Here is a 144,179-nt window from a genome sequence, read left to right as displayed (position 1 = left end):
TTCTGTAGGGAGCACAGGGAAACAGACCACAGCACTTTGGCAGTATCTGGATTCCCCCTTTTCCCATGCAGTCATGGTAAACAATTATCAGAGAGCCATACATACCCAGTTTGCAGGTGCAGTGCTGCTACGTGCGATAAGCAACATGCATCCTTTCTACTGTGTGTTCAAAGATGCTGGCATCTGCCACTGGAAGGATCTCACTCTGATTTCAGAGACTATGCTGCTCCATTCAATTGCCTGTTTTCTCCCTCGAGTCTGCATGTGGGACACGAATCAGTCCTACGATGATGTTCCCAAACTCGTGGACTAGCAGAGAACTCAGAACTATTTATCATTAAAAAAAAATGTGACTGAAATGGTAATGAAGTATTTTCTACAGTCTAGCTTCCCACTGCAGACCAACTCAGCAGCAACATTTGTTTCTCATTAAGTTTCTGTGGTTTATTTTTTTTAGCTCAATGGATAACCAGATGGAGGAGGGTACAGAACAGAGCTATGATCTCTGAATGAATCACTGTCTCAGATACCAAATTGTTATCCCATACTAAGTTTCCTTGCTACCCAGACCTCTGAGGTAATAAACCGAAGCCATCATTTTCAATCTGTGATCCTCCACAGTCATTCTGTGAAGGTGCAATCCCATTTAGAAATTTCCCAGATGGACTGCTGCAGAGCTGATACGTTCATTTATTTTTCTTTGTAACCATAACCCTCAGCAGTAAATCCACAAACAACTAGGACTGAGGTTTCCAAGCCATGAATCAGAGCCAGGTGCTTCTGTGGCAGCCAGATTAAGAGAGCAGTTGGCTCTCCTACCAATGAAGAAGGTGACAAGGCAGGAACTGTTTTTAGCGTTCATAAAAAACACCTCCTGAAGTTGATAAGCACACAGGGCAAACAGTCTGAACGACAAAAAAAAAAAAATCTTCTCTTAGATGGTGTTTATTTTCAACACTGTTATTCCTTCACTATACCAGCCATAGCAAGCGTCTTAGACCAATGGGTATTTCTACTTACACTATTGCCAGAGTTTTCCTACATGCAATCTCCACACACTTGCACAGACAGTAAAAGTTACCTTCTTTTATCACCTGATACAGCCAGCTTCATGGACCTGCAGATCTTGCCATTGACAGTTCATTGCCAATTGCATTTGAGTCTGTTTGGCCCCAGCTAGTTTGATCTAGAGTTTACTTCCAACATACTTCAGTGCTAGCTTGGTTATTGATATCGGAAACCACTCCAAGTCATGGAGACATGTTTTAAAAGAAGGCACAAACATCATATTATATCACCCAGCTGAAACTCGATTGAACTACTGGCGCGGTTAAGCTCAGAAAGCCTAAGACCAGAGCTGAAAATTATATTCTTTCTTTCAGGCCCTGTTCTGGCTAAAATGACATTATACTGAAGCATTTAACATTCCCTTCCACGCTGAAGGGAACCACCCTGTTCCCTGCCTCCCTGTGTGGCTTCACTTCAAGCTACACAAATTTGCTCTTCCTTGTTTGCTTTGGAAATTCATTGGCAGGAAGCCATCTCCAACTGCACATGGCATCTGGAGCTCAGGCTTTGATTCAGTGTGCTTCTCCCACACCGCTCTGCATGAAAAGGGCAGCTCAGTCAAGCAGGTATTTTCTTCTTCAGTTCCCAGTACCATGACGGGGTTTGATCAAAACATGTCCTTAAAAGATGCATGGTCAGATTTCTGTGAGGATCTCAAAGGGAGAGGCAGTTGAACTCAGCTTCTTTGTCAAACTCCAGAACAAACAACTTAATGCAAAACACTCAATTTTGATGACACGCAGCAGCTGCACTTTTTCAGGCAGTATCCTTAATTTTTCATTTAACCTTTAGTAACAGAATTTAAATGAAAGAGAAAAATGCTAAAAATCTAGAAATAATGTTGAGAGCTTGTTCCTTTAATCTATTTAATTTTTCAGTCTGGCTTCTAAAGGACACAAGACTTCTGAAATCTTTTTGTATCTGAGTGTTTGGTCCTGTATATCTCCTTGTTCCTACCCACCCCCAGCCCACTAATACTTGAACCACTTAGTTAATTTCAATCAAATTTGATACAAAGATCAAAACCACAGTGATACTAAGACCCAACCAGTTTTGTGGGAATAGACTGCCAAGCAAAGGTCATTAAAAACACACCCATTGTGGGGAGGCCCCCTAGCATTAGCTCAACCCATCAATCACCAGAAATTGCACATGATACAGAGACATTATGAACAGCCTACCTGAGAGAAAAAACCTCAGATCACTACTTCCACTTTATTAGACACCTGAGAATCCAGCCACAAGACACAAGTCCCCAGGCGAAACACACTTCAGCGCTTGTTCTGCTGCTACAGCTGATAGTTTGAAAAGAAGTGTTAAGAAAATTTCTCATTCCTTTCTTCTATGTGACTCCTTTGACCTCGCTGGATTCCAACAACTGCATCTATCCTTCACTCTTTCAGGCTCATTTCTTTACCTGATGCCAGCTGATAATGGTTAGGCGGGTAGCAAACCAGATAAGGCTCATTTCTTTCCACAGTGTTTACTGCTTAATGAGGGGCAAAGCAGACAAAAAATGTACAGCATAATTTGTGTTCACAAATTCTGCACTCAGATATCCTATGTAGAGGAAAAGTGCTATATGTTCATTAAGACAGAGCCTTTCCTATTTCATTTATTTTTGAAGGATTTTTTTCCAAAACAGCATGCTTTTTGGAGGAAAAATAACGAAATGTTCAGGAAAATATTTTCTTTGCATGTAGTTTTTCCACACACATTTTTAATCATTTCTGAGTAAATAACCCTCTTTTCAGCTAAGACTTTTTCTTTTGTTACCATCTTCTGTTCTCGTGCACATTCTTTGGCTGCTTTTCATGCCTGTTATTTACATCTTGACTTCAAACCAATGCATCTGTCCTGGTCTTAATTCCTGGGAAACTCCAGTGCCACAGCTGAGCTTCCCATGTAAAGATTTAATTTTTGGGCAGTGTGTTGCTCATCAGTCCTCAGAGGTACCTACACTTCAGATCCAAAGTGTGGTTTTGGAGTAAATTTCCTGGTCATCCCACCAACCATGCTTTTCTTGTTGTACCTCTGTGGCCTCTAAGAGTCAGTCAGACCATGGGACAAAGCTAAAACTAGTTAAAAGTAAAAATTCGCTGCAAATGACACCCACACAGGATGAACTCAGGACCAACTGTTTCACTCTACAAATGCATTTTAACACAACATTTTCCAGTGATAGTAGACACCACTGAATGCAAGAGGAGAAACTGCCTCAGATTCTCTAAGAAGCATTTCTATAATTTCAGTGCATCAGTGTTTATAACTAACCCAAGTGCACCTGCAGCATTTTTTCTCTGCTCATTTGACTTGTTTGCCACACAGGAGTTTGCTGCTACCTGAGCCCATTTTGTGACTAAGCAGGTTTCCAAGTTCAAGTTCATTAATAAGAGTCAGATTTGAGATTAATCCAGCTGAATGGGATCCAGTCAGGCTGGAAGGGTTAAAGCTACGTTGTCTCCAGGGGAATAAAATACAGAAAGCAGAATACCAGAGAAAGCTTAAAAAATTGAGGTTCGCTCTGCAGCTTGGGAATGTAAAAAATGGCACCCTTGTTCTATATATCAAATTGACTGACTGCACAAAAGGTTGGGCTGGGTTCTGTTGTCTGCTTGTTCTTGTGGCAACTTGGATGATCACACATGAGGCGAGTTACACAAAACAATTAAAAATGGACTGTGAGAATGCCAAGCTATGATATCAGTACACTTGTGATACATTGAGGCCTAAATCCTCCTGATCTCATGATTACTGATTCTGACACTTGTTGGACTACAGTGATATTTAAGTGAACAAAACCAGTCTCAGTAATCTCTCTGGGTATTCTTGTGTTAGTTTTGTTTGTCATTTGTCAGTGCTGTGATATTTCTGTGTAATGATATTAATGAAGGTACAAGGCTGAAGACAAGATATGAAGAGATATCAGTATTCTTCAGTGCTACTGCACGGAAAAACAACAGACTCCTAAAAGCACTTACCATGGTTCCTTCTTTGAGGTTTATTTTGTTTTAGATGAAACTAGTCTGTAAATAACAATTCACCAAATCAAATTAATGACATTGAAAGGAATTACAGAGGCATCTGGGTTATGCATTCATCTAATCATATATGAGTTCCCCTTACATGGCACTTTACATTTTTGCAAATTCAATTAGACACAATCTTGTAGTGTACATTAGCAGGAATTAAATACTGAACCAGTTGCAGAGAAGCTACACCCCCAACATGCCCCCAAAACCATTTTATTGATGAGTATGAAACAGTTTATGTAGGCTCAACAATAGTCCATGCATCTTTATTGAGATGAGTGAATTTTACATGGGAAATAAATCACAATTATCACAAACATGAATGCTCATCATTTTCTGACCTCATCAGTCCAACCTCCCTAAGGGCCCATGAGGTTAGTTCTGGGCTGCCACTGAGATTCACAGAACGTAAAAAACAGACAGGAAAGAGATTTTTTTTTCCTGGCTTCAGTCACAACAGCACACAGTTATGGACTGTGAGCCAGGGAAATAGCTGTGAGACAGAAACGCTCACCACAGGTCCTTCACGACAAAGCCATGCCTGCTCACTGCAGGGCTTATGACACTTTGGCACAGAGTTGCTATAATTTGCTTGCACTAACTTGGAGAAGTTATTTTCTGTTGTGGCTTTTTTGTTTGGTTGGTTGCTTGCTTGCTTTAGGGGGATGTTCTTTGGTTTTTGGTTTTTTGTTTTTTGTTTTTTTTTTTTCTCAGAAACCATCCATGTAGTCTATGTTTACAACCCTTAATAACCAACAGCCAGGGAGAACGGAAGGGCAAGAAGAACACCGCAGCTGCCTCCCCTCCTGTTTCCCGCCCCTGTACACAGGTGTCGTGCTCGCTACCACCATGCTCCAAATTTTTAAAAAATACAACTTGGTTTGATAAGACTGTGAATGAACTGAACTCCTGTCTCTCAGCAGATGATGGCCATGAAGAGAAGGGGAGGGACCTTTTCTGTGTGGAAAGCCCCCTGGATATAACTAACACCCCCTTATACCAAAGCCCACTGTGTCTCCACTCTGGTTTATTTGTTTTTGCTTTGGTCTGGGTTACAAACAGACAACTGCTGCAAAGAAACATTTAAGCTGGGAAAAGAAAGGGTACAAGGAAAAAGGTGTCTCAGTCAAGATGTGCTAGTCAAGGCATTAACTGAAGTGAACTGGAACTGGAAGGTAACACAAAGCATCTGGCATTTAATGTAACCATAGCGATTTTGTAATTAAAGGAAAATATCTACTGTGCTGAGGCTGTAAATATCAAGGCACTCCAGCCTACTTATCGTTCTAAATCGCAGACTATTGCCAAGCTGGCAAAGCTATATGGACTTTAATGATAACAAAATAGCTTGTGTCAGCATCCGCTGACTTTGGTAGAGGTGTCTGACAGAAGCGCAGGTGTGTTGCAGCACAACCTCCGTATCTTGGGCAAATGGAATTACAGACACGGTAGAAGAAAATGCGAACGCTGATTTCTTTGCCCTAGCCCTGCCCTGAGAGAATATGAGAGCTTGAGGTCTTCCTAAGTGCAACTGTTCATTCCTCAAATGGTACTTCTTCCTTTTAGTTTTTCAGGTGTGGGCATAAAGTATTTTAAGGAAGAGGGAATTTTAATAATGTCTTGTCAGACCTGTTTTAAAAGAGATGTGGTCAATATTCTGCTGTTTATACCAATCTAAATGAATTCAAATCAACACAAGGTTATAAGTAGTCATTAGCTGTCTGACAGCTTTTCCTCTCAAACCTAATTTTGGGAATCTGGTCCAAATGAGGCCATTCACGCTACACTGCCTCTTACACAGACAGCCTTGAATTTTAAATGTTTCATTCTCCTTTGTATACCTCCACATCACAGGCAACATCTTGCACAAAAACGGCTATACTCCTGCATTACCAAAGCAGATCTGGATTATGCGTTGGAGGAATCGTTAGCTCTGTCCAGTCTCGTCAGTGGATTAGATTCATACTTATATGTCTCCTGGTGGCATTTCTCTACAAAAGTAGCTTTCTGAGTGTTCTTTCTCTATCCCTATTTGGACCACCACTGCTGTACATTTGTCTCTTCTTACTGTTGTCCGTTAAATCACCATGTCCATTACTTTATTACTAGTACTACTTTGAAGCCAGTGGTCTATACGCACACCAGAGATGCAAAAGGAGAAAAAAAAAAAAAAAAAAGGCAGAATCTTTTTGCCTGAAGTATTTGTGGTGGTTTCTCTGGACCACTGTGTGAGTTGTGATTCTCTCTGGACTTCTGCCAGGTACTCATCTGGCTTCTGTGCACTCCTTTCTGTTTTCTCTTTATGTTTACAGGTGACAAACTATCAGTTTGCATGCACCAGAAACTGATTTGCTGTTGTAGCTGCCCAAAGCTCTGAAGCTCTGCTGCTCCACATGCTGGCTCCAGACAAGATGTAGTACAAACACAGCTGAAAGCTATTTAATAGGGCTCAGGTACCAGCTCATGTAACTAACCGAGGTGTTCCCACCCCACCTTGTCCCCAGTGCTTGTCACCACTCCTCTGCTGAGGCTGGCTAGCAGAATAAAGCACCAAGGGCTCCTCTGATGTATCAAGACAAAGGCAGCTGCTGGGTGGGGGCTCAGTTACATGACCGAGCTTCACACTGGAGCTCACACATGCTGCTGAGCCATCTCTGCTCTGGGACAGGTGATCTACAGCAAAGAAACAGGGACAAGAGACAGTGGGGAGGAAGGAACAGCACAGATGTCACAGGCAAGTGTCATGTATGTTCGTAAGCACCTATGTGTTCTAGCTGGAATTATGGTTTTGTATTATTTTCACAGGGTGATGTAATGTGGTACTGAAATACAAACTAGATGTAGCAAAGAAGGTTAAATATCCTTTGTGCAACATGCTGCTAAGCTCACCCACAGTGAGATGTGGTCCCCATACCAGGCAACACCTAAGGAGCTAATCAGGAAACCAGGTAAAGGGGAGAACTGGGTAGAGCAGGGAGACAACCCAGCCCTGGGTAGACCCTGTCACTAGTGACAAAGCAAGGACATATATTCTCAGAGTCATTCATGGTGAAAACAAAAAACAAAACTCTAATAAATTGTTCTACAAAACCTCATCCACTGTGGTGTGCGGGTGGGGTTAAGTTCAGAGACTTGAAAGGCAGAGTCTGCATTTGAACTACAGAGCAGGCGTAGATTAAAAGCAGACTTATTGGAAACATCCCTGACCAAAATTATTCAACCATGACCCAGAAGACTCCCTTTCTTGGTGAAGGCCATGCTATATCCTGCTGTCCTTCAGACAAACAGGTAGCTTGCAAAACTTGGTTTTGAAAGTGAGACAGCATATAAATTGAGCAAGGATTTTATTTTTTTAATTCCTCATGCCTACAACTCAGTCGGTCACTAAACTGATTTTAAAAAATCACCTGCATTTTTTTCCAGTGAAGGAAGTGTTGGAAAAGAGATCTCAGAAAATGAGACATTTTTAGTGTGAGATCTGCAACTGGATGCTAGAAATATAAGGAAGCTGCAGTTTCACTTCTTAGTCTAATGTCATTTGCTAATTCTGTTCTTAACACAAGTTACGTTTCCCTTCAGCCTTTGACAGAAAGCTGGAGTGAAACTTTAAATATTCACTATAAATTATTATTCTCTACATTATTCGTTTTCAAAATAATATGTGTTTGTAGGGACTTATTTCTAGCAGTAATTATCATTTATAATTTAACAAATACGCGTAAGCACTTTTTTGTACTAAAATAAGCATGCAGTATGCAAGAGCTGATCCTCAAAAACCTATCAAAAGTGTGCTGAATTGCCCAAACTTGCAAACAATGGTGTATTAGTAGAAGTTGAAACATTTTTTATTATTGAAATCTTTAAAAAGAACAGCCTGCCACAACAGACACAGGCAATGAGGACGAATGAACTGTGTGGCTGGACAGAGTGCACATCTTCTAGTCTGGATAGTTATTCTAAATGGAAAACAGACAATTTAGACTAATTTTGTCTCTGGCATAAATCTATTAGCATTAATGGTGTTGTGACTACTTGTACCCAACTCAAATTTGCCCGTATCTCTTAAAGACAGAAACATTTAACTGTGGGTTTTTAAGGCTTTTAGCTGAACTAGATTCTTTAGGAAAAAGAGGTGTATATATACGTGCAAGATTTTTGAGGCTTTTTCTTCAGAAAAGGGGAATAAAATGAACCCGCTGAGTTCAAGAGGAACAGCACCTGCGAGAGAGAAAAGGAGGTCAGATCCTTGCAGCCTTCAGGGAGAAGCAAACTGCCTCATGGCTTGGGTTGGATTTATGAGGATGAGTGAAGTGAATGTGGTAGATGGTAAAATAAGGGAGCTGGGAGGAAGAAATAGAAGAGAAAAAAAAAAGGCTGCTATGGGAAGACTGAATGCATTCAGAGGCAGTGGCCATGCCTGCAGCCCTGGGGTCCAGGATACCAGTGGAGCAGAGCTGGATATCCAGGGAATGGGGAAAGGCCCTCACATCTTGGATCAAGGCCAAGCAGCTCTTTGCCCAGGCTGTGCTGGCTGAAATAAAAAAATGGGCCTGCACCTGGACATATCCAAGGAAAGTTCTCCATTGAACAAAATAGGGAGAAAAAAGTAAATTTAAGACAAGGTCTTCCTTCTCCAATAAGAGAAAAAAAAAAATCAACCCAAAGCCAGGTAACCAGTTCCTGAATCTGAAACTTGCTAGGGCTGCAGAATTGGTGCTGCTCGAGGGGTTCATGCCCGTTTTCCTAAGAACACAGAAGAGTGAGGAGGGAGGACTCTCAGAAAGAGGAATGACAATTTTGAACAAGTATATTTCAGCTTGACTACAGGTCATTCAAATTGTTATACTCTGGCTGGCTGGTTTGGACATTAATGATTCAGATATTTCTAAGACTTTCTCCTAAGGTTTGAAGAGCTTTGTCCAACCTGTCACAAAATTAAGAATTTGGGTATGTAGCAAAAATGTATGCTAGCATGGATGAATGTTTCATTTTTAATAATAAATGATAATGGAAGACCTTTAGTTATCGAACCCTTCTGGAATAGCTCTGTAACAGACCCTCAGCCACCTGGTTGTTAGCGGGCAGTATTTGCTCCTTAGAAAAAGACAGTTCACTGGCAGCAACTAAAAAACATGAAGTTTCTCTCCAATGCTATGTGCCAATAATTCCAACAGATTTTCATACTTAATCAAAACTGTTTCAGGGAACACAATGTTAAACTCCCATTTAGATAGCAGCAATACCAGATTTCTTGCATCTGTACATTTCTCCAGGCTTCTGAGGAAATAGTGTCTGGAATAAGATAAGTGTGGTACTCATTATGCTGCTTAAACATTTTTTCTATGCCTTTTCCTATGTATGGTTTCTGTCATCAGTAGCATGTCCCGCGATAAAAGACATTTATAGCACAGCACTTTTCCAAGGCAGCTTTTGGCTGTAGTTTTGCTTCCAGCCATTCCATCCACCTTTGGACACCTTGCACTGTGTAGCAGCAAACAAAGTTGTTTGAGACTATGGGACTGGTAAGTGGCAGCAGACAGGTCTAAAGTGTATTGTTTTTAAGCAGCTCACTGCTCAGAATGAAAAATGATACTGGGTATTCAAGTGTGAGCCAAAATAAATCCATTTTTAAATGGTGATATCTCTCCCTGAAAAAAAAATTGAAGGACCATACTCTGACAATGGAGTACAGCCACCTACTTATTGCATGTCAGGATAGCAATAAGTGACTCACCCGCCCACCCACACTCCAAGGACACCAGGGCCTGATGTCTCTATCTCAAAGTTGTCACAACACTGAAATCAGACAAACAGTTTTTCCTACTGCCCACGGTCTGTACAGTACTCACCGCTTGTTCACTTTTCCAGGTCATCAACCCCTAAAATATCTCAAGGTGAAAATGAGTGGGAGTGACACTACACAAACACTTCCCTTTATTAGTAGGCTTGTACTAATATTTGCTTTAAAATCTGTTTGTTGATAAATGCTAATTAAATACCAAATCAAAGCTTCATTTTGACCCTCTCTTGGGGTCTTTTGGACTTCACAATTTTCAGGGCGACCAACAAATCCCACCTAATGTTTTCTGTAGGGTGATTAAAACTGACACTGGGGCTAAAAGAGAAAAAAAAAAAAAAAAGAAAAGAAAAAAAGAAAGTATAGTGGGAAGAAAGTGGGGAGAAACATCTGGAGCAAAGAGATGATGAGAGTTCCCAGCTGTGCCATCAATTTGTTGATGATGTGAAAATAAAGCACAGCAGTGTTGTTTTCATTTGTTGGTCAATAAGCTGCAGAGAATACCCCATCAGCAGAGATTCAAGAAGTGGTTTGTCCAACAAGACATCAGTCAGTGCTTCTTGAGCTTTCTTTATCCTTTGAGGAGCAGATACCAGCCAGCGGCTAGCGCACTACTGAATTTTGCTATTTGTTGCACGGACATGGGAATTAAAGCGAATGTTGTCTGCAAATAAGAAAATTGCTTTCCTGGTTCACTGTGAGGACAAAGAAAGCTTGTCAGGTGAACAACAGAATATAAAGGGAACAGATAAAAATTATGAGTTAAATGAAATTGAAAGGACAAAATTTCAGCCTCAGAGGCTACTTGTATAAATCAAATTGGCCAAGGCCCAATCTCTGCAGGGTATTAAGATGGTACTGTTCACATTTGAAAAGCTAAGCTGTCTCCTTTATTTTTCCCTCTCAAGTACCTGGTACATATTGTGCTCCAAACCATTGGCCAGATATTGCCTGAAAGACTGGTAGATGCACAAACCAAACAATATTGGGGACCAAAAATTGAGTTAAAAATTAAGCATTCTAGGGGATTATATGCTGGTGCTTGTGCCTAAGGTTTGGTTCTGCTTTGCTTTTAAACATGGAGGAGTCAAAGAAGACAGAATTCTGTCTCAAGGATTGCATATGGGGCCCTTACCCACAAAGAAGCTTGAGGTGGGGGACGACCATTTGACTGAACCCTATACTATCTGTGTAGTTGCTCCATCTGTTTTGTCAGTCAAATTGAGTCACTTGATATTTAAATAACATTCTCATGTAAGTTCCCAGGCTCCCAGAAGAAATTCAAGGCCACATGCACACTTGCTAAAAGCTAGGATCTTGGCCCCTGCAATCAGTGACCACTGTGTCATGGCAACAGCTGAACCCCCTTCATGAAGCATCCTTTACTTTCTGTGTTCTTAGATATTTATTCTGGAGTGATGTCAACTCCTCAGCGCACCAACTCAATTGAAACCCCCCTCTCAGGTCACCCTGCATGCACAGCAGAACCAGAAGCTCCTCTGTCCCTTTGATAGGGAGAGGCATCCTTTCCCTTCCCAAATGAGCTGCCCTGTGGTGAATGGAGCCCCAGCACTGAAGCTGAAGAATGACTATCCAGGTCTGATGGTGTTGCCTAAGGTGTTGATCATTTCGGAATAAACAGCCACCAGTGGTGGAACCACCACTTAGCTCAAGTTTAAGTGCTTCCTCTTGCCAGCCTCTCACCTCATTGACGTAGCCTGAACTTTGGGAGCTGGGGAGGGGTTAGGTTATTTTCACTGGTTTCAGGCAGAGGCACAAAGAAGTGTTGTAGGATTTGAAATAGTCTGTTCAGCAAAAGGCAGGTGATAAAAAATAATAATCCTTAAACCCCCAGATACTCAGATTGCATTATTATTTGAGAATCTCTGTTTTCATATAAAAATTAAAGCACGAATTTAGTCCTGATTGCCTGAAAATGAGTCCCAACACTCCAAATACCAGGTTGCAAATAAAACAGACCCAAATGTAGTGTTTTTCTTCTGTACATTAGAGGGGCTTAGGGAACAACAAAGATTTGTTTTTATATGCCTTGCATTAGCAGTCTGATACAAAAAAGGTCATATCTAGGTAACAGGAAGATGATTTTCTGAGGGCAGGCATGAGATAGTAGAAATTTTGTGGAGAATATGACAGTAAAGATCAGACTACACAGAACAAATCGTGGTGAGGTGAAATACAGGATCCTAGATACGTTTGAGAGTAATGATATATGGTAAAGCAGGACAATGAGTGAGGAAGCAGGCGGAGAGAGCGCCAAAGCCATGGTGCGAGCTTAGGAGACATCTTTATTAACATTGACCTCTGGAGTGCAGAAAGCCAAATTTATGCTCTAAGGGCTGTATGAGGTCACCTGGTATTGATGGGCTACACTCTGGCAAAGGGTTCATCCTCCAGTTGCAGGTTAGACTGAGAAAACTCCACTTCTGCTGATAGAGCTTGTTGCAGCCCTCTTGAGGAAAAAAAAATAAACGTCAACCTGTAAAAGAGCACTATTGCTGATATGCCTTAACCCATAGTAAGGGTTTCTGCTGGCACAGCTATGCTGGTTGCAGATTACACTTCATCACTCCCCTGATTGATGCACAACAGTTTGTCATGCTGATCCGGCCAAGGTCTGTGCTAGGAAACAGGGAGTCAGAGGACCAGGCAAGGAGGGTCAGAGAGCAGAAGAGCAGAAGGGTTTTCATGTTGCAACCAAGCAGAGAGTGAGTAATAGCGGAAAGAAAATCAACATATTAAGAATAAACAGTACTCAACAGAGTTTACTGGCCGGACTTCTAATTCCACCCATATAAACTTGGAGATTTTTTTGTTTAAAAAAGAAGTCTCTGTTTTTCATTGCTGTGTTAGCTGTCTGGTATTTTGTTGAAAGAGAATTATAAGATATATCCTTTCTTAATATGAAAATATATTAGCTTGTAAACTTGAAAGGCAACCTGTGGTTGTTGAATGCATGGGTCTTCAAAAATCATGGGCTGGTGCTTCATTACATGTAAAAATTGCTTTATTTTGATCAAAACATTGTGTCACCATTGCAGTTCTCCTCCATCCTTTAGATTTATTATGCTGGTTGCTCTTCAGATTTCTTTTAACTACGCTTGATACACCACCCTTTCACTGGCATTCCTTCTGGTTTCCCATGTGTTATTTATTTAAAACAATAGTTATCTCAGGTCCAGTGCTTTTCTTGCAAGGGCTACAGGAGCTTGAGCTGCAGTGTGAAATTACTACTGTAGCTTAATGAATGCAATTGATTTAACAGAGGCAAGCAATACCCTATCGAAATCTCTCAGATTATAATATCATCACCAAACATTCCACTACATCTCTATATACTATGCAGAGACAGATCCAGTGTGTGTATGCACAGAGTGTGTATACATACAATAGGTGCATGCATGTGTGTTGTTATTGTGTACATATGGTGCGTGCTGTATAGTACACACAGACTATTTATGGTCACTCTCAGTCATGTAAGGATTAGTAGTGTTACCTGACAGTATAAAAACACAGACAATAAAAACCTGTATAAATTAAGGCCAGCAAGGAAGACTGGAGTAAGGAAAGAAACATGGATCACTGACACTGCTGTCAACGCACAAGCAGAAATTTCCCGAGTCAAGAAGCCAGCACAGCACCATAGAACTGCTATTCATGGGGAACCAGCTGGAAGTTTCAGCTTCTGGACAACAAAGCAGGAAGAAATACCCATTTTTTCCACCACTGAGAGTTACTTCCAGATGACAAGAATGCCAGCACTCGTTTTCCATTTTTCAAAACACAGGAAAAGCTAGTTGATTATAAAAAGCCTCCCCTCCCATTTTAATATACAGTTTTTGATGTACAAGCTTCTATTTATTGCATTAATGAATGCTGAATTAGAAATAAACTTTTGGCTGTTCCTGTGACACACACTCCCCACTGGTACCTAGCTGTAGCTGATGCTTATATACACTCCAGTGCCATATATCCTTGCCCGGCTATTGCTTGCTACACAATAGAGAGGTCTACAGAACAGTAAGATGAATTGCTATACCCAAAGAATGCCAAGTTTACTATTATACCAGGAAAAACAAACAAACAAACAACAAAAACCAACAAATAATGAGTGTCTCTGAATCTTTATAGGTTTTGAAACTGTTGGGAAATTCTAGGGAACTCATGAAATCTCTTGAACTGACATCAGAAGAAGCCAGACCAGATCTATTTAGTATTGCAGAAACATTTGGTTAGATACTGTTATTAAAAGCAGGTCTCCACTGAAGCTCATTAACTTTAGTAGGCCAAAAGTGTGACTTATTTCTTATGGTCAGTGGCATACAATATAAACACAGACAATACATTTGACATATATCATGGTCTTCTTAAAGCACATGGTCTTTTAGCAGTCTGTGCTTGTAATTTTTAAGGGAGTAGCAAACAACTGTCTGGTTGGATCTTGGCATTCAGCACTGAATTGCACAGAAGTATTAAAAGCAGAAGTACTTGGGAGTTTGTGTTGCTCTATAACAAGGAATTTTCTACTTTTTGTCATATTATTTTGTAGATAGTCTGAATTGGTCCCAAACCACTCCTTTACCTGAAGTATTTTCCAGGATGCAAGTTACTAAAATACTGAATTCGACTGCTTTTCTGCTGTAAGAGCAGACACTTTAAGAAGCCTGCAAGCTGCCCAAGCAGCCAGAAGGGCCCCAGCTCCCACGGTTGAGGGCTGCATAGTTGGGGTTCCCAGGCCTGAGGGCACCCCCTGCTGCTGGGGCAAGTGGAAGAACAGACTGAGCAAACCTCTCCATGACCAGTATCACAAGTCTCCCGACAAACCCAGCAGGTTCCACAGAAAATGCTGCCTTATCTTCAGCAAAAGCTCTTCAGGCTATTAAGTTTCAGACAAAGCAGTCAGGCTCAAGGAACCAGAATTTTTTCCAATCAGTTCTACTTACAGATGAGTTCCCCAAAAGCGGGAAAGCCAGGCTTTCATTCTTCTGCTTTTGAGGTTTTTTTCTTCCTTTTCTTTTCAAATCTTGTTATTTACAGCCCCTTTATATCATTTTGTACTAAGCCTGGCCATTCTGAGTCAGCAGTAGGCAGGAGATGGTCACAGTTGCCTTAGACCTGCAGCAGATTGAAAGGGGTGGCTGCCTTCGCAGAAAGAACCTACAAACTTCTCTTTTCTCTGTGTTCCCAGAATCTGAATGGGAGTCTTGGTTTTGCCCTGCAGGGTCACAAAATTCAAAGTCACGTCTGACTGTAGTGACTAGCCAGCAAACAAACCGTGTGGTAATATTGGTTTGCACAACTTTCTCTTCAAGTAATCCTGAGTAACAACCAAACAGCAGAAGAGCCCCGACTTCCCTTTGTTAATTCTCCAGCAAAGGCATAGCTCCCTTAAACAAATCCTTATAAAAACTCATTCAGGCAGCCCTAATTAGCCTTTCTGGAAGAAGTTTTTAAGAAACCTAGATACAGCAAAACGTAAGCATGATGGCTCATTAAACACCTCTTAATTTGAAGAGACAACCAATTTGGCATTCAGGAACAATATTCTGAGACAGTATTTTCTTTTTAGAGAGATGTGAAACTGAAGCTTTGGCTCCGTGTGTACAGGAAATCCTGCAGCAGCTTCTATATGAGGAGAATAATTGCCAAGAGCTTGGTGTTAAAATTACCAGGATTAAAAAAACCTCACAGAATTGCTTTAAGACTCACAGTGCTTAAAAAAGAAAACAACACACACACATACATAAACAACAAACAAACAAACAACACAAAATAAAAAATGAAGAAACAGAAAAACCAACCAACCGAACAAAAAAAAACAAAACGCCACAGATAAACTTGTGTCTTTTTATATTCTCCTATTTATTTTCTGCTTCTGGGGTTTATACTGTCAAGCTTTTTCCAGCCACAGTTTCTTGCCTTAGTGAGCTAAGATCGTTGCAAGATCTCGTTATACAAGGATGTGCAATTTTAAGAACAGCAACAAATATTATGAGACTCACCATAAAATAGCAAGAGTTGGCAGCACTGCAGTAAGGATATTAACTTTCATGTCCTCCCAAACTGCAGTTTCTATAAATAGCATCTGTCTGCTTTTACTCCTTCTGCAGTTAATTACAGAGATTTTCCTGCATTTCCTTTTCTGCAGTGTCCCTGTGAATCAGGATGTTAGCTGATGGACTGAAGCAATGCCTATGGGTGTTCCCCAGTAAATACCTTTGACATTAAGCTGATATAAAAAAAAAAAAAAAAAAAGTATTTCTGCAAGTGGGGAGGTTAAGTGGGTAAGGAGCTGTCTCTGCTTTCCCATTGCAGAAAGGGGCAACTTGCCACTGTGTATCATATTTTTCCTCAGGTGTGCCAGGCACAGCTGTGTGGCCACAGGATCATGACATGACTGGGGTTTTTCCTTTATGGATCTCCTATTGTCTGTGCCCCATCTGGTTTCACCTTGTGTTTTGCAGTGGAGAGTTGGCTGTTCTGTGCTCTGGACCAGCTTGGGCAAGATCTTAAGGGGGAAATTTACCTCACTCAGCTTTGGATACCACCAAGGAAACACCTTCCTCTGCACCAGTCACTTATGACTTCTTCTACAGTCAGTGGAAGGTGGTAAGTGCTTTTGAGCATAGGTTTCACCTGACCTGTTTACCTATTGACCTGCTTCAGGATGTTCTTGGTGCCCTAGAAGTGCTGGTCTCTCTCTACCAACTGTGATGGCACCTTTTCAATTATCCAAGATCATCAGAGGAAGTTTCCAGATTTGAGAACTCTAAAAGCTGATCATGGATTTATATGGTCAGTCCTTGCAACTCAAATATTACTGGTCATTAAGTATCTGCAGAGTGGTATTTTCCACAAGTATCATGCCTATAAGGGAACTACAGCTACCTGAATGCTGTATTTCTTTACTTTCCATCCTCTGCTACACCCTGAGTAGTTTCTTATCTAAGTTTATTATGTGGTAGTAAAGATTTCCAAATCCTTAGTCACCAGGCCCTGCAGTTCCAACAGGAGCCAGCTGGCTCATTTGACTGAGGTGTGCATGCAAACAGGGTTACAGAACAGATGCAGCCATTCAGGTGGTGGAGGAAAGGACATGGCACCCCCCTGCTTTGCTGGCAGGCTTCTTTCCACACAAGACACTGACCAAAGGTATGTATTCTATAGTGCTGCAGCCCCCTTCCCACTCCAGCACCCCACCTGCCAGACACAGTCTGTTTGTGAATCACAGATCAGGACAAACAGCTGGGTTGGGCTCAAGGTGCGGTGAAACAGGAGATCCTGCAACACGCACCTGCAGGATGTGCAATGCAGGTGCCCTCAGGGCACAGGAGGTGGGAAAAACATTTAAGTGAAACACATGCAGAATGTGAGAGACTTACTAGGTCCCTGTAACATTGTTCTCACTTGTGAAGGGTAGAAGCTGTTCTCTACAGTATCTTACCATTGCACTGAAAAGACCTAGCGGGGCTGCTCGGGCCCTGCACAACATGCCCTTCCCTTCTTGCTGCAACACTGAACATGACTCTTTGTCTTTCACACATGGCCCCTGCTCACTTTGTGACCCAAATCTCCTCTCTGGCAGTTGAGAAACTCAGGAATGGGGATTGGAGGCTGCTTGTCGCACACACACATATATGCCTCTCTGTGTGCACGCACATATCTGTGCGTATCTATGTATTAATATCTCCCATGCAGAATGGAAGAAAATGCGGAATTATGCCATTTTGGCTGTTGTCTCTACTCACCCAATTCTGGCATCTTTAGCAGGCTGTTCACACTGAAAGCCTCTTGCCTTCTTTCTAGCTAGTTTGAAACGTGTACACCTGCCCCCTTTACGGAGAGCCAGATGGGAAATGTCTCATCTGCAAAGGGCAGAACAGATTTTGTGATGTGTGGTACCACGTCTATACAGTTATTTTTATAGCTTTCAAAGTCCTAGATTCTGGCTCAGGCCTCTGGGTGGTTCCATAATATTAAGTATATTAGTACAAAAAAGAGGTCCTTTGTAACAAAGGTGATTCTTTACAAGAATCAGGGGTGATTTCACAGATGTTTCTGGCAATATCCAACATGATAAATCTTTATTTTAAGATTATATAAATATTACAAAAGTGGCCTAGTAAAACAGGCAATGTGTTAAAATTAGATATACTTCACCTTCTGATGATAGGAAGGAGTTAATTGTTAACATGGAATAATGATAACTCCAAGCATTCAAAAACCATGACAAGTCAAATCATAAGTTTTTATATCTGTAATATTTTTGGGATCCTTTCTCCTCACCTCTGGGGCCTTTGTCCTTAGGATACAGGTGGATGCTGCTATCAAACTGTTCCACACAACCCTCAGGACAAAGGCATTTTTTGGTTCATGTTGATTCTCACATACCCACACAATCTCAAACCATAGAAACATATATATTCAAATATAATCAGAGTTGATGACTCTGAGAAGAGGAAAGAATGGATGTCTCATCTCTAAGCAATGGGTCTGCTCTCATAATAAGAACTTCATAATGATTTCAAGCTGTAGGGTGTGTGGCATCTAGAAGGCCAAGTTAATACAGTATCTTGGGCAGGACAATCCCACAGTTCCTTCTAGCCTTAAAAGAAGCACTATACCTGAAGACTCAGCTTTTAGTGGCCTAGGCTATCAAAGATGAGCTTATTAGTCATATTATCAACATAACTGATTCTTAGAACCTCTCTCTTTTCAACTTGAGTCATTGATCTGAAGAAAATCTGTACAGTCGAAAAAGCCAGGCATTGGGAAAGGCTCTGGGGAGAGTGTGAAATTCAAGAGATATTGGGTATCTGAGTCTGGATTCAGGTTAATGGCAGGAGAAATCAACGAGCAGACACCAGCAAAATGCAGAGAAGTTTGGCCAGCGAGATGAAGGATGGTTAGAAGCAGTTATGTGACAATGAAGGAAGAGTTCCGCACAGGACAGAGACATCTATGGATGGCGGGGACTGCTCAGTCAGAGCACAGAGTAATCCTCAGATATTCCTCAGTTTTAGTGCTTGGCTCCAATAGCCTTGAAAACTAGCCAAGGGCCCACATTTTAGCTTAGTAAATCTAATACTCGCCTCTTGGCTTGTTGGGCTTTTCCAGTTAGCTCACATTTCTCAAGGACAATACCTTGTAAGGACCGTGTGCCACATGGACTGATTTAAAGCCAAACTGCTTCTGCCCCCTTTCCTCCAGAAGACCCCAGACAAAGGAGATGCTGGTGTACCCCAATTAACAAAAACAACATACTTTTCATTTTGCAAAGCAAAAGCTAGGGCCTGACTTGTGCATGCATATTCTGTGCAGGTTGAAGATTCAGTTTGCAGCCTGCCTCTTCTTTGCAACCTCACGTATTTGCACTGTGTGGGCAGTAACAGCTCAAGCATGAGTTCAGATACAAATATTTATGCTTTTTCAAACCTTATGCACCCAGTTTTACTTAGAAAAGGAAATGAGAGACTAAATTCTTGGGAGTGTCTACATTGCCAAAGTCTTTGGCTAGTAAGGTCTGGCAAACACTGTATTTTATAAGCATTTTAAAGTAAGACTAATTATTGTTTTTATTTGTCATGGATTACATGACCTCAGGTTTTAATATAAATATACAGGACTTTGGAGTCCTCATGTGACTGAGAGGTTGTTATACTTGCCTATAATAATAATAATAATAAAAAAAGGCAGTTCAGTAGCAACCAAGAGAGTCCCAGTCAATGATATGAGAACAAAAGTTCAACTCTTGACCAGTGGAATGTTGCACACTTTCTACTCTTTTTTTTCTTTTTTTACAGTGAAGCTTTGCAAGGGTGGCCCTTGACTAGTGTGCTCAGATACGAAGGCTTTAAACTGTTTTGAAATTAAAGATCTAGTAAACAAACACAGGAGTCTTCAGAGGCTCCCACTCAATTGTTTGTTATCATTCTGCTCCTGTATCTATTTGTAAAACTCAGCTATGTGAGCCAGGGATTACATAAGAATTTTCGATTTCTATTTATTTTTTTTTTTCTGTTGCTCCTTTATTTGTAGAAGAAAGCTTGTTAATACGAACCCTGTTCCAAAGCAGAATGCAAATAAAACAGGTTTTAAAACATAGTGCACTGACTTACAGACCATTTCTCACAGTTGTGGTGTTCTGACACTACAGTTTCGGGATCTCTGCTGTCGAGGATTCAGTGAATATTACTGAGGACAATTCTACCCAGGTAAGGTTCTCCAAACGTGCTGGTACACAGCTGTTTTCCCTAAACAAGTAGCTTAAGTGATATGTCAGCATTTGTCTTATCTTGACTATGATTGAAAGCTTAATGATACGACATACCCAAGCTAGAGGGATGTCCAGACAAAAGATGAAGCCTGAATGGTGTTGTTTGAGCTCCCAAGGGTCGGGAGTGAGCCAGAGCGCCACAAAACAGTGGGTCACAGAGGCCGGCAGGCAAGGGTCTGAAATGTGCAGCAACCCACTTTTAGGAGTATCCACAGCTACCTGCAAGGAGCCCTTGGGTGGGTGAAGCTTGGTTTCTGGGAACATCACAGAATGATACTGTGACTTCCTTATCCCATTTTGGCATTTATGAAGAACAGAAAAAAAAGTGTTTTTGTTCATTTCAGCTTACCTGTGAAGTTAATTCCAAAGACAAGCAAAAAATTAAAATTGGGAGGATTTTTAATATATCTCCTTTTTCACTATGGGATGAGTACTTTTTTGCATTATCAACAAAGGAATGGACTTAGGAAAGAAGCCCAGGCCAGTTCTCCCTTTTCCCCTTGCACAAACTAAACCTTTCTTGTTTCCATATTCCAAGCTTAGGGGAACTGAGGATATCCCTGCTAGTATCATCAGAGGAGTTGACAGCAGGACTGGTAAAGGGTTTGTGGCTTCACATAGTACCACTATTAGACCATGTGCTGAATTAGCACTCACCTTGTGCCTCAGGGCCTCAAAGGGGTTCATAATTATTTACATACCTTTAAAAGCAACTTCAAATGGGGGGAGGATGAAGATAGAGCAGCACGTTATAACGACCAGCTGTCAGATTCAAAGGTAACAGCTTTTGCTTCTTGGTATTCAGGGATTTTGTCATGGCAGCATCTGAACTGTAGGAGCCAAATACTCTCCCCATTAGATGCCCCAGTCCTGTCCTGACCTCAAGACTAGATGTGTATACTTTACACCTGTTTCCCATGATAACAAGAAACCTGCTGACAAGTATCAGGTGCTTTCTCTTGTACTCAGTTTCATCCCTCTTTGGAATATGACAGGATCAGGACCAAGGGTCACACCACAAAATGCATCTGCGCTACAATTTAGACACAGCCTGACCTGTGGCAGCCTTTTATGCTGCTTGAGGAATCCCATGTTCAAAGGGTCTGCTCTTAAATCCCAGCCTAAAGTGATGCTGCAAAGTCTTGTGGCAGGTCCAGTAGCAATAATCTTCATTATTTTCATATGACCCTTAAAGTTCCCTTCCAACTCAAACTATTCTAGGATTCTGTGATTATTTTTTCTTTAAATATCTGCATACATTTATTTGCTTATGACTTTAGACTAAGTCTATCTGGATTATTCTCTCATTTGTATTTCAGGTCTATGTTTGTATGTATGATTGTATCTATCTATCTATCTATCTATCTATCTATCTATCTATCTATCTATCTATCTATCATGCTTCCATCTTCACTCACAACTGCATTTGCCTTCCCTCCCTGGAAAGATCTACCGTGAGGAAACAGAAAAACCCACGTAAAACGGAACACACATTGTAGCGCGCCACACAAAACCACACACCCATTGCGCGCACGTGCGCATGGCTGGCAGCACATCGCGCTTTCCCATCACAAAACCTCATTTTTGGTTGCCAGCTTTGGGACTGTCCCAAGTGCCGCATTGGCCACTGACCGGACCACCCTGGTGTGGCAACTGCAAACCGGGAGTTGGGAGATCACAGAATCACAGAATGTTAGGGATTGGAAGGGACCTCGAAAGATCATCTAGTCCAATCCCCCTGCTGGAGCAGGTGAGGTTACACAGGAAGGTGTCCAGGTGGGTTTTGAATGTCTCCAGAGAAGGAGACTCCACAACCCCCCTGGGCAGCCTGTTCCAGTGCTCTGTCACCCTCACTGAGAAGAAGTTTCTTCTCATATTTAAGTGGAATCTCCTGTGTTCCAGTTTGAACCCATTAACCCTTGTCCTATCATTGATTGTCACCGAGAAGAGCCTGGCTCCATCCTTCTGACACACACCCTTTACATATTTATAAACATTAATGAGGTCGCGCGGTACCGCCCGTGCTGAGCGCGGAGCCGGACACAGTCCTGACACCCGGTCCCGGTCACAAAGCGGCGCATTTTGAAATGAGTCAGCTGATAAAAACTCCCGCCGGCCGCGGGACCTTGGAGAAAGGCCGGCGCGGAGCTGCCCACGCTTCGGTGGAAATTCGTTGCTTTCTAGACCCAAACCTCCTCCTCCCCACGTGTAGCGCCAAGTCAAAGCAGCCGATAAAATGTCACCCGCGGGTCGGTGTGGCGGGGCGGGGGGTCCGAGCACTAGGCTGCCGGCTGCCCGGAGCGGGGCGGCGGCCGGGGCCCGGCTGCGCACGGAAGCGCCGCGCTCCGTTTCCCGCCCGCGGGGCCCCCACCGCCCCCTCCCGCCCCTCTTGCCCCCCCCCCCGCCCGGCCCTGCCCGCGCTCCGCCACCGGCGGTGCCATGGCGAATGGGACGGTGGTCACCGCATCCCCCGCGCCCTCGGCCGGCTCGGGGCCCGGCCCGCCAGTGGGACGGGGCGAGGCCCGCGGGAGGAGGGCTCGGCTCGCCGCCTGCCCACGTCCCCTCCCCGGCCGAGGAGGAGGAGGAGAAATCGAGCGAGGTCCCGGTAGAGCGGTTAGGAGAGGGTTCGAGAGAGCCCTCCTCCCCCGCCCGGAGGGGAAGAGGAAAGGAGAGCCGTGGCGGGCGGCGGAGGATGATAACTTAGGGCCGTGGCTGGCGGTGGGAGCTGCCCGCTGTGCCCGGGCCAGGGCGGCTGGAGGGCGGCAGCGATGTCCGAGGGCACGGCAGGAGGAGAGGGAGCGCCCCAAGTGCTGCCGGAGGGGAAGGAGAGGCAGAGGAAGAGGAGGCGGAGGAAGAAGAAGGAGAGCAAGACGCGGCTGGTGCACTCCAACTTGCTGCTACCTGAGGCCGAGGCGGACAAGTCCAAGAGGACAGTCCTGGCCAGCAACCGCCTCAAGACCACCAAGTACACGGCGCTCTCCTTCCTGCCCAAGAACCTCTTCGAGCAGTTCCACCGCCTGGCCAACGTCTACTTCGTGTTCATCGCGCTGCTCAACTTTGTGCCGGCCGTCAACGCCTTCCAGCCCGAGCTGGCCTTGGCCCCCGTGCTCTTCATCTTGGCGGTCACTGCCATCAAGGACCTGTGGGAGGATTACAGCCGCTACCGCTCCGACAAGGAGATCAACCACATGGAGTGTCTGGTGTACAGCAGGTGAGGCAGGGTGTGTGCTGGGGATGGGGAGCGCCGCGGTGGCAGCTGGTGGTGGAGCCCAGCTGGGCACGGGGGCTTGGGCGAGCAGGGGTGTGGAAGCAGAGTGGCGAGCAGGTCCATTGTGCAGGGCTTTCATTTCCACTTCAAGCATGAAGAAACTCCCGAGTTGTCCCTGGAGGTGGCATCTCCCATCTCTTTATGCAGAACTGTGGGAGTTCCTACAGCCCTGTACCTTCAGGTGAAAGTGGATCTGCTCTGATCGGTGAGGTCCCGCAGTAAATCACCGATTTATGAGTAAGCAACATTTTTTATAGGTCTACACGTGCACTCCAGGCTTGTTAGTGTTTTATGCTGTAAAGGAAGGACAGTGCATGGCAAAGTGAACGTAAGCATCACAAGCAGCGTTTGATTTGCAAGCCTTTATGAGGACACTTATCAGCATGAGTGGTCAGTTACACCAGCTGCGGGCATTAATTTGGTTTTAGAGAGACCTCACTCAAGTAATCTTCTATTAAATCTTCAGTGAGCAAAGGAAGGGTAGAGGCCAGAGGTTTCTACGTTTGAGCTAGGACTGTGAGGTTACATGGCGTGAACTAGCGAGCCTGAGCTATGTTTGCTTTTCTAAAGAGTGAGGCAGACTTTCCATTGAACATTTACTTTCAAGTGAATGTTTCTTATTTATTGTCTCAAGTGTCATAATTCCCAGTGACTTCACTATTTCCCAAAACCCGTGGATGGAGCATTAGATCATTTATCTCCTTCAGGATTTTTTTTTTTTTTTAACTAATCTGGGCTATACATTTAGACCACAGCCTTCACATCCATAAATCATACTGAAATGACTTTTGCCCCAACATTTATGTCCTCAGAATCCAGCTTTACAGAATTTTTTTTGCTTTTCTTTCCGTGCCACATAGTCATTTTGTAGTAGCTAAGGCTAAGGTTTTCTAGGGACTGAGAGAAGAACATATTTTCCGATACAGCAGGTTTTAGCTCTCTTTCTGATGCTTCTAAGTCTAACAGAAACGAAACACGTGCCAAGAAGCTTACACTCTGGTTCCACAGGCTGTCTGGGAGGGGTACTCTCGGCTGACGTAAGCACCAAGGCGGAGAGGAACTCTCCTATTGCAAGAAAGGCATGTGAAAAAAAAAAAAGCGAAAAATAACTCAGAATAGGCTGCATTTTTAACATCAGCGGACTCAGCTTGTTATTTCACAAACTCGTATCGCAGAAGAAATCTCACCCTGGGATATTCCACCACCAGTAGATATGCATGCATGGGAACACAAGTAAAATGGCCTTATTTGTGTGAACTAAACCAAAAATAACCTAGCCAGATCACAGAGGCCATCGCTAACCTAAGGCTGTGCCTGATGCCTTGCTTGCCTGTAGCTGTCCCCAACTCTGAACAGTTCTGGCATTGGGGTAAATGGGTGGCAGGAGGGCTAGTAAGTGACTATTTTTGCAGTTAAGTAAAATAGTGCTAAAGAAGATGGTTAATCTCACCTTAACCAAACAAAATCAGTTTAGAAATAAGCTCTCATGCCTTCTGTGTTGAAAAGAAAGAACTACCTGTTGTAGAAGCTGTTCAAAATATTAACAAATACCACCACTGGGATATTAATTCTGGAATGTTTCTACCCCCCTGTGATTTTCCATACCTCTCTCTGCTGCCAAAAAAGTAGACGTGACTATGAGAAAATGTGCACCTTTGGCGGTAATTTCACTTGTGCTCTTTTGGGAGTCCCAGCAAAGTGCCCTGCCCTTTGTTCTGCTTATGCTGTGCCAGAGTAAAAGTCAGAATTGTTCCTTTTACTGCAGAGTTTGGGTTACTGTTGAGTGACACATATTACTTTGGTAGTAGTTTGCCTTTTAATTTGCATCAAGGGCACACATTGGCCCAATCCCTGTGGAGCAGCAAACATGGAAGCTTTGCAAGTCCATCACCTGTCAAGGCACAGCCTTCTGGCTGGGAGCAGAGCTGAACCAACTGTCCTCTGCAGAAGCTTAGTCCCTGGGAGCAGCTCACCTGTTTCCACCTTCCAGGATTCCCAAGGAAAAGCTCGCCTCGCACAGTTAAAAAATAAAAACAAAACCAGGAGGTTAAAATAATTTGCTTATATGGTTTTAATCTGCTCACTTTTTCCTCTTTTTTAGCCTTTTTTTTTTTTTAAACTTCACCAGGTCACCTTTTTGAATATCTCCCAGCCTCAGTGAGTGAGATGGGACTAGAAACTTGCTGGGTTTGGAGATAAAAACTAAGATTCTTACTAACTCAAATGACAGGGAACCAAGATTGAGAGATTTATATCAAGGTCATGAAAGTTGCTGGGTGTGGGTTCAAAAAAAGATGTTTTCTCAGAAAGATGTCATGCCAGGGGAAATAAAAGTGGTTGGATGTTACTTTTACTTTGTTTCCTTGGACTCTTTGTTTCTGGAAAAAATGTTGAAGTATAAATGTCACCTAAGTAGGTAATAAATGACAGTTTTTCTCCCCACATCCGTTTGATGCTGATCACTCTATCAGTTTTACCACCTTTTGGCCAAGCCAGACTCTCTCTCTCTCTCTCCCCGGCTCTGCCACTTCCTTGTGGTGTGGCAGAGGCAGAGTGTGATGCAAATGCTGTCCTCGATGGAGATGCTTCTGTAGGTGGGGCAGGTTAATGAACATTGCTGCAGTCCTGTGCTCCCCTAGAGCTGCCACAGAGCAAGCGACTCTTCTCTTTCTGGTCAGTACTCTAGCTCTCAGAGGTCTTCTGCAAGATGGGATGTATCTGAGTGCCAGGGTGGTTGTCTGCACCTTTATGGGCTTCCTTTCCTGACAGCCTCCCACACAGCTGCGAGAGAGCCGCCTTGAGCACGGACTACAGCGCTCAAACACAGACCACAGCAAATGACAGCGAATTACAACACTCAGCAACTTGAGACAGAGACTTTTCCATCAATAGCAGCAGAAAAAAAACATCTATCGCATGTTATATACTGTTTCATTACCCAGTAAAGATTCAAGTGGGATCCTGTCTGGTCTGTCATGCATCCTCCATGTGCTGCTTTCCTGGCTGCTGAAGGACGCATCCCCTCTTAGGCACAGCAACAGTTAGTGATGCAAGATCTACAGGACAGAGAGAGAGCAAGGGTAGGCAGAACCTACTAACACTCAGCCCAGCTCATCAGGAGGAGGTTCAACAACAGGCAGGCAGTGTCCACTGGGAGGTTCCCCAGAGCAGCCAACGTGGGCAGATCATGTCAGTATTCCGATGTGGGGGACAATGCTGTTCTCCTGCTGTGCTGACAGCTTGACAGCTGGTGCGCAGACTGGGCCGTCTTCCTCCTGTCCGCCCAGTGCTGTGGACTCAGATGACCCATTCTCATACAGCCACTGCCTGGTCAATGACTCAGTGGCTCATAGTTGGCAACATTTATCAGACGACAGAACAGCAAAGGATGATGCAACCTGAAGTAAAAAAGCTGAAGGCAGATGCAGCTTGTTTTCACAGAAAGAAGACAGGTTTTGTTTAGCAATTCTGGTTATTTTGGAGAGTCCCTCAAAAGATACTGCTTTCTAGAGTCAGAAGTTAGAACAGAAAAAGACCTGATTCTTCGAATAAATGGAAAGAAGCTGTTAAGTTTGAATTGGCAGCATATGTCCAGGAATGAAACACGTTGGAGAATTGCAGACTTGTGTTGCTCTGCGATGGATTTTGCAGGTCTGCCTGTAAGAGCAGTCAGGGTCTTGACAGGCAAAGAGGGAAGATTTCTTAGCCAAGAGAAATTAATAGGGCCTCTGTCTGGAGGCCTTTAAGGGCACCTCTCCTGTTTGGCAATACAGAGGAAATTAGGCACTTACTTAAGCGGACAGTTTCACAGGTCATTTGGAATTTAGATTCCCTGCAGGTGCTTAATTTAGGAATGCTGGATCACAGCCAAAACTCTTTCTTATTTGGTTTAAATGGAGGGAAGTTTACAAAGGCTTTAGAGCCCAGCCTGCAGAAAATGGTTTTGTGTGCATAACCATTGCAAACCTGAGATCATCTTAGTCTACTCTCTTTGTTCTTCTTCCTCATTTCCATCACCCAGGGATGGAGGTTGAAGACTGGAGATTGCAAATTCACACCCTTAACGGTGAAGTCTTGTTTGGCTGGTTACTTTCCTGCATTATTATCTAGGACTTGGAGGATGGGAGGGTGATTTTTTTCTTTGCAGTTGCTGTCCTCCAGTGCTCACCAACTCTGGCAGGTGTTGTGGATTGTACATGTAAATGTTTGCTCTAAATAATTCCAGAATGCATGCATTGCTACTGCTGTTGCTGCTAAATATTTGATAGGATTAAATTCGTCACTGGAGCAGAAGTGTTAAAACTCTTCTAAGCAGGGGCTTTGTTTTCGGTGTGCTGTTACAAAGTGTGGTATACATTTACATGGTATGTAAATAGAAGATGAATAGTGATAACTACAATCACAACAAATAGTGGCACTCATCCAGCAGGGAATTACATTTTGTTACTCACTCAGTGCTGTGTTGGTGAAATAATCTCTGCTGATGTTTTTCTAGGAGCCTTATGTTCAAAACCAAAGGGTTTTGCTTTTTAAATCTCCTCTTGAACTCTTGTTGCGTCCATTGAAGAGTATTGCTGAAGAGTGTAATGGTCTCTGCATACTGATCAGAGAGTGATAACAGCTTCTTCTGTCAACCTGTGACTTAGAAAATCCATGACAAATTGCAGTTTATGACCGGATATTTGTCTCCCCTGAGGGGTGGAAAATGTTTAATGGGGCACTCAAGCAGCTATCAAAGCAGGCTGTTTTACATTAAATGTTAATTTCTTTTTGAAAAACTCAAGAGGAGGAGAGAAGAGAGTTCGATATGGGCAACGTGTTTCGCACAGTTTCCAAAATGCTCTCCATTCGCCCTTCCTTCTGTCAACCTGTCAGTGAAAGCCATTCCAGCCTTCGAGAAAAAAAGATGCAGCAGCATTACCAATGGCACAGCAGATCCCACTCATGGCCTCTAAAATAGCCACATGATGGCTTGCCCTGCAAACACTTCACTTCTTAGGTGCCTTGTTTTGCTGGGAGTACCAGTCGCTGAGGAGCTGGCTTGTGATTCTCTCCCACTGCTACCCAAATAGACAAGAGCAGCTGCTTGTCCCATAATGTGCTGGCGGGGTAAGACATTTCTCACCAGAAGAAATAAGCTTGTTTCATCCCTTCCAGAACACAAATGTCACTAGATGTGATTCAAAAGGAAACTACCTGGGATTACTCAGTTTCCTCTGTGAGTGAGCTTGGTGTACAGAAAGCTGAAAGGAGGAGTTTGGGCTGGGCTGGCAGTGAGTAAACTCACTGGAAGATGTAGTAGAAGCTCTTCTGTTAGACTGATAGGGAGGAATTTCATTCTGCAGGAGAGTTTATCCTAGTAGCAAGGGATGTCTCTGCTAATCTTTTGAGATGTAGCCAGCTGCAATGCGCAGGAGAGCCCATCTGTCTGTCCAACTATACATATGCAGTTTATTTGCTATTCAGTGTAGGGCAAATTTTCTAAGTGCCTGAGCTTCACTTCTGGAAAAGAAATATGTTTGCCTCTTTTTACTAAGCTCTTTCATTTGTATAGAATGTCATGAGAGCAGTTGTAGGCTGTTTCACATGCCCCTGGCTAGCCGCCAAAGAAGATGCTGTTAATCTCCACTGAAAGACCTAGTGATGTCCCCAGATTTATTTTTGCAGATATGTGCTGCACTCTGGAGAGACAGCATAGCTTGTGCTAAGCAGACCACAGCCCAGAAGTATAAGTGGCCACCTCGTGTGCAGATCTGCTTGCTCTTACGTGTCAGTATTATCTTGAAACCATGATTATTGCTAGAGGTGGCTGAAAGAATAACAGATCTATTTGATTCTGCCAGAGTACATTTCCAAAGAAACTGCACAAGAGGAAAGAACTGCATGTATCGTTCAGCTCTTCCTGATACTGTGATTCCAGATTCTACCTTCCACGTGTAACCTAGTCAGCAGAACTGAAAACCAGAACTGAAAACCCTGACAACCATGCTACAGATCAATGTTTTATGGAACTGCTTATTAGCTAGCATGACATAACTCACTCAGGGCATTCCTCCTGCTAGCAGACTAATCCTCCAGAAGTACTCATTAGAGTAGTGCTCTCAGGCTCTGCCTGGGAGGCCTTAATTTTACTATGGCATGTTGGAGGACTCCAGGGAATAAAGAAGACTTTAACAGCTTCTTGTGGCTTTCTCTCCTCCTCCTGACTAATGTTGGCTGACAAGGAAGATGAAAATCCAGAAAGGAGGGTCCCTGCTACTGGGCAGGAGTTAGTCAGACACCTCATTCAGGCTTTCGCAACCCTTATGGGTGGACAGGCTGCCTATCTTGTCATAGTAGCAGGAGAAGTCTGAGTGCCAAATCTCCCCTTGCTGTGTAATCCAGCATGCTTCCCATTTGCCCAAGAGCAGTCTGAAGACATGCCTGTCCCCCTGCAACACTAGGCCTTTGGGGTATGTGGAGTTTTTGTGTATATACACAATGAAAGCAATGCAGCTTACAAGCCAAATGCACAGCTTCAGGGATACGCCCAATTTGCAGGATTTACGCCTTGCAGGCTTGGTTTTAGCAACCACAGATATTGAGAGCAATTAAGTTCATGAAAAGCAGAACGATTTGTTTCACTTCACATAGTTGACGAGGCGATCTAGTTTCCATGGCTTACCTTCAGCCTCAGTGTTTTCACTTGGGAGTTGGCACTAATGCAACTATGTTGGTGGCCAGTCATGTTTGTACCCAGAAGAGATCTGCAGTAGAAACGCAATCTAAACCCTGCTGCTACCCTGCAGCAATACCTACTCACCTTGTCGCACCAGAATGGGGAAGCAAGACAGCGGGAGTCTCCATGCGCTGGGCCAGTGGATTTCAGTGAATGGCAGAATCATAAAGTGAGAAGCCAGCTCGATACTAAAAGCCAGGACACTGACCTCTTATTGATAAATTTGTGCAGGTATGGGCAGCAGCTTGCTCTGATGTATGTCAAGCACAAAAGTTGACCCACACCCAAAATGCAGCAAATATATGAAAGACACCAGCTTGTAGCTTCTCCTAGGTAGGTGCTTGTGGTGGTGTGGAGGGGAGAGCAGGTGCAAAGGTCCTGTCCCTGGAGCTTGAGTGGCCCTAATATTGAGCTTAAATGAGGAAATAAACGTACATACATAAACACATCTTTGATTCTGAAATATTCCATAAAGCAAGCCTCAGATTTAGTTTGAGGAAGGTAACCTGCGAGTTTCTGGATGAAATGGTTTAATTTTTGCTGCGTGTCCAGGAAAAGCAAATAAGAGGGGGGGAAGTAAAGAGCTTACAGTGCCCGCAGGACGTGAGCTGAGAGGAACAACTCTCTCTCTTGGACTGTTTCTAGGATATAGCTGCACGGCCTGTCTGTGGAAAGCCACTAGCCACCCAGCTAACAGGTTGTTCTGTCCTGTGGGCTGCTGAGGATATCTAACCCATATGAGCTGGTAAACTATCACCTAGTTCTTTGCTGCAACAGGATAAGTGTTTTTATTCTGAGACTGTTGCAGGTGACGATCTCTGCCATGATCAGCCTATATCCTTAGGGCCACATTGGTCAAACGACAGTCTTGAGCTGGCAAGGCGTGTGTTTTCAGGAGTGAGGCATGCATTTTAGGGGTGGGGAACATCTACTGTCTCCTCTGCTATTTTATTACAATGCTTGTCTGAGCACAGTTTCTCTAGAGTGAAAAATAGCCCAGTCTCTTCAGTGCAGCGGCAAACATTTGCATCATGCCCAGTCATTTCATAAACCCAGACTCTGCTGGAGATTTGTTATAATAGGCTTGGTGGTCACTTGTTTTGTTTTTATGTTCTGGTTGCTTGGAAATACTGACCTACTTCAAGTAAGAGTTTAAATGTTGGACTGACAACTGCACTCCAGTTCTTATCTATTTATGCTGCTATTGTATTAACACTGAGGGTGTGAACGCCATTGCACAATATTTGATATTTCTGTAGTTTTGATGGAGTTTTCAGTCCTGACCTTTGGAGATAAAGTCCATTATGAAGAGACACCATTTGTAACCATAGCTCTTTTACCTTTGTATATTATCTTATGCTTACTAGGCTTTTTCTAGATTGCACAGATGTATACCTATATGCTTGCCCCTTGTCTGTTCACCTTCTTGCCTTCCACTGACAACCTGAATATGCCTGTTTTGGCTATGATGTTAGCTGATGTCTTTTTCTTCACTAACATGTTGTTAGGCAAGTTGTCGTGAAATCTCCCATGATAACAAGGCCAACACAAAGTGCTGAACAGCAGTCACCTAAATACAATTGTGAGCATGTTCAGGATCTATCAAAATACAGATATGGAGTAAGATTTCTCAGAGGAGATGCTGGTGGGCAATTTTAGCAGGCAGATTTAGCAGCCAAACCCTTAAAGATGCAGGAAGTTCATTAAGTGCATTAGAAAGACGTCATCTGTTTGGGGCAAAAGTAGATTATAAGAAATCAAATTCAACCCAACCCAACTAAGTTTGATCTCACAGTTGTAGTGCATTATTTTTGTGTGGGCCAACACTTATATTTGGGGTTCAGATGCCCTCTGTATTTTCTTTTTCTTACTTTTTATAATTCCCATGTTCTCTTTGTCAGCCTCCCCTTGCTATACTTCCCTCTGCCATGCACCTGCAAAGCTATGAAGGAAACCTTGATCTTATCCAGTTTGCCAGCAGAAAGACATATATTGTTCTTATCTGCACACTTGAGAGCATTTTGACCTTCCTTCCCAATTGTATCTTTGTATCTTATCAGAGATGCTTGGATAGCGGTGCCTGTCTTCTGATAGACAGGTTGATTTGCATCTTAACTCTTCTGCATGTGCCACTACAGCTAATGTAACTGTAAACAGTAGTGAGCCACTGATTGTAGCTGGCTGGCAGGAAACCCTCTTAAGTGCTAATTAGTTTCTCTCTGACCTGACAAGGGTGTTTCCTGAAGGAGTTTGTCAGGTTCTTTCTGGGACATGAGGTGAGATTTATTTCATATTGCTTTTAGCTAAAAGGTATGTGCATAATCTGACCAAGTCATCTACACTTGTGCCACAGTCAGTGGAGAGCACTGAATGGTTATGGAGGGAGGGGGAAATCCTTCCAGTTTATTTGGGATGCTTACCTTAGGTTAGTTTGAATCAGGAAGTCCTTACCTCTCTCTAGTGACCATGCAGGTCTATCAGATGTTTAAACCTGCAGGTGATATTGCTAGGTGATCAGGGATTAGATCAGAGGTATCAGTGCTGATATTATTCTCCTAATGTTGAGTGTCACTGATTTACCCTTGGTTGTTGATTTCTGTGTGGGAATATTAGTGCCTGTCCATATGGGAGAAGAGGCACGTGCAAACATATCATATAGCCATATAAGAGGTGCAGCGCCATGCCCAGATGACAAGCCCTGTTTGCTGTCTTAGAAGTCCTAAATTCTGTCCATCTGATTGCAGCATTTGACATTCTGCTCTTCCTGATTGTTCAGGCTTAAATGAACTGTCCCCTATTGGGTTTTTCTTACATATGACTCTCATTTATTGTCAGTGCACTCCCCTGTGTGTGTCTGCTTTTTGTGATGGGATCATGGTTGTGTGCGGGAGCTCCTATTTCTGTCAGATCCTGTGGGATCTTTCCAGAATGCAAGTTCAACAGAAAAGCTGTGCCACAGCTGAGCCAACCATCAGTGCAGTGGTGCTGATGTTTAATCTACCACACCCTTTTGCCGGGAGTCCAGTTTAAAGTCCATAACAGTCCTTGTCATGGACTGAACAATCCATGGCATCTTCTCAATTTGAGGAATACCAAAGGGACTCTATTTTTTAAGCCCTACCATATTATATAATAAACTTGACTTATTAGCAGTGAAATAGCTTTTCTTCTTGGAGTGGGACGTCTGCCAGCTCATGCCAGAAATGTGTGTGTAAGACCCATCTGCCAAAGAATACTGCAGCATTGGATCCCCAGCCTGACAGTGAATTGCTGTGCACAGAGCTAACAAAGCTAGCACTGAAATATAGGCTATGACAAAAAGTCAACAACCAGTGGATTCTGTGTATTTGCCAAGTATTTGGTTGTTGATGTGTTTGTTGCTTTGTTGTTGGTTTGGTTTGGTTTGGTGTGTGTGTGTGTTTGATTTTTTGTCCAGTTAATAAACCAGGTAGAAATTATCAGTTATTACCCCAGTTTGAAAACTACTGAAGAATCATGACCAATCTCCCTATAGATAAAACTCATGAGAAAACTTAAGTCCAAAACATTTATCATTTCTCAGACAAAAAGAGTACTGAATAAGTGTCTTTTAAGCACATACAGTGTCTCTACCTTTTAAAGCCTTTGTTCAGTGTTTTAGTGTAAGATTTCTCTAAAATTCCCTGTGGTTATTCTAAGTTCAATCCTCCTTGGAATGCAGGGAGGAGAAGAGAATGAGGAGAGTTCCTGAGTTTATTTTCAGTGGCATTTGGTTTGACTTGGAAGATTTTTATTTTACTAATTTGGTCCTTGCATATTAATTCATGTTCTTTCTCTGCTGCTCCTAAATTGGAAACTTTCTATTTTACATCTGGCAATCTTGTCCTCAGTTGTTTAACCTTTATGTTTTATCACTAGCAATATTAATAACTGTTTTGTGCAGTGAATCCAGCCTCTTAGTCATAATAAAATTCCCTTCAGCAACTTCTAGAAAGACTTTCAGGTTCGTTTTGTTGTTTTGTTTTCTAACCACCATCCACATTTACAAGAAGCATGCCTGAGTCGATGGCGCTGCACCCTACCAAAAAGTTTTAAGCAAGAAGAACACAATATTTGTTCTTTACTCTTTACCACTGGAAGAAAGTTTAGAAACACAAACACATGTACAGAAGTGGTTAAGACCAATGGTGCATTGTCCCAACGAGTTGAGCAGTATTCAAACTACATGCAAACTGATCATTCAGGAGCAGAGTTCTTACTGAATATACATCCAGATGTCCGTCATTTCTGTGGAACGTCTCCTCATCCATGTCTAACTTTTTTCTGACCTTCTTTTGTCACTCATTAGTTCCAGTTAGATTCCTCAGCAGTGCATTCTGCAGAGGTCAAACACAATATGAAGATATTGTCTGCAAGCAAAGGGTCCCCAGTCAGTGTCCCCTGTAACTTTTATTACTGTGCTACACACCTCTACGTATTTAGTGGGAGTGCTAAGGTGGTGTGCAGTACACAGTGGGGAACTATCAGCCGTGTATTTACAAAGTTTAGTCTGTTCATCCTTTTTGTCAAGTATAATTCAAATACGAAGCAAAGGCCAGAAAAAGAGAGTTTTTGGTTTTTTTTTAAGTGCGACTTTTATGCAGCTGGATACATGAATGCCAGTCCTTAAAACTCTCAGCTGTAAAAAGTGTGTTTATGTGGCACACATTCAGAGTGAAGCACGGTTGTCCCAGCTGGTATATCTAAACACCTTCAGAGCACCATGCAGGGGTGTTTGCTCCCCTGGAAGCAACATGGGCCATTACTGCTGTGCTGTCTCTTGGCAGGGCTTGTCAGCTCCAACGTGGCCAAGTTCACATGACTGACAGGTTTCTGTTTGTGGATAAGGCACAGCTGGGAGTTTGGGACCCTGCACTCTGCTCTAATTTATTGTTCTTAGGCTGAAAAAAGACAGTAAGAATGTTCAGTAAATGCAGGTGCAAATTTCATGACTGCTCAGTTTTGGGGCCTTATTTCAGGTTGACTGTGACCACGATGAGGAAGTAAATTGTAAAAAATAGAACCCTGTCAAAACACTATTTTTTAAGAGACATGTATATAATAGGTGTGATTTAGCACATCAACATAGATCAAATTACCAGAGGACTCATGATTCAGGATGGAAAAGCAAATTAAACAAGCCAGATTTAGGCTTAAGGTATTAAAGTGAAGCAGATGTAAACAAGTGCTACTGCAAGTTGTTATCCTTCTACCATATTTCTGCCATATGAATCCATTTTTACTGACAACTTGAATGAAGTGAAAAAGCTGCTTTTTAATTTCTTAGGAAGGGCAGGCAATGCACAATAGCCGAGAATGTGGAAATCCAGTCTTGTCACCATGACCTGGGATTATGTTTTGGCCAGTTTAGACTATTTTGTTCCTGGTTCTCCATTTCCAGGAGAGGTGCTTTACTTCTGAAGTTGTGATTTGAACTCTCCTGGGCTGATGGTTGACAAAGAGATGGGGCTGCAGGGGTAGTGCAGTCGGTCCTTAATGCAGCCTGCTAGGAGAGGGAAGAACAGACTTCGTGGATCAGTAGTGCTGGCTCTGTCTCTTGTTTCAAGTTATTAAAATAACACTTCAGTGTTTTTTTAAAAGACGTTTTTCTAGATGGTCTCTAATTCCCGTAATAATTTTAGATGCTGGGAAGTAAATATTTTTCTTCTACCGGTGTGTTTTGGGTTTTTTTCCCACTTGGCAAGCAGTGGTATTTGGGGGTTCTGTGTTTTGTTTTGGTTATTCTTCTATAATATTTAGGATGAAGTAGAAATCAGCTTTGCTACTAACACCTTGCAGATACACACACACAAAATACTTGAACTTGCCAAAACAAGTTATTTTTGCATCAGCGTTCTTGAGTTTATTTTCTGCTTGCATATTTTCAGAAAAAAAAGAGTGCTTCTTACCAGGTGCTGTGAACAAAACATTGTGTCTGCAAGATGGACAAACCGATGGCTTTTTAATCAATACTATAGAGGGCAGCTATGGGAGAGACAGCTGAAGAAAAATAGGCAAAATTTGATTATTAGAAGCAGCTTAAGATAAGACCAATGCTAAGATAAATTAAAAAATAGGGCAAAAGACAAATGGGGTTCTGACCTCTAATGCCAGAAAAATGAACTGTTAGGGGATACAACTGGGTGTTGAAATGAGGCCTGGGAGGACACGGGGGCTCTGTGATGGTTTTGATTTACATTTAGCCCTTGATTTCTTTTTTTTGATGGTCAGTCTTGTATATCATGACAGACTAATTTTGCTTCACAAGCACATGAATTCTCTCCCTGCAGCCAGATGGGAGCATCACCTGTAAGAGAAAGTCAGCAGTCCTGAGGCAAAGCTATATCCTCCCCAGGTCAGGGTGTTAAAGATGTTGATGAATGAAGATGCTATCACCGTATCCTTTCTGCTCATCTGGAGCACTGTTAAATATCCCATCTATGCTAGAGTCTTGTTCCCTCCTCCCTCTTTTTTTGTCTTCTCATTTGTTCTGCTGTCTTGTTGAAGACATGGCCTGTTGGAGAGGGTTCAGAGGAGGGCTACGAAAATGATTAGAGGCTGGAACAGCTCTCCTGTGAGGACAGGCTGAGAGAGCTGGGGTTGTTCAGCCTGGAGAAGAGAAGTCTCTGGGGAGACCTTATTGCGGCCTTTCAGTACTTAAAAGGGGCCTATAAGAAAGATGGGGACAGACTTTTTACCAGGGTCTGTTATGACAGGACAAGGGACAATGGTTTTAAACTAGAACATGGGAGATTCAGACTAGCCACGAGGAAGAAATGTTTTACACTGAGGGTGGTGAAACACTGTCCCAGGTTTCCCAGAGAGATGGCAGATGCCCCATCCCTGGAGACATTCCAGGCCAGGCTGAATGGGGCTCTGAGCAACCTGATCTAGTTGAAGATGTCCCTGCTCATTGCAGGGGATTGGACTAGATGACCATTAAATGTCCCTTCCAAACCAAACTATTCTATGAATTGCTGGAAGTTCTTCAAGCATTTGGGGAAAGAGGACAGCGTTGAATCTTATACTTGTGGGGAGTCAGCAGATCTCCACTAGAGCAGGATCTCTTCAGCAGGATCTTGAGCAAGCTGCACAACCCTTTCTGCATGTCAAAGGCACAGTCTGCAAAATGGAAACAGCATCATTTATGTCACAGGGTTTTTGAGGTTTGAACTGGGACTTTTAAAAGACATCTTTGTTGTGACTTGCTTTCCCTTAAAACTGAATGGGAGTTCAGTGTCTTGGTTTTCAAAGCAGCTATCTTATGTGGAAAAGCTTTTTTTTTTTTTTCATCAGATTTTTGGGTTATTAGTGATCTGATTTAAGAATCTCTTTACATGGAGTTAAAAAATAGGTTATAGAAAAACTACAGTCTCGGTTATAAAGAAATCTGTATCTACCATCTGTAAGGATGTGATTAGTCCCAACATACTGTCGTAAATGGATTATTATTAGTCTTCTTGTCCCATGATTCTCAGGGGAACTCTGAAGAAAGGTGGGCATTTAGTTAAGACAAAGCAAAACATTTGGAAATGCCATGTGCAGAAATAACCACTTTCAAAAATGCCTCTTTATGGAAAAAAAGTGTTGCTCTATGGTAACAGTTGCCAACTAGTAGAGGTACAAGAATTTAGAAGGAAAGGAACAACATGGAATAAAAATGTATGCACAGTAACAAATTATGGGCAGAAAGAGAGAATATCCAAGTTCTCCATGGTGTTCCTTAGCGACAAATAATCCTGTGAAATATTTGTTCCAAAAGTCGAATAAAAAAAGACTTCAAAGCAAAGAAGGGTAATAGAAAGGTAATACTGAAACCATCTCTAGCAGGTTTATTCTGAAAATATTTCAGAAGGTGAGAAACTTTTCTCATGTGACAGTCTCACTGGTTTTTACTGTAGGTTATGTTCTGCAAACACCTAGACATTAGGATTGCTTATGTCATCAGACTGAAAATGGAGTGTGTGTTTTTGGAAAACTTCTTTAGAGGAGTGCTGATAAGAGGGAAAACATTAAGCCCAGTCTGTGTTCACTTACCTTCCCTAGGGCTGGACTGTGCATCAGTTTTAAAATGAAAGAAGGCAGATTCAGGTTAAGAAGACATTTTTTACAATGAGGGTGGTGAGACACTGGAACAGGTTGCCCAGAGAAGCTATGGATGCCCCATCATAGAAAGTGTTCAAGGCCAGGCTGGACGGGGCCCTGAGCAACCTGATATAGTTGAAGATGCCCCTGCTCATTGCAGGGGGCTGGAGTAGGTAATCTTTGAAGGTCCCTTCCAGTTGTAACCATTCTGTGGTTCTATGAAGCAGAATTAAGGACTTCCACGAGTATCTGATCAGAGGGAAAGCTGGGATTCCCAAAAGGGGTGAGAGTAAGGCATTAATTATCTTCTGTATCCACCAAACTTCCTTTAAACTGCTGAAGTTGCTTGGTGCTCTCTGAAACCATCTAGAGCATCATGAGTTTTGTCTTGCTTGGCTTCAGCTATTTGGATATTAGGCATTCAGTCCCACCAAACTCTGAGACCTTCTTGCTAGCCTGGGCAGAAAGATGGGCATCTCCAGAGAGCTGTTTGTTCCATCCATCTTCCACTGGGAGGAATTACCCACCAGAAGTGCTCTTGCCTCCCTTGCCAACTGCTGTGGAGATGTCTAGGCAAGCAGAGCAGATGAGATCCTTCACATCTGAAATAACATGAAATGAAAATGTCGTTTCACCAGGAAGGTGGATGTAGATGTGTGTAAACCTTGTCTTAACAGGAAAGTATTTTACCTTTGTACTCATGGTAACAAAATTGAATCACACTAACAGACCCATCACCTGCTTGTTTGACTTTGTTGTACATACGAAACTTTGTTATGGATTTCAGCCTAAATGTTACTGAGTTTTAGGTCTAATTACTGCTATTCTGTTGCTTTGTACTAGCTAGGGATGTGGTCCCTCAGAAGCAGCTCTTCTCATCATGCTCTATCACTAAGCTGCTCATCAGCACTAAACCTCATGCTCTGTTATAGCCCAGTTTCATCAAAACTCCTGTAATTTTATTAGTGCATCTGCTGTTTTTCTAACAATTGTCATGCTCATACTTCATTTCTCACCGGAGAGACTTCGCTTTTCCTGTCAGCTGTGACTGAAGCTAGCAAACCCAGCAGCAAGCCAGCAAGTCCAGACCTGGGCTATCCCCAGCCCTGAGCCAGCACATCACCAAGGGAGCCCTCTAATGTCAACCTCATGTTGCCGGCAGCTGGAGCCTCCCTGCCTGTTTACCTCTGCCAGCACTCTCACAGTCCTTCAAAAGCTGCAGGCCTATCTGAGTCCACTCAAATTTACTGCCAAAACAGTGATACTGGGTTAACCCTTGTTGGTACCCTTTTAAAAAATTACTTGGGAGACCTTCTTACATTTCCTGAATAGTACTCAGGTTTTCTTATGTAAAGTGAGATACGGAAATGCTATTTCTGGTCACCTATAATTAAGAAGTTGTAATTTTTGAATAGTCTGTGCTAAAGTCATTCCGGCAAGGACTTTGATGACGCTACAGGAAGCATTCCCCTATCGGATACATAGGCATTTTAAATGCTTTTCCATTTTCATTATAATTGACACCTCTGCAGAGTAGCATCCTCCATAAAATCAGGGAATGCCTGAAAATGTCATGTACTCAGCGTCTGCCCACTGCCCATGCTGTCTTCTGTACCTCTGTAATAATTTTGTAAACATTAGGCCATTTGAACCAATGCAAATGTTCTGCTTTATGTACAAGGGAAAGAGAGTTTGCTGAAGAGTTGATGGAGATAAATTGTTTTGTGCAGAAATACAGAAATGGAAAATTTGCATCTAGTATGACTCTCTAGACTCTTTTGGTGGTAGTGGGACGTCTTTTTGCCTCTTTCCAAGCCTTCTGTTTTGTTTTTTACAGGGTGAGATGGGGGGGCAGGGCTACAAAAGACAATTCTATAAATAAGATGGAAAGGGGGCAGTTTTATTTTTCAGAAAGGAATATCATGTTATTCACGGACCCAGAAAAAGGAGCCACATGTACATTATTTATAATTTAAAAATAAAGGAAGTCTGTCTTATCATCAGGTCTATAGAAGAGCTTTGGACTATAGCAGTTCAGGTATAGGAGTGAATGTTGGGACTCAGCAGTGCTGGAGTCCGTTTTCTTCCCCAGTTCTGACTGTCTGCCTGTGTGCTCTTGGACATTTTCTCCTGAAATGCACCCAGCAGTAGTTTTCCACCTGCATCGAGAAATGCCAGGAGATGCGGGAGGCATTGTGTATGGGTTCTGTGAAAGGTAAAAACAAGTTTATTGTCAGTAGGCTTAAAGTGCTAGATCTGTACTTTGCTAGAAAAAAGCTTGCATGTAAAAAGTAAGACAAACCTCCAAAACCTCTGCTATCCCTTTTGTGAAGAGAAATGGTGAATTTTCTGATGTCTAGTGTTTGGGACTGAAGCCTACTTCAAACCGCAAAAACTACGAGATGATCTGCTTACTTAAACCTATCCAGTTCAGCTGTTTTGATCTACCCCAGCTGAGTTGTTGACCCAGCACCTTTTTGTGCGATTTGGGAACATAACAAATGTAACAATTGGACAAATTCTAATTTAGTGCACACTACTGAAAAAAAAAAATTGTACTCAATTGTTCTGTTATCACACCTACTGCTGTCACCCCATTGTTTATTTCCAGATCGTGTGATGATGAACAAAAGAGGGTTTTGGTGTTTCTTCGGGCCAAGAAGCTGTAGGTTTATTCTAGAAATACAGCCTGAGTAGACTTGTAGGAAGGACTGAGGTGTATATTTTCTTTCAGGAGGGCTGTGCAGCATGCCTCAAATAGAGAGCCTTACTGATCAGGTGAGGGTGATGAGTAAAGCCTCTTTCCTCCACAGAGTACTTAGTTGCTTTCTCCAGGAGTGGGGGGTAGGGGTGGAAATGATGCCAAACAAACAAACAGAAAATGGAAGTGTTCCAACTATCTGTAAAAGTTTTGTTTTCACACTGTGGCTCCAGTCTCATTACAGCTTTTGAGGAGTAACAGTGATAGTCAGACATTCCTCAGATGGGAAGTGATGAGGGTGTGAATTGCTGTAGAAAAGCACTACTTCCAGTAATAACACAGCAGGTGTTTTGAAAGAAAGCTGCTCTAACCTTTCAGATAGTAGAGGCATCCCAGTAATTCTAAAAATCACAATCTACAAATGACTAATTTTACTGTTGCATTCCTAATTAAGAGGGGAATAAAGATGTGAGGAAGCTGAATTTTGAAAGAAATTTTTTGCGAAAGTAGTAGCTTCCTACTTCTGATCTGTCACTAAGAAATAGGAATGTCATTCATATGCAGTTTCAGGACCTCTGTGCCTGGATATTGCATTGCTAGCATTGATGGGCACTCCAGGTAGAAAAACTTACGCTTTGATCAAAGCCTGAGAAATTTAAAAGCATTGCACCATGAAAAATATATTACAGTTAGTGGTACCAAGGTTGTCTGGTACTTACGTTGTCTTCGTGGCACAGGATGCAACTTCTTTAAAGGATTTCTGCATCAAGTTGCTGTTCAGTGCACAAAATCTCATTTTAAAGATTTTGTCTGAATACAAATCCACCACATTGCTTTTGGAATCATCTTAATGCTATAGTGAAAAACTTGCACATCATTTTCCATCTGGACTTTTTTTAGATTTAGTTCTTAGCCTGTGAATCTTGTTCTTTTCTTGCCTTATCATCTCTCTCAGCCTTGCCCTGAGTAGCTGTTAACAAGTTTTGATCAGGTAATTTCTCATCCTCCTCTTTCCCAATTAATTAAACCAACACATAGTATAGCAATGTGGTATTATCCTTGGCAGTCACAGTGTACCACAAGATCAAGACACATAGCTGTATGTTATCAATTCAGTTTACTAAGCAAAGTTCTTAATCTAAATGTTAATCCATTCTTGACAACCCAAATTATGAATTGCATCAAAATAATCTAGGGTCTTCTACTTGGACTAAATAGCACAAGTCCCATTATTTCTAGTGGATGCAAAATTAGTTCCCTCATTCTGCATGGCAAAAGTGTAAGAATCAGAAGTAATGTGGACAGTTAAATAAAATTAATCTATTTGTCAGATTATCAGACCACAGATTACATGTTGCTTTATTACTTTAGAACATTATTCTGTTTTTCACTGCTCGCTTAGGACTGTATTTTGCCTTTGGTTTTCATGCAAATCAGCTATTAATATTGGGGGAAATTTGCAATGTTAAACATTGTGCAAGATATTCTGAGTACAGTGAGAATTAAACCCATTCCCACCCATTCTAGCATAGGAGTATAGGGATTAGTTCAGAGCCTTTTGCTTGGCAGAAATCTAAATGTACCAGAGACCTGTTCCAAAGTGCATGAAAATCACTGCAGAAAACCTCAGCAGCCTCAGTGAGTTTGGGATAAAGCACTGGGACTTCCCTGAAAGGAAAAAGATGGGAAATATTTCTGATTGTAAGTAACTTTAAAACAGACGGCTTTGTTCTCCGAAATCACTTTTAAGGATCTGCCAGAGACCAAAAACTTGTACAGTTTGATTAGTTTGATGTCTAGGATATTTTTTTCCTGCTTACTCTTTTTAGCTGATGAAAAAAAAAAAAAAAAGCTATTTTCTTACAGGCTTACCCTAGATTGATCACAGATAAATTAAATAGCTTTGATGTGGCCAGCAAAGCTGACTTACTGATCTAACAACAAATACAAGTGTTCTTGGAAAAAAACTCGGGCGTATACTGAAATTCCGTGTTTGTTTTTCTCCTCTTTTTTTTGAATAATAAAAAAATGAAACCCATGTATTTTTTTTAGGAATGTTTCCTCAAACTGATTGTTCTTTTTTAGCTAAGCACACATTTATGGTAGAAAGGATAAACAAGTACAGCTTTGTACTTGGTCCAGAACAAGAAACCCTGCATTCAAAACTCTCACCATAAAAGCTGCTGAGAACTTAACCTGACTTGCATTGCTGCTGCTTGGCTTTTGTTGTGTAAGGCTTAATGATGCTAGGCCTATGTGCTCTTGCAGTTGCCAATATTAAGAAAGAATATCTAGAGATTAGAAAATTCTCTTGTTTATCCTAAAATTCAAGGGCAAAAGATGACATTTCCATTCCTCTCATTATTGTCAGCCTTTCTTGGTTAGAGGGGGAACTGTGAATATCAGCAATACCTGATGGTAAGTGCCTATGTGCTCTTTTAGCTGACAGCATCATGGTGCATTATTCAAATTGCTGGTGCTCAGCATATTGAAAATAAGGACACTTGCTAAGGCACTGGAAAGACAGGGGTGTCAATGCTTTACTGAGCTCCGTTGGGACAGAAACTTGCCCGCCAGTAGAAGCATGGGGCAGCACCTCTGTAGGGTTCACTGTAGGGTTCACAATTTTTTACATTGAGGGTGGTGAAACACTGACCCAGGTTGCCCAGGGAGGTGGTAGATGCCCCATCCCTGGAGACATGCCAGGCCAGGCTGGATGAGGCTCTGAGCAACCTGATCTAGTTGTAGATGTCCCTGCTCATTGCAGGGGGTTGGACTTTGAAGGTCCCTTCCAACACAAACTGTTCTATGATTCTGTGGGAGTGTCAGGATCTTAATTTTCAGAAACAATGTCACTGTGTGGCTGAGGTGGAACTGGCTCATGATGCCCTGTCCCTGCTACCTGTCAAACAATCTCCTTCATGTCCACATCACACTCTGCCATGACGTGCTTGTGTTGCTTGTCTAGAATGCTGCTACAAGAAGGGTGCCCTCCTGTACCTTTCTCCGGTCCTTAGAAGCCCCATTCTTTCTAGACTTTGTTTTTCATGGACAGTTTTATACCTACTTGGGCTTATCCAAGAGTTTCCCTAATGGTTAAATAACCATTGCCTTCCTCTCAAGTTTGCTCTCAGAGAAGCAATCAAGCCACTCTCTGGGCTTTGTTTTGTATGCAAAGAAAACAAAACAGAGGTAGGTGAAAAGGAGTTTTTCTTTGATTTACCCTTAGATCATTTTAAAAGCTCAAAATGAAATCAAAAGCTTTTTGATAGACACAAAATGATATATATATATTTATTTTTTTCACACAGTTTGATCACTGAAAACCTTGAAGCTGTTATTCATTCTGGATGAAATACTTTTACGTTCTAAAATCATTAGTTTGAAACATTTTTTTTTTAAACCAGAAAAACATCAAACTTCTGAAAATGGTGATCTGTCTGGCATCAGGCATCTGTAGGATTTACTGCTTGCTGTGGGTATACCCCATCCTTTAATTTTTCCCTCTCAGTGAATCACTGTTGCCCTTCTCTAATAGTTTGACACCCGTTCTCTGGGCTCTGCCCTGAGCCCAGGTGACAATGCCATGTACAGCAGAGCCTTGTGCCCTGGAAATGATGCTTTTCTTCCTGCCTTGAACACACCAGCCTTTTGGAGCCCTTGGCTTTGGAAAGATAAAGACCTCTCTAATATTCAATTTCTAATAAATTACCAGTTGTTTTTGAAAATGTAAACTCCCACTTTCCAGTGGTTAAGTTCCATCTGCAGAGTTTTGGGCTTAGTTTGTTCCAGTGGTTAATTCTGTTGGGGAAATAACTTAAAATATGGGTTGTGCCTCACTGCCGAGTTGACAGAGGGTAGTTCTATTGAAAACCAGAAGCCCAAGGGTTTTTTTTTTTGTTGTTCTTTAGGTGTTTCTTCTTTTTTATCCCTGAAGGTATCTATTAGATTTCTGTTGTGGCTGACTCTAGAATTCCTAATGAAAACCAGAACAAAACAAATTTGTTGGGAGACATATAAACCTAATATTAGTTTGGAAGGAGTAAATATGTATCCAGGGAGAAGGAGATGACTTATTTAAAGACTGACTTAATTTATTATTTAGGAAAACCACCTTTTGGTATCCACCCTGCAGCCAAGAATTGTCTTTCTTTTTCCCAGGGGATATTATAGTTTAAGAAATGAACCACACAACCCAGAATATACTGGCAGAGGCAGTCTCCCAGAATGGAACTACTCATTAAACTCATTTATCCTCCTAACAGACCATTCTAAAGGTATTGCAGTGCATTAGGGACAAAGTTGGATGGCTGAAAGGTCATGTTTCACAGAGACAGTAGCTGTAGTGGGGACACTCCACTCAGGTTTGGGTTTGTACTTTCACAGGATGTTTGTCCATGACAGACATCTTCACTCAGCACTTGTGTTTAATACCTCATTTTCAAGCTACATGCCAAGTGAAACCCCAGAAAAATAAGTTTTGCAGAGTGTGAAGGGGTCAGGGAGGTTGTTTTTATTTTCATCATTTCATACTCGGTTAAGGTAAAATACTGCATGAGGCAGGGGATCAGAAACATGGCAGAGCTTCTTACTTGAGGTTGATTGATTCTTTTTATTTTTTTTAGTCTTGTGCAGACGAATAACAATAAGGAACATACCATATTTGCTGATAGCGGTTTAAGTGTCAGATAGTTTGCAGTCCTAGCAAGGTTTGGAGAAAGAACAGCTTTTCTCCAGCAGAAACATCCTCTCTGACACAGAGAAGGGACAGCACTGTGGTGACACATCCTGCTCAAGCTGCAGCTGAGCCCTGCAGTTGTGGTTACCCCCAGGACCCTCTTCCACCCTCTCAGCTCAACTGCTTTTAAGGTCACTTCTGAGCTCAGTTCACTCAGAATGATCCAGATGACTTTCAGCACTTCTAATAGGGGTTTTGGGGTTTTGGGATGGGGTTTTTTTGTTTGCTTGTTGTTTTTTTTTTAACTGACCTGACCTAAAAGTAGCCGCAAGAGCAGTTGTGCCAGTAATAGGAGTGATCAGTCACCTCTTACAGGAAGGCAGCGGTGAGCAGCCTGCCGTGAGCTGCAGAGGGAAGCCATTCGACTTGAGAAACCTCTTTACCTTGAGGGTGCCAGAGCACTGGAACAGGCTGCCCAGAGGGATTGTAGAGTCTCCTTCTCTGGAGACATTGAAAACCTGCCTGGACACATTCCTGTGGGATCTGCTGTGGGTGAACCTGCTATAGCAGGTGGGTTGGACTATATGATCTCCAGAGGTCCCTTCCAACCCCAACCATTCTTGGCCCAGCAGTGCTCAGCACAGGCCAAGCCAGTGCAGTATCTTCCTAGAGCAGTGCTGGGAAAACATGAAGTGCCTCTGCTGTGCTAGTGCTTGGGATGAGCCACAAGGCTATCTAGCCTTTCTCTCACCATGTGTCGATGCTGTGCTACTTGAGCACAACAGTAGTCCTGGTCTAGTAGTCCCAGTCTGGTAGTCTTATGTTAGTGTACTGGCTGCCCAGATGTAGAACACATGATGAACTTAGATTATTTTGCTCTGTCTGCCCCTTTGTACCACACTAAATATGCTTTCCCTCTTTCACGTAACAGCTCCCAGTATTTCTAAGGTTATCACATCTCTGCAGATGATTTGATTGCACTGTACAACATACTTTGTTATTTTTATATTTCCTCATAAAGACCTTTCCATGTTTGTGTTCTCTGAACTCTGCCCAGATTCTCATCCCTTTCATTCCACTGTTGAGGTCCCTGGCAATATTTCAAACTGCGGAGCGGTAAGAGGAGTAGAAATCCCTGCTAGATGATAGGATCATCTCTGTGTTTAATTACAATTTGTGCTGACCTTCAACTGTTGTGTTTCAAGATACCATTGTCATCCACACCCTCATCTAGCGTGAGCAGGACTCGTGCTTCAAGTATGTTCTCACATCCTTATCTCTGTCATCTGGACCTGTGACTTGACCAGAGGATATCACAGCTCTCTTCCATTCATGCTCTACAAGCCTGTGCTTATGTGTTAAATTTAGTAGATCACTTCATTTCTTCTTCATATGCCTGATTTCCAGAGGAACTTCAGGAGAGGGTTTCCTCAGTGCTGCTTACAGTGATAAGAAATCTTATACTTAACCTGAGTGTCTTGAGTCTTTCCACAGGCACTGAATTAGGAATCTCTCCCTGAAATGAGGAGCTGTCTTAAAAACTGACTGGATACAGGCTAGTGCTAGTAAAACCATCAGTTTAATTTAACACGGCCATGCCTGTGTAATAAAGCAAATAGGAGATAACTCACCTCAGTAGGTCCTGTGCTCTGTGTGTGTGATGTGTCTGGTTTGCCACAGTGCATACCGCTGCCTACAGATCATTAGCTTTGATGGTGACTAAAACTGGAGTTAATCAAGCGCTCCTCTGTGACTCTCACTACTCCATACGCTGTCGTTTATTATTAACCTATGTCAACAGCCCTTCCAGTAATTTATAAGCCATATTACACTGCTCTTTACACCTGATACTATTAGAAGTAACATTTCCAGAAAGCTTTTGTGAAATACTATATTGAAGACAGCACTTAGAGTCAGACTTTCATCTACTCTCTTTTCTTCTTGTACTTTTAAGCTTTTGGAAATGTAATCACATTGAGACTTACGTCCTTGTAGGTGTTCTTCTGCAGCTGTTTATTGCCAGAGAGGCCAGCCAAAAAGCTGCAGTCGTCATCAGTGAGAATTTTGACACGTAACTCTTTGAGACATCTGTGATTCTTTTGTCATTGATATTCATTCTGGGACTTAATGTATTTCTTCAAGTATTATACCATCACCTCTAAAAGTTTTGGAACTCATAGTATCCAGGGTTTTTTTTAAAGTTAAAAAAAAAAAAATGAGGATCTTGAGTAGATTTGTATAATCCTCTGTTACACTGGTGACAAAACACAGACGCATGTCTCATCGTTATGTCACTTCAATTAAGAAACCACCATAATAGTCTACAACTTGCCATAAATTCCAGAGTTTCTCATATACTGAACATAATATGTTTTTAGTTAAAAATTTGGTAAATACTGTCAAATAATTATCAGTACAATACAATCAGTAGTTATATTTACAGAGAATTATTATTGAATGAGGCACATTAGCAGTTAAAATAGTCACAGTCCCCAAACAGTTATATCTTTTCTCGTTTTTCCACTAATCTATTTTAGAGAAATATAAAAGCATATGATTCTTCTTGAAGAAAGGAATGCATGTCTTTGTATAAAAAGGAGCCATAGGTTTTTACCATACAGCAATCAGAGAATTCACCTCCATAGATTGTTGACATTATTATTGGACTTCAGCTAATTTCTAAGGTTTGCTCAAAGTAACTGATTAACCTTAGAGAAACACCTTTTTGTATTTTCTGATCTATATGCAACAGATTATGTTAGACCAGGAATAATAGATTTAATGATACTTAGAGATGGTATTCCACCTTCTATTGAAATATGGACATTCTGTCAGTCCCAAGCCCTTAAGACAAGTTTCCATTGAAAGCAAAATGACAGCAACATCATTAAAATGTCCCAGCTCTTTTAGAAACAGGGAGGTCTGACACTTCAGGAAAATATGCAAACCAACTAGCTACTTTTGTAAATGTCTTAAAAGTGAGATTACATTATTTTAAAATACGTTATTTCAGTGGTTTATGGTCTGGCAACTTTGATTGTTTTATACTAGTTCATACTTTTTTAATTTTAGAAAATAAGGAGTTATCTTTGTTCTTTTTCTCTGGATTTCAGATGACGATGGTGTTGACCTCATGCCAAACTTGCTTTGTTTAGGCTGACCGGTCAGTTCCAACCAGCAGTCTCTCACTTGTTTGACTCATTGCATTTGTGTACATTTGTAGCTGGTAGACGCTGGAATCTGGCTAAGGCTCTTCAGTTTCAGTGCCTTGCTGGGCAGATTCATGGTCTGTGGTAAACCTGGGGTTGCCTGACTCCCACACCCATATTTAAAACCTTTCATTTTGAAGCCATACTGTGCATGCCAGCTCAAATAAATAATCACTTGATATAAACAGGTTTAGAAGTCCAGTCTGGGCTTCCATGGCTTGAAATGCCTTGTAATGTTTTGCTGGAGAAATACTGAGTCCAGCCTGAACCCCGAGCACTAAATAGTGGCTAACTTTAGTGACAGCTGCCAGCAGGTAGAGCTCTGCTGAGCTCAGTGTTGAAGTTGTTAAAATGAGTGCAGAATACTCAGTCCACTGCAAGATTAAATCATTTGAGGCCTTCTGACTGAAATCTAACTATCAGTACATGTATGTGAAAAGATAAAATATTTTCACTGAAAATTGGGATCCTGCTGCATTCCTGCTTTCCCATCTGCTGCTGCGCATCACTTATCTCTCCGTTAAGGGTTGAATACTGTATCTGGCTTGAGCAGCTAGAATAATACAGTCGGCTCTTTAGTTTTCAATTGCTGGATTTTTTTGCATAAAATTCACTCTAATAAGAAATAGACCCTATTGATAAACTGTACTAATCATAAAATCCCAATCTATGGATTATAACATTTTACTTTTATTCTTCAATAAGACTTTTTACTCTCACCATACTCGGTTTGCAGGTTGATTAAAAAAAAATTAAACTGAATTCTAAATAAAGCCAGGAGAAATGGATCTATACAGTTTCTGTAATGTTTCCCAAACTAACTCATGTGGAAGCAAAGTGTGATTGATAACCAAGTGTAATAGGATGTATTGTACCTATCGTACATACAAAAATATTACTGGTTCCTTTGGTTTTATACGTCATTAAATGTACAGAACTCAAGATTATTTACCAAGGGAACCAAGGCTGACTGTGAAAGCTGCAAATAAGGAAATTAGTTTTCCCTCCCTAGGTTTCTCGGGAGGAACTGAGCAAGTCTTGCTGCTCTGAAGTTGATCTTTGCAACAATGACAATAAAATACAAAATTTTGCTGTAGCTTCTCTCTTAAAACTAGTATGCCCTGTGTGTGAAACTGAATGTGAATAGTCCATTGAGATGTTCTTTAATGTCTCCTGTCTGCTTTGCTAAAAGTCACTCCAAGAGTGACACCCTCAAAATACATTCAGCATGTGAATTTATTTTTCAGTCTCCATCTCTGAAGACCATTGTGGCCCACAGATTGGTAATGTCAGATGCAGATGACAGAGCTGCACACTACTGGCCAGTTCTGCAGTCTTAGCAATAAAGTTGAGGAGTCCCCAGGAAAAGCAGAGTCACAGAAGCAACAGCCTTCTGTTACTAGACAGCCTTAATGTCTCTCCATTTCAAATTGCTGATTTAATTTTTCCAAAAACAGAACTTCTGGTCTTTTGCTGAAGTTAAAGGAAGGTTTCCTTATCAGCCCTTACTCTGTGTTTTCAAATGCCCATTAGTTCCCTTTCTCTGCTTTTCATCTTTTTAACAGGCTTTCCTCCATGTATACGTCACACTTTCCTCTTCTGTATGTATGTATCTCATGTACCTCTTTTCATCTCCCTGTCCCCATCCGGCAGACTTTTCTGCTGCCTGTCTCTTCACCAGTGTCTCAGACATACGTGTAAAATCAGGTTTCTCCTAAAAGGATGTAAACCCAGCCTGGAAGGGATCTGCTTATTCATATAAAGATGTTAAGAAATGAGAGAATTTTTTCATATTCCTTGTCAAAAATGAATGTATAGACCTGCAAATGCTCAGGGTAAGAAGCCCTTTTTAGTCTGAATTGAAAATGAGTTGCATTGTAACTAAGCTGGTTTGATTCCTCAGGTACCTTTACCAAATGTAGCGCCATTGCACAAGGTGCCAAATGGAGTTTCTTGCAGGAACATCATTTGGTGCTGCCCTAGACTGAGGCACATGAACTGTGTGTCACAAACAGTGGCCTGCTCTTCTCTAGGAAGTTGCCAGCTGCGATGAAGCAGCATATGGGCAGTAGCACAGGCTGTAGAAAACGGTTTGTTCGAGAATGCCACCCTTTCTCATGGTCCATTTGACAGTCTCCAAAGGCTAAATATTCCCATCATTAGTATGTCATAGTAAACTGTGTGTTTGAAATTAATAGGTGTGTGACAGACATTTTTATCCTTGCAGATCACAGTGGTTTCCATTTATTTTTAGAATTTATCAGGTTAGATTTTTTGAAGGCATGCTCTGTAGTCACTGGAAGAATTTGAGGCAGCCTAGAGCATTGCCTCTCAGATTAAGATCACGTCACTGTTTCTGCTTCATTCTGTTGTTTGAAAAGATGAAGGAAAATGATGCTCTGTACATAGAGTTCTCAAACAAGGTTTTGGGCCAATAGCAATTATTTTTCCCATCTTAAACAAAAAATGCCTGAAGATGCTTTCCTGTCCTCTGTAAAACATTCTGCTTACTTTTATGCAGAATAAATGAATATAAGTCTAAAAATGTCAAAGAAACATACTTGTTTGAATTACATTAAAAAAAAAAATTACAATATTTAGTTTAATCCTGAAGAGTTTATACATCTTTTCCACATCAGTCTCTTGCTCTGATACCACCGCTCAACCAGCAGAGCAGGTCAGGAGGTTCTGAAGGTGCCCATGATGTAAGTGCCAGAGGCTTTTGTCTCCTCAGAGTGTCCAAGCTGTGGGCAGCACATAAGCCGGCACCGTGCTGATGGAGTGACCTGCTAGACGTTGGAAGGCATCTAGAATGAATTTCTGTCCTGGTGACACGAGTAACTCTTGACATATGTTTACAGAATAAATGGATTGTTTTGAGGATAGTTGGGAGAGCATTTTCAGAATTTGCACTATGCATTTACAAAGCAGCTTGGTCTAAATTAGTACATGCAGATAAAAGTTTATTTTCCTTTGATGACTAAGACCGGCATCACAGGGGGATTGCAACCATGACTTTCAGTTTTAAGAATTTTACAAGCTGAGCTGTCTTCCTTACAAAGAATTCTTCTTAGTTAACCTCACAGTTACGGAACTAAATACAATCCATTTAATGTCTGGAAAAGTGTTTTATCCACAAGAGGAGTAATAAAAAAGATATATACTCAATTATGAGGTGCCAACAAAAAAGATCACTGTCTACAGAGGTGTAGCAAAAGCTAGATAAGGAGGAAGAAGGTGCTTTGGAGAGGATTTAGCTTTCAACTGGATGTAGCAAAGAGGAGCCATTGTGTTCAAAGTCGTAAGTTGCTGAGGATAGAGAAGGAAAATGATTGTAGCAAAACCAGTGTGGAAAAAGGATGGTGGCAAGACTGGAAATGAGTGTCTTGATAAAGAGTTTGGCATTAGGGAGAGAAAAAAAAGACACACATTTAAGATTTAGTGGTTTTTTTTATGATGGGGAGAGAAGCAAAAAATAGCCCTCAGTTATGGGTTTGAGTAATAGAGATGAAAATGGTGATGTGCAAGGGAGAGACAAAAGTCTGCAAAGGAAGTTGAAGAATTGGACTTTTAATGTATTAAAAATCAGCTAATTTGAAGACCTGTGTGCTCTAAAAAGCTGCAATTCAAATTTTTTAATTTCTTTTTGAATTTTTTACTGACTTCTAGGAGAAGGGTTCAGGGTAAAAAATTATTTTATTAGGTCTGCAGCATTTGCTTGCAGGACTGGCTGGGTTTTGTTTGGAATAGCACTTTGGGAGATCAGATTGAAGTTCAGTTTTAAAACTGATGGTCCTGCCTTTCTGAACTGGCTTCTGTCTACAGGTTATGACACAAACGTTTTGCTCTCAGTCTCTGCTGGGCTCCCGAGTTCTGCCCACGATCAGGGTGGCCTTTCACCTGCTGAGGTGTTTGGATCTCACAGGCTCTTTTAGGCTGTTTGTTCCCCCTCCATGATTCAAACTCTTTCAATAAATAAATAGCCTCTTTGTAATTACTTACTCTAAGCTCGGTTTCTGGGCATTTCAAAAGCAGAGTTGTTTGCAACCAGTCACTTTCCTCTTTCAGCTGCAGTAAAGACCTTGAATTTTTTTTCCTTTTTATGGTATTGAATTTCAATGTTTTGTCATGTTTTGCCACGAGGAAAGTATGAATACGAGCTACAGAGAAGTTTTCTTTCTGCAGTTTGGCCAGAAAGACTGCTTTTCCACCTCAGTTTAGACATCTCTTTAGGTACCTTGCTGAATTTGGGCCTAGATTTGTAGCCTGGCTTTGGAGCTCAGTGAACAATCATTAAAAATCATGCATGAACATTTTTTTCTTATTGTGAGAACAGTATTTGCAAATAATTTATTTAGTAATTACCAACAAAGAATGAGCTTGATAAGGTAACCCTTTCATGTAAAAAGAACCAAAACACAATATCCATGCCTATTAGTTGGCCAGCTTAGATTTAAAATTCTTCAAAATTAATTAAAAATTAGTTTCCATTAAACTGTTAACAAATGATACTATTTCTTCATAATGGGGCAATAATGAAGAAGTGTGTATATTTTAAAGTGTGCATGTATTTGTTTAAATATGTACAAATATGTACACATCTGACAACCAATAAGCTCTTGAAAATATTCAGGTTATAACCACATCAATGACTTTTGTAAAGTGTGGATAATTACTATGGAAATTATAATGGAAAAATATACATTGTTGTGAAAATATATTGTCTAGTAAACTGACAAAAACAGGCTATCAAAATTTATATTGATGGTGTGTCATTCTTTATAAATTGCCCTTCTTATTGACGATTGTTCAGTAGTTGTGGACAAGTGGCAAAGATGACTTGCTTCCCTGCAGTGCTCTTCAATTACAGGGTCTTTGAATAACTCTGTTATCAGGTTGAGATGTACTGTCTGCGTTAGCTGACTGTACCTCATTGTGCAGACTATAATTCATAGTCATTTTGATTGTAAATCAGTGGAACAGAAAAGGAGTTCATTTATGTCTGTGAAAACAAAAGTATTATTCTAGCTTAGTATATCATATTCAACTACCCTCATTGATTGGATCCAGTAAGTTTGGACTATTAATGAGATTAAGATCAACATCTTTAATTCAGGGAAAGCAACAGATAGTGTGCAAACAGGGGCTCTCAGCATAGTTAAATTTACACTGAAAACATAATGAATTCTTATCCTGAATTTTTTATATGTAAGTACCAACAGTAGTCAAGTTGTTAAATCTGAACTACTCAAATGTTACTAAAGGCATGCTACATTTCCTTTAAATAGTAGAATTTTTGCATTTTGTGGTTCTCACTTCTTCAATATGGAAGATTATTATTTACTTTCACCAAGAATTTTGGATATAAAATTTGCATCCATAGACATACTTGTTTTGACTCAAACCTTCAGAGATTCATATCACTGCATAAGATTTGCATGGAGTTTGGTCTTCTAAGTGAGGAACATTTTTATATTCTGTGAATTTCTGTAAAACAGCCTTATAAAGGCTGAATTCAACCTGCATCAGGACCTAGGGCGTGGGAACCTGAGGCTTATGCACACCCTGGTTTCAATCTAATGCAGGATCCAACCCGGTGTGTGTACGCAGTCATGAATCATAGAGTGTCCTGAGTTGGAAGAGACCCACAAGGATCATCGAGTCCAACTCCTGTCCCTGCATATGACAACCCCACAGTTCACACCATGTGTCTGAGGGCGCTGTCCAGTCTCTTCTGGAACACTGTCAGGCTTGGGGCTGTGACACCTCCCTGGGGAGCCTGTTCCAGTGCTCCACCACCCTCTGGGGGAAGAACCTTTTCCTCATGTCCAACCTGAACCTCCCCTGGCACATCTTCCTGCCATTCCCTTGGGTTCTGTCACTGGTCACCAAAGAGAAGAGATCAGTGCCTGCCCCTCCTCCTCCCCTTGTGAGGAAGCTGTAGCCCCATGAGGTCTCCCCTCAGTCTCCTCCAGACTGAACAAACCAAGTGACTTTAGCCGCTCCTCACATGGCTTCCCCTCCAAACCCCTCACCAACTTCATGTCCCTCTTCAGGACAGTAGCTTTATATCCTTTTTATCCTGTGTTGCCCAGAGCTGCACACAGTGCTCCAGGTGAGGCCGCACCAGTGCAGAGCAGAGCGGGACAATCACCTCCCTGCCCGGCTGGCAATGCTGTGCTGGATGCACCCAGGACACGGGTGGCCCTCTTGGCTGCCAGGGCACACTGTTGGCTCACGTGCAACTTGACGTCAACCAGAACCCTCAGATCCCACTCTGCAGAGCTGCTTTCCAGCATCTCGTCCCCAGTATGTATGTACAGCCAGGGTTGCTATGTCCTGGGTGCAAAATCCAGCACTTGCCCTTGTTGAACTTCATGTGGTTGGTGATTGCCCAGTTCTTCAGTTTGTTCAGATCCCTCTGCAGGGCCCCTCTGGCCTCGAGAGTGTCAACAGCTCCTCCCAATTTTGTGTCATCAGCAGATTTACTAAGTATTCCCTCAAGTCCTGAATCCAAGTCATTTATAAAGGTATTGAAGAGCACTGGCCCTAAGATGGATCCCTGCAGAACCCCAGTAGTGACTGGTCACCAGCCCCACATAACTGCATTTACTAGAGCCCTTTAAGCCCAGCTCGTCAGCCAGTTGCTCACCCACTGCATTGTGTGTTTCCCAGCTGGATAGTGGACATCTCATCCAGGAGGATACCATGAGACACAATATCAAAGGCTTTATTGAAATCCAAAACGATCACATCGACAGGCTTCCCTTGGTCAACTAGGTGGGTAACCTTGTCGTAGGCCGAAATTAAGTTTGTTAAGCAGGACTTTCCCCTCATGAATCCATGCTGGCTGGGACCAATGACTGTGTTGTCATTCAGATGTTTTTCAATAACTCCCAGAATACTGAATATTGGGAAGCACTCCCAGGTCCCAGTTTTGATGTGGACTTACTGATCTTCATTAGGAAAGTATTATTGGGAAACACCTTGTAATTATTTTATACCAGAATTTCGTGAGATTTTCAGATTTTTATTTAGTTTTGAGAACAATATGGTAATTTAAACATCTCGTGGTACTAAGATACAGCCGGAGGCTGTTTGCTTTTCCTCACATTAGTATTCTTGTCTTGTTGGGGCAGCAGTGATCCAGAAACGTGAAGACAGCCTACATAACCTGTGAGAGCAGCTAAATATAGATAAATTGGCTACATATAGCCTAAGATAAGTCACCAAAGGCCGAGTTAAAGCCTATTCTCCTGCCAGCTACAGGGAAGAATGAGGATTTTTCTGAGCCGTAGTGCCTTTTACTGCTCCTTCACTCTCGGGGATGTACTGATGCTGGAGATAGATGTTTATGCTTCAGATCAGGGTCTCCCCAGGGATTTATACTGATATTCCTTCTCACAAAGTGACTTTGTAGCTCTAAATTTAAAATGCCAGGCAGTTCTTCCACTCTGGCTACCAGTACAAGCGCCCTGCAGCAACCTCCAGCTCTTCCACGTTTGGTTCAGTTACTGTGATAGAGGTGTCTCTTCTGAGAAATCTCATACCTCTTGTGTTTGAGAAGCTGCATGGAGAAATAGCCACAAAGAAGAGATAATCATAGTAAATACTAAAAAAGGGCTTTAAATAAAAAGATCTTTATGTTCATGTTTCAGGTCCCTAGCTGACCCTTCTGAACCTTCACCAGTGAAGTGTTATCTCACCCCACTGGGAATTTGTGTCAGGGCGTAGGGCAGCCAGTCATAGCAGTGACAGGGCTCTAAAAGCAGCATACAGCATCTGAGCAACAAGAGTCTGCCAAATGCTGCTGTGATACACATTTTGGCAGACTTTTGAATATTCTGGAGCCTCTTTTATTTGCTGGTTGGCATCCTGCCAAACCTTTCTTCCATCACCACCACAAAAGCACACAGATATATCCAGTTTGCTGTGCCTGCTGGCCAGTGGCATCCACAACTGCCAGGTAAAGCAGCCCACTTTGCTGTACCTGCTTGGGGGTGCTTGGTGCAGGTGTCTAACTGAATAGATGTGGAGACAGACCACAGTTTTATCCAGTATAGCAACTTAAATCTCTCTTTGTACCGTTCGGTGTCAACAGAGGTGTGCCTGAGCGTGCCCAAGTTGGAGGTTTCCTTGTTTTTACAATCTCCATTGAGTTCATCTCCTCCGACAGAGAGAGGAAAGTAATTCCTTAGTAACTCTAGAGTTAAAGTTCATAAGAATTGACAAATGAGGACAACAAAACATGCTTCCAGTATTCTTGGAAATCAGTAACCCACATATTACACCATTTCACACCTCAGTTTCAGAGTAGAAAGAACTGTTAACATGTTCTACAAATATATAGTAGCATCTAACTTTGTTTTCTTTCTGCAAGAGTCTTCCAATAATATTACAGCCAAAAGGTTTTTTTTCTACTTCTTAAAATCATTAACAATTCTTTAAGCAGTTTGGTTTTTGTGTGGCACTGGAAGTAGCAAAGCCTGGTGTATGGGCTAAAGCTAATTTCTGGAGTTGCAACCAGAAGAAATTTAGAGGCAACAACTGGCAAAGCATCGTATCAGTTGTTCCAAATGTGAGCATTGCACCCTGAGACCCACTGAGACCTCAGCTGGTGTCCAAATAGGTAAATGTTTTGTCCTGTCCTCAACCTGAACTTTGGATTGTCCGGATGAGAACAGATGACAACTATGAGGGTGGTGAGGCACTGGAACAGGCTGCCCAGAGAGGTGGTGGATGCCCCATCCGTGGAGACATTCCAGGCCAGGCTGGACAGGGCTCTGAGAAACCTGATCTAGTTGAAGATGTCCCTGCTCCTTGCAGGGGGTTGGACTAGATGACCTTTGAAGGTCCCTTCCAACCCCAACTATTCTATGAGAACACCCAGGCAAGGTGGATATCATGGGTAGATGTTACGTGAACAAGAACAGAAATGGAAGGAAAATGTAAAACTCTGTAATTTTCAGGAGGAACCGGAGAAGACCAAACACTTATACTTCAGTCTGAGACATTGATTTTGCCTGTTAAATGTGGAAGTGGTGAATTATTAACATTTTTTTCACTAATTGTCTTGTTAACAGGAAATAGCTGAACTATGTTAATTTCTAGAGCACTTTTGTGTAGTGATTAGATAACTTATGAGTTTTAGATCTTCAAAGGAGATGTGTTCATATGGCACAGTTATGTGGAGAAAAAGAGTCTCCCAAACTGAATATCAGGGAACAACTCCATCAGCCTTGTGCATGTAATTATCAGGAAATACTTTTCCTGATAAAAATTGTTCCAACTATTACATATTTAGCTAAAGGAACTGGAATTATTTTTCAGTTAAAAACTTGCATTTAGGAAGCACCTTTCTTCAGCCGTTCTTTACAAATGGCTGTTTGTGTATACGTAGTTAATATATGAATGTGTTTTTATGGCCTGGGTCAAGTAGTCCTGGAATCTGATCAGGCAGATGTGTAGAACCAGAGGAATGAGAGGAAAAGAAATTCCATGGAAGTGTCTGAATCTGTTAACGAATGGGATTTTCCTGATAAACTCTGCAAAGCCATGCTAAATTTACTTTTTAACATGCACCATTAAGATATGAAGAGTTCCCTTGGAACGGTCACGTGAATGCACTGGTTTAAATGCAGGGGAAGAGCACAGAATGGAGGATTTAGTCCACTGGATTTATGCATCTAGCTTGTATTGCGCCTGAATTTTAGGCCCTCAGTTTTCCTAAGAGTCCTCATGGCATTAATCATTGCTTCAGAGAACAAGGACCCTGAAAAGCTTCTACAGAAAGCTTATGTCTTACCAAAATTTGGCACCTAAGGTCTCTCTTGGAAGAGTTCCCCGTTTTCTTTTACTGTTCAGGAAGGAGGCACAGATACAGGAGATTTGTGTCATTAGCTTATCTATAATTTGAGTGAGTTCTCTTCAGGCAGGGGCCTGCTTCTCTTTCCCTGTTTGCACAGCACCAAGCTCACCTGAATCCTTTCGCAGTGCTTGGGACACCACTGTAATGTAAATATTCAATCTTAATATCTGTTATGGCCCTGAAATTCAGGATGAGAACCTGACCTGGCTGTGAGCCCATTGCTCAGGTAGCCATCTCCTTTGCATCTGTGGTTTTTTCCTCTACATACGAGCAGGCAATGTTGTCAAGTGGAAGGGTTGCATTTGGTGATGCTCAGAAAGAAGACATAAGAAGACATACGCTTGTTGCATTACTTTTTTCAGAAGAGAAGTTCTCATATATCAAACTATCAAAAGCTTTCTGTCTGTAGTGTGGAGGTGCCTGGCTCAGGGGTTTTAATGTGTATAGGATTGGATGCAATTACATCCCGGCTGTTATTCCACTTCTTCTTGCCTTTGTATGAAGCCTCAATACTAAGCATTACCTATCCATCCTGCTAGGTAGAAGCAACTGATCATCTTCTCTCCCAATATATCTGTTTAGTGGAAGAGTGATAGGAGTTTATTAGCATTTTTGGCAGTAAACATAGGAGTGTCGAGAATCATACCACTTTAATACTAGATGTCTCTCTGAAACAGTCTTAAGAGTTTTAAAATGAAGTTCTGGAAGACAGCTTGTTCTTTCTTTGGTTTGTGTAAAGTTTAATTACGTGTTCTGTTATTATGTTTCATGTTATTATCGCAACAGCAAGTTTCTTGGCTGAAAAATAATTTATTCCGGATAGTAAATGTTTCATTATAGTGAACAATAGTGAAGTTTCTTTCAACATGGACTATAATGGAGATAGCACTGCCAAGAGAAGTTAAATCATTACTGCCACGTTATAAACCTGAATCACTGAGGTGTCGTGGGTTCATTTTTCTTCATAGCAAGTTTGACCTGTAACAGAAAATTTAACAGTTTTCAGAAACTGTTGATTTAATAACAGGCACCTTTATGCGTTGTCATTACACACACATTTGCTTCCAGAAACTGTAACATGTATTTGCACTTGCTAATCCAGGAAAAAAAAAAAGTAAGAATTGAAGTCTCTGAAAACAAGGAAACTTTTAAGTGCCCTTAAAATAACTTGAAGATTAAGGGGTCTATTTAAAAACTTTGGTCATGGAGAGGCTTTATTCTCTTCAACATTTCTCAAGAACACAATCTGTTAATCTATTTTGTCTGATTAATATCAGATTCAGAGCCTCTTCATTATTTATTTTCACAGAAACAGATGTTATCATTTATGGTGGAAGGGAGACATATTCTGGGCATTATGTAACCTGCTTTGGCATTAACTTATGCTATATGTTTTTCCTTCATTCTGCTGCAACATTGTAATTGTACCCAAATGATTCTCAATGCGTTTCCATGGACACTTAGCGTGTTCAGACTTTGTGTAATATATGCCTTGGCCTCACAGAGAGCTCTTGTTTTTAAACTCTGAGATCTGCTACACCTGTAGTTTCAAATCATTATTGTTACTGGTTGTAACACAGCGGTTTTGTGCACATACTTCAGTGCTGTCCACCAGCTCTGCTTTTGTAGCATGTGATGAGTTATGCAGAGTCTCTGCTGAAGTGTTAGCGGAGCGCCATGGGCTCAGTTAGTGTGAACCCTCTCCACATCTGCAGGAGCGCTGGGAGGAGAGGCAGAGGGCTGAAGGTGAAGGGCTCCAGCCCAGGGAAGGGAAAGAACAGAGAATTTGGGAAAACTGTACGAGTGTGAAGGACCTGTTGAGAAACACTTAGATGCTGGAGCCTCCATCAATATAGTTTGGCTTGATGTGGGACTTCCGTGCTTGCATTTTACTCTTAGGATTCCCTTCTTGGTTTGTAATATTGGTATTGCTGCTGTACTTGGGCCCTGCCAGTTCGCCTCAGGTTTTTTTGGTTAGCTTGGTCCTAACCAGGACACTTGTCACAACACCAGTAGCCAACTGATTTGAACTTGTTTTGTGTCACTGAGGGCAGAGATGTACCTGATATGTTCTTCAGTGCTGCCCCACTCTATTTCTGCCTCCCGAGATGGAAAGGAAGGACCTGGCTGACATCAAGAACAGCTCCAAAGTATGCCTTGTACACAACAACTCTTTGACCTGTCTTTTGTGGAAGGCTTTTCCTCTCCCACAGACTTAATTTCTTGCTGTGTTTCTTTTAAAGTCTACTGGTTCAATGACCAACCTCAGCTGGCAGGGAAGGCAAAGGATTCTGATTTCTTTTGAAGTGGAGACAATAGTTACTTCAAAAGCAGGTCAACGGATGGGCTTGGACTGGGAAACAATGCTTCATTTGGATGTTTTGAGAAGCTTAAAAACCTTTGGGTTGCAGCTGCAAGCTGTGGAGGGTATGCTGTGTAAAGCAGACTGAGCACCCCAAAAAGATGTAAGAGAACATCCTCTACCTTTTACTAAATGGCTTTTGCAAGCTGGGCTGAGATGAACATAGAAGCTTGTGTTGGGACTAAGCTAGGGCAGTGTTACACAGAAGCGCAGGTCCCCCAACTCACTGGAATTGGTGGAACAAATCTGCATCAGCCATTTCCACTCATTAACTGTAATTTTTGTCAGTGGAGAAGTATAGCAAGCAATAAATTATTGCCTAGTAGTCCCATCTTCTCAATTTAAAATATAAAATTTCTAGTATGCAGGCCTTGCACAAGTGGAACAGATCACAGCTTCACGGCTTTCACATATCCTACCAAGTACTGTCTGTGATATTTTCCCCAGATTTAAAATAGAGTGAAGAGGGAAGATTCCTCTTAAATTTTATGTATGTGTAGTTTTGTTGTCTCCCTTTAAGTATGGTCATTTTGAATAATTCCTTACTATACCAAAACAGTTAAAAGCTGTTCAGAAGAAGGAAACAATTATTTTTGTAATGTTTAAATGGAGACAGTTGGAAATCTTCAGCCTTTTGTAGATAAATCTGATGTCTGTGTGGCCAGAAAAGCAAAATTAGGGGCATGATTTTTATCATCTCATGCTACAAAGGAGACCAGAAGAGGGAAAATCATGTTTAATAGGAAAATAAAATGTAATTTCTGAGTTTCTGTGCTTCTAAATTTAAAACCGAAATTTAATGAAAAAAATCATCATTGTTTTTTGTTTTGTTTTGTTTAATTTTTGCTGTTAACCAAAGCCAATCTCAAGTTTGGCACAAAACTTAAGGCTGTTCTGCTTCAAAACAGAGCATAGGCCAAATATATGCAGTAGGTAGACTAATACAAATTTTTAATAGCAATTCAATTTTCTCTATGTTCATACACTTGAAATGATGTTGTAGATTTTCCCTTTTTATGTTCAGAAGTGGATATGCTGGGATAATCACACTTCATTGTTGCAGAAGAACATCAGCCTTTAGAGGAGTTTGACTCCTGCCAGGGCCACACTTGCTGTTTGATAATGGTGTTGGTGTCGATGCAGCTGCGCTGGCTGACTTTTTAGCCATCTGTCTTTAGATTTCTGTCAGTGTCTACCTGTAAAGATAAGCTCAGAAAAGCGAAAGCACTGGCAAGTTCTGCTTTTGATTGTAGCAGAGAGCAGCATGAAGGTTTACGTGACTATGGGTTTAAACCACTGCTGAGAAATATATTATTTGCATGCAAATGTGTTGAGTAAGATAAGGCTGTGTGCAGGAGGCTGGACATGTTTAATATCGCTCTACAACTACCTGAAAGGAGGTTGTAGCATGGAGGGGGTTGGTCTCTTCTCCCAGGTAGCAAGTGATAGGACAAGAGGAAATGGCCTCAAGTTGTGCCAGAGGAGGTTTAGATTGGATATTAGCAAAAATATCTTCACAGAAAGGGTTGTCAGGTGTTGGAACAGGCTGCCCAGGGAAGTGGTAGAGTCACCATCCCTGGAGGTGTTTAAAAGACATGTAGATGAGGTTCTTAGGGACATGGATTAGTGCTAGAGTTAGGTTAACAGTTGGACTCCATGATCTTGATGGTCTCTTCCAACCAAAATGATTCTATGATTCTAGCATGTGAGCCCAACACAATACATTACAGTAGCTAGGCATAGCTGTCTGAAATTAATTGTTCATCATGATGATTTAATTGGAGAATACCAACAATATCTATTATTTTTGCAGAATAACAGTAGCTCATGACAGCACATTGATTTGGAAGACTCTTAGCTGACTCCCCAGTTTTGAAAGATAAGAATTAGTATCTCTGACCTCTTCTTGTGGTTCACCATAGTTTGCAGCTTTGGCTTCTTGTAGCATCAACTTTAAGTTTGTGGTAAGTACTAAAGCTTATCTTCAGGCTTGTGACAAGAGAGGGCACGTAGGACTAGAGCTGTGGGGTGTTAGCTTCTAGCTGAAATATCCGTGGCAGGGTTTCCTGTGGGTGGGGTTGGACCCACTAGCTGAGATGCTGCCTCCCAGTCTTGTGTTTCTGTCAGAATTCTTTGAGCCCTTTGACAAAATATTCCAGGAGGTCATATGATGTTTTCTTAAACCTGCCAAAAGGTTTTTTTGAAGAGTCCCTTGTGAGCAGCACCTGAAACCTTGTGCTGAGTCTGCAGAGGACTGTCATCGACTACACAGTAGTTACAGAGTCAGGACAAAGGAAGAATAAATGGCAAGGTCCCAGAGAAATAGACTAAGGCATCTGTGTTTGAAACATTAATTTATCTGCTGGGTAATTATAAAGGGAAAGACAGCAAAATCTGCAGATCATTTTAGGATATTAAAGACCAGAAACAGGAGGGTCTTTCAGAAGCACCTACCAGGTAAATGGACAGACAAGACCCTGACAGGAAAATCATGCTGACTGCTCAAGTAAATGGGTAAAGAGTTCTCACATTGCTGTATTTTTTTGATGTTCTGGAAGAGTGCATAGGGTATGATTTCCATTTACCTAAATGCCTGCAGGTGCAAGGAGATGGTCCCTGGGATCTGCTATTCATTCCAATCCTGTGTGTTGAACTGTTGGTGTCCTCCAAACCTGGCCATTACTGTGAAGAGCTCAGCTGAAGCATTTGCCTAAATGTTATGTTTGCTCTGAAGCTGAAAAGCGTACTGAACTGTTTGAAAACAACACCAAACAAGTAATGATGCACATATGACCACCCATGGATGTACCATGTTCAATTCACGTTTTCTATCACAGCATGCCAATACAGCGTACATCATTAGAGACGTGGAAGGGGCCACTTCTGAAGAGGGACTGGAAGAATAATGTCTGTGAGGACCCACTGAGGCAAAACCACTCAAATCCCTGGACTTCAAATGAAATTTAAATCAAGCATTTTTGTATGCTACACTTTAAAAACACAAAGGAGAGCTTACATTTTAAAGACAGGCTTTCTCTTATAAGAAATGTGTCATTCCTAACTCTCAATATCGTATAACTTCTGCAATTTACTGGCACAATATAACAGCAAGAGTAAACATTTAGTAGGTGATATAAAATTTGGATGACAAAGTCCTGTCTCTGCAGAAGGCAATGGCAAAACTCTAACTATATCAACGGGGTCACTTGGTGTGTTTGTGCTGGGTTTGTCCGGTTTGTATGACAGCTGTCTCAAGGTGAGCTAGCCTGCGTGTTTGACAGAGTAGGCTGAGCATGTTCCTAAAGGATTAATGTATTTATAGTGCATCTAGTGTCTGAACTGCCCCATCCGAAGAGAGTATCGTGCTGTCCTCTGCAGAGAATACTTGCAGTGGCTGCAATGGGGGAAATCTGAGTTCAGAGTGGTGCTAGGGAACATAAAGCAACCGTGGCTGAGGAGGATTTGAAAGTAATTTTCCATGTAGACAGTCATTTGCCATCCAGTACTGGCCCTTGTTAGAAAAAGGGCTGATCAAGCAGAGTAGTGGGCCAAATTGTTGCCATGTGTCTGACGAAAGAGTTCAGCCCCAGGGCCCTGGTGAGCGTGCAGATCTTGCATTGATAGATTCACTGAATCGCAGGATGCTTTGGGTTGGAAGGGACCTTTAGAGATCACGTAGCCCAACCCCTCCTGCCACAGGCAGAGACATCCTTCACTACATCAGGTTTGTCAAAGCCCTGTCCAACCTGATCTTCAACACTTCCAATGATGGGACATCCAGAGTTTCTCTGGGCAACCTTTTACAGTGTCTCACCACCTGTGTCATAAAAAGTTTCTTCCATATGTCTCATCTAAACCTACTTTCAGTTTATGGTTTGTCTAAACCTCTTTCAATTTAAAGCCATTGCCCCTTGTCCTGTCACTAAAGGCCCTGGTAAAAAGTCTCTGTCTTTTGTATAAGCCCTCTTTGTATACTGATACTGAAAGGTTGAAGTAAGGTCTCCCCGCATCCTTCTCTTCTTCACAGTGAACAACTTCATTTATTCCAGCAGAGTCCTTTGTCCCTGTATTGCTCCATATCCACCCTTCCTGCCATAGTGTATATAGTTGTGGCAGTTGCTAAGCATGTGAGAGATGAGGAAATGCTAAAATAGCAATGCTTTTCAAACAATAGAAGTCAAATAAAAAATTGTAGCACTTATAGCATAGTATGGGACTACTTGCTATTTTTAGCCTGATTACACTTCTGTACTGCCACTCCATTGTACATGCATTTGAACATCACCCAGTTTCACAGTTAAATCAAAAAGGATGAAGAACAATGGTGACATGTGAAAGGATTTGGAGTCACAGTTCGCATGGCTACAAACCCTTCAGAACTGCGATGCAGTGATTGTTACTACATTATGGCACATTGTGTTTCAAAGCAATTCACACTCATTAGCAGAAAAAGTTAAATGTTGGTTTCGGCCTGAGTGTGAAGGGAATAGGTAATTTCAGCACCTAGTATGTACATTACCTGCCCTTGTTAGACTATTGTGTTTTACACTTGGGTCTTATTAATCTTTTTTCAGGTTTTATCAAAATAGGAATCATAGCCATAATTTTCATTCCTCCCTTTATAAACTGGATGTTAGGAAAGGACAATGAAGAAATTCTGGGAGGTAAAACCTGATCTGATACATCCTTGTTGTGCTACCTGATGCAGTATTGTTCAGGATTTAGGCTAAATACAGGGGTAAAAGCCAATTACATTACTGATTCTTGTAACACCAGTGGAGGCATGACAAGGATCAATTAGGCATGACATGACTATCAGTAACTCCAGAGTAACAACACTGGCAGGACTTGTGAGCTTCCATTGGGTTACAAATCTACAAAATACATCTGGAAGTGATGTAGTTTAAAATAATACATTTTAAAGAGCATAAAGTGACTGTCACCACCCCTTACCCTGATCAGAATCCTATTCTGCTGGTTAAAGTGCTGTCAGGGGAGACTGTCGCTGGTGACAATGCCAGTGCTGACGGCCATCTCAGTGCTCACATGGCAAAAGGCCTTCTGACAGCTTAGAAAAGTGTAAGAATAGCAGCTTCCCATTTTCAGGAGGTATTTTACCAAGTTAATACTATGGCTGCTTTGAAATTAATTTCTTTAAAAACACAACAGAAGAAAGCAATTTATGCAAATACCAAGAAAGCACATGAATCTGTGCATGTCATAAAACTAAAACCTTGAACTAAAACTGAAAGCTAGAATTAATTAAGCAATCACCTGTTCCTTCTACTTCTTAATCTCAAGAAAAAGTTAAAAGAATAAAAAAAAAAAAAATAGCAAACTAGCATGACCTTTAGAAATGTTTAGTGGCTGGATCTAAATTAACAACATACACGAGTGTTTCAGGTGGGTAAGTCTTTGAATTGACAAATAAATTACACTTCAAAATACAAAGATTCAGCATAACTACGCAGAAATGAGCTATGGGACAGGCAGCACTATGGCTAGAATGGAGACACTGCAGAAATATTTAAAAGAAATGACAGTGTCCTTTCCCAGTAGAGCGGTTGGGACTGCGTTTTTTCTCATGACATGTCCTTGTAATTCTATGTTTAGTGAAGAATAGTGGAAATTCCTTTCAGTTAGGGATTTTTGGCTCCTTCATCCAAATATCACATGCAGCACTATACAAAGAGGGAACAAGGGGCAAGAATCTGCGGGTGCACCAGGGGGTGGCGGGTGATGGGGGACGTTCAGGAACTGTGCCAGGCAGGTGTTCTGTGTCCAGCCCTCTTCTCAGTTCACCCCTTGCCCTGAAAGCGACTCCTTTTCAAGCAATACAGCAAGGGGCCCCCTCCCCTTCCTGGGGTCAGATGGATGGCTCAGAGCATGAAGGAGGGAAAAGGAGAGTGCATGAAGCTCCTGCTTACCCTGCTTAGGCAGGTCTGACATCCACACGTCGTCCTCTGGGCCTTAAAGGAACATCCTGGGAGCTCAGGCCTGGTTCTGAGTCGGTGGGAAGTGGCCTCTTGGCAGTCTGCATCGCCTTTTCCCAGCGTAACTTCAGAGTGCCTGAGGACCTTCCAAAGGCACTGTACTCCTCTTACAAATCAAACCAGATCTTATCAGAAGCACCCCAGTCTCTGTATTTTTTATATATGTCCTGTAAATGTCTTGTCTTTTTTCTTTTTTTTCTTTTTGTTTCCTCCAGAAATGAGAAGAAATATATAAGCAGATACTGGAAAGAAGTAGAAGTTGGAGACTTCGTGCAGCTTCGCTGTAATGAAATTATACCTGCTGACATATTGCTGCTCTCCTCAAGTGATCCCGATGGGCTGTGCCATATAGAAACAGCCAACCTGGATGGTGAAACTAACTTAAAACAAAGACAGGTGGTGAGGCGGTTCTTAGAGCTGGTAAGTCATCATTCCTAACTCTCATTTAAGATGAGAATTTGTTTCAGGTAAGTAAACTGTTCACCAATCTGCTCCACACCAGCTAAATTTGCTTGTTCTAGTAGTGCTAATGAATTGCTGTTATGGTTGTCATTAAAATACTAGCACTTGCCAACAACTGACTTCATCATAATATCAGAAGTTTTACCATAATTTTCCCCTGAATTTGAATAGGAAATATTTGGGGCAATTGTGTGCGGTTGGAAAATGTTGGGGGTTTTTAATGGCTTCTATTGTAGCTTGATTTTTGAACACACATTTTAACTGCCCCGTGAGAAGATATTTAAATATAAACAAGTGATTTTCCTGCCTGCAAAACCAGATCAGTTTCAATTAGGAATTTTGCCTGAAACTTCATGTTGCAGAATAACCCTCTAGTACTTGGAGCACTTAATCTTTTAAGATTTAAAGGGGCAGCATACATGCATTCTGGAGGTGTCTGTGCTGAAAATCTGTTTTAGTGCTCTCTCACTCTGCTTATCTCTCTTCAACAGCACTATTTTGAAACAAAGCAAAATCCAGATCAGTTACTGTCAGCAGAATTAGAGGAAATTACCTGAAGTTTTACTTGCTTTAATAATCGTGTTGAAATAGTATTTATTTGTATGCCCTTCTCTCCAAACCCTCTTGCCAGCTAGCCAGTTTCCTGTATTTTGTCAGGAAAAAAATATTTTCTAAAACTCAGCTAAATCTTTTTTCCTAGTAGCTCTTCTCATTTGAGAGATTTTGCAAACAATGGGAGCTGCTGCCTTTACCACTGTTATCAAAGATAGTTACAGAAGCCTATAGTTGTACTGAGGTAGATCAACATTAATGAAGTTGCAATCCAACCAACAGGATAAAAATCAATGTGCCTTCCAAATAATTCTTTATGGTAGATAGAGCCTTTCTCTGAATAGCTTATAAAAATGTAAGATAAAGACTTGTTTAATCATCAGTGATTTCCACATAGAATTTAGACATAATACAGTAGCTACTGCCACAGCAAGAAGCTTAATCAGCTACAAGCCAAATGTTTCAAAAACTCTGATTGTTTCAAAGAAGCTAATTAAATTTCTTCTCAAATGTCCCCTCCTGTTCCCACTGAGAGGAAATTTCTCCCAGTGAGTAGAGTTCCACGGAGGTACTCAGTTGATGTGTCCCGGCTCTCTGCCAACCCAGACTTCGTATGTGACCTCAGGAACATTATGTAAAACAGAAACTACAGATTGCATATAGGCTACTGAATACCAGGATGTTTTTGTGTTGTGGGTACAGTTATAAGCTAAGGGCATGTCCCAGGTCTATCTTAAAGGAAGATCCGTGAAGGCACAAGTTCTTCCCCTCATCCACAGTGGATGAAGGATTTTTGTGATTCAATACCCTCTGACACACAGCAGGAGGTGTTGGTAAACACAGTGAAAGGAATCAATGTGTGCAAATACAGATCATCACAAGACTGGCTTTCAAAAACTTTGCTGCCTAGAGGAGTCCCTTGCACTGTGTCACGGCAACAAAGCTGGTGAGGGGTCTGGAGCACAAGTCTGATGAGGAGCAGCTGAAGGAACTGGGGCTGTTCAGCCTGGAGAAAAGGAGGCTGAGGGGAGACCTTATTGCTGTCTACAACTACCTGAAAGGAGGTTGTAGCATGGAGGGTGTTGGTTTTTTCTCCCAAGTAACAAGACAAGAGGAAATGGCCTCAAGTTGTGCCAGGGGAGGTTTAGGTTGGATATTAAGAAAAATTTCTTCACGGAAAGGGTTGTCAGGCATTGGAACAGGATGCCCAGGAAAGTGGTGGAGTCACCATCCCTGGAGGTGTTTAAAAGATGTGTAGATGAGGTTCTTAGGGACATGGTTTAGTGCCAGAGTTAGGTTAATGGTTGGACTCAATGATCTTGAGGGTCTCTTCCAACCAAAATGATTCTATAATTCTAGGGTCCTCAGCTTCACTGGCAGCGGAGTCACTATTCAGAATGAGGAGTGTGATTCCTGAAGGCTGGTGGGCTGAGAGAGGACCTGCCAACCCTACAGATGCCCTGGCTCCTGGGAGCTGTGACCCCTAGATGTTTACCTGAGCCACCAGTTGTTGAGTGTCTCCACCCAGTAAACACAGCAAGAAAACTGGGAGTACTCTGCAATCTCACGTTTGGCCTTCTCACTGAAGTTGAAATTGCTCATCTAAACCAAGCAGCTGAAGACTTCAAGTCTGGGTTTTGTGCAGTTTGGCAAGACCTGTCACCTCTAGACTGTTGTGTGGAAGTGAGTGTCAGTGTCATTTCCTCCTCAAACAGGTTAAAGGTTATTGAAGACTGAATTTGGCCCCATTAGGGAAGAAGGCTGAAGAAACAGTGACTACCTAGGGAGTGAAAGCTAGGTTTGTGTGCCAAGCAGCTCAGCACGTCAGAGTATATGTGGAATGGCTTGCTCAGCATACCCTGCTTTACTGAGGAAATCAGTGATGGTATAGATACTTTCAGTCAGCTTTGTAGACACCTAACAAGCTTTGCATTTCCAGCCCATCCTCCTTCTGTATCTTAGTTCTCTGTATTATGATTATGGAACTTTTCTATGGAGAAGTATGCTCCAAAATATTTGGGTAAATAATTTTTAAAAATAAATTTTAGATCCCAAGATGCCTAGCTGCAATAGCAGTGGGGTCCATAATAAATTTTCAGGTGTTAAACTGGGGTCAGTGACAGAAAACTCATTCATTCCAATGAAAACAGAACTAGGCCCCAAGAAGTCCAGTATTGAAAGAGAGCTTGTAAGAAAACCACATGTGACTACCTCCCCTCTCTTAAAATAGCTGAGAAAGCAGGAAATATCCAAGCCTGGGTTCCTGCGTCAACTAAGTTGTAGCAAAGTGCACACCTGCAAGTACCAAGTCCTCAGCAGCTGCAGCATCCCAGTACCTCTCTGTCTCAGCATCCCGTAAGTTACGTAGCAGAATACTTCCCATCCTCATTAAAGTCCTGGCCAAAACCTGTCTGAGCACGCTGCTAATTGATGCAGCAGTATTAGCTTCCTCACCCCATACTAGTGGGGATAAGCTCTCCCATGGTTCTTGCAGGTGTCGCCCTGCTGCGAGACACTCAGCAGTGGGATAGAGGGAGCTGCTTGGGAAATGCTGGATGAAGAGTAGGCCCACAGACAAGTAGTATGGAATAGCAAGGTAATACCCATTCTTTGGAGTGAAGTTCAATTCCTATCTGGTTGTGTTTTAAGTAGCCACAACTGGAGAGAGCTTATTGTTAGGTGTCATAAAGTACTTTGTAAGACCAAAACTTTCTTGCACCAAATGCTGACCATCCCTTTACCAAACCTCAGAAAAGTTTGTTCCCAAATCTCTTATAGGACCTGCATCCCAATTGGTTCATGCATTGGGCAGGAATTGTATTTACATTTTTATGTTACCATTCTACTCAGCAGAATGACTCTCAGTTATGTTTGTAGCTGTTTGGTTCTGTGTCGTTCTGCAGCCCTGTTGTTCAAGCAGGAAAACAAACAAATAGATTATGTAGTCTTGACCTTCTCTTTCCCACACTGCTAAGCTCTTCTTCCACCCTCCTTCCAGAATGACGTGACTGGTCATGTGGTAAATCATAGGACAAAAACCAGGGATTTTTTTGGAAGCGTCTTCTTAAAATATCAGCTGCCCATAGCTGTCTTTGAATAATGTCTCTGTAGCAGTTTCTGAAGCATTTGAAAGAAGCTGTGTTACAAAGCTTGGCCTTTCTGTTTTTCTTACATGAACTGATAGGTTCCAAGCATGTGCCTGTGAAGCAGGTTGACGAAGGATAGCTATTTCTGTACCTGTCACTCTGCTGGGCGTGGGAAAGAAGGGGTGGGGGTAGGAAGAGTTGTTTTAAGTACATTTATGTTCTCATTATTCTGTCCCTGCCCTGTGCCCACCCATGCAATTTACGGTCCCACGGGTCTCGGCTGAGCTGCTTGCCGTAGGGAGCCTGGTCGCCAATTTAGAGCGGCTGAAGTGGGGTGTGGGCTGGGATGTCCTCTTGCACTACAGCACCCTGTCCAAATGGCTCTCCAGAGGCCTGCAAGCCCAGCACTGTTATGATGTGTACAGCTGTCCTCTGGAAGGTCCTTTGTGTCTCTCTTCAGCATTAACAGCATGTAAGGTCCATAGTCTCAGAAAGTAAAATGTCTTAGTTTCCCTTTCCAGACTTTTGCTCAGAAAAGTACCTTTCTGATCTCTTTTTAGCCTGACTCGAAGCAGCAATAAGCAATTATAGAAGCAGTTCTGTATCCTTGTATCCAGTGCTTTGCAGGCATACTCTAAACATATGCTCAGAAGATCCAAGATCAGCATTTGTGGGCTTGGATTGGATCTCTCCACTTGTGAATTCCAAGAAGCTGTTTTCCTTTATAGTGCAAGTGACCAGAAATATTGCTTATTTTAGTGCTGCTTTCTTTTGTCTGTGTAATTTATAGTAGACTGGGATTGGACTGCTTGTTAGCTTTGTGTGTAAATGATTGTGGTCTGTCTTACACAAATGTGTACTTTCTGTACACAATTCTACAACCTGTAGATACACAAGCTGTGAGAAGAGTCACTGATAGATTCCTCTGTGGCTTATACATCTGAAGATACCAGTTTTAATGTATACCTTGTTGTTGTACATTTACAGTAGTCAGTCAAGAAAACAAAAAAAACACTCAGTGAGTAGTTTAAAAAAGAAAAAGGGAAACATTTTTCAAAGGCCTTGACATTTTTTCCTCTGAGGCTTTAAATACTGTGGTCTTGTTATCCAGCTACAGGATATGCTAGAAATGTTTCAAATAGTCAGAAACATACTTCTGTGTGGCTTGTCTTAAAGTCAAAATGATAGTGGACTCTCTTCACACTGAAAGATGGATCAGATCCGTGTGTGCAGCACGACCTGCCAAGCGCAGCTGGCAGAAAGCACTGTGCTGAATTCCCCTGGGAGTGATCTAACGGTGTCAGCAGTCATCAGGGAGTATCTCTTGGAAAACAAAACAAAACAAAACACAAAACACCAGTTTCCTTCTAATTTCTAACCCACCCACAGCAGCCATTTCTGGTGTGCTGGATCTGATAGGAGACGCTGTCGGCAGGAGGAATCAATGTGTTTTCTGTGCTCCTCTGCAGGCTGCTGTGCCACCACACCCTCCGCAGTTGCTTATGGAATGTTTTCCATCCATCGGAGACGTTGTGTCAGCCGCTCTTCCGAGAGCGGATAAGCAGATGCAGCTTGGGCTGCCAAAGCTCAAAACTCCCTTTCAGGTTTCATAAACTTGATTTAGGATATTTTGATAGTATTAATCTAGACTCATGAAAAAACATTTACATTTTCTTGCTGCCTCATAGTACGAAACAAACAAAATACTCCACTGTTTTTACTCAGTATGCCTTTTAACAAAATCCACAAAGGCTCACTGTGAATTCTGGAGCAGCTTATGGTTTATTAACCACTGGCCATGTCCTGGATGTTTCTGTGGAAATCTTTAGTTCAGCTGAAAGCTAAGCTAAATCTAGCAGCTGCCACCCCTCTGAGAAGGTGCATGTATCCCTCTGAGAGCTGGTGGGAGTAGGGGATGAATTTTTTTTCCCTCTCATTTTCTCCTAAGAGTAGACATTTGTTCCAAACAAGCTTGTACTAGCATGATTAAACACATTTAGATAAGCCTTGCAAATGACTTCGTGGCTTCTTATTTAATTTGTCTAAAAAGCACATCGAATTTGGTGTCTCTCTGTTTGGGAGGGTTCATTTGCATGCAGACTAGCACCAAAATAATACATCAGTCTGATTTCCTCACAAGTCAGTATGTGAACCCTTCTGGAACATGTATAAATTCTGAGTCTATGCTTCTTGCAGGCACATTTGCTCATCTGTCCCAGTCTGGAAGCTGGCCTGAATTGGCAGATCCAGCTTTCATTCCAGCCCTACCTGTTCTTGCACAGTGCTGGAAGCATCATGGGTACAGCTGGATTTAGAGGAACAGTTTCACAGCTCTGTATTCCAAGCATTAAGCCATTTATACCATCTCTGTTATTTCCCTGTGAGTTCTAGTCAGAAACTGGTCCAGAAGAGAAGACAAGGCTGCTTTCTAGAAGGGCAACACTGTGAGCCTGACTGTTGGTGGCTGCAGGCTGCTCTATGTATGAGGCACTTTGGGAACGGCAACTCATGCTAATTGCACAAAAATAACTCACAGGGCAGCCTAGGTATCTCAGTGTAGATGTTCTTTTTGCATTCAGTTCTTCTCCCTAAAAATAAAAGGGAGGGAGGTGGGGCAGAGGAAAGAAAGCAATTTTCAAATTTCGATTTAGCCTAAACTGAGCTAAGATTTCTTGCGATTTCTTCTGCAGCCATCTGCATTGGTTAAACCAGCCCAGTTGGAGAGAACAGCTGAAGTTAAACCAGCACAACTCCCAGGCAGATTAGTTTTCAACTCACATGCTGATATGAGCTTCTTATCTCAAAAGAATCTGATTGAGTCTTCTGAAGCAACACAAGAGTTGGCATAGGTATACTCTCCCTGTCACTCCTTGCCCCACTAATAGCCTCAGGCTATCATCCACCTGAAATTAGTGGGAACAGCACACAATTGTAATCAAGTAGGTGTGAACTAGTCAGCATATTCAGTGTTGTTTAGTCTGTAAGTACTTCAGCAGGCTACAATCAGGCCACAAGAACAGTGAATGTCCCTCCAGCATCTTAGGAGGTTATCCCTTCTGCCTTTCTTTTTTTGCAGTATTTTGAGAAGGTTCACAAGGCTAGGAAAAGTGGCTCAAAAATTCCAGATACGCACATGTTAAAACAGCAGATTAGTACTCCATCCCACACGTTCCCAAAATTAGATTTCCCTGAGGGAAAAGAGAGTTAAAACAAAACAAAACAAAAAAACAAAACAAAACAAAACAAACAAGCAAAAGAAGACAATGTTTTTTCCTATGCACTGCCAGAATATTAAATTAAAAACTATTTTTTTTTTAGTTTTAAAGTTTAGCTGAAGATTTTAGTGAAACAAGTCTTTTCAGAAGACTTGTGTTTGTCAGTACAAAATGCGAACAAGTCCCACCCCGTGAAGACCTTTATCTGAGGTGATGCCTTGAATGTTCAGGAGATTTCTTTGATGAGGGTTGAATCGCTGTGAAAAGCTGTACACCTTTATTGTTGCGTGGTTTTTTTGGATAGTAACACATTCAGAGATGACTTGCACGGAAACTTTGGACGTGTCTGGTTAAAGAGGAGGCAACTCATGTTTTTCTAACAGAGACACAAGCATGTAGCAGCTGCGTGCGGAACAGCTTGGTGCAGAGCAACACCTGGATCAGTGCTGTGGCAAACTTTTGTGCGAGCTAAATGCACCATAGGAGGGCTGAGAACTACTTTTCACTCTGCCATTTTACTGTGGCATTTAGTCAGCATTCTCACACTGGGAGGTATGGGGAAATAAAAACCTCAAGAACTGATGGTTCACTTCCTCCTTGGTCAGCTCTGAGCGAGGTTATCATCTCTTTCTAGTTTCCATTGTGCAGGTGTCTGGGCCGCAAGTTTGACTGTGGAGAGAGCTTCGTTAGAGGGACAAATAATTTGAATAACTGTAAGAGAAAATTTTTGATATCTTAGTCTAATCATTGAGGGAGGGGAAAGAGTCGTTCCTAGGAGTGCCTGAGTACTTGGCTTTTACCATGGTTTGAACATATGATAGGTTAAATGGACTAAATTGATAAATATGAATTTGAATGTCTTGGCTGTGGCAGTCCCTCCCATCTCTAGGGTAATCCTTCCAGTGCTGGTTGAACAATGGTAAAGCCACCTAAGTAAATGTCGTATGACAGTGCTTGTGCTGCATCTGACCTCTAGAAAGGTGGGACATTTTTTTCTCTGTATAGCCCAGCAGCTTTCCATTCTGTTTTTTTTTCCTCTGAAAAAGCATTAGAAAACAAGATAGCATTTCAGGCCTGTAGGGAAAATAAAATCCTATACTGTTTTCCTATTATACAGAAGTAAACATTTACATTTAAAGCAAGTTAAGAGACATTTTCATTTTTATTTCCCCATGACTTTTCTGATCTCCTAGCCAAATTCAGTTTTACTGAACAAAAGTTTATTTCAAGAACTGTTTATTCCTTAGCCATGCATTGGCCTGTCAGCTGGGAACATGACATATCAGGAAATTAGATTTTGTCATATAACAGTGAGAACTCCTGATTTTAGGGCCAGGATTTTTGATCTGGAAACTCATCACGCTATACTTGTCTCTGATGCCACAAGCCCAGTTGGCAGTATCAGTGGTTAGGAAAGGATGGAAGGGTCTTCTTTTCCAGAGCAGGAGGGTTCACGGTATTAAGCCACGTGTAACGCCAGGAATGATGGTATGGTCTCACTTTCCTTTGAAAGCACTGAGGTGGAGAAGAGGTCTGCTTTTCTGCCAGAAAAGGCAGAGCAAAAAATGAGGAACTCCTGTATTTATCTCAATATCCACGATGTGAACCTTCATCTCACTTCTGTTTTCCCCACCTGCTACCCTCCAAGTCTTTTACGCATTTTAGTACTGATAAGGTCACAGAGGCCAGTAGAAATTTGCATTAAAATGTTACTTACATGGGAAGTGGCTGGCTATATGTCTTAAAACTGTTATTTCAATAAACTCATGAAAATTTCCATTCACTGGTTATATTCAGGTTCATGCTTCTAAGCTCTGCTATGACTCTGTGATGGTCAGGAATTTTACATATGTCTGTGTGCCTGTGAGAGAAAAAACCATGATTGTCCTGTAGGTACATGGCTGAAGAAGATACTGTTAACACAGAATTATAGCGCTTATACTTCCATTTGATTTTGAATTAAAATCATCAGTAGAGAGAATTTTATGAGATTTTTAGGCCTCAGTGCTAATACACTAGTTCAGCTTTCTAAATGACACAGTAATGTACAATTTTACATCAAAGCAGGGAACACTTAGCCTTTTGGCTTCTAAGAGGAAGAGAATTTTACATTTAACATACAACATGGCTAGAAAGCACATGGAAGTTGTCATGAGCATTTACCAGCCTCTACTTAAATTTTCCAAGTTTGTTTGCTTATTGTATTTTTGGCTTGATTTAATTAAATACCAGATTCAACAACATGTCCCAGATGACTAAGTATACTCATACCTGTATAGCAGTGTGGCCCGCATGGCTAAGATCACAGGAATCTGACTGACAGGCTGCTGCAGTGTAAGAGGAAGCACTATAAATGGCTTTGTCTTACTATTAACTATATGGAGGTGGTTCATGTCAGCTATTGAGCAACAAAAAGCAAATGGAACATCTGCTGCTGTTCCACAAGAAGCTGTTTCAGCATTCTTTCTTTCAGGTTGCAGAATAAATAACTGATAATGACATATAAGAAAAATGACACAAACTGTTTTATTCAATTATGTTCTCCCTGATGGTCTTATTCCTGACATTTGTTCTCATTGGTTGCACTTCCACATCACACATTTATTGAAATTCATATAGTAGTGAGTGTTTTGTGTAAGAATCACAGAAACACAAAGTGGATTGTGTTGGAAGGGACCTTTAAAGATCACCTAGTCCAGCCCTCCAGCCATGGGCAGAGACCATCTTTCACTAGACCAGGTTGCTCAAAGCCCCTTCCAACTCAACCTTGAACACTTCAGTGATGGGGCATCCACAGCTTCTCTGGGCAGCCTGTCTCAGTGTCTTACCACCCTCATGGTGAAAAATTAATCCTTATATCCAATCTAAATTTACTCTCAGTTTAAAACTGTTGCCCTTTATCCTGTCAGTGCAGGCCTTGGCATAAAGTCTCTCTCTGTCTTTCTTACAGGCCCCCTCTATATACTGAAAGGCCACAATAAGGTCTCCCCAGGGTCTCCTCCAAGCTGAACAACCCCAACTCTCTCAACTTTTCGTCACAGGAGAGGTATTCCAGCCCTTGTATCATTTTCATGGCCCTCCTCTGGCCCCTCTCCAACAGGTCCATGTCTTCTTGTACTGAGGGCCCCAGAGCTGGATGCAGGACTCCAGGTGGGGTCTCACCAGAGCAGAGCAGAGGAGCAGAATCACCTCTCTTGACCTGCTGGGTATACTCCTTTTGAGTATCTTGCAGCCCAAGATACGATTGGCCTTCTGGGCTGCAAGTTCACATTCCTGGCACATACCCATTTTTTCATCCACTAGTATCCCCAAGTCCTTCTCTGCAGGGCTGCTCAGAACCCTTTGATCCCCCAGTCTGTATTGATATTGGGGGTTTCCCCGACCAAGGTGCAGGACCTTGCATATGGCCTTGTTGAACTTCATGAAATTCACATGGGTCCACTCCTCAAGCCTCTCAGGGTCCCTCTGGATGGCATCCCATCCCTCAGGCATGTCAATCACACCACTCAGCTTAGTGTCATCTGCAAACTTGCTGAGTGTGCACTTGATCCAACTGTTTATGTCATTCGTGAAGATACTAAACAGTACTGATGCCAGTATGGATCCTTGAGGGACACCACATCGAGCCATTGAGTGTAACTCTTTAGACATGGCCATCCAGCCAATTCCTTGTCCATCTAACTGTCTATCCAGGTAGATGACATTTGCCCCAAGGAGAAACTAGCTGGTGGGGGAAGCTTCCACAGGAGTAACAGACTCTGCTCTTCTGCTGTGTTCTGATTCAACAGATCCTATTCATGTATGCTTTAACTCCACACTTAACTGAAGAAGGCATACGAGTTACTGAAGACACCATGAAGGAACTTCGTAACTATCATGTGCACCTGAAGCATGAAGCTGGCTGGAGTGCTGAATAGGGAGGCAAACCTCAATCCCTACCCCAGCAATACATGTTCCTCCTCCTCTAGCTCATTTCCCAGCTCTGCTGTCCAGTTTTGGAACTGACAAGGCCACTATGAATTTCTTTTTATAAGATCTATGCTATCAGCTGGTGTCTGAAAAGAAATCACCTTTGAAGCCCTTGGGTTTTTGAAAAGGTGTTTTTCAGTTACCACTGGAGTCTGCAGCATGTTAATTGAAAAGGAACTTGTTCTGTAAAACAGATAGTAGATGAGAATAGACAGCAGGGAGCAAAGCTCTAGCCCAAAGTGTTCTGCAGCCATCCCAACTTCTCCCATGTACCCTGCATGCCAACCACAGCCGTGCTGCCCTCAAGTTGACTGTAGGTCTTCACAGCCACCCCTCCACCCTTTCCTCATGGCAAGGAGGAAAGTACAGGAACAACTGGGATCAAGGAGAGGAGGACACACTCTGTATCCCTTGTTTGCCCTCAGAGCATTAGTGTGGCAGGCATGTGATGGTGAATGTTGGTACAAGATGCAATTCCAAGTGAAGATGGTGTGCCAGTGTCCAGCTTGGCGAGGTTTTACTTGGTTATATAGCCTTCTTATGCTAGAGATGCTTGTGGAAAGGCTGATAAACCTGTGACAGTGCTGATATGAATGCTGCCCTTTAGTATTTGGAATAAATGTGTCTTTTCTTTTGTACTGCTTCTCTGTGCTCTCCTGTATCTGGCAGAGGCTGGAGTCTCTCAGTTCCTTGTGTGGTTGCTGTATATTACAGGTTTCCCTCACATCCTAGAAATGTTTCTTAAACATAATGCCTTGCAAGGTTAAGCTGCTTTTATCCAGATTCCCAGTCCTCAGGTTGAGATGGACTCACAAAGCTTTGGTGTGTTTAGCTGTGTCCTTGTCCTCACGCTAGAGCCACTACTGTCAGGTTTTACCATTCATAAGGAAAAGCCTTCGTTACCAGCCACTCTGTCTCCTGTCAGGACTCTGGTGTTCTCGTTTTCATTTGTGGAATGATGTGAACAAGGTGTTTGGCATTTCCCTCTTCTTCTTGAAGGCTCTGAGTCCTTCTCATTCCCATTTCTGCTGGCAGAACTTCATCCCACACTAAGTCAGACTGGCCAGCAGCCCAGACTAGAGCAGGAGTAGGCCAAGGTATATTTGGAAGCTGACCTGAGATGTTAGGCTACTCAATGAAAATAACCACGCAGCCATTAGGAAATGCAGCAGAAAGACTGCTAGAAATCTCTCCAGAAAGGGGAAGGCTCTGAAGAGTGGGAAGGATTGCGTCTCACTAAGTCTCTGAATATAAACCAAAAAGCCTCTGGAAGGTCAGTGCGAGTTGTAGGCAGAATTTTGTGAGCCCTTGAGAGGCTTGGTCTGGTCTGTGGTTTAGTTGAAGCACTGAGCTAATGCTGAGGTTGATTCTTACAGATTAGGAACCTGTTCATTTATTTCAGTGGCTGGCTTTTGGGACAGGCAGATGCCACTTTCCTAATTGTCTGGGTCTGTGTCCATATTTCAGCCTTGACATGTTCTGTTCCCTTGCTACTCACCAGCGTGACTATAGTTGGTGAACTGTTTCATTCACACCACTGTAATAATCCCAAAGGACATTAGAACTTGCACATGTGTATTTTCAGCATTGTTGACATTTTTTTGGTACTTTTGTCCTGTGATGGACTAACAGCAGTTTCTTCAGCTGTCTCTCATAAAATGACTGAGGTCTTCCTTGGGCTTGCAAATAACACATTTCTTTTCTTGCAGGCTGGATATTGTGCTATTCCCTCATGTTATTTTCTACAAAGGGGAAGGCTTTTACTTAGGTCAGCCAGAGGAAGATCAGCCCGTTAACATGTATTTGGCTTGCTCAGCTGTTCCAATGTTTCTGAATACTGAACATCTCTGTTCCATTTAAACAAACAGTACTGAAAAAAATCCAATTATAGTACTAGTTGTCAGTGTGGAAAACAAAGCTATTAAATTCTGATGTACAGCTGGATCTGTTTAGTTCCTAAATAGCATAGATCAAACTGTTTCTTCCTTTTCTTGTGAATTAGGGGCACAGATAAATTCTGCCAGAGAGACTAATGCAGTTTAGACATTAAAACATTTCACTCTTTTAGTATATAAACAGTCTGCGTGCTTTGAATACATAAAATCAATATATAATTCCAGTTGCACATTAATAAAAGGTCAGATTAATTTTATATGGTAAATGCAGAGTACTGGTACATAAAGCAATAATAGGACGGCCCAATGCATTAGGGGGATGCGTTCTTGTTGCACTTAAAAGCTTTTAAACTGGAAAGCTATTTTTCTGGCTGAGGGAGATTTGTGTCTATTAAATATTTCCTTTGAATTGTCCCCATGACTCCATTTCTCCCTTTTTGTTTCCTCTAGACATACACACCAAAACAAATCCCAGAGCCCTTACCCAGCAGTCGTACTACAGGGAGAAGTCTGGATAAGATCCCCTGCGTAGCCAGTAAACACAAAGTGATAAGCGGGTGACCGTCCCCGTACCCCAAGGACATCCTGGGGAGCTCATGCTGTCCTATTGGAAGGAAGGACTGAACATTAAACTCTGGTTTCTGCAGCAGTAAAGTAGGGCAGATGAATAAAGGAAAACATTTTATTAACTATGCATTATTAATATCACTAGCAGGCCGTTAAATCACCCATACAACACACATTTAATGAAGGGGAATATGTTGTTTGAACACTGTGTAATTGTCAAACTAACTCATTTGGCAGAGCAGCATGTTTTGCTTCTTGAGCTATGACAGTTTCGTGAGGTTGCCAGCAGAGTTGGAAAGGTTGGCATTTCACTGCAGAGATTCAGAATGATCTTACAGCTGAAGCTCCAAAGTCATGTTGTAGAGAGCTAAATTCAGTCTCTTTTTTCTGTGACAGATCTCTATAGTTCCTGAATCCATCTACGTGCTGGTTTCCCACCCTGTAAAACAGGCATATTAACATTTTTTTCCCTTTTTAGGATATAAGTTTTTCAGAGGGTGTTACATTAGTAGTCACCTGAGAAATAAGGGACAGGGAGTTATTTTAAGGAAAATTTTAAAGAAAACACCTTTCCATTATGGTTTCTTCTCCTGTGTACATTTGTGCTTCCCCCAGAGACAAAGCCCAATTTTTGCAGACCTAAGTTGTTGTTTAGAATGGAACTCTTTATCAGGTTTAATAGCAAGAACATTGTTAAGACCTAGTCACAAAACCCTCCATATCTGTAATTTAACTTAAATTTGAAATTCAGCTTTGAATGAATCAATACGTAGCAGATATGTGCAATCTGTCTGAGTCGGCTCCCATAAGGAAAATAAGCCTTCCTTAGAGTAAGAATTAATTTCCCTAAGTTTTAAGAAATGGGAAGAAGTAGGATTTATGGATAGGGTATTAAATATTTTCCTAGCAAAAAGACTCCCAAATAAGTGAAATACATTCTGTAAAATCCCTGAATACAAAAAATATCTAATGTAAGAATATCATTGTCTGTCTTTTTGACAACTTTCAACCTTTCAGAAGTAATTACAAGTTCCTGACTTTTGTCAATGCTTTTTCAGAGGAAGGCAGTGAACTAGGGCTATTTTGGTAAATTCAAAAAGTGAAGTTCGATATTTGAGGAAAGGCAGGTTCTTATAATTGAAATAAATCCCCCGCTTTTTTTTTCTTTTTTTTTTTTTTTTTTAAATTTTGATATGACATAATATGGCAGAAGAGTGAAGCAAGAAGTGGTCTTCACTCCTCTGGTGTATCTTGTGCATCATTTCGTGCCGCAGAAACTTTCAAGACCTGTTTTTAAAATGCTATTGGTCATAAAGAATTCTTACCACTAGAGTGAAGTGGATAACATTTAGTTACTGAAGGCTTCTCAACACAGCATATGAACAACTACAATATGGGGATATCCATGAATTTTTCTGTGCATTCGTGGTCGACAAAAAGATTTATTTCTTTATTTCTGTATGTCTGAAACTCTCAAACCACATGGGAAGAAATGATTGAAACCTCTGTTTCACATCTTTCAAGATCATGTTATGACTTACCCACAGAAAAATAATTGCATTGGTGCCATGGTGGTCACAGCAACAGATTCCTGGTGTTTGCCTAGGCCATGCAGCATTGGACAAGGCACACCCCCAGTTTTACCTTCTCATCCCCTCGTTGCAGGCCTGTGGGTTTTTAGGCAGTGTTTACCAACCATCCAGCCATTCCCTGCATTCTTCAGAGCAAATGTAACCAGACATATTTTGTGGTTTTACTCTTTGAAGTAATTTGCATCCTGTTGCCAGGGTTCATGCAGTATAGCTGGGGAGCCCTATTGTAGAGTGACACTGCTGTGATTCCATGATGGTGATGATAAATTCAAACCCAAAACGGGGAACAGCATCTGTCTGAAAGACGAGCAGCTAAGCAAATTGGAGCCCTATGGATGATGCTTATATCCATGCTTACTGTGTTGAAAAAGCAGGCGCAATACCTAACAAGTGGAACAGACTGAAGTAACTCATTTTTTAGAGCCTGAAATTTCTAAGGTAGTGTGAAAAGAATCACAGAATCATAGAAGCAGAGAATCGTTTAGGTTGGAAAAGACCTTTAAGATCATCAAGTTCAACCCTTAACATAGCACTGCTTGACAACCCTTTCTGTGAAGAGATTTCTCCTAATGTCCAATCTAAACTTCCCCTGGCACAACTTGAGGCCATTTTCTCTTGACTTATTGCTTGGGAGAAGAGACCAACACCCACCTTGCTACAACCTGTTTTCAAGTGGTTGTAGAAGGCAATCAAGCCTCCTTTTCTCCAGGCTGAACAGCCCCAGTTCCCTCAGTTGCTCCTCATCAGACTTGTGCTCCAGACCCCTCACCAGCTTTGTTGCCGTTCTCTGAACTCTCTCCAGCACCTCAATGTCTTTCTTGCAGTGAGTGGCCCAAAACTGAACACAGGATTTGAGGTGGGGCCTCATCAGTGCTGAGTAAAGGGGGATGATCACTGCCACAGTCCTGCTGACCACACTATTCCCGATACAAGCCAGGATGCTGTTGGCCTTTTTGGCCACCTCAGCACACTGCTGGGCCCACTAGCATGGACAGTGGGGTTTACACTAGTCCCATTTTCTCAAAACAACACAAACCAAGGATTCAGTTCCTTTTTCAGCTTCATGAAAGACGTATCTGTGTTTTGAACTCCTAGATATCATCCATCTCTCGTACTGTAGTTCTTTCAAAGAGAATTTGAAATTGATTGGCCTGGAGGGAGAGAGGTCAAGTGGGAATATGATTGTGTGCAGCCTTGGAGCGTTAATGCAGAATTCAAAACTTCTGAGTTCTAGTGCCTATTTTTTTTTTTCTTTTTTCTTTTTCTCTTAAAGTAATTGGACTTGCTTGATTTGGCTTAGATTGACATATATGGTGCTTATACTGGCTTTTTTCAAAGCCAGCACTCACTGAAACTAGTATAATCATTTTTGGCTCTTCTTTTAGATTTCTGGTTTCTCCAAGTGACCTTCATGTATCCTTTCAAGCACACTTTTTCTGTAACATCTTAACAATGACCAGTCTGTGCTCCAAATTAAACACTACCTAGTACTAAGAACTCTGCCTTAAGCATAAGCAAGATATTTTGCTTCACCTACGTTTTACAGGGACTCATTTTTAGAATTAGTGATGGCAATTAGAATTTACATTGTAGCAAAGGGAGAACATGTTGTTTAACAGAAAATTCTGACTGACTTGAAGAGAATTTAGCCCTGGCCTTTGCTATCCAGCAGTTCTATGAAATACTCTAGGGAACTTACTTGCAATCAGTGAAATCTCTCCCAGGTTCGTATCAACCAGAAGGTCAATTATTCAAACCAGCAAGTGCACCAGGCAGAAGTTTGGGAGACATGCAAAGGTACTGTATAACAAATATGACACCATTACATACCTTCAGAAAAGGAAAAAAAAATGCCTCCAGCTGCTTTTTGTGAGCGGCCTGGTTTTGTTGTTGTGCAATGGGAGGCTGTGAAAACACAAAATAATCAAGTTTTTAGGAAAATTAGGCACTGGAAAGCCTCAATTCAGATTGTAGTCTGTCTAGGAACGGAGCCTTTCATCGCTCTTGAGGCTGGGACAGCCTTAATGCCCAGCAGTTCTGTGAGTGGGAAGTAAGGCAGTGAAAATCAGGCACATCAGATAACTGCTGCTCAGAAATGTGGGAAGTTTAGGTTTTGACTGTATTTTAATCATGTTCTCTGTGTTATAACAGTGATGCAGAAAATCAGTGTAAGAGAAAAATTAAAGGTAGTGGTGGAGAAATTTGTTTTTCACGGGCTTTTAGCCAGAAAACTGCACAAACCATTTTTGCACTGTAAAAGCAACACTTTTGTCTTTAACTTTTGTCTAGCTGCAGTTTCTCTTAGCTGTTAATACACGAGAACACCATCACAGTTGATGTTTCATTTGGTGCTGAAGTGTTGGTATCAGCATAAAAAAGGAACAAAACTTTGATCACTATGAAATCTTGTGTTAACTTTGTGCTTCTTTATAACCACTGAAAGCAGTCACACGCAGGCAGTGTTTAACATATTTGTTCATTCATTTACCAAAAGGCATTTTCACATCAAAACAGTGTCATCAGCTGTAATTCATAGTGTATATCTATACTTCCATCTCACAGGAAAGAAATGGAGCTATTTGATTTATTAATAAACCAAAGAGCTTTTTCCATAAATCAGAATTCAACAGCTTTGTTAGCTTACGTAAACTACTATTCTAATTGGATTTTCTCCCCTCCCAGATATTATCTAGTTAAAGACCATAATCACATATTTCAAGTTAATTGTAATGGAACACAGAGACGGTTAGATTTAATGATAAGGGAGTCAGTTCATAAACTGAGTCATAAATTAAAAGAATACAACAAACAGAGGAGAAAGACTGTGTTGCATGGTGGTGATGGGGAAGTCAGGTAGGTTTAGTCCTCCCTGATCTTGACTACATATTTATTTTTTGTGAAGACTTTAGCTATAGATTTTAAGTAGATTTTTTTCTTATTCTTTGTAAAGTTGTTGGCTTTGCTGGCAGGTACTGAGCAGAAAGGAGATTCAGTCTGCAAACTTCCACTTGCTCTAGAAGTTACTGCATCTGTACAGCACTGAAACCATGCTCTCTCTGCTGAGTTCTGCAGCCATAGAAAACCTCCATTAAATTACACTGAGTTTTGTTATTGGGTGTCTCTAGGATTCCCTCAAGCACATTCGTCAAAGACGCTAAGATTTCTTTATTTTCTTTTTTTTTTCAGACAACTGAATGAAAATTTGTGCTAAATTAACTGTTTTACATATAACACATTGTAATACAAAGACCAAAAAAAAAAAGTTTCCCATTCCAGTCTATTATTTTCCTTCCAATTTACAAATGCAATTTGAACTACTGTGGTGACTCTTTAACACAGTACTTAGGCAGACAAACAGTATATTATTGAAACACCTTGAGCAACATTTGTAGATAATTTTTCCTGTACTTTTTTTTTTTTTCCCCTGCAAGGAGCATACTGGAAAAGAAGATCATGTTCTGAGGCAGCAGGGCAGGAGTTACGTAGGCAGCACAGGCTCTCCCAGCACAACAAGCTTTGCTGTGACTTGGGAGAACTTCACCTTCTCCAACAAGCCCAAGCAAAGCCAGCTGCTGGGTGGCACTGGCTGCCCACGGAGCGTCTGTGTAACGTGAACCTTGAACTGCCGGAGGCAAGGACACAGGCAGAGCATGCAGTTCAGGAGCTGTAGTAACAGATTTTGGATGTCAAGGGCTGAGAGCTTCGTGGTGTCTGCTCCAGCCAGTGATTCCTTCCTTGAGGCTACTGGTGTCTGTGCCTCTCTGAAAGGAGCAGCCAAGGAACAAGGGTCAAAGGGGGCAAACGTGTGACTTTACGCTATCTGCCCCATTCTACAGACTGAGGATGTCTTAGGTGCCTCTGTAGAACTAGGTACTTCTGAGCGTTCCCAGCATCAAACTTCAGTCACCTAGAAAAATTTACGGCTGTGAAGGAGAAACATCTAGTGAGATTAAATACCAACAGCACTTGGTGCTGAGAAGATCACGTGGATTTCTTACTAAGGTTTGGGTAATGGACTGCCAACTTCAACATATTATTATAATTTAGTGAGTCTGATTTTTAGCACAGCAATCTTCTTTGCTCAGAGCTGTCCTTTGCTTTTATTTCCCCTCCGCCCATCTTGTTTACAAGCTGAATTCTGCACATAAAAGTGATTCTTTCCTCCAGTGGGCTGTAGCTGTCTCTAAGTGATAGCCCGTCTTCACGGTTCTCTTTATCATCTCTTGTTTCTGAAAAATACAGGAAAGGTTTCCTTAAGTGTCAGGTGTGGGTGGTTTGAATTGTCTCCTATATACTGTAAGCCTGTCTTCCAGGTGTAACTGGTAGAAAAATTAAGGAGGGTGTTGATGGTGATGCTGACAGGTCCTCTGTTTTCTTTTATTTAAAATCTAGTTTCTTTCACCTCTTCTGAGTAGAGTTAATATTAAAAAAAAAAAAAAAAAACAAAAAAAAACACAAAAAACCAACAAAAAACCAAGACACCTGTGTGTTTCAGAGAAGCTGGCAATAGGACTCTCCTTTGGTTACTTATTTTCAGTCAGCTGTTCCCATAGCATGTTCTGGGAAGTAGTAGTTGGAGTCTGCAGCTGCTCAGCAAAGCCATTATAAAACATAACATTTGCAGTGTTACCACTGTTGAAAGTTTAATAATATGATAATTCACCATTGGTTCTTTCATTCAAGTGGTGTGCAAAGCAGTTTTCTAAAGGTAGTCCTCATCGATGGAGACAGCAGCACCAGAACTGGGTGCTGTGTAGTTTATTTGGTCTGACAAAGAAGGGAGAACCTTGATTTTTATTTAACAAAAGCAAGTAATTATGGTGTGATAGGATGTTTTTCCTCAGACACAACAAGATGCTAACTACAGGTAAACATACACAGTCAGCAAAAATACCAGCTTCAGACTAATGAGCTAGACAATTAAGAAGGTTTTAAACTTTTAATTAGGCAAAGGTTATTCTGCTATATGTGTCTAACTTACTGTAGTAGATTAATTTATCTGTGTTGGCATAAAGCACTTAAGAAGTCTTGCTAATATTTCAAAATCTCCTATTAGCTTTTTCATAATTGGCAGTATATTGACTTAGGTTGTCCTAGATTTTCAGTAGCCTCACTGAACATAAAGTATAGTGATACTGTTGAATATTTTGAGTCTTCCCAGATAAATTTCATTTTTCTACTCCAGACCAAATTCAATTGTCTTCTGGCCTTGGTGTCTTTTATCTAATACTTTTAGAAACTCATGTTCTTCCCCTTGCAGAAAAAAAAAGTCATTCTTGTAAGGGAGATTTTGGAAGACATCTAAAACAATTTTGGTGCCCAAGTCCCTTAGATTTTCAGTGCCAGTTGTCAGTGTCATTCATTTGATTGCCTTTGAAAAAAAAAAATGGGCTTTCATATGCTATGAAAGCTAGAAAATAAAGTGATTTTGGCTATAATTTTCAAGTCCTTGCCCTAAGTAATTTAACACTTTTATTATTCCAGGATTCAGAATTTGACCCCCTGAAGTTCACCAGTGTCATTGAATGCGAGAAGCCAAACAATGACTTAAGTAGGTTTCGAGGTTACATGTGAGTATTTCATATCCTTAAGTATACACTCCCTTTCTCTAATATGGAATAAAATAAATGCTGTTTTGTTTTGGGCTGTGTTCTGTAAGTTGCATCATCATCATATCTAAATATGGCTGCATCTTTAAGTCTCTTGTAGAAGATCCTCACTTCAGAGTGAGATGGTGCCTCATGTTTCCATTCTTTAGGATGGATTTAGTTGTTAGCTTTGATCAGTTTACACTCCAGAAACAAATGCATAAAGCAGTGCAGTTACAGACACTTCTCCCTTTCCTTCCCTCCATAGATCAAAAAAGTCCATCTGGAAATGGGAGGAAATAGAAAACGAGTGCAAGAAAGCCAACAAACAAACACAATCTGTTGTACACTGTTTTTTTGAAGATGGGTCTGTTTGATGTTTCTTTTAATATAAGCGTAATTGAGGAAAATCAGAAGGCGAAACTGGTATTTCTTCAGCTATGGCACCATCCTTTCCTCTCATTCAGACAAAATACAACAATTGTCTCACACAGTGGGTGTCCTTGTACATTACCATGCAGAATCACCTGTGGCCATTTGACTTAGTTCTAAACAAACAGAACCACATTACCAAGATGCTGGTCTCTGCCCATCTGTCCTGCTCTGAAGCAAAAGTTTTAGGATGTGCAAAGCACTTTGCTTCTAACATAGCTGGGACTGCAGGGGGCAGGCACGCCAGCAGTGGTGACTTAGGAGATGCACTCTTGCATGACTTATTTTTCTACTGTCCATAACCACATGGAGAGTGAGAGGCCAGGATATTTAATTAACGATTTATTACCCATATTGATTAGGAGCGATAAGCAGTATTGAATTGCATAAATGGCACAAGGTAAATTGCTGCAGTTTTTTTATAGTGATGCTATTTACCACCTCAGTTCCTGCTCTCAGTTGTCACAGATTGTGTAGAGTATACTGCCGACTGGTGTAAATCAGGTTAGTTGTAGTGTGGGAAAATGTGTTCCTTTATTTAGCAGCATAAAGCCCTACAGTTCATTTAAAGATAAAAGTTTAGTATTAGACATTACTGTATGAGGGTGTGTAACTGTCTACATTAATAAAGAGCCTGCTCTGCTGCAGAAATGACATTTCCACATACAGAAATGGAAAGTTTGGCAACTTTTCTAGCATACTTCTATGTATGTGAATCTTTGTCCCCAAAATATTAAGCAGAGGTTGAATACTGTAGAAGATATGCATAAATGTTTTTTTCATTATATATTTACTTACGTACTCCATGTGGAAAATACCTGTAGCATATAAGTTACAGAACCATTTGAATTATGTAGCAGGTAACATGGTAGTACCTTTTGGAAGACTGTTGTTCAATATTGATTCTATCTAATCTTCTTTGTATTTTAATGTTTTGCAAATGATGTGAATGTATTTTGACACAGCAGAAAGCCAAGACATGAGTTTTGAATCTGGCAAAAAGCATCAGGTGATTTCCAGGTCTCATCAGTTATGCTACAAGGGATTAACATGTAAAGGACCATGGCGCATTTGAAGAAAAGAGCAGGGACCAACCCCTCAACAAATAAACACTCCATCTCCTAATTTATCAAGGGAGAAAGCTTTTTTTGCCCCCTCTTTTTAGATCTTCTTCATTAGTATTACAAAATCATGGGTCTATATCAGATCATCCATTAGCAAGATGCATAGTAATTAGCACATCTGAATTGAAACATGTCATTGCGATGTCAAACTCAGATCTTAACTCTTGTTCAAAATCTTACCAGTAGTCAGTGCTTGAAATAAAGGTTTGGGTAGTTCCCAGCTGATATTATAACAGCTCAACTGAAAAGAAATGTTACTAAGATATCTAACTAGGGATGCTATGAAACAGTAGACTTTCAAGAGATCCATATGTAAAAGCTGTGCTGAGACATTACTGTCAAAGTTTGCCTGAAGTTTTGACCACTTAGTAGGTTTCCAGTTTTGACTGTTTTTTTTTTTCTATTTGAAACTCAAAGAACTCCTTTGATTCTAATATCTGTGCTGACAGTTTTTTCAGGAAATACAAATATTTGTGTGTGTGTGTGTGTGTGTTGTAAACATGTAAAATTCTGTTCCCTGCAGTTACTCGGAAATGTGATCACTATTGGTAACCAATGTAGCACAGGCAGGCCAGGGTAAAAGGAGACAGATAATAAAAAAATAACAAAAATATTGCAAAATGCATTGAAACGGCCCTGGCCCTATTCTACATCTGCAAAAGTGTAATGTACACATTACTATATATGACTTCTTCCATAATGTTGGCACAATCTGCATTGAGCACACTCTGGATGTGCAGACAGACAGGCAGACTACGGGTTCTACTCAGGTGTTTGCTTTAATACTGTTTTGCAGTTTCTGCATCCTCAAACATATTCCTTCATTTTTATTTCCCCTGTAAGAAGTGTTCTGTGTAAGAAGAACAGAATAAAACCTAACATGCCCTCTGCCTGTATAAGTAGCCAGATTATGTGCCATATACATGGCAAACATTCAAAAATCCCATGCCATGTTCCAAAAATATCAAATTTGGCTTTTAAGTCTTGTTTCTAGATTTCTGTATATGAGCAAGGGAAAAGGAAAAGCAGTAGTTGGCATTCTGTCTTTTCAGCTTTTCTCTGAAAGTAAAAATTTTATTATTAGACAAGAACCGAAAACTTTATCTGATCATACCAAAATAAATAGAGCAAGAAATTATAACAATAATAATATGAATATGAATACATATGTTCATTTCTATTTCAAAGTTTGTCATAACAAAACCAAATTCATATAAAATCATGTTACAACTTTTTAAAGAAAAAAATGTATAAATGTATACAATAATGTCTCTTTAATGTGCTATAGTGACACCACCTTTCCTGAAAAAAAAAAAAAAAAGAAAAAAAATAAAAACAATAAAGGCTAAGTTTCATCAGAATTGAAAGGCAGGGACGTTCTGACTGATGGCGTGCACTGAGACTATGTTTAAGATTGATGAATATTTTCTTTGGGAGTGTCAAGCCTAGGAAAGTAATGCCAGCTCTACCATTTGCTTTGCAAGACACTCAAGAAACCAGAGAGTGAAAGAAAATACTCTCTTTGAATACAGTTTTGATATGTCACCTTGCTATTTAATGCTAGTAAACACATTACAAGGAAAAATACAGTCAAAGGCTGAATTGGGCCACCATAGGACCTAGTTTTGTGTTGCCGTCTTAAACGAGGAGGCTTATTTCTACACAAACACTTTCAGAGCACCGTAGCGAAGTAGTAGCATCTCTATTCTGCCGACTTCTTCTAATTTACAGTGTGTGTGTATTTTAAATGTTTAGATACTGCATATTTGCGGTGTCATCCACCTGAGAAATTGCAGATAAGAAGCGCGCGTTGCACCTGCGCTCCCCGGTGCCTTTCCTCGCCGTCTGGCCTTCACGTTCCTGGTGTCGCAGCGGCTTCGGCCGGCCACTGCTTTAAATACTGACAGAGAAAAGTTTCTTTCTTTGCCTCCAAAGTTACGCTGGACTGAATCCAGAAAACAGAGAAAAACAGAGTGTTCAGGCTGTGTAACAAGCTTAAGGTTTATAACTTTGCAAGGCTAGAAATGGGATCTAAGCCATCTCTCCACCGGCACATAAAGTTATAGCCTTGGCAGGTTTTTTATCTAAGTGAGCAGTTGTATCTAACTCTAGTTTCCATAATTTTTCAATCCAGACCTTGGTGTCTATAATTTTTGCTTGCTTTTATCATCAGTGCCCAGTTGCCTTATATGTATGTTCTGTTAGTGAGTCACTGGGAGTGAGTGCAGACAAGAAGGAAACAAATGAGTTTCCTCCAGCCCCTCCCAAGATTTTTATTTCATCCATGTTTCCTAAAGGTCTGGTGAGCAACAGGTGAGTCAATTGACTTAATCTGGATATGGAAAAGTAAAAAGCAGTACTAAATGCATGTAAGGATGAGTTGTGGTGAGAAGGCTCAGGCTGTGTGTGAGGGCAGTAGAGTGAGGCCTTGGCACCTACAGGTTAACTTCAGATGTGGCACCATTGCTTTGGAGCAGTTGTATAAGCTAAGATATAAAGAACGTATATTTAATTCTACAGAAAAAATACAGAAGTAATTGTATATAGAGGTTGTCATGTACAGCATACCTGTCACAGTCCACTGTTACTGTGAAGTGTAAAAAATTATGAAGGCTATAAAATCATAAACCAGAGCAGTTACTTCTTAAGTAGGTTTATCTTTAAAAAGTCTTATTTATTAACAGAGATCATAACTATAGTTTGGAGACTTTATTGGAAATTCAAACTAACATCCTCATGATTTTTAAGAAAGGCTAATGTAGAATTCAGCCTTAAAAAGCAGAGGAGTGGCAGAATCCTACTAGTAGTGTAATTTGTATAGTATGGAATCATTAAGAAATGATTTCCCATAGCTTAGGCTCAGCCAAATTTGGGTAATTCTCCAGCTGGCAATAAGTAAGACAATAAATTGAAGCAGAAATGTTACTATTTTCCATTTTTCTCATGTGTTTTGGTGCTAGTCAACAAGAATCATCAGGGTGCAGGCCATTTTGTCTGTCTTAGTCTCAGTGAGACACTTCTGATGCTGCACACGTGCTCTAGGTTTGACCCACGTATTTCTAGCAAGCATTTGTCCAGTATGTTTGTATATCCAACAGGAACTCATACTGCTCCAGCTGGGCTGCTGCATGTCTGGGGTTCTGGGGTAGGTATTCTCAGTTTTCAAAATCTGCCAGAGAATCTTCCCAGGAGGAAGATCTAAGGAAGTATTTCACCATCAGGTTGACAAAAGGTCTTAAATTTTGAACGTGTTTCCTGGGCTTGTTATATTACAGAGTTAAGTATGATTTACAAAGCTTAATGTTTTGACAAGCTGTGCTTTGTTCTCTTTTTAAATTTTCTGCAGTGTACATAGAAGTGGAAAAAAGGATGGACTGTTCAAAGAAAATCTTTTGTTACGTGGATGTACCATTAGAAATACCGAAGAAGTTGCAGGAATAGTAATCTATGCGGGTAAAGGCTGGTTTTCTGTCTGACTCTTTATAATTTCCTTAAAATAATGAGAAAAATCCATATTACATCATGTGATCTAATTGCTTCTACAGGGCATGAGACCAAAGCTTTCTTAAATAATAATGGACCCCGTTACAAACGCAGTAAGCTTGAAAGACAGATGAATGCCGATGTCCTTTGGTGTGTCCTCATACTTCTAATCATGTGTCTGTTTTCTGCCATTGGTAAGTGCTCTTTAAAAGAGGAAACTGAAGTATCAGACTCGCTTGGGATTCCTTTGCTTAGCTTTATCAGAAACATAGGTATCTGCCAAAACATGAAATCCATACAGCTGCCCCCATACTACCTAATTTTTGTTCTGTTTTCTTCTTTGAAATCAAAATGTCTTGATACATAAGCTCATCTAAATAGCATCTTAGTATCAATCAAATAGACGCTATTAGTATGAGAGAACTGAAGGCTTATAATCCACCACCCTTGTCAGCAGCCAAAAATATCAAGTCCAAAAGAAGCGACTTCATATGTAGTCACCTCAAAATTACAGGTGGTAGAGTGTAACATGCTTGAACTCCCAGAAAGTCAACAAAATAGTTCATCAGCAGAGAATAAATATAATTAGCACAGTGCTATTCTCCAGTACTATTTATTAAATCAAGAGGACAGTGTAAGACATTGATGCACTGTCCCTAAGGCTGCAGCTTTCATAGAGAAAAAATAAATAAAATTCTAAATCTGCATAAATCCAATTAAGAGACTCTTTAGATTTTATGGAGTGTTTAAGAAAATACTGAGGTTCAAGTTAGTACTCTTTGGGCCATTTTTCTGTTCATTTGTGAGAAAGAATTGAGTTTTACATTTGGCACCCAAAATGATTCTTTATATGTGGCATATGAATTCCATATCCTTAATGTTTGTGTGTCCTGTAATGTTTGTGTGAGAGTCATGCGGCATAAACACCAGAATGTTTCCTAACAACCATGGTGTAGTCTAATAACAATCTTTTGCCATTTTAATATGTCTCTGCGCGCCTTTTCCAGGTATTGTTAAATGCTGCTTTCAGATGAGTATTTCCAGCTGCAAATCAGACAGCAGATTTATTTCCACTGGGTTCATGATGCTCTTGTGTGGCATCTCAGCACTGGGGAGTCCAGCCCTCAGGGCTGCAGTGCCCTGGGAGGTTTGACTGCAGGGAGTCCCTGCCTGCAGCTCTCCCCTCTGCCACTCCATCCGATGTGTTGTCCCCAGAGCGGTGGCAGCCAGGTGTCCACTGTGGTGGCTGCAGCTCAGCTCAAACTCCCGAGATGCCTGAACATGAGCAGGAGGAGGTGGCAGGCAGTAGGTGACACCTACACTTTCCCTTCTGTCATGTCTGCTACAAGGATAGAAATCCCCAGCAGAGGGCTGAAGCAAACTGCTGGAGGTCGTAACAACGAAAAACAGCTGGCAAGAAACTTCCTTGAGACCTTAGAAAACAGATGCCTGGTGCTTCAAGACCCACAAAGCTGTGTTCTGTAAGAGCCAGGCAATTTTTTACCTTCTGTTGAGAAAGTGTAACTGGATGTATGACACTTAACTATTTTGAAAATCTGACTAAGGATATTTATAAAACAAGTCTCGATGTGGGTCAGTCTAAGGGTGGGGCTTCAATTTTTGTTCTCAAGAATAAAAGTAGAGACATCAATAAAGACGTTAGTATGATAATATGCTTGTATTTCTAGTACAGAGACAAAATAATTTGCTCACTTGACTCACAGATTGGTGTTATTTTTCAAGAGTTCTTTGCTGTTTTTATATCAAGGTGCAAAGGACAGTTTAAAACCTTGCCAGCTGTGGCTTACAAAAGATTACTTTTAAAGTAGGTCTTTGTACTTTTTTTCAATCTCTGACATACAGTGAATGTAGTTGAACTGCATCTTATCATGGGGGAATTATTCCTTGTTTTTAACCTTAAAAACATCAGGCATACCATTTTAGGTCTTTTAGGACTGCAAATCCTAGTGCTCTACTTAAAAAGGCAACTTTCTGTCTCTTTAACAAGAATGTAGTTTTCCCAAAATAATAACAACAACCTTATCTTTATTTAGTTATCAGCACAATCAATACAGGTTTGAGCAAGGCTTAGAATTTCGTCTGTTCTTAGTTCCTCAGCTTCCATGCTTTTGAGTCTGCTGATACTGTTGTTTCATTAGTTCTGTAGACTAAGAGATCAGTAGGTAAGATTCGTACAGTAAGATTTAAAGTCTCTTCTGGCTTTATCCAGCTGGAACTAGTTTAGTGATAGCTGCCTAGTGATAAACCTAGTGTAGTCAATGGAGTTCTTTTATTTTAACACATTGAATATCACTTTCAGAAGTCTGGTTTTCTCTGCTGATTACAGAAAGAGACTAAACTACTAATTTAGACCAGGAAACTCACTTTATTGAGATAAAGAGATGAGAAATTACTCTTGCATACTGTCCTTAAGGCCAGACAAACCCCTTTCTCAAATCCCAAATCCCAAGGCAGAAAATAACATGAGGTTGGGGCCTTTATCTAAAGTCATGCAGAATAATTGAAAACAAATATCACTTTCCTGCGTAACTCAACTATAAGAGTAAATTCATACCATAAGCATTTTTCCTTGGAGGTAATTCGCATTTTTCTCTTTTTCAACTCTTCTGCAGGTCATGGCCTATGGGTATGGCAATATGGTGAGAAGAAGAAACCAATTTTTGATGTTCCAGGGCCTGATGGCAAATATTTGTCTCCTGTTTTAGCTTCAGTGTATTTATTTCTGACAGTGATCATAGTTTTCCAGGTAATCAAGTTGTACATGCTGTCACCTCTGTTCATATTTTGCTGTAGTAAAGCTATAAACACGCAGTATGTGTAGTACACCTACCACTAAGGCATGTAAGAAGCTAATCAAGCACTAAAAATAAGTATATTTAGTCACTTTAAAATTAGATTTTAACTATAGGGTATATGATAATATATAAACAGAAAGCTAAATGAAATAAAAGAAGTGGTCCACCCAGTGGTAAAAAGATTATAACTTCTCTGAAGAATAAACCAATTGATGCACACAGTAAACTGTCAGAGCTCCCTTGGCATTGGAGAAGATAATAATCTGAGAACCTGCCCCAGAAGACTCAGGTTTTTTATTTTATCCTAAACAAGTAGGAGTAGACAGGATGCAGTGGGCCCTGCTGGAACAAAACAAGCTTTATTCTTCATATCTACCCACCACGGAACAGCACATCAAAGACTATGGGTGCCACTTTGGGTACAATGTCACACAATACACTTTGGGTATGAACATAAGGTGTATATTTCTTTCAACTGCTTTCTAAAGATACTGCTCTTAACTCAATATATCCACTAAAATACAAATTCTGTTAAAAGCTTTTTGGTCATGAAGAGAAATATATTGAATGGGGAAGGTGGCGGTAAGTTAAGAGAAGTGACTGAGACACTTTTCACTGGGACATGTGGAAGTGTGCCCAGTGGGACACTAGAGGAGGTTGTGTTTACTGGAGGCAGCAACTTCTTTATAAAAAAATGAATGAAAAACGATGCGTTAAATTACTTTTTATTCTAAAGTGTTGGGTTATGATATTAGGTAAAAAAGATCAGCACGGAATTCTTTAAACTGCAGCCATTTTGGTAGTTTTTGTTTAAGTAACCACATTTGCCAGTTATGCACATGCTATAATTTATCCGTCATATCTAATTGAGCAAGCTAAATAATCTATGCAGTCAGGAATTTGAAGTCTTTTCTGGAGAAACTTCTTCTCATATCTCTTTCTTCAGCAATTATAAAGTGTGTTCTTCATTCAAATAACCTGTTGTGCAAAAGCGAAGGAAAAAAAATTGTTCATTAGATTAACACTTCTCATTTTGTTTCTTGTATTCCTGCAAAGTGAATTTGTAAACAACCTATTAATGCAGAATAAATTTATTCCATTTTTTCACAGGTACAGGATTCTGACTGTATTTCTGTTTTGGAGTTGTGTTGGTTTTGTTTTGTTTTTCCTTTCCTAGTTATTTTCAGCCTCACCTTCTTAGCAAAAAAAAAAAAAAAAAATTTCTTCTGTTGAAGTTTTGGTAATCACCCTTCTAGACACAATAATGCATTTCAACTCTGAAATTCACCATAGGTTTTCCTCATCTAACACAGTAAATAAGCTCTTTTCAAATATGCTAATAACTTTACAGTACATGCTTAAAGTGCATAGCCTCTTTATGTTCTACTCTAGTACCAAGCTAACTAGATTTTATTAATTTATTGTATCCTTGCTTTTGTTTTCTTCTAATTCTCTTTCTTTTTGTGTATTTTAGGTTCTGATTCCAATTTCTTTGTATGTATCCATTGAAATAGTTAAAATCTGCCAAGTATACTTTATTCATCAAGATAAAGATTTATATGATGAAGAAACAGACTCTCAGCTGCAGTGTCGAGCTTTAAATATCACAGAAGACTTAGGTCAGGTGCAGTTTATCTTTTCAGACAAGACTGGGACACTTACTGAAAACAAGATGGTTTTCCGGAGATGCACTGTTTCTGGAATAGAGTATTCCCATGATGATAACGGTGAGCTCATGATCTTGTTTTCTATCTAACAGTTGTACTTTGGGCAACCTGAAGTAGATATAGAAGTTACTGTAATCTTAAATCAAAAAGAAAACTGAAAGAAATTGCATGTATCCACTCAGCAAACTCCACAATAGCTTTTTTCAGATTAGTGTAATTTGATGTCAGTGTTCAGCTAGCAACAACAATCTTATCAAAGTGTTCTGCAACATCATCTACAGGATGTTGTCAAGACAGTTAAAGCTTCTGGCTTTAGCTCCTGATCTAGTAAAGCACTTGAGCACATGGCTAATTTAAGCAAATTGAATAGTGCTGCTGGTATCACATTTGTTTTGAAGTATGCTATGTAAATACCAGTTTTAAGCATAAAGCCCGATTAGTGTCTGATTGAATACCTGCGATGAGATTATCCTTTTGTGCTGAGAAATAAATGTAAACAAAGCTGCTGGCTTTCATATTAACAAGAAACAGAATCTGATCTAATAGCGTACTTTCTGTCACCTTTGTCAGATTATTTTCCGTGCTGCTGTGTGACAGGTGTCTGCATTAAGGTATCTTCACTGCTGCATGAACGCTGCAGTTGAGAGATTTTCTCCAGGTATCAGGCTCTTGAAACACTAAAAAGTCACTCTTTGTCACAAGGGAATGTGAGGGTTGTCATCTCTGTGTCATCTCATCACCCTTTTCCAATTATGAAATGATTTCCTGTTCCTGGTTTGTGATTTGTTTGCAATTTGTGTTATTTTCCTCTAATGTTTTGTTGTTATCTTTTTTGACATAACAGATCTTAACTCTTCAAATCATACTCTGTCTGTATGCAAGAAAATATTATAGCTACAGTATTGCATTCCTATTTGCAATAAATTAGTTTCTTAATCTACATAACATAAAAAGATCACTGATTAGAAGGTTTTCTGGAAGACCATTACAGAGGTTCATCTTACAAATAAGATACAGGATAAGAGAAATAGTCAAAATAGACTGGAAAATCTAAAACATGCTTTAGAGAGTTTATAAAATTTCTAATTGGAAAAAGGTATTTTTAAATTTTGGATTCTGCAAGGATTGTTCTTTTTTCTCCTACTTTAAAATAGTACTGAGACCTTATATTTAAGGCACTGTTCTTCAAGAAACTAGGTGTTTGGATAGTGTTACTATCCCAGTGTTACAGAAAGAAAAACAGGGAGAAACTGTGACTTCCTACCTCTGTGCTGTAGATAAGAAAGAGAGAAGAATTAGGAGTGTGTTTCTGGACTCCTAATTGTGCTTGTGACACTCTGAAAATTAATTATTTTTTAATTTTTCCTTGCCATTGATCATTTGCTTATTTATACTGATTTCCTTGCAGGAATAATGATGGTACTGCTGACTAAAACAGTGCAGAAAGGCTATTTTTATGAGCTTGATACAGTCAGCTGATACGTAGGCTGAACTCAGGCTCCTGAATTTGAGTATTGAGTTTCAGATCTTTTTTTTCTTCAAATGTAATGTATTTAACAGTAATCTAACTTTCCCCGTGCTTTCCTATTATGATTTCAGATTACAATGTAAATGTTAATGAAAGCAGAGTGAATTTCACTACAAACAGAAGTGTCAAATAAGTATATATTTCGGTCATTCTTTCCACATACAGCTATGTTTGGGCTTTCTTTTAACTCCAGTCAGTATAAAATTTCTGACAAATACAGTTTATAAGTTGAGACACAATTTATACACAGTATTTTATACACAATAATTTATTCTTTTCTTTTTTCTCCTCTACAGAAAATGGGCCTTTCTTTGTCATTGTCTATATAAATTGTGATAATTTCTATTTATTTTGCTCCCTATAATCAGGATTAATAACACAATAAGAGTTATTCTTCATTCAAGCTTTTTGCTAGCTCTATTCTTTAGTCTGATTTTCTAGCCATCTCTTTTCTGCTGCTGTAACCTTCCTTTTAAGATATGGTAAAATGTTTTTCACCACTTTTTCTGGTTTTAGGGAGTGCACAAACAGCATTTCGTTGCTGTGTGCTTGCTTACAAATGTCTGTGTCTTAGACCAGAGTATATGAACTGCCCTCTGAGATTTTTGGGATATGTTATAACTGATGCCATCCTGCTCTACACCTCAGGTTTTGTTGAAGATTTCATGAATTAGAAAATTCTAAATTATTTCATTTGGCAAGTGATCTGAGGCTGCGATATGTGCAAGGAAGCCAAGTAAAATGCATCTGCCTTTTGTTATCCATTTCAAAGATATCTATGTCTTTCCTTTCTTATCTGAGGAATTTTTCAGGCATAGTGGTTTGCTACTTGGAATCAAACACTGAGTAGTACATTAGATGAAAAAATTAATTTAAAATTGCTGTGCACAGATCAAGATTCAAAAGCTAGAAAAAGTCAGTCTTTACTGTAAAAGCAGATAGCTCAGGATGGAAATATGCTTGTTCTCAGCTATTTGGCCCAAGTTTGTTATTCTACTGTGGCCGCGTAGCAGTGCCTGTTGTTCCAGTTGCTTGACCCTTCTCATGATAAGATCCTGTTTTCAGTTATAGATGGTTTTACAGAACTTTAACAGTTTGGTTCAAGTTTTCCATGCCAGATGTTTGCCTCAGGCATGAATTCTGGGGTAGAAATTTCAGGCAGAACAACTCCAGCCATACCCAAGAACAAGTTTCAGATGTAACACACTTTTTTTCCCATGCTAAGTTCTGGCAAATTTTCTTCTAAAGTCATCTGGAGGCCCCGTGTTCTGGGGCTCAGCCATGCACACACACAGAGGGGGAAGGCTGTGCCCACAGTGGCAGATTGAGGTCTGAAATTACCTCACTTCAAAACTTCAATTTTCTTTTAAAGCATTTTTTTTCTGCATAACCTAGGCCTGCTGCGTATCTCTTAATTACTCAACAGATTGTGCATAGCCTTCACAAATTTTCTCTATGCCACATTATAAGCTTTTCTCCCTAAAATTTGTTCAGTTATGAGCTGTTATCCCATTCTTTTCTGATCTGCAGGGGTTTTTATACTGCATTTGGCATCATCATATCTGAGTTCCTTCCACTAGTCCTTTCCTTATGTGTAGCTTGTTCATTCCCCTTCTTTCTCTCCCTATGCACATTGTGCACAATCTGTTTGGGTTTGGGGAATACTTAAAAGGTGTACGTTACGCTGTGTTAGGTTTGGCATATTTAAGGCGGCTTGTCTTTTCCTTGAGTGGTGGGAGTGTCTTTATTTTCTTTGGAAATTTGTTCCACAAAGCCATGGAAATTCCCCATGTGAAAGGTGAGCTTTATGATTACGAGGGAGGGTTCTGTTTTGCATCAGACATGGACATGTTAATCGTGGTTTTCATCACAGAGGCTTATGTGGACCTTGTGCAGGGCTGAAGTAATTAAATGCTTCTAAAATAGAAACTGAAACCTTGAACAAGACTTAATACTTTTTTTTTTAGGTAGTATAGGAAGCAAAGGACAGTTTTCATGAATTTGCTGGAGAAAACATTTTCCTGCAGGCTCTAACTCTCTTATGAGGCTGATGGCACTATGCCCAGGAGTATTGCATTGTTTTAGTCTAGACAAGAGGTGACAAAAACATGCATAATAGAGGCCAATAAATTGCACCAGCATGGAACAGAATCTCTTGGCCAACTGGAGGCAGGACAAAGTATTACTCATGGGTACTGCTATGTGAGAGCTTAGCAGTGAAGAGGAATCCAGGAACAGTTATGGAGGCTGTGAGGAAAGGTGTGAGTATACTCAGCAGCAGTTCCATGATCAAATATTCATCATTGTTGAGGTCACCTGTACTATTTTGGTGATAGTTTATGCACTGATAGAGATCAAACTACGGGCATTCGCACTGCCAGTTTAGGCCTTGTGGAGACTGTGTTGATATGGATGGGATTCTTGTTACCTGATTTTAGATATCTGTATGGAAGATAGTGACTTTATAGTTACTGGAGAAAATAAAGCATTTGTAGGATCCAATTCATCAGACTTGTTTGTTGTCCAATACATGCCTGTTTCTCTGTGAGTTCTGAATACAGGTGAAGGGAATTCCCACCTCGCCTGTGTTCTTTAAATCTGTTCTGTTGTCTTCTTCAAAGGTTCTTCTTGATTTGCGGAGTATTAATTCAGGAGCAGGGTATGTCTTGGACCACTCCAAGTGGAAGAATGATTGTCCTGGGCATTTATACAGTACCCATTGGCACTATACTCCAGTTAAATCTCAGAAATGGATGGAGTTGTATCTATCTGTTACTTCTTAAAGATGACCTTGCAATGTGTTGCTTCCACAGTAAGGTGATACTGCAAAGGAGTGTTACACACCACAAAAAATATCCTTCTAATCAGTACTTCCTCCTAGCCTAAAAGAATGTTAGCAGAGAAAAAAATAGGATTGTTCCCTATATGAAAGTTTACGTTACCACACCATAGCGCTTCCCTTCAGGCTGGTAGCCAGCTTCTAGCAGCTCTTGAAACTGGCCATGCCCCAAGTCTGTCTGCTAATCCCAGGGACAACAGGTGCCCAAGAGCTGACTGTGCTTCTGAAAGTCATTATATGACTTAGCTACAACCAGATGCTCTTGGCCTGACATGTGTCCTAGCTATTTTCCAAATGCTGAATTCATCACACTCTTGCCTATGGGGTGTGATCTCTGTTTTTCTACTTTTAGCCATTCGTTGTATGGAACTTTTGACAAAACATAAGTTGAATCTTCATGAAAGCAGCTGAAAAATCTGACTTTTTCATTCTTTGCATTTCTCCCCGTTCTTTCCAATGACTGTGGAAAAAACTCCAGACAACATAAGAGTAAGGTAAGTTTATGAGAGTGAAGGCAGATGATGAAAACCTCGGTGATTTTCTCTTGCCTAGCAAAGTTTTTAATCACTAAATCTGAGAAACAAGGAGTTTCTTTCTGCTTTCTATTTTTTCTTGCTGAAGATTGGCCAGCAACTACTTTTAATGGGAAAGTACATTATATTAAAAAACCCTCTTTTTTTTAGTTTGAGGAGCTGTTTTGTAGCTGAATTTTCTTACCCTTTTTGTATATATTCAAGAGAACATAGACTGTACATTCCAGCCACATTGGAGAATTTGATTTATTAAAAAAAGGCATAAAAATGAATAAAAAATTTTCCATAAATGTGGCTGTTGTTTCCAAAGGGGCCCCTCATCTGCCACCTTTACAATTTGACAGTCTTCAGAAATCAGGGGAGTCCACTTAGGCCTTCCTCAGAAAGATCTAGACGTTTAGCAGGACTGGGTGCTTCAGTCTGTATAGCTTGTTTGTAGTTTCTCTTACATTTGTTATTGCTCTTTGAAAAAGTTTAATTGGTAACTGAGGAAACAACCAGTGCCAACAGATGTAGAACTCAGTATATGGAGAGTGCCCCATTTTAAATCCTATAGAAGACAGAATAACTCATATTTAGAGACAGATGATATTTTTTTTATACATATACCTACACTCACAATTGTTGTGAAAATCTCCAGAAAAATAGGAATTATCTTCATTTCTAAATAGAGTAAGAAGTTCTCAGTGAAAAACTTAAAGTTACTCATTTTAAGCTTCTGGGGATGCCAAGAGGGGAGAGGAAGGAAAATCTTGATGTTTTCTTTTCTCAATATTTGTCATAATGGGGAAGTTCTTGCAATGTAAATTAAGTTAGATTATGTTAGCACACTTGTTCAAATTTATAGCATGCTAGCTGCTTGACTGACTCTTTATATGGACACTAGAGTGCAGTTTAAAGTGAAATAAGCTTGCATTCATAAAATAATAAGGAAATAAGGTGGCGTAAGTACTGCACATCTAGATGTACTTCATGATAGTTCAGTGACAGCATTGTTCAAATGGTTTGGGGAGAAGTGTATTAATCCCATGGCAAAATTAGGGCCCACATGCTGGAAGCCGAATTATTCTGGTTTAGGGGGTCTGCAGTTTTATTCGGCTTGAAGGGAAGTCCTTTCGAATTTCCTGATCCCACTTTTCCAGTTAGTGGATCTGTCTGTGTGGCAACAGTGTCTCCATCAGCCTGCAAAACAGATGCCTCATCATAGAACACAGGTAGCATGGAAGATAAAACAAAAACAAGCAAAATGAAAAATTATGAAATGAAAGGTTTGTTTTTTTTAAAAAAAAAAAAGTATCTTCAAATACCTAGCAGCTACTACAGGAGTTTTATTTATAGCTTACTGTTGTCTTCTGAAAGATGGAAGAGTGTTTGTGGATAAGTATTAATTATTGTTTCTTCTTTGTGCCATAAATATAAAATGAACTGAAGGACAGTGAAATTTGACTTTCATGAATTACGTTGCTGTGTTTCTCAAAGTTGTTTGTGTCTTTGCCCTTAATATAAAACTCTCTATCAGCCAGAAGATCAAGGCCATCAATTTTCAGTGCTGAAACTGAAAAGCATCCCACAACAATGTCTTTCAGGTTATGAAGTTCACAGGAAAAGGTTCTGAATCGGAGAGGGCTGAGTGGGTGGAGGGAACAGCGTGTTCCCAAAGAATCACGCTTTGTGCAGCTGAAGCACTGTGAACCTTAGCCATAACATAACGATTGAACCAGGTTTCATTATTTCTTCAAACTTCTTAGTTCTAGCTGCATAATATGTAAGACTGCACTTGAGAAAATGCTGGAAGGTGCTAAGGCCTGTTTTTTGTTATCAAGCTTACCTTGGTATAAAACTGAAATAATACCATTTGTATCAAAAGAATTACATTTGACTTGGTTAAATGAGGTTCTAGTCTTGAAATTACTTCCACTTTTTCTCCATTTTCTCAGTGGCAGGAATAATTAAATAAATGTGCTACAATGAAAACCTGTATAGGGAGCAAGAGATAGCTGATATTACATAGACTAGAAAGAAACACAGTATTGGTATAATACTAATAAATAAGCTGAGTGCTGCATTAGGAAACAGCTTTTACTATGTTGAATAAACAAAATATTTTTAGATGTAAGAAAGACCAATGAAGAATATAGAGATAAGGTATGCAAGCAGAACTGTGTGTTGTGCATGAAATGCATTCTCCACTTAAATACAGAGTTTTTATACATGGAATGAAAGGATAATCAGTTCAGGGTCTTTGGAGTCACATATTTCAGTATGTGTTTTCAGAGCAGAGGCTTAGATTAGGTATGATTGTTAAAGAAAACGTGTCCTTTTTTGAAAAAACTCTGCCCGGAAGGGAGTTGGACCAACTGGGAGCACATTTTGCGAAGCTGAAAAGAATAATTGTAGCCAGTCGTCTCCCTGTCAAGGAATATTACCTGTTATGGGAAGAAGTGCAGTGTTCTATCAGTCTGCCATTCAAATGCCCAGTGTCCACAGTGGGGAAGATTATTGCTATGGCAAATCCGAGATTTTCTTATGCTATTCCTCAGAGAGGCTGAGCGTCCATATGTCACACCAACTCTCCTGGAGGCTGGCTTTGCTGCTAAGAGCCTCAGTGAAGATGAGGCACAAAATGTGCTGCTTATGATTGATTTAAATCTTAAATGTTGGTAAACTGCAGGAAACCTTACCAGTGTGTCACCTTGAACAACTGTTTTTCAGCCTGGAGTTTGCAGAAGATTAACTAAGGCAGAGCTGGCGCTGTCAGGCTGGGCACTGCCCTCCACAGGCCTCATCCCAGATGTGTGCTCCACCATACCTCCCCAGATGTGCGTTCCATTGTACCTCCCCAGTGCAGAGAAGGACAGAAGTCCTTCAGTGTGCCACTCCATTCTGCTACTTGAGGCATCCTCCTTAAGTGACACACTACAAAGTCCACATTGCTCCTTCATTCCCTGTGTGCCTGTGTTTCCTCTGGAAGGCAACTGGGATGCTGTGGGGGGGCAGTGAGCAGCCTGGCTCACATCTTCATTGAGGGCTTGGACCAGTGTTCATGACACACGGCAGATGACTTTGGGCCCTCAGTGTAGGCTCCTTCTTATACAGACAAACCTGTTACCAGTTAAATTCACAGCATAGGGATCTGCATTTCTACTGAGAAAATGCATAGAGGCTTACAGAGCAGAAGAAAGTGGGAATTAGTGAACAAGAGTGATGGGACACATTAGAACTTCACTGCCCCAAGGCATGTGCAACAAGTTTCAGGGAGGAGCCTGTGCAGGTAAACTTCTCTGTAGCTCATTACCGTGCAACTGAAGGGACAAGAAGACCAGTGACCTCCCTAATATTTTGAGCTGTCTTATAGGTTCTGTCATGTGGATCAAAGGACAAGGTAGGCACTGAATTGAGAGAGAACTTCTGTTTGCAGTGGTGTGGCTCAACAAGCAGCTCTGAATGTGCCGGTGCTCTATCTCCTTCCCAGCACTTAACCCAGAGAGGCGTGAATCACACCAAATAATTCTAATGAAGGAAACTCCTTGGTCACCCACAGTTAGTGTACACCAGCCTCAGGGCCTGGGCTGCTGGGACTGGAGAGCTCTCCCAGCTCCCACGTTTCAGATAGAGCCTATACATGTTCCAAATGGAGTTGAAAAAAACTCAGATGTACAATACTGTACTGATAGAGCTATCACCATATACAGTGTGTGGTCCGATATCAACTCCTCCGCTTGCTTTCTGACAGCTAAAACATGTTAGAAAATTGCAGTGGATGGCAAGGATGGGTTTTATGTTGATCGTAAAGCTAGCCACGTTAAAAGTGATCCCATGCCAAACTCACTACATGTAATACAAGATTTTTCTCAGAAAATATTTTGGAAGAAAAATCTTCATACATTTTTTTTGTATATGTGTTAAATGCCTGAATAATTAGCTTATAAGCTAATGATTTATCATTAGGAAAATCTAATTTTTTACATCAGAGAACTGAAACAAAGCCGAGCCACAAGTATGTAACTTGTACTGTATATCTGGATAGTGTGGATTATTTTGAGAGTATAATAAAAGGCCTTTCATTGAATACCTAATGAAGTAATAAATAGATACCTGTTAGAATGTCATGTGCCTGCCTAATGAATAACCCAGATCGTTAAATGCCCATGACCTTTAGGAACTGAAAAATACTATTTATATCAATTAGAGCTAAACAGAACCTGTCATTAGAGGGGCTGGATTCCATGGCTGTTTCACACCTCTTCTGTTTCCTTTTTAACTTCTGTATATCAGACTGCCAGGACTGGTTTCTAACATGAATTGTTGTGGCTGGATTCTTGACTGGGAAAACGGTAATCTAGAATGCATAATGTGGAAAAACTCTTCGTTCTGTGTCCCCTTGGCATTGCTCACTGCAGCAAATAGATAGATATAAACATACGTTGCAGTAGGTGAGGGTACTATGAGTTTCTTAGTGCACATTGCGTCGTCCTGCCTGTTACGCTGCTCAGAAGGAAGGGACAGACTCCAGGGTGGTTTTAGCACTAGGTGAGGAGTCGAGAATCTGGGTTCACATCTCCACTCTGCAGCAGGTGGCCCTGACCTTGAGCGAGGCCTTTACACTCTCTGTAACTCATCTCCGTATATAAAATAAAGGCGGTGGTGCTCTGCAGGTGTGTCATTGTGAGGACAAGTCAGATGTCAGTTAACTGGTACTGGGTAGATATGACATTGTTTCTGGAAAATACTTTCTGTGAAATTTCCATATTCTGTTGGAAAGGACAAGAACATTTTCTGGATTATTTCCTTCTCAGACTGCAAGTGGAAACCGAATTATTTGGTTGATTTCATCAGGCTGAGCTTTGGAAAAGTCTTCAGGAATGCAGCAAGTTACAGCAGAGTTTGACTCCCTGTCAGAGAGTGTGTTGCTGAGGGAGGCAGTGTATTGCATTACATTTCTAATTATGTTATCTGCATCCTCCGTTAGATACTACCATTCAGTTAAGACTAGACTTTGTTATCCCCTGATAATGGAATCATTCATTCTTATCATTAAAACACAGTGTAATATTAAAACATATATCACTTGAACAAAGTCACCGTGTCCCTCCCTCTTTCTCAGCCACGTTTGATGTACACAGCATTTTTCCCTCTGTATTTTTACCGACAGCCAAACGCTTAGCGATGTACCAAGAACCCGATTCTGAGGAAGAGGAGGCAGCCCCAAAAGGAGGAACTCTATCCCACCGTGATAGTATCTGCAGCCATCAGAGCATCAAAGTGATCCACAGAAGCCAGAGCACCAAAACCCACCGGCGCACAGGTAGCAGAGCTGAAGCAAAAAGAGCCAGCATACTCTCGAAGCACACTGCATTCAGTAGCCCAATGGTAAGTCATGAGAACTAAATGCACAGTGTCCCGTATCTTTTGGTAGAACAATGTCCTGAAAAGGGAAAGGTGAGGAAATCCATAGCACGTTGTGTACCTCTTATAGACTTCATCTGGGTGTTTTTTCTTATGTAGTCACAGCTGTTTGTGCAAAAACAATCAAATGTTGGCATAGATCTTATCTACATACCTTCTCTGTGGGAACAAGCTAAAGGTAAAGACAATCTGAAACCTTTGTTTTAGTTATACGTTAATTTTGAAAATAAAATGTTTGCCTTCCCTTTATCTATAGAAACTGAGAGTAGCATAAGGTTTGAGGTCAAGGATTCTAATTGCTCTGTGTAAGCCTCTTCTCTTTTGTCTGAGGATTTTAAAACTAACAAGCGCTTAGCTGGACACCATGTATTCCTATTCTTAGACACTGTTGACATACACCATATCATAATTGTTAGCGTGATTCAAAATTATCAGTGGATTGCATGTGTTGTATTTTAACAAAAGAAAAGCCTTTACATTTCAAAATGTTGGTGAATTTATGTCCTTACAACTTTGCTTTGGTTAATTTATTTTATGTTTTTGTAATTCTCTGGAAGTTTCACGTGACCTGAATTGTAATAAGACAGCAAAGAAGCCACGTCTTGTCTATGTAGGGATTTCGCATTGTAGCACTGCTGACACAATTTCACCCTCAAAACAAGTTACAAATATAGACACAGAAAAATGCTGTTTGCACTGATGGAACGTCTTGATTGCAGTCAAGAGTAAGCTCATCTGGCACAATTCAGATTTGCCCTTTTTACACACGGGGTTCTCTGGTTGCTCAGATTCATCAGCTGCTGAGCATCAGCAGATAAAATTCTACTGAAGAAAGAGCCTTAGGTTGGTTTATCTTTTAAACTTTTGTATCCCTGCATCCTGCTATCTTAAGAAATACCGGAGTTTGCTCTGACGAGATTGAATAAGTGGAAAGTGCTGATGAAACAGAGTGGAAAATGCTCTGTGTTTCAATGTAAAAAAAACACATTAATTACTCTCAAATGTGGGGATGGTTGTTGTTCTCTAACAAACAATCCAAGATGGTTTCATTTTATTGTGCTGATGTAAGACAGAGCTTTGAATGTCATTGCTGTCTAATTTTTCTACTCTTCTGGCCTCTGTAGTGTACCACCCTTCAGTAATAGATGATAAATATCTTGAATTAGACAGGAGGGAGGGAGGAATATTAGTATGTAACTCTTCTCCTATCCACTACCCCCAAAGTAGATGAAGATTGCTGCTATAATTATCTGTAGTGAAAAAGTTGACAACACAGTTACTCACATTTCCTTTTCTATTGGAAAGATCATTGTTAACTGTTTATTGTCTAGAATGGGTGTTCTACAGTTCCCTCCACCTCTGCTCTGTGGTGTAAGGCCGCTATAAAACCCTTGACATTGACACTGTTTTGGATACTTTGATTGCTTATTGCTGGTTTGGAAATTTGCAGAATCACAATTGTTAATTACTGCTGTTCATTACTAGGAGAAGGACATCACACCTGACCCAAGGTTACTAGAAAAGGTAAATGAATGTGCAAAGCATCTGGAGGTCATGAGGAGCCACGAACAGCCATTATCCCATCTGAGTCCAGAACTATGTGACATTTTTGACTTCTTCATCGCTTTGACTATATGTAATACAGTTGTGGTTACTGCACCAAATCAGCCCCGACAGAAGGTGGGTTAAAGAAGCAGCAAAAGAGAGTTTAAGTCTCTTTTGCATTTGTGCTAATTTGTCTGGTAAACTGAGGAAGTGAAAACCCCCTGTTCTAGCAAGAAACAAACAGAGCTGGTTGTGAGACAACTCTTAGAACCACTATGTGAATGAGAAGGGTTTAGTAAAGCACTAGTTAAATGGAATGTGTCAGCTTACCTTCAAGGTAAGATACACTTTCATCTACAAGATACTTCTGAAACTTTCCCAAATTCTGGTACTGTGACTTATTCATTTAATAAATATAAGTATGTGTGTAAGTACATGTGGACACTGATATGCAAATGTGCAAGACTTTCCAGAAAATAATATAAGCTCTCTGTGAGTATTTTGTACATATGGATTAAGTTAAGAAATGGCTGAGCCATTTTTTAAAAGAGAATATACTTGAAAAAGTCACTTAAAACTTTCAAATTGTGTAAAAGATGCATCTTAGGCTCGTTATGAGAAATAATGATCATTACTGCTTAAATTGGCTAAAACCAGTGTCACTGACGAATGAGAATTTCAAAAGCGCAATCCCAAGATGATTTGTAAGACAAAAATATAATGGAATGTGGTATTAAGGCTAGCCAGCAGCTGGAATTTCCATTCTGGAGAAAATTCTGACAGTTGCTTCTGTTCCAGATTGGAATAAAAAGTGAACTAGTCTGCAAAATGACGTGCTTTTGTGCCAGGGAAACATTTGGAGAATGCTCAGTTCCGCTGTTTCAGGAATGGTACACTGTTATATAATACTTTAATATCTATTACTAGAAATATGCTATTACTATTAATAACATTGTATCTGTAAAAAAAAGATTTACGTAAACAGAGAGGAGTGATAAAAATGAAGCAAAATGCTTAGATGCTGAATGAGAAGGCGACAGAAATTACTTATTTCAACATGTTCCTATTGAGCACGTTGTCAACATTGGCATATTCTCATAAAACTTTTCTGGTACCACACTTCTCCTACTGACGATAATGTTTAGTATGCACTGCTGGTGGAGGTGCAACATTGATAGTCTATCCATTAGTCTTATCTGAGGAGGTGAAAGAAGAAAACATGTTTTTAATACAAACATGCTTGCTTTCACACAGAGGAATGATCCTGAAGTTCTAAGTTTTTTGCTGTTGAGTCAGTTTTGTCCATCCTCTTTCCTTTCTCAAAAATGCCATTATTTTTGTTCTCAAATTCTCCTCTTTAGTTGGAGCTGCTTAGACTGAATATCAGTGCTGGAATTCTTGTACGTTTTTTCTTTGGTTTTTGCTCACTGGTTTCTCTTCTGCTTGTCAAGGTCAGAGATCGATTCGAACTAAAATCCCCAGTAAAAACCATAGAAGACTTCATACGAAGATTCACTCCAAGTCGCTTGACCTCTGGCTCTAACAGCAGCAGTTCATCTAGTCTAGCTACGAGCAAATCAATGCACAGGTTTGGCTTAAGCCTGCTTTCGTCTACATCTACGGACAGCACTTTATTAAAACTGGAAGAGAAGCTGGCATACTCTGCGCAGATGAACAACAATGGCTACAGCTCCCAGCAAGGCCGGGCGGTGGTGGGGAGTGGACCTGAGGAAGGAGAACTCCGTTATGAGGCAGAGAGTCCAGACGAAGCTGCTCTCGTCTATGCAGCGAGGGCATATAATTGTTCTCTGGTTGGAAGGCTGTCTGACCAGGTATCAGTGGAGCTACCTCACCTGGGAACGTTAAGCTTTGAAGTATTACACACATTGGGCTTTGATTCCGTCAGGAAGAGGATGTCAGTTGTCGTCAGACACCCTCTCACAGATGAAATAAATGTTTACACTAAAGGAGCAGATTCAGTTGTTATGGATCTTCTTCTGCCCTGCTCTTCAGGTACACCACTTTCTTACCTTTTGGGGAGTGGAGGTGGGAGGGAGGCGGTTCTGGTTAATTGCTGAAAAAATCATCATATCTTATGGCAAGTAGACCCACCTGGTTTTGTTGTGAATATAAGGAATGACAGAATGGCAGCCATCTCTCTTCTTTTATAGTATTTTCTTAGTATAACATTTTTTCTGTAACAAATTACTGGTTTCTCACCTTACTGGAATGAGTTAAATTAATTTCTGTACAAGATCTTCTACTAGCAAACTATATTTGGAAGGAATGTCTTGAAACTCTGCCAAAGCAATTTACATTTCTTCAGGAAAACCTGCCTGGCAGTGCTTGGCTACTTGAGTATTTTATATGAAACCCAAGCACTTCCTATTGCAGCTCTGTTCTCTGTTTTATTTGTGAATCTTTACATCATTTTGCTGCAATATGTTTGCATAAATCCACGCATTTATGTCGTTTGGATTATGACACTGGAGGACCCTGTGAATCAATCAGCCTTCAAAACAAAAGGTTGTGGCAAAAGAAGGAGAGATTCTGTTCATATGAGAAATCTTGCCTTCAAACATGTAGTTGACTAGCAGGAAATGGACGTGTGGCTGTGAACAGAGAGTACTTCCCTGAAGCATGGAGAGCTTCTCCTGCACCCAGATGTCACATGAAACAGAGACAATTTTAAATAGCCCCTAATTGTAATCAGTTGGATTCAAGAAGAACCCTATAAGCTTTCAGACGGTAGAGGACACATGGGTTTCATTTTGCATGAATCAGTTTGCATCTAATCTACTGTATTTTCAACACTGAATTTAATCCAGTGTGTAAAGTTTATTCCAGTATGAATGGACAGAGCCTGAAAGTGCTAGAGGTACTTCCCGTGTTTCACTAATGCATTGACTTTGTGGTTACTTTGACATTAGTTGAAGTAAACAACTGTGAAAGGCTTATACTGTGTAATTTTAGTTTAATGAAATACAGAAAAATGTTGGCATTAGTTTTCTGTTTACAGCAATATAAATCAAAGCTGAGCCAAAAAAATTAAGAACTTGTCCTTAACTAACAACAAAGTATTCATTAATAATTTTCTAGTAAAGATCTGATATCACAGAAAGTACACAGAGCATCTGTGGAAACTTTTCTCTCTCTGAAGTACTAACAGAGAATTTGTAGTACTGAGAATTTCTAATAACATACCTGGAAAATAGTGCTTAGAAATGAGTTCTCAGAATGAGAACTGAGCTTTAAAAAGAAAAGAAACAATTATTTTATGCCGTCTCAAGTATTTTGTCACCATATAATAGGCTATGTTTGCAGCTGCTGTGTCCATTTACAGTAGACTTAGTGGATCGAGGAATTTTCAGGCAGATATAGGACCCAGCTGGGTAAAACCAACAAGGACAGTTAGAAGCCAAACAGCTACATTACCAAAGGTGGGGTATGTCAGAGAAGGGGAAGCAAAGTTCCTGAAGGTTGGTGCTGGCAGTGAGCAGATTCTGTAGCTGGGCAAATACAGCAATTCCACCATCTTTACAGGCAAGTGAACTGAATGTGGCTTTGAAATTGTGCCCTTATTTTGTTTGGTTGGTTTTAGCCCACATTGAACTACGAGTTATAGTATATTTTGCTTTTGCAAGCAATGTAAGATGCAGCCACTAGAACCTCATAAGCAGTTTCCCTTGTTTTCTAGCCATTTAAGTCATGTCTGGCTTTAGTAATTCTGTATGTTTTAGCAGATCTGTCTGAAAAACATTTGACATTTCTCTTGAACATCTTCACTCTTAGAACTGAATTTGCAATTTCTGCCTGCAGTATCCTAATGTCAGTGGATATGTTGTCAATTCCTGAGGGAACAGAATCTTTTTCCCATTACACGGAGGTATCCCCCAGGTAGAGGGAGCATCAGAAGATTTATGCTTGTGGCTATTATCTGTATTGTGGGATATGTCGCTGGTTTCATCCTGTTCTCTGGTGATAGTGGAACATGAGTGTGAGAGGAGATGTGATGCTACAAGAATCCAGGCATTTATCGTTTCAAGGAATTGACCAATAAGTGAATCTACATGGCAGCTAATCATCACAGTGCTCACTCTTTGCTATCTTAGTGCCTCAGGGACAAGTAAATTGTACACTAGTCAAGCATATATCTTGTAACTTAGTGGTACTTGTGCTCTTAGACTCAAAGACCAAGGCAACACTGAGTCCGTAATCCCCTAACTCTTAACATCACATTGCATGAACAGGCCCTAATCAGATACAAAGTGTCCTATTTGTCTGGGATGAAGAGCACTTTAAAATATGACATGAGAACAGCCAGAAGCAAATGTCTAATGTTGTAGCTTTGGTTGTGTCTTACATAAAATCAGAAATCACCATAAGCTTCAAAAAGTAAAAAAGTTTCTAAACTGACTCCATTTGTTCTGCCTGTACATCACGTTGAGTCTGTGAAACCTGATGGTTTCTGATAGCATACAGATATTGCCAAAACCTTTGAAATTATTCCCAGGAGTGTATTGTTTTTACTTTATCTCAAGAGTCACCACGTTCATAAATAAGAATGTTACTCCTTGAGTCAAAAACCAGCTTGCACAGGAACTGTGAACATAAGTCATTGAGAAAACAATGGCTGGGCTGGTTTTCTGCAGCTTGTGATTATGGAGGGAAATGAAGCAAGCAGAACGCCACTAGCCCTCTATCATTCTTCTGGAGAAGACTTATTTGGTGGTTTCACTTCCAGGGTACATAGAATCGTAGATTCATAGAATCATTCTGGTTGGAAGAGACCATCAAGATCATCGAGTCCAACCATAACTTAATTCTAGCACTAAGCCATGTCCCTAAGAATCTCATCTACATGTCTGTTAAACCCCTCCAGGGATGGTGACTCCACTACTTCCCCGGGCAGCCTGTTCCAATGCCTGACAACCCTTTCCATTAAGAAATTTTTCCTAATATCCAATCAAAACCTCCTCTGGCGCAACTTGAGGCCATTTCCTCTCATCCTATCACTTGCTACTTGGGAGAAGAGACCAACCCCCTCCATGCTACAACCTCCTTTCAGGTAGTTGCAGAGAGCGATAAGGTCTCCCCTCAGCCTCCTTTTCTCCAGGCTGAACAGCCCCAGTTCCCTCAGCCGCTCCTCATCAGACTTGTGTGTGTGGTCACACTGCTCAGCATAGGCACTGTGTCCCAGCTAAAAAAAAATCTCCACAACTGGGTTTTGTCTGCAGGAGGTTCCTCCCCTCTTTTTATCTTCTGAGCACAAGGTGAATCTCAGGGTAAGACTGATGAGACACATGAAGAGCTAGAAGGGGTTTGGCTCTCATTGATATGCTTCTTGGAGAAGGGAGGGCAGTGCAACCGTCCACACACGGAAGATGGTGTGCACATCTCTACTTGTAAGGAGGTACTGTGTTTGTTGAAAGTGCTATAAGCATTTGATGTGAATACTGCATTAGTGCCCCTGGTACTCAGATCTGAAGTGATTAACAACACCTAAAGAGATAGGAATGACTTTTGGTTGTGTTTAAGCACTTACTCAAGTTCGTGCCATTTGAAATCAGTGAGTGACTGAGACAGCCACTCCCATAAGACAGTTTTGTGTGAGATACGTAAGAAATATGGCATTTCTCTCTAGAACAGTAATGTATCACAATAAGTGAGAAAAAGTGCTTGCCTACTTTATTCTTCTAAAGTTAAAAAAGCTGACTCACTAATATAAGAAGCCTAGAAAGTTTGCTGTAGTACTTCTCTCACCAAAAAAAGGTGCTTGTATTGCACAGCCAAGTCACATATGCCAAAAATATTATCATGTGCAAACAGGAAAGAAGCTAAATGAAACTCTGTTGGGTTTCCAGATTAGAATGTGTGCATTTCCACTTTATGTTGCAGCTCTATCTAGTTGTGAACCAGTTTAATAGCTTCTGAAGGAACTTTGGGGCATGTGTGTCGGAGCCACAAGCTACAGCGTGACAAGGGGCTTTCCAGTTGCACATAACATTACTAGGGATCTTCTTCTGGAATAATACATTTGTACTGATGCTTTGAAAAAATCTGTAGTGATAGCATAGGTAGCATTAACAGATAGATGGGACAGGTCCACCAGAATATCCCTACCAGTATTCACCATGTGACCTTAATCAGAGATAGAACTAAAATGAAGGAATGCTTGGACTACCACAGTCTTTATGGAGTCCCTTAGGAGCAGCTGGGTATGTACACTCCCACTAGAGAGGACAGGACAGTCTTCAAAGGTGAGAAAATAGCTATATGGTGAGTAAATCATACTCATACATGGTTGATATAACAGGAACAAAAACAGAATATTGAGATTCCAAGCTCCCAGCTCCTTCTTTCCTACAACATCAATACTTGTATGTATTTGTGCTGGATCCTCTGAATGCCCAATTAGACACTGTGCTTCCGTGTAAATACGAAGGTGCTGAATGTTGTGTAAGTTTATAGACAAATAGACATGGATATATGTGGTCACACATAGCAAGATTAAATCCGCTATGAATGCACACTGGGAAAATGTGCACCAAAAAGTATAAACGGTAAGATATTTGTGTCATCTAATGTAGATAACTGTATGAAGTGCTTAATATAAGAGTCTAGTGCCCGTAGGTTCTCAGTATGGTCAGTTGAAAGAGGTGAGCACACTCAGTGGTGAACTGAGATGATACGTAGTAGGTTGCTTCAGGTGCTCAGACTGGTGATGTCTGGTGATGAGTAGCAGTCACTTGACTCTGTGACTGGTTACTGTACAAGTACCAGTAACACAAATATTGCCTTAAGGAACAGCTCCAGTTACAGAACTATAAACCTGAAATGATTCTACACCCCAAAAAATTTCAGACTTGAGAAAAAAAATTATATGACATCAGGGAATAAGAAAAGGTGGCATAAGGTACCAGTAATTCTCACTCAATAGTTCCAGTCTAAAAGCTTACCAGCTTATACATTTACTTTAGTACTAACGCTGCAATTCATTTTCTTTAAGATTATTACTACAGTACATTGTACATGAACCTGTCTTGATCCTAGCTGATAAAAAAGATGCATATCACCTGTTTTTAACTTTCGAAGGCATCGTTTTAGGCAATGAGATGGAACAAAATGTGTTACTGTCATATTCATTACTCTTTTTTTATCACAGTGTGAGCACATTGAACCAATCCCAAATAAAGAGAGAAAAGGAACAGATGCTCAGTCCTGATTTTGAGTTTTTACACATGGCTTTAAGTGAAGAGTAAAGCTAAGTGGAATTTGTGCTGCTGCATTCAAGGTAGAAGCTATCCGGGAGGTCTGCACAAGTGTGAATTCTCTTCTAAATGAAATCACAGTCATACCCAGAACTTCTTGCATTGACTCAGGCCAATAAGTATTACAGTATCAGTACAGCAGCAACAGAAGTACCTTTATACACATAGATATGCAAAACAGAGCACTGTTTCTGGTTCTTTTGAGATATTAACCTTGGTGGAAAACTAAGTGCTGTTTTTAAGTAAGTGTCATTTTTCTGCACATGATGAGATGTGGAGAAGCATTTGCTACTAGTGTATTTGAAATCATGCTTCTCTTTCTGATGTTCTTGTTTGCTGTGAAGATTATCAAGCCAGACAAATACTTAAGGAGTAAGCAAAAGGAGGTCTTTCTAACATGAATTCACAACTTTTGAAGAGAGAAGACAGAAAAGATAGAACAAAAAGACAATATTGCATTTTATAAATGAAATGTTTTACTTGAGTTTCCCAGGAGACATCAGCAGGTCTTTAAAGCATCAGTTATAAAGTCCTGGTACAGTGAGTACTGTAGACAAGTTTTTATTCTCTGAGGCCATTCTGCTGCCGTCATTTTTCAATCACTAATTTCTTTTTTAATTCTTATCTAGATGACCCTCGGGGCAAACATCAAAAAAAAATCCAAAGCAAAACCCAAAATTACCTTAATCTGTATGCTGTAGATGGGCTGCGGACCCTCTGTATTGCAAAAAGAGTAAGTAAATGCAGACTCTCAGTTTGCTTTTAAGGAGAGTCTTGGCAAAGATTACTGAAGGCATTTATTAATTTATTGTTCTTGATTCATAACTTCTTTTTCATTTTATTCAGTAAAGTATGAATGCCTCTGCATCACATTGACTGTGCCCTCACATACTCTTTTTAATAGGTTCTCAGCAAGGATGAGTATGCCTGTTGGTTGAAAAGCCATTTAGAAGCAGAATCTTCTATTGAAAATCGTGAAGAACTTCTGTTTCAGTCAGCACTGCGGATAGAGAAGAATCTGCATCTGCTAGGTAACAAAATGAGAGGTGGACATGAAATTAAAATGTGTTAAAAATTCGGAAAACTTGGCTATGAAATCCATTCTTTTCCTTAAATGGTTTCTGACAGTACAGAAATTGGCTTCTTTTGGACTTTGTCATGGCTGTCATGTGCAGCACCACAAAGGAATGGAATATAATTAACATAACAGACATAACCTGTTTTCCTTGCTCCTGCCATCTTTTTATCACTAGTGAAATGACTGGAGCAATGCCAGGGCTGAATTTGACACAATATCATAAATGGGAACGGCTGCTCTAAACAGGAGGAGGACTTGGCCCAAACTGTCTGCAGAATTTTCTTAGCTTAGTGCCACCTCAGCATGTCAGAGACCTCCATGACTCCAGGGGCACCAGAGACAGTCAGAAAGCGAAGCTCATAAATGGCATTTGTGAGAGGCATCAGCTCTCATATATGTCAGGTTCAGCACATGCACTCAGGGCCTGTGTTTTCTGTGGAAAGGGATTGCAGTACTTTGTAATGACGCAGTTAAAATCAGTGTATGCAAAATGTATTTCAAGAACTAAGTCATCCTCTTCCTCTGCTGACTTGAGATGTTGAAAGCACTGAGATTCTAAAATGTATATATATTCACTACTGCTCCAAGCATCCAGCTGCTTTCTCTGGCAAAGAATTTGGCACGGCCATAACACTGTTGGAGATAACAGCCTTCACTAATTGCCCACATGCCTGTCTCTGGGAGATGAGATCCACCTCACCCAACTTCTGATGTGTCTGCTACAGATCTCTAAGGCTCCTCATGTAACCAACGGAGAGACAAAAAGAGAAAGTGCAGTTCATTTGGTCTGTCTTAGATACCCGCTTTAGCATTAGATGAATCATGCCCTTGGAGTGTCTGGTTTTCTACTGCAAAAGAATTTGCAAGTGTATGAAAAGGGGGGAATTGAAGAGAAGCTGCCAAATTCATGTATACCGTGATTAAGTTGTAAAAGACATACCAATCATTAAGCAATTGACATGAGATAAATGCTTTCTGACCACCTGCAAAATGAGGGGATATTTTTCAAGTTTTAGATCCTTCTTCATAACAAGAGGGAGAGAGATTAAGTAATACAATGTTTAGAAGCAGAGTGCTTAGCTTATCTTTAACTAATAATTAATAGGTGTATTGTAAGTAAGAAACTAAACAATTATAGCTAACATCAATTATTTCTTAGTATAGATGTATTGTATGTCAAAATTTTCAAAAATTGCAATGCATATGTAATAATTATGTGACTATAAGCAACACAAGAACATCCAGTCTTTGGAGCACTTATGGAGGATGATCCCCAGTGTTCCGCAGCACTGATAAAATAAAGAATGCTGCTTAACAGTATAATTGACTCTGCTTTTAAGTTTATTTCTTCGTTTCATTCTCTGACTTAAAGGGGAGCATGAGGTGACTAATTCGGACCACGTTATTAATCAGGAGGATCCCACCATGGTTGTGCCTGTTGGCTCTGGCTGCACTGGGGTGGGGGATGGAAAAGTGAAACTGAACTGCCAGACAAATAATTGAACTCTAACCATCAGTAAACTTCTCATTCAGTCCTTCCCCAAGAACTTCATACTGTGGTTTATATCTTACAATGATCAGTTGTGACTAAGTTGTGGGAATAAAAAAGTGAGTCTGGAACAGGAATAACTTTTGCTTTGTACACTGTTTGGATAATAATAGCTTTCCTGACATTATCCTAAGAATGTGTTTTCCAGTTACATGACTGGTGCTCAGACTTCAGGTGGACTTGTATTGCTAAAACATTTTTTATTTAAAATTCTATTTAAATATTGAATTTAATATTCTGTTGCTACAATATTTTTTTCAAGGAACAACCATAGGGAAAACAAATAGCTGAGAAAAGTTTACTTTGTTTTTCCTGTTGTTTCAGCCTATTTGCATGTCTGACACCTCCCCATTCTGTAGTAGTGAGTGCTTACATTTCCTCACATTGAAGCCTCTCTGAAACGGATGTATTTAGTGGTGATGCTGAAGTTGGTCCTGAGTGGCTTTTGCTACCATATTTGAAAATCTTGTCCCTGTCAACTGATCTGTGAAAGCTAAGAAAGAGACTGAGCATCTCATAAAGAGGTAGAAAGATACATTGGAAGTGTGAAAAAGCCACATTTTGCTTTCACATCATGGCCAACAGATTTATGATTTGTTCCCTGCTGCATCTCATTTGGCAACCAGTGTCTTTCTGCAAGAGCAAAGAGCAGCAACAAGGCAGAAAAAGGTTTAGGTTGATGTCTGCAGCCTAATGTGCTGTTGCCAAGCTGCAGTTCTGCTGTTGTTCCCCTTCAAAAGAGAGAAACGTCTCATGACCCAGCCTCTTGTAGTTGGGGAAAGGCAGTTAAGACCCTTAAGAACTGAAAACGATCTCATAGAAGCAACAATATCTTCTCTAGCAACATGCAGAAGAAATGGTGAAGATACAGAGCAGAGAGACAGTAAGCAAAGATACATACATCAACCTTGTGAACCTCTGAGACTAGAAGAGGCATCAGATTGCTTCTGAAGTCTTGAATTCTGGATTTGTTGTTGACTGTTGCTGCAGATGTTAACCCCAGCTATTTTCCCCTCCTCTTTCCCAATACCCCAAAACTGCTGCCCAAATCTTGAAACCATTGGTATTGTAGTCCAGGTCTTTCCCAATAAAAGTGCTGTTGTTTTTTTAAAAAAATCCAAACTTACCATTTGAGGCGAACCCTAAGTATTCAATTAATGTGGAATATTTTGCTTTCTCTATGTGCTTAGGTGCAACTGGCATTGAAGACCGTTTACAGGATGGTGTTCCAGAAACCATTGCAAATTTGCGCAAAGCTGGGTTGCAGATTTGGGTTCTTACTGGAGACAAGCAAGAAACAGCTGTTAATATTGCATATGCCTGCAAGCTACTAGATCACGACGAAGAAATCATCACTTTGAATGCTGAATCACCAGTAAGCAGATCCAATACACAAGTTTACTTGTGAACTAGCTTTGCTTTATTTTCAACTTGTACAATTAAAAGTTTGATGGCTTTTTTTTTCCTTTCCTTCTTTTTTTTTTTTCTTCTTTTCCTGCTACATCCGTAATTTTCAGGTAGGACATGTCTTTGAATACTTTTCAGTGAATCATATTTCTAAGTCATAGTGTCATGTGTCATAAACTTACTGAAGACATGTAACTTTGTGTAGGGGGCTCCAGCATGAATAAAAATATGCCACAGCAGCATAAATGCCTTTCCTTGGGATGCATTCTCAAAACATCCTTAGTTTTGCTTATTGGCACTAATGGGTCTCAAAAAGCAACCTGTTATTAAACATGTTGAGGAAGAAAAACAATTTATTACCTATTGAGAATCTGTGCTTTATTTTACACCACTGAAACATGGTATTTAGATAACTCAGTCATTCATGTTTTCTCAGGTGGCATTTTCTCTGGAGATAGAAGCAATACTTAAATTGCAATGTTAACTCTGAGAGTCAGAAAACCACATCTACAGTAATGCCTTGCTTCCTAACAGAGCTTTTCTAATTCTTCTGAATTACTGCTCTTTCCTGTGCTCAACTCGTTGCAAGCAGACAGTCACAGAGAGTTTACTGATATGGTCTAACATACAAGGAACCAGACTGATAGTGCTATAGTCCTTTAACGGGTTGATAAAATTGGACTTCAGATCAGCAGAGGAGAGGTAGGACAGCAGTATCCAGCTCCAATTTCTTTCGAAAAGGAAGAAAAGATAACAGCATTTTCCATTCTTGAGTGTATCAACTGAACTGGTAAACTGATTTTCCATGATCTTTCTTTTTTGTCATACCTTGCTGTAAGACCAATAGCATTTCATTTTAAATGTTCGTATATTCTTAATAACATCTTTTAGTTGAGTATGGCTATGAGAGAGAATTCAGCTTAAATAGCCTTTAATTGGCCTTTAACAATGCATAACTATTTGATCTGAGTCGTAGGCGTATACGTAGTGTTCATCACCATACTTAACTTGGTACTGATACCAATTATATCATCTCCCAGCACTGTTATTCTGAGAAGGAGCTAAAATAAATGAGTTTAGCATACAATACTGCATGTTAAACAGGAATTAGTTTTTAAGCTTTTTGAGTCGTATCTTCTGCTTGAATTGTGTTTAGAGAGAATAGAAAAGATTATTAGAAATTAAAACTTTAACTCTGCAGCAAATATAATGCATTCCTCATATTCCTTATGCCAAAATATACAGCAAACACAAATGTTTGAATACATGTTCTTTTCTCTCAAGCATACTTATTCTGAATTTTTTTTTTCAGGAGACATGTGCTGTCTTGCTGGAACAGTGTCTGCAATGCGTAGAGTCTAAATTTTCAAACAACACAATAGACGAAGCTACTGGAAACATGACTGTTGGGTTCACCCCTCTCTATCCACCCTCTTCCTCTGTGCTTTCCAGCTTGGGCCTAGTGATTGATGGAAGGACTTTAGCCTATGCCCTGGAACCTACGCTAGAAGAGAAATTTCTCGCACTAGCCAAGCGATGCCGTTCGGTACTGTGTTGTCGCTCTACCCCACTCCAAAAGAGCATGGTAGTGAAACTGGTCAGAGACAAACTCAAAGCAATGACCTTGGCAATAGGTAAATATCTCAGCTTCAACTAGCCTGCCTTGGTGTGTATACTGTGCCTTAAGAATTTTGATTTCTTGACTTGCAATAGGACTCTTCCAGCTGCGTCACGACTCAAATAACCTTCCAGTTCTGTCTGAAAATGTGTCAGACTAACATATTTACTCTAAGATATTTATTCAAAACTGGGATAGAACTCTGGAGTGGTATTTGGTATTTCTTTCTACAGAAGTTAGGCAATAGGGGCCCAGGTATGCTGTGAGGTTTTGGCATGTCCAAACACATCTGTGAAGGATTGGGTTAGCTGATGCTGTGCAGAATTCCATTTTGCAATCACTGTATTACACAGAACAGAATTGTGCTTAGTGTTGTTTCATCCAATCATGTTTCATCTCAAAGTTCTGCATTTTTCATCACAAGTTGTCCACACAGCATAGAATGTGAGTTGGCATTGTCAGTATAGAGAATGGATTTATGATTGGCATCATGCCAGCTTTTACACTTCTTCCCTGTTAATTGCTGGGTTGGCAAAGGGAAGATTTTGTCAGTCATCCTGTCTTAAATCTGGCAGGATCTTCCCTGTTTCCATGATTTTTGCCTGAGAAAAGTCAGCCAGATCTTCTTTCCCTGTCTCAAGTCTAGGCTTGGGTTGCATTAGAAGATGTGATTGCAGCATATATTGTTGCAAACACACCAGATTTCATCTACCTGTCTTGGTTAATCATAGCAGGAACATGTCGGTTGGACTTAGCCATGAGAAACCCTAAGTACATATAATAATTGCCAGACTCCTGTAACATCTACATCACCAAATGTGTGCTGATTATAATACTCCTCATGTTCGCTATATCTAGCTCAAATATGCCTCCCTCATACTGAATTTATATCTTTGGCTGACTGTGGACATATTCATTTGCATATGTTGTCAAAATCGTCTGGCTGGTTAAGTTGAATTGTCAAGAATGCTTAAAAACACTAGTCAAGACTGGGCAGCTTGTGTTTTCATTCTTTCTGAGCATTTTGAGCCTGCGAGTTGAATTCAAGCTCTTGCTCTGGATTAAAAGCCCTGCTGTACACATCCTCCCTTTTAACCCACGTGAGCTAACGGGGGGTTGTGTTGCACAGTCACAGAGACATCAGCTGTGTCAGGTGAGCAGATGCCCCTCGTACATGTGTCAACAGCAGGGAAGCTGGAGAGAGATGTGAGTGTACGCCTCAGCCACTGAAGTTTAAAACCAACTGTCTTGTCAACAGCCAATACTGCTTCATTTTCCATTAGCACACTGGCAATAAATTTAAGAGGTTAAAAAGTAGAAACACATCCCATTCTGGTATCCTTTCTATGGCACCTGTCATTTGTGGTGTCATGATTGGAAGCAGAGCAAGGGTCGGCGACTGCAACCATTGCAGTTAAATCTGCCTGTGATGGGTATATTAAAGATATTAGACTGGTCAACCCAAGTCAATAATTCATCCAGTTTTTAACTTTATTGTATTTTTTACTGTATAGACATTCTCATTGGCTTTAGGCCTCCTTGCACATTTCATTCTTAGTCATACTTGATTGCAAGCAGACAGTTAATCAGGAAGTAGAAGTATTGGGGAGCTGATTCTCACCTTCTGTTGTTTTAGTATTTGTGCAGTTCAGGCCAGATACTTGAATTTTAGATCTTACTAAAAAAGAGAGGGATTTATTTTATTTTTATAATACTTTTCCATTATTTAAAAAAAAAAAAAAAGTTTACAAAGATCAGAATGTCTTGACAGCTTTGCCAGGCTTCGAACCTTATATTCCAAAGACAGATCCTTTCCTACCCCACATCTCCCTTATTTACTCAGCCAACACTCAGTAACAACTGGTTTTCCTTTGCTTTGCTGCTGCTAACTGTTCCTGGTCTGCTAGTGACAACAAAACTGTATCTTGTCATCTTTAGGTGATGGTGCCAATGATGTCAGCATGATCCAAGTAGCAGATGTTGGCGTGGGGATCTCTGGTCAAGAAGGCATGCAGGTAATGTTGCTGGTTCACTGAAAGGAGCTCCCATGGGAGGGTGAAATAGGCAATTCTCATATGTCAGGTTGACTAAGCTACCTTTGGAGAGCCAGCGCAAACAAAGGAGAAGCAGCAAGTTGTGCTCAGGAACACCAGTTGCGCATTGTAAGGATGCTTTCAGCTTCCATTTGAGCTTGTGTTTGTTCTCAGGTCTGTGGTGAGTTTAAACATGCTGCCTTCTCAGAAAATTAGCCAGTTCAGACAGCGGAACAGTGAAGAGAAAATTGCAGCCCTTTGCAGAACCACTGCTCCCTACACACTATTCCAAGTCTTGGTTTTCTCCCCATTTTCTGCCTCAGGGAACAGCACGATAAGGGGACTTGCCCTGTAGTCTTCTGGATGTGTTCAGCCTGTGATTAGTGTATTTACAGCTGCATAAGAGGCACTTCTCCCATCCCCAGAGGAGAGGATGTATATTTATAGGATGAATTACCTACTGTATTACCTACTCCCTCTACTGCCTCTAATGCTAGTGCAGTTCAGTTGCCTCGTTAGCACCAAACATGACAGTAAGACACAGAGAATGAGGAAAATACCTTATTTCCACAATCTTCCTTGTATTTGGGCAGGATACAGGCTAATTGCATGAGAAAACAGAGTAGCTGAGTATATGACAAACAGCTCTTCAGAGAAGATGAGAAGTGTTTCCATCCTGAGGACCTGAGCAGATGAGCATGCTCCTTAACTTAGTTACCAGTGGGCGGCTCTCTGACACACATTGCATTTTTTGCAACACTGCCTGGATGTTTTGCTCAAAAGGAAGAAAAGCCTCCTTCACACACTGTACAAGTTGGCTATAGAATTTTATTCCATGAGATTCCTGTAATTTAATTGGGCCAGCACACAAATTTAAGAAACAAACATTTAACTGAGCTATGAACTTGGATGTCAGCTTTGTGCATTTTCTGACACGCAGGTCACCAGAAGCTAGGACAGTACTCTGGAGAAAAGTCAGTAGATGTTTTTCTTATTTATTCATTTACGCTTCCAAAGGCATCCTCTGTTGGCCATCGTTGGAGGCTGGATACTAGGGAAGATGGGCTTCAGCCTGACCCAGCAGAGCTATTACCCCTGTTTTCTTTCTTGTAATCATCCAGTAGGTTCAGTCAAAGTAATCTCCAGGGCAAAAGGGATGTCCATCAGTGCTCTTCAAAGAGACAGATTTCAGGCCTGCAATCCATTAAAAAAGCTTTTCCAAACATGTTAGCAGCTATAAATTAGACTGGAAAGATGCTACCACAAAAATATTGAGCTATTCATTGTGCCTGTGGCATCCCAGACGTATATCCTATGAGTCTGACTTTGATGACCAGAGAGGGCAGGAGAAACGGGAGTCTTGGATTAAGCTGATACTGAGTGTATTTGTTGTTCCACAGCCTTCATCAGGTTCCGAGAGCTTTGGATAACTTCTGCAGTATCACTCTGCAGGCAGTTCAGGCTCCAGAGACCCCAGAGCAGACTGGTTTTGTGGGCTCCCCTCCAAGCCCATCAACTCAAAAAAGTCTGCCCCAAACTCCCTTGAGTCTTATCATCTCTTATGAACTTATCAGCTCCTATGATCTATTTATTAATTCAGATCACTTTCTTTGCTAATGCAGACATATAGTGCTCGTAGCATTTTTTTTACTCCTCTCCCCATTATTCCACTTTCAGGTGAGCTCATACACTTAGAATAACCAACCCTCAAATGCCCCAGCTCTTGCAGTGTACTCACATCTGAAAGCTATTTGCTCATTAACCCATTAAACTACCTGTTTGTTGGGGTTTCTTTTAAAATTAAAGTTCAACAGAGTGGAAGATGTTTATAGATCCCTTCCTTTACTGCAAGGTCCTAAGGAACCATGTAGGCCTCTTTACTATAAACAACTGTCAAAATCTTACACATGCAGGTATTCAGAAGGCGTTGAACATTTAGATGTCTGAAACAGCAATACTCTCTGATTTATTTTCTTACTTCTTTCCCCATTCTGTGGAAGCATGTGGAGCGTGAATCACTTTTTCCTGTGAAAAAGCTGGAAGAAAAAATAAAAATGTGAAAATCGAGGGGATATTTCGAGATGAAATAAACATGCAAATGTAATTGGATAACACTATCTTCTCCACTGTGTTCCTCACTGTAATCAAAATGGAATAAAAAAGAAACAAACCTCGACATCTCTCACAATGTATTGTGAAGTACTATGTCAGAAGCGCAAATGAAAGGAAGCTAGCAGTTTTGTTTTAACGTTGAAATAGGCTGAGATGGGGTGGAGGACAAGGAAGCAGATATACCACGGCTCTGTTCTCTTCAAACTGCAAGACAGCTCTATGTCTGCAGGACAAATCAGAGTGTTCTGTGCAGAGAGGTTATAACAAGTGTGTCTCAGTACCTGAGAAATCCCAGGATGTGTCAACATATTAAAAAATGTCCCAGCGCTTATGTACATCTGCTGCTTAAATTACAATGCATTAGTACACCTTCTCTTGCATACTGTTTTAGAGTTTATTTTAATAGCTTCTACAAGCACTTATGTGGGAAAATTGAGCCCTTTTGATGATTTACCAAGAAAGGAAATTAGGAAAAATTTAAAAGAAAGATGTCTTTCTTTTAAAAATACAGTCAAAATATACCCTGCAGAGTGTGAGGAGGACTTTGCTCCTTTGGAGATTTTCACCTTTCCTCATGTTTTTGCTGAACTGTGGGAAAAAAGGCAATACCAAAATAGAAAATGAAATGTGAAATAATATTAAATGAAATTTTAGTGTGATCCTAGGGATATGGAAGATCATGAAACAACTGTGATAACACCATCATTTACAAGAAGGACTCATCTAGATGTACAGTATCCTAAAACTTAGTCAGAAGCAGAGAGAAACTGGGTGATTCATTTTGCCAATGTGATTTGGCAGTCTGTGAAGTCCCAGAAGAGTCTCGTCTAGTGTGATATTTTCTCATAGAGAGTTTTAGAAAAGTGCAATTTCAAAAATCCCTTACAATACTGATAGGACAGCTGAGTAAACTATATAAGCCAGGACTGCAAATGTTAATTAAAACTAACATTTTTATTGTTTTGTCTTTTAAAGTCCAGTAATTATGACGCAAGCACTTAATCATGCTTTTCTTATTTTATTCTCTGGAAATCTATTTTGCCCTGTAAGTACCCTGTAGTTTTTACAGAGAAAGATGTTAGTGTTACCAAGATGTTCACAGGTGGGCCCTGGGCCTTCATGCTCATGCAACTGCAATCGTCACCTCTCACTTTTTGCTGCTGCTTGTCACCATCTGGAACACAGACTATAATAATCTCCCCTGGGCAAAGACTGAGTCGCCTTGCGTGTTCTGCCAAGCCATTGGGTTTTCTCATGGATATTCCCAAAAACATGCAGCAATAGCTGCATTTCAGATGCGCTGTAATGGATTTCATTCTTTATCAGTATGATTTCCACGGACTGTATGAGTTGAGAAGATTATTAGATTCACCGTTGGTGTTGAAAATGAATGATGATTCCAACTTTCCTTTCATTAAAGGCGGTGATGGCAAGCGACTTTGCAATCCCAAGGTTCCGACATTTGGAGAAACTCTTGCTTGTTCACGGCCACTGGTGTTATTCCCGACTCGCCAACATGGTGCTGTATTTCTTCTACAAAAATGCAGTAAGTGTTCAACTTGGCAGCCTTATGGCACCGCATGTTTCCAGGGTTTATTTTGTGCTAAGTGAGCATTAGGTCAGCCTTCAAATGGTTTATAAATAAGCTGCAAAGAAATTTGCAGAGTTGAAAGACAGCTGGCTGCCATTTGCAGAAATACAGGACCCACTCCATAACAGCTACACTGTGCTGCTGAATGTGCAAATTAGGTAACAGAAATAACAAGCACTGCTTAAGAAAAGTTTCTTTATAGAGCAGTTTTGCAGACTTTAGCTGGCTAGACACAGGACTCTTTAATGCCAAAGCCATCCAGCATTGGTCCAAAGTAGCAGTTGTGTGTGTTTTCTCTCCCTGACCCTATCTATCTCTTCGTTGCTTATGAATCACTGTACATATTTCCCAGTGACCTGAGACAATTTTAGTCCTCTCTGTGCCTCAGATGGGAAGGTGTTTTTCTTGATTTCTCTTAGTTCCAACTAACCAAAAAGAGTTCATTAGAAAGGAAGCACACTCTGGTAAAGAACAGACTACGGGTCTGCGTTTTCTCCCTGGTGTATGAAACAGGAGTTAGTCCAGCACTGAGCACTGAGCCAGTAGCAGCTCAGCTCCTTGGCACTAACAAAGACCCTTTGCATTGACCTTGGAGTGCAAAGATGATTGATTGAAAACTGCCTAACAAGACAACCAAGAATTCCATCAGCTCTGCAGGAGTCACTGGCTGGCACACGGATCTGCTCACTTCCAACACCTGCAAATCGCCTTGGGAGCAAGGGAAATGAAGAACTGGGAAAAAGAAGAGAGCCAGAGCTCTCTGACCTCTGCTCCAGGGGGCAATGTGTGAACTGTGAGCAGGAGACTGTATTTTATCCTCAATATCAGAAAAAAGTAGCTCTCAATTTTGTAAAAGTTGCTTTCCAAATGTAATCTAATAGTCTCTTTTTTTTTTTTATGTGGCAACTTTTTAACACAAATTCCTCTTGACCTGGCTAATCCCTGTGTGATTTCACTCTAGAGGTAGGTATTTTATGAAGAGATCATTTGCTTAAAATTTTGAACATCATAGGAATACCTAAGGGAGCTAAAGAATTAATAAATCATCTTTGTGTTAACACAGATGTATTAAAATACTTTCTGTGGCCTGATCAGAAACTGCATGCAAGCACCCTCGCAGACACAAAAGAAAGAAGGGATTTGGACAGTCCGAACTGCTGCCTGAGGCTGAAATAGCAAGCTGATTTAAATATCGCTGCCCCGAGTGGAGAGCCACCTGTTGAAGCACAACAGTGAAATCCGTGTTGGTGTTCAAAAGCCTGAGTTTTAAGGCTCAATCCTGAATGATGCTGAACATCTGTACTCTCACCCCAATGCTCTGTGTTTCCAAGATACCCTTTGGCTTGACAGTATCAAATCTGAACTTCTAAGAAGTGTATGCAGAGCCAGCATACATTAAAATAAAACAAACAAAAAGTGGTATTACACATAAGGCATTCCAGCAATCAGCAGCCAGACATGTTGTTTATACATCTACATTTTTGTTCGGCTCTTGTAAAATCTTCCATTTCCTTTGGTACAACTCCCCTTGATTAAGAGTATGATTTTGCTTGCCATTTTTAGTAAGATATTTTCAGAATCTGCTGCCTCAAGGCTAGAATATAGCTGAAGAATATCTCTTTGTGTTGGCTCTGCTTTGGCAGCCTTGAGAGCTTTCTGAGCAATATTTGTTGCTACCGACTCTCAAAACGCGGGGGGGTACCCAGCATATAGACCATGAATATGTCTGATACAGCGCCTGCCCTCACGGAAGGAATATTCAAAAGTGCAAGATGTGAGCACATGATCCTTTTGCAAGGAGACTATTCCGGATGAGTCTCCTCAGAGAGTCAAGATAGCTACACCACAGATGTTCTGCAAGTTTTCTCTTTCCTCAAGTGCTTTTTTCCCCATTTCTTCATATTATGAAATTTCCCATTCTCCACTAGAACCTAACTCAAAGTTTAAACTCCAAATTGCTGCGAAAGCCATTTGGAAACTCAGATGACTTATCCAAGAAGATGTTTGGCTTGGTGGAGATAATAATAAAACACAAGTAAAATAGGTACTAAAACATAGCATGACTGGAAATATCTGCACTTGATGGAAAGGGTTTTTATGTAAATAAAATTCTACCTGCACAAGCATGCACTGCTTCTTCCCCTTATACATTATCTCTGCAAGACAGCACTGGGGATTTTTTTACATATATTTCATTCACTGAGAAATTCTGTCTGGGGCAACATTCATAAAACAGTCTCATCTGGGATGAAAAAAGGAAACCTTTTTTATTTAAACTCTAATTCAATTCTTTTAATTTCTTTTTACTTTTTCAGGGGGGTGATACACAGAAGTGTAAGGGAACATTGTAACTGAAATTAAATAAAACACTTGTTTAATTAAAGAAAAAAAAAGGGGGGAAAAAATCTGATTTAATCTTGGCTACTGAAATGCCATTTATTTGTACAGCTTGCTTTGACAGCACTGCTGACACCCATACTAGAGGTGGTAGGAAAATTTTCAGCTGTCTGTATTTTTATCAAACTACCCATTTTTATAAAGCCAGACTGTTTCCACGACATGTTAGCTTTAACAAATCTCTAGAGGGGAAAAATTCTTAGGTTCAGGATTAGTTGGATTTTGCTGCTTTGAAATGAGTGAGAGAAAAGTATCTACATCCACATACGTATTGCAATTCTGTTTTGAGAAAAGACCAAGGAAGTTTTGTTGTTTTCTGAGTGTGGAAAGGAAATAAATTTTAAAATCTGTTCAATTTTGAAATGAAATTACCATGTCCCAGCCAGCTGTACTGAAAAGGGTAAGCTCTGGTAACTCAGTCTTGTTTTGGCCAGAGGAAGATATTTTTGCCTGAAATGTTTTTACAGAAACAGTTGTAAAGGTGATCCTTAAAAAACTACTACCAATTCACTTCTAATAGGTTAGCTTATAGTATGGGCTCACAGTGAGAGGTATGTTCCTCTGCTATCCAAGCCACTTCAATGTCGTATGCAAACATTGCCCGGACATGTATATATACAATATAGCTGGATATATACATATGTATACATTTACGTACAGCAGGACTGACCCTCTCATTCTGTGGCAATTCCCCTTCACAATATAGACTTACCCTCCTTATAGCAGTTGTCACTAAGCAGACCATAGCTTTTTCTTCTACATTTACGTTTCAATCAGATTTTGGTATACCGGTGGAACAGATCTGTATTTTCCTCTATGCATCTAAAAATGATGAAATGTTAACATACTCCAGCAGGCTGAAAGCTTCTGAGAACAGAATACAAAAATAATAGGAAAGGAGAGGTCATGCCATTTCCCTTCTTCATGGTTAAAATGGGGAAAACCCTCAAGGAACAGTTGCCAATGTTTTTCTGGTTGCCTTCCGTTTAGCATTAATCAGTTTACAAAGACTAATAGAGATTGCAGTTTTAGGAGGACAAAGCATGGGAATTTATCTCCTTCTCTAGGAAGCTGCCCGTCTTTTCCTAGGCCTCAAATCCCCCCTCAGAGAATAAATCAGCACTTCCCCTGAGCCATAAAACCTCTGGATTCCCCATGCTGCAGAGCTTGTAGAAGAGATGGAGTTGTGTGGTTTGTCCCTTTTTGGGTGATTCCAACCCAGCTACATGAACAATCTGCATCATGCTACATGAAGCATCTGCAGCTGATTTCTTTACATAGCTGAAGAGTAGGGGAGAATGAGGAATCTTCACAGCACTGCTAATTCACTGAATTTCAAAGCACAGAATAGTTAAGACAACTTTGCTAGACCTCACCATTTCACCTCCCTTGCTGCTGCTAGTCTTATGTTGGTTTTGCAAAAAACTTCTGCAGTTCATATAATGATAGAATCTCAGAATAGTTTGTGTTGGAAGGGACCTTCAAAGCTCATCTAGTCCAACGCTCTGCATTGAGCAGGGACTAGATCAGGTTGCTCAGAGCCCCGTCCAGCCTGGCCTGGAATGTCTCCAGGGATGCGGCATCTACCACCTCTCTGGGAAACCTGGGACAGCGTTTCACCACCCTCAGTGTAAAAAATTTCTTCCTCATGTCCAGCCTGAATCTCCCTTCTTTAGTTTAAAACCATCACCCCTTGTCCTATTGCCACAGGCCCTGCTAAGAAGTCTGTCCCCATCTTTCTTATAAGCCCCTTTTAAGTACTGAAAGGCCACAATAAGGTCTCCCCGGAACCTTGTCTTCTCCAGCCTGAACAAGCCTATTGTGAGTTACATATTGTTGACCAACTGAGCCTCTCAAAACTTCTGAAGTTGGCAGAGGATATTATTATGGAAATGCTTATTCTCATGATAGTAATGTAAGTGCTGTGAGATCAGTAGTCATACACCTAGATGTCAATGATGGTTGGGACAGATTTTTATGGTTAAAGTGCACCTCATAGTTTCACTTGAACTGAAAGGTAATTTTGTATGAAGTAATGTCTGACTCATGAGATCTAAGGTTCCAGCAGCACAAAGACTTGCAGGTGTGCCAAGTGTTTGTAGCTTAGCCGAGTGGTCCGAGCATCAGGACAGCAAGTCAAAGACGCGGTGTCCTTAGAAGAATTGCTCACGTGTCTAGTGTTCATAGACAAGTCCTTGCAGAACTGGAGTCAAAATGGTTTCAGAACACAATGGGATGATGACTCTGCTTATCTTGTCATATTTACAGCATTGCTCATTCTGTTTCAGATGTTTGTGGCCCTTCTTTTCTGGTACCAGTTCTACTGCGGGTTCTCTGGTTCGTCGATGATTGATCAGTGGTATCTCATCTTCTTTAATTTGCTATTCTCTTCTCTGCCTCAACTGATTACTGGTGTGCTGGATAAGGATGTGCCAGCTGAAATGTTAATTGCTGTACCTCAGCTTTATAGAAGCGGCCAGAATATGGAGGTAAAAACTTCTTACTTTTTGAAATTATTTTCCTAGACATCTTTAGTTTCAATGAAGAAACAATCCTGTTCCCAAAGGATGGATGACTGATAAAAATAGCCTGAGAAGTCAAGTCACTATTATTATTTTGTGATATTTCTCACCTGAGTCAAAGTATCTAAATGCAAAAAGTACATTTAAAACAAACAAACAGACAAAACCAGCTATATTTTGAAATATGTAACAGGAGAGAGGGCTGGATACTTTTAAGTCAGCCAAACCTGAACACCTGCCTCATGGTCCAGGCTTGCAAATAACCACAAAAATGAAACAGGTTATACCTTGTAGAGTAGTGTGGAATTTCACAGAATAACCTCACAGCACGTACTCAAAACTTCAGACCCCAGCCCTTTACAAACAGTCAGAGGGAAAGGTGGCTTTAGGAGTCAGCACAGAGGTCGATAGACGTAGACTCTGAGGGCATTTGTCACCAGCAGATGACACACTCGGCTGACTTGTCTGTTGAAAACACCCTGTCCCCCATCTGCTTGAATTGTACAATGAAAACAGAAGGAATTGCAGGAGAGATTCGAGCCAAACCATTTCTGGTAATTACAGCTACAGTGTACTGTGGGAAAATCTCTCTGCTTGGCAAAACTGTCCACATTGAGACATTGCTTCCAAGGCAAAAACCTTTCTTAACAGGATCTGACATTGTGCTCTGTGAGAGGAGACAGTGAGTGTCTTTTGCCTTGAACTGTACCCCTGCACTTGGTACCCTACACATCCAGTGTCATTGCTACACACTGTGCTGGAAAGATGCAAGAAGAATTTTAGCGTAACTTATTTTTAGTGCATTAGTCCAATATCTCTTTTTTTCACCCAGCTGTTGTTTTCCTTTTTCTACATTTCTTCTGTTCCAGTGCATTGCACTTTAAAGATCTGTAACACTAATACCTTCCTTTCTTGCGCACTTTTAAGGTAATAGAAATCTCGTAATGGCTTAAGCATGTTGGGAAGTTGAGTCTGCCTGGGTTCAGCTGGCAAAGTGAGAAGTCTCCCAGGTTCGCAGTACCATTATTTCTCATAGGCAAGCCTAGAGACCATTCTAAGTTTGTTTGAAATTTAGTGAGCATTTTCTCTGAGTAGTTATCTAAAGAGGCATTTTTAAAACTTGCCAAAAATCCTGCTTCAGGTAAAATCTCTTTCAAAATGATATCACCAATTCAAAGCCTGTAATATAGAATAATTTAGGTTGGAAGGGACCTCTGGAGGCCAGCTGATGCAGCCCCATGCTCAAAACAGCTTCAAAGCTAGACAAGGGTGCTCAGGTCTTTATCTAGTCCAGTTTTTAATGTTTCCAAGAACAGAGATTCTGCAGTCCCTCTGAGAAACCTGTTCCAATGCTTAACCACATGTTCTAAGCATCTTTCAATTCCCATTTTTAGGCTGCAGTTATTATTCGCTATAGAGGTAAAGAGCCCTGATGAACCCAGTGGTTGCAGATGTAGCCCATATCCCCAAATTAAATACGTATTTTGTCATTTGCAAACTATTTTCCTTAGATCCAAGTCTTTTATATGACTATCCATACCCCTGCAACTGTGTATGTCTTTAAACAAAAATGTTAGCTTAATGTTGTTTCTTAATGAGCATTTTTGTGCCCAGACACACAGATTTGAGTGCATATATATTTATTTACATTTTTATAGCATAGCATAACTTGCTGCATTACTTGCTAAAGATCATTGTTGCAGATCTGCTTTTCTATCTGTGTGTGCACTTGCTGTTTTCTCTCTTGTGTATAAATACTCGGTGCTTGTATGTACATGATGTAAAACACTCATGTGCTTACAGCTCAGAGAGCTCCTCCTGAAATCAGTGGTCTAACTGTAGTGCATAAAGTTGAGCACCTTCATAAATGTTTGCTGGCCCAAGTGTCAGATTCAAATTGCACCCTTTGCCAGGGGAGAAAAAAAGAAAAAATGAATGGCAGTGTTGCCCCAGAACAGAGTGACTTGCAGGTGGACTCTTCATACTTCATCCCCAAGGGTACCTAGCTGAATGGCAAAGTTGGGAAGCTGTTTGCACAAGCCCTTAAAAGTGCCCATTGGAATATCCCCCTCAAAATACCTATCCTAGCAAATAGCATTTTCATTAGGCTCTGATTTTTGTGATTTTTTTGTGCCACAGGAGTACCAGCCACACATGTTTTGGATGAACATGATTGATGCTATGTATCAAAGCCTCGTTTGCTTCTTCATCCCCTATTTTGTAAGTGTTTTGTGTTCTATTTCAAGCATTGTGAGGAGAGCTGGTAACACCACTTGGGCTAAATTCTGTCTTCTTCTTTACAGACTTACTATGATTCGGAGGTGGATGTCTTCTCCTGGGGAACTCCCATCACCACAATAGCTCTTTTCACCATCATACTACATTTGGCTATTGAAACCAAAACTTGGGTAAGGTATCCACAGCCTACATAGAAACTCACTGGCATATACCAAATTCTTTTCTTAGTGTCATTCTTCAAAAACAGATGGTTGTTTCATTCCCTCGGTACATTCTATTTTTAACAAGCATTTTAAGCAAACATGAAAAAGGTTTTAAACTGTGATCTGTGGACAGTTTGGGAGTGTTGTGCCTATAATAAGAATTTTTGAAAATACAAGGCTCTAAACTAGGTGCTGTGCATGGAATAGTCTCCAGAAATTAAGAATTATTAATTGAGAATCACAGCATATTTCTCAGGATATAAAGAATCATTATTCTTTTGTTGGCTTTTTGTTCTAGACTTTTCTCCACTGGTCATCTTGCATCTTCAGTATCATTTTGTTTTTCTTTGTGGCTCTGGTTTACAATGCTTCCTGCCCAGCATGCCATCCTCCATCCAATCCCTACTGGACCATGGAAAGGCTGATGGGTGACCCTATGTTCTATTTCACTTGCATTATATCACCAGTCGTTGCATTGCTGCCCAGGTATTGTATCTTCTCTCATACCTTTTCCATATATGAAAGCATTTTATGCATATGATTGGACGGGCAAGAAACATTTCCTTTTCCACTTCCATCCTTTCTTTTTGCTTTACCAGCCAAGTCATTTTTTTTCAGCAGCTGTTCGTATGAAGTCAGTTTGTCTCACCTTTTCTGTGCTCCTGACCACAGGAACAGACCACAGCTCCTGGCCATAGACCGCAGGAATGGGATAATTGCAGACTGTTGGTCAAACCTCCTGGCCATGCAGAGATTTGCTACCCTGTGAGGTTTTCCATGATGCTTCCAGATTCAGCCCATCCTCTCATAACGTGCACAGTACAGAAATCCTGATAGTGTGTTGTGGACTTACTTACCTACTTGTGGATGCAGGAGGCCAGCCCTGCAGACTGATCCTTGTTGCCTTTGATTCCTCATCAGGAAAGATGAAAGACTGTATGTAAACACAAGGTGGATCGCTGGCTAAAGCGCAGATTTATTACAGTGCTTATTGTTAATCAAAACATTAGCACAGCATCCAGAGCTTGTCGTCTGCAAGCTTTCCTATATCAAACATAAGAAAGGCACATAAAACTCACTTATTTGTATGTGTTGTACTTCTTTCTTGGATATTTTCTCTTAATAATATCTTGAGTACGTCCTTCTTTCAGTTCTTTTCATGTCTGCCTTCTCCTCCTGCAGATTTCTGTACAGAACCCTTCAGGGAACACTATTCCCAACTCAGCTTCAGCTTGGACGCCAGTTGAGTAAACTACCCCCAGAGATTCGCAGCAATCTTCTGACCAAGTTGAATGTAAAGGAAACAGCGCGTCAGGCACAACCCTTTGCAGACAGCTTCTCACCAAGCCTTAGCTCAAACGCTAGTGATTGTTGCAAGGCTTCTAACCAAAGCACGCCTTTGCCAACATCTCCTCAGATACGTGAGTCACTTTTCCAAGAACACACAAAGGCAGAGCATAGAACAGATCAGCCTGTGGCTGCCTCTCCCCAGGGTGCTGTGTTGCCTGGGGAGAGCAAACTCCCCTCATCAGCAAGTAGTCTGGAAAGGTCCCTGGGATTTCATGACGTTCGACACGGCACTTCAGAGACGGAACCGCTGCCTGTGGGAGCAACGTTCCCGTGGAGCTCAGCAGTCGACCAAGCGGACTTCAGTTTGTTGAAGTGGATCACATCAACTCCGCTGTTCAGCCGCCTCGGGACTGCGTTACAGGTGTCGTCAAGCAGTTTACAAAATGAAACGCAGGACAGTATGTGTGTGCTTGGCTCTTCGTTGCAGGTGGACTTCAAAGGCTTAAAAGAACAGAGCTCAAATAACCTGCAGGACAAAATGAAAGGGACCCAAGCTGATCATTGTAAAAGTGACAATTTCGAGACCACCTTTTTATGATATGTGCCTTAAATATATTTATATATTTTCTATTTGCACACATCTATAGTGAGATTGCTCTATTTGTTTCCAAGGATGAAACATAGAATCAGAGGTACAGAATGATTATTTAAGAATGTTTAAATACAGTATATTGAAATAAGAGCTTTAAATATAAAAAGAAACACTTGAAAATTCCATTTATAGTTTTATTTTTTCATCTCATTTTGTAAGGAAATGCCGTCTCTTTATTTTTCAGATGCTTGTCTTTTATTCTGACACATACTGTACAAGCAAAGGACCTGTCTACCATGTTCAAAGGGATTACATTCAGCAACAAATATTGGTTTCATTATAGGCCATTCAGTAATCAAGGAGGAAAAACCATGATAATAAATAGGCACTGTATTCCATCCATCATCTGCTTGCCAGGGTGTTTTGTCACTGGAGCAAACCACTAGGCGAGACTATCGAATTATTATACACCTCTCTGTAAATGTTAACAGTATCTTACCACCGCATTAATAATACTGGCATTTTATAAGTGACACCATATTTTGATATTGCAGCCATAGCATTTTATGTGTCATGATAAAACAATAAATAAATGACCATCCATGTTGCAAAGTGACTCCCCGGTCTGGCATTAATAGTAACTCAGCCCTTCCCTTGGAGCAGCGAGCATTTGGCCTGTCATGGCCTTACATCAAGCTGTTCAGCTTCTGAAGAAAAGCTGCTGCTTGTTGGCGAGGAATGATTTGGTGGCAAAGAGCTGGCGCGTTGAGCCTGCTGTAGAGCTTGTCCTGGGAGGCTCTGTGATCCTCTTTGCTGGAGTACCACCATGAGCAGGCTGGTTTTGCTGAAGAAATCAGTCCTGCTTGCTAGGGACAGGGTAGAGGACCAGCAGGGTGGAGTTTTGTCAGGCACCTTCACTGTTGTTTTAGCCAGGTTAAATCAGGGGGGATTCGACTAGCTGACCTTTGAGGATCCCTTCCAAGCCAAGGTATTCTATGATTCCATGAAGTCCTTGGTGATCAGGAAAGGACATGACTAGCTGCAGGGTGCAGGGCTATGCAGAGACACTTGAGCCTGGTCTAAGACAGCGTAGCTCCAGTCCCAGAAGCAGGGACCCGCACTGCTTTTGAAGTTCATGCCTGAGCCGACCCTACGTGGTCATACACCACAGACTGCTGCTGGGACAGGGCTGTGTGGCTGCGCTATGCCGGCCTGACTGATCCCAGCAGGGTTTAGCCTTGGAAGACTGCTCGGTTCTTTCATATCTAGTCACCGTGACCAGGTGTGAAACAGCTGCTGGACTTCTTCATTTCCTTGTCACACGTTCTCAGATGGCCTTTGCCTTCCTTGCCATCAGTCATGTAAGGCCAGGACTTGTTTGTCTTGGGGGCTGCACCAGGCAACCTGGTTCCTGCATGGGTTGGCTGAACGCCTTAAGACACAGTGCATGCCATGTGTCACTTAATCCACGTTGGATCTTTCATATCTAAGATTTATATACTGGCTTCTTCCCCAAAGGCGGAATTGGTAACACAAAACTGTAAAATGCCAATGAAAAGAAGAGATGAAAGCAATCTAAATAAGAGCTGTCAGCCTGTAAATACATTACCCTCATGAAACATGACACATCCACATGTAGCTAAACTTCATTTGGGGATTAGAATTGACTAGACACAGGGCAAAGGCACTAAGGGACTCAATCTTTCAGTCTCCTGTGAACAACTTTAAGCACACGATTGATTAAAAAAAAATGCATCCGAAGCACAACTTCTTCCTCTTATCCTTTAATTAAAGGGGAACACGGGTTTGTGTGTGTAGATTTTAGTGAAGGAAAGCAAATCAATTGACTCATTTGTTACTGGCTGAAAACATCTTGATGCTTCTCTGCTTTATATTACTTACAATAGAAGTGAGCCCAAAGCCCAGCCCAAAGCCCAGCCCAAAGCTCAGAGCCCTTGTTTCTCTCCTCTCTCTGCAAAGGGAGCCTGCGGGACTCAGCTCAGGTGGAGAAACCTCCTTTGCAAGCTCCTCTCGTTGAGTGAGACACTTCCTATTTTAGACATCTCTCTGTGCTCTACCAGCCTCCTCAGTCTTGATAGCAGCTCTTTTGGGATAACTTTGCAGGTAATTTTTTGCAAGGTTAGCTGGCTGTATTTGACACAAACAGTGTTGTGATTGCCACTGTAAATAACTCACCTATGTGGAGCTGCAATGTCTTTTAATGTCAGAGGGGAAACTGAGCGACACTTTGAAATATGTAAATGTTGCCATCTGATTAGAAACTTTCTTCTACTTGTAAAACAGGATCTCACAGAAGGACACCATATCAGACACCAGGCAGGCAGAGTCCACAGGTTTGCACGACATTAAATTCAGTCTAAGAGTGTCATGGGGTCATAGCAGGAGCTTGCCATGGATGTCACCCATGTGTGTCCTCCATCAGTTACTGCTGCAGCTCCAGCAGGCAGGTGAGGGTCTCTTGAGCTTCTTGATTACACAGCATGTTCGGTGTCCCACAGGCCTTCACAGGACTTGCTTGGTGCTGGCAACGGAAAGGGCTGGAACATCACCAGGCTTTGGCACAGAGCTGGATTTGATGATACTTTCTTCAAAAAAACCCTACAGTCCTCACTAGATGTGCCTTTGTGATGCAAGATTTGGTTTAGTTGTTGTGCTTCCAGTGTTTCAAATACTATTTTTGTAGGTAAGGGGTAAAAGGGATCCCTTGGGACTGAGAGATGCTCATGCACTGCCAGATAGTTGGGTCAAGCTGCCACCACGAGTGTGAAAGTAGTACATGTGTGTCATATATTTAGGGAAACTGTAGATCTAGATCTTCAGCTGCTACAACCATTGTAGGTCCTTCAGTTTCTGCAAGCTGATTTAACACCAGCTGGGAATCAGGCCTCAATAACTGCGGTATTTTGTTGGGAAAAAAAAAAAAATCCTTAGATATATATTTTAAAATGCATGAAATGTAAATGCTCCCTTCATACTAAAAGATAAAATAGCTTATTGTGGCGGCAATCCTGTAAACATGTGCGAGTTTAATCTTAAACAAACCAAATAATCCCATTGACGTTAATGAAGCAATGACCTTAGCAGGATTGCTTGTGTCCTTACAGAGAGACAGGAAAATGTGCCACACTGGGACCTCCATGTGCCAAACCTGCACAGCGAGATACCAGGGGCACAGAACCTGGTCAGCAGGATGTCAGCAAGCAACATGTCTCCATTGTCTTTTGGGAGAGAAATTGTAAAATAATATAAATAAAATGTAATTTAAACCACAGTTTTGAGGGAAAAAAAATTACTTCACATTTGTAAAGAAAATATTACGCCAAGTAATTCTTTTCATTTCAAATCAGAAGTTCTCTCTTCAGCTGCCAGAAGACAAACACATCAAAGCACATTACTTGCTGGGCTTTAGGGCTTGTCAACATTTTGAAGCTGCTATTAATATTTGAAGCATTTAAGCTAAACAAATACTAATGGCTTTTTGAAGCTGTATACATTGATTTTAATAAAGTAGAAATAAACTTCTACAGTTATTCCTGTCAGTGCAGTTGAGCAGTTGTCATATCAGGCAAAACAAAGTTTGGTTTTTTTTCATGAGGCTGATGCTCAAAAAGCATGCAACCATTTATTACAAGATTTCACTAGGCCATTAAAACAATTCTCAGTTTTAACCTATTAGCAATAACAGCCCTGCTGTACATTCTTTCAAATATTTGCACTCAAATCTGCAAGCACTTCTACATCTGTTCAATGTTGGTGTCTGAAGCAGTCCCGCTGAAATTAATGACTGGGAAGAAAAGAGTTGTGAGTTGAGCATCACAGCATTCCATATTTCTTACTCTTATTTATGTGAACTAACTTCTAGGTGATTTATCCATTTTATAAATTCCTCTTGGATATGTAAAGTTCTCTGAGAAAGAACTAAAACTCTTCTATCAGGTTAGCACTCTAATCTCAGAAATTTTTATGTCCCACATATGCCAGTGCACTGGAACTGGGCATATAAATGTCAAAACAGGAACAAAACCAGACTTTGGTATTTTTTTCTGAAATATTCCAGCCATGCATCACTGCTCTGGGCACTCAGACAGTCACACACCTGTTTGCCATCCTACTGCACTGGCTGTGGAACCACAGCCCTACCCACTGCTGGCCATCAAACCATTGTGGCAGATGCACTTTCCCCTCATCCCCCCAACCCCTGCCCTAAAAGCACCAGAAACTTCTAGACCAATAGATCGCTGTGGTCATGTACACAACCCTTGATTGACAGACAGGGCCTTTGACCAGTGAAATGCCTCGGTTGAGAGAAGTTTCTGGACCACTACCATAAATGACCACAGCTCAGATTAAACTAGGGTATAAATGGAGCTCTCCAGAGCCCCGCATTGCATTGGTCTTGCTTGGAGCTGCATGTCTGCAGTAGAATGCTCCCCTCCTTAAACTGGCCATCTAAGGAACATGCCTGGAGGACAGAGACACCTTGCCTAATTGGTAAGTGATCTGGGTACCCTTGAGAGTCCTCACTTTGTGAGAGTGGGCAGATGTGCATTTCTGAGTCATCCCTAGAGTTTTGGGATCTGATCCCTTGAGTTTGAATTGGATGTGTAATAATTGAACTCCTAATCAGTATCCAAACCTACATTTTGTAATGTTGTCAGAGTACCAAATAATTTTGGATAAACCCTATTTCCAGTTGTTTCTCCAATGAACAGTGCTGGTTAGAATAAAACCTGGAGATTATCATCTGCCTAAATTGGCTTTTGGGGCGCCTCCATGACAAAGATCTTCTATGCTTTTCATACACTGGAAAGCTGATGACAGAGCTGACTTCTCACGGTGGCCAAATCCAGTGGCAACCTGTTCTGATTTAAGTGCTTCCTTGACGAGGAGAGCTCATCCTTTAGCTAGCAAAATTTCCTCAGACCCTTTCAAATTATTAAACCATAAAATGCTTTTGCTTCCATTATATGATTTTGCCATCTACCCTGCACTGAACCTTGAGTTGTCATTTGTTCACACACCATTCTGCTCAGGGCCACAGTCTGTGCTTACTTGCGGTATGTCTCCTGCAGGCTCCACCTGCTCAATTAACAAGTGCCACCTTGTTATGTCTTGGTCCAGTTTTCTGGTGTCATGCTCACATTTGGCTCCACTCCAGGCTTATATTAATACATCCCAAATCTTGAAGGTTGATCACCTCATCTGCATACAGCCACATACAGCAGGTACAGAGGATTGGGGGAGATTATCCCTTAAAGGTGCTATTATATGTAAAGGGGTTTTGCACAAATACTGGTTGCAATACGTGGAGATGTTAAGCTTAAACTTCATCAGAACTGCCTGTCGTTGGATCATATGGGAATGACAATTCCTGTTCTAATCATCTGCATTAAAACTTGAACTGAAAAAAAAAAAATCCTTGTGTTTTTGCAGCAGCTAGTTCTTGATGCAGACTGCTCAGCACCTTGGGCATTAATCAGTCCAGCATTAAGTTCAGCAGTGCGTCTTTGTAACTGAGTGCATATGGCTGTTCAGAAAAATGATGCTGATACAACGGGCCATGTGCTGTAGTGGAGCGGTAGAAGATACATGTCAAAGACACTGCAGAAGCCACCAGAGCCAGGGTTATGCAGGTCTAGCGAAGCTGGGAAGAAAAGGCACTGCTAGATGCTACTTGGAAGTCCCAAGGTAGATAGGCAAAGGAGGGGACCTTCAGAGGTTTCCAAATGTGTTGGTTTTGCTAAGTGGTTCTGCACATCTCCCTCTCCACCACCTGGCGGCCTTACTCATACCGAACTTAAACTTCACTAAAGCTACACCGTGACTGAATTTGTCTCGTTTGCAGCGGAGCGCAGACAACAAGGTCAGATGTCTGGCTGGCATCAAGCAATGCAGAGGGTACTGACTCACATGGAGGTAAGTTGGTGCTTGCTTAGCAAACAGGGAGGTGTTGCCCATTCCCTGGTCAGGAGTGCTCCTGGCCAGCACCTGTGACCAGGGCAGGCCCCAGTACCAGTCCCAGGGATCCCCCCTGTGTGGAAAAACAGGGCAGGAGCCAGAACAGGGGGGACCTCAATGTCTTCTCATGCACGCAGGATGCAAGCAGTCCTCCACTGCTCAGTAGACCACAAAAAATTACAGAATTTCTCTTTGGAGAGACCAGTAACATGCCTGCAGATAGCAACTCAGAACAGGAATGCAGTATGAACTATGAAACAACTCCCAGAGAGCCCCCTCTCAGTTATAAACAGAGATTAAAGAGACGTGCACCAATTATGGTGTCCTGAAGTTACCTGCTGCGAATCCCATTCTGTTTCTGTAGCAGCTTACCATGTTGTTATTTACAGTTACCACAAATTTCTTTGCAGTGTCCAGGACAACTGTGGGTGGTCAGTGACCTGGAAAAGAAGCAACAGATCACATGGCAGGGAAACCCCTCCTGCTCCATCAGGAATCTCCTGTGCTATTGCATACCTGCCTCCATTTTTTACTCCCATGCTTTCCAATATGAATCCTGGCCATCAGAAAGCCCCCGAGATGGCTGCACCTCCTGCTGTTGAAGATGCCATGGTGAGGCCACTGCTGCCATCCAAAGGGGCCCTTGAAGCACCGATGGTGACAGACACCTTCACAATTTCTATCGGTCACCATGTGTGCCGCTCGCTGAGGTTCCTTCAAGCTGAAGTGGACACTGCATGGTCACAGCCCATGTATCTTCAGTTAAAAAAAAAAACAGCAAAATACTTTTAACCTGACTTAAGAGGTCCATAATAGGGAAAGATTTACAAACGTCTCTAGTTCTGGACACCCAGTGTGAGACAAGTGTTTTCCCACTCTCCTGGGCTGTGAAACCCTGTAGTGTATCAC

At 40.9% G+C, this 144,179-nt stretch overlaps 1 protein-coding gene across 1 annotated transcript; it reads left to right on the top strand.

Annotated features, from left to right (window-relative positions):
- Nucleotides 1-22,801: 22,801 nt before the first annotated feature.
- On the top strand, nt 22,802-137,894 carry ATP10A (ATPase phospholipid transporting 10A (putative)). Its single transcript, XM_082076033.1, has 21 exons — nt 22,802-23,402; nt 67,307-67,511; nt 87,914-87,999; nt 92,920-93,026; nt 93,119-93,250; nt 95,690-95,823; nt 97,347-97,599; nt 107,592-107,809; nt 109,331-109,525; nt 110,842-111,403; nt 117,291-117,394; nt 117,566-117,692; nt 120,479-120,663; nt 122,008-122,329; nt 124,252-124,328; nt 127,879-128,004; nt 132,735-132,935; nt 135,108-135,188; nt 135,272-135,376; nt 135,708-135,895; nt 136,592-137,894. Exons 1-21 carry the CDS (start codon nt 22,960-22,962, stop codon nt 137,295-137,297), a joined length of 4,557 nt encoding a protein of 1,518 aa, XP_081932159.1. The 5' UTR covers nt 22,802-22,959; the 3' UTR covers nt 137,298-137,894.
- Nucleotides 137,895-144,179: the final 6,285 nt, after the last annotated feature.

Source organism: Streptopelia decaocto, assembly GCF_964273445.1.
Source record: "Streptopelia decaocto genome assembly, chromosome: 1".
NCBI classification, from domain to species: Eukaryota; Metazoa; Chordata; class Aves; order Columbiformes; family Columbidae; genus Streptopelia; species Streptopelia decaocto.
Note: the sequence above shows the minus strand (reverse complement) of the source record. Positions and strands in the feature narration are given on the sequence as shown.

Coding starts and splice junctions, on each gene's coding strand:
- ATP10A (XM_082076033.1), top strand. CDS start 22,960: ATGTCCGAGGGCACGGCAGGAGGAGAGGGAGCGCCCCAAGTGCTGCCG. Junction 124,329..127,878: donor CTGGTCAAGAAGGCATGCAG/GTAATGTTGCTG, acceptor CTTTCATTAAAG/GCGGTGATGGCAAGCGACTT. Junction 132,936..135,107: donor GAAGCGGCCAGAATATGGAG/GTAAAAACTTCT, acceptor TTTGTGCCACAG/GAGTACCAGCCACACATGTT.